The sequence below is a fragment of the Globicephala melas genome, chromosome 3 (assembly GCF_963455315.2).
Source record: "Globicephala melas chromosome 3, mGloMel1.2, whole genome shotgun sequence".
Taxonomy (NCBI): Eukaryota; Metazoa; Chordata; class Mammalia; order Artiodactyla; family Delphinidae; genus Globicephala; species Globicephala melas.
Window position 1 is genome coordinate 151,067,774 of NC_083316.1, and position 142,330 is coordinate 151,210,103.

Genomic DNA, 142,330 nt, shown 5'->3' on the forward strand with positions numbered 1-142,330 from the left:
ATAGTAGTATCTACCTGTTAATCCCGAATTCCTAATTAATCCCTCCCCAGTACTGGTCTTACATGTAAGCCAAAAGGTACAGCTAAAAAGCAGAAGCCGCCTTTGCCCAGGGAATGGATTCTCCAGTTTGCCATATTGTATTCCTATGGTCGAGTTGTTGTTGCTGTTGCTTTTTTTTTTTTTTAAGTAAAATATTTCTTGTAGCCACACTTTTATTCAAAGAAGAAAAGGGAAATGTAGACTAAAAGGGTGTCTGTGTCTTAAAGGAAGAGAAGAACATTCAATGGTGTTTAATATAACCACAAAGTTTGTGTGTGGAAAGAATACATCTTAAATCAAAATTATGCAACAACTCCGGATGGCACCTGACTTCGCAATCCCTCATCTAGTTCTTCCGGATCCATCATTATTGGAGACGTTGAATAGTACTGCATCTCATTTGAGCTTTGAGTTGATGTAAAAGAAATTCTCCAAAGTGGCTCTACTTGCTTACAATTTTACCTTAAGGGTCTAAGAAAAATTCTAGGACATTGTTATGCAGTTTGTGCAGACCTAGTAAGACCTGATTCAGGCCTGAAAGAAAGAAATAGCCAAAACTTAAGTCCTTCCATCCTTTAATGTACTCTTCACGGAACTTCAGCTTTCAAAGCACGTCCGGTTCTGTCTCACCTAATTCAACCCCGTGAAGTTCATGGGGTGAGATTCCATAGATGGGGAGGACAGCGGGGGCCCAGGAGGCTGAGTGCCTTGCTAGGAGTCAGACGGGTAGTCTGTGGAAAAGCACCAGACCATGAACCCTCTGCCTCCCAAGGCCTTCTGGACAGTGGAGAGAGAAGGCGGATGGCAGGAGAAAAGAAGTGGAAATGAAAATGGAGACCTGAAGAGAGGTGGCGGGTTAAAAGGGGCAAGGAAAGTGCAGAAGAAGGCAGACATTGAGGGGTGGAGATAAGGCAGTGGAAAGGGTGGGGGACTGCTTCCAAGGAGAATGAGCTTAGACAGCATATCTGGGGCTGTTGGTGAATCTCATTCCATCAATGGCAAAACTAGAGCAGAGAGGAGGTGGTTTGCCCGGAGATGTCCAGCACTTTGCCAGGTGGACACTAGAACGTGAATCCAAGTCTCCTGATCCCAGTCCTGGGATCTTCCTTCGGTTGGTCACAGGGAAGACGGGCCAGTGGGCAGAGAGACGAGTGAGGGCCTGAGGCAGGCAGGATCAGAGTCGCAAGAGGCGTGGACGGAAAGCTCTGCCTAAGGCTGGTAGTGCCCGGGTGGCCAAGGGCCAACCATTTTCAAGGGGCGCACATCTTCCACAGCTTCCGGCTCGAAGGCGGCGTGGGAAACGCCCCCATCCCCACCACGCCCCCAGTATTCGGGGACTTTCGGAACCTCCTGAGAGATGGTCAGGGGATTTTGGAAACATCATGGCAGGAATCAAACGGCCGATATTTCTGAACGACTGCAATTTCCTAAGAAACATTCAGAAACATTGGAGATGAAAATGGTTAGGAAGAAGGCGAAATCTGCCGAGGGGCATTCGTGAATTTCCGAAGCTTCTCGAGGAGCATTCGGGACCTCTCGGTTCTTTGCGATCTATTCGAGAGTCAAGTCCCTGGTAGATCCGTTCGTCGCCTAACTCCTAAGGGCGACTTGGGCAGACAGTCCCCCGACAATTTTCGTGTTAGGGATCGGCCCGAGAGTGGTGCCCTCTAGCGGCGGAAATTGTCACCATTCCCGCCTCCAGGTTGGGCCGGCACGCGCAGACGCAGTTGCGCGCCGGCGGCTGTTCAGACCGGATGTGGTTGCTGCTGAGATCATTTCCGGCGGGTGACGGTGCGGACGGGTCAGAAGCGTAGAGGCGGCTGCAAAATGGCGGCGCCTGAGGAGCGGGATCTAACACAGGAGCAGACAGAGAAGCTGCTGCAGTTTCAGGTAGCAGCGAGTACTCGGTGAAGCGAATGCCACCGCGGGCTAGGGAGTGGGTCCCTAGAGGAGCCCAGAACCCTGCTCAGATTGGGCCCGAGATTCTTCTCAGACCAGCAGGCGGCCTCCTCCCCCCCCAGGCGCCAGTTGCCCTGCTTGCTGCCCCCGGCGCCCGAGCCTCTGTCGGTCCCCAGCCTTCCAGGAATGGCTGCGGGCAGACCCGCTCCCCCTCTCTCCCCTCAAGAGGGTCAGCTTCCCGGGTTCCCCTTAGCGGCGCCCGTCCTCAGCCATCCTTTTTCCAGCCTGGTTACCGGTTGGACCCTCTCCGCCAACGACTGTGGATCTACTGGGATGCTTAATCCCCACCGTGGAGTTGACTTCGTTTCGGGTCTCTGGAAGACCTCCTCCCAGCCTCCCATGCCATTTCCACAAACGTTTACTGAGGGCCTCTTGGGTGCCAGGCCCTGTGTTGGGCGCTCTGGTGGCAGTGGGGTCAGGATTAGCCCCCGCCCTAAAGATGTGGGAGGACACCTCGTAATGAAACAGTGCATGATAAATGTCATCAGTGCCGTCTGACGGGGTTTATTACCCCGGGTTTATTCCTGGGCTCACGTTCTTGACTCTGCTTGAGGAGGATGGGAAACTTGGCTGGAATCTGCCTCCTTTTAGTGGATGTTTGGGTTAAGAACTTTGGACACTATGCACTTTATCCCTGAGCTGGAGAATCTGGTTGGAGGAGACTTAGGTAACCTTGACTCTGTGTTACCCTGATGGGTACCAGTTTCTTTATTTCTAGAATACGTATCTTAAAAGTGTTTATCCCCTAAGGATGTTGTGGAGATCAAAATGAGTTTATGGATGTCTAAAGGGCTTTGTAAACAGTAAATTGCTCTTAAACGTATTGCAACTATTAATCATTATTTAACTTAGGATAGAATTAAAGTTAGTGGTATGCTTATTTCCTAATATAAAATATGCTAAATATTCATTAATTACACAATATTTACCAAAAACCTTAGTGCTCAGGCAATAACAACAAATGGATAGAATACCATTTATTGAGTATGGTGTTGTAAGTACTTTCCTGAAACACTTAATATACATTATTGTATTTAATGCAACCCTATGAGAGTCATACTGTTACAATCCCTATTTTAGAGATGAGGGATATGAGGTTTAAGAAGTAACATGCTTAGGTTACACAGCTAGTAAGTTGTGATGTCAGATTTAAAACCAGGTCCATCTTTCCAGAACCCTTCCTGAGCTCTTGACGTGTGTGCTGTACAACCCATGTAAGTAGCAGTGTACACCTGAAAGTGGAATGCAAATGCTCTAATATTGTATTTTTTTTCTCTTTGCAAGCGCTCACTTTTCTGTGATTTCCTTGATTTCACTGCAGTTAATTTTGAAGTGTTTTCTCTTAAATCAAGCAGTGGGTTGGAAGTGTATAAATTGGAAAATACTGTCATAGAAGTAGTTGACATTTGTTTGGAGTTTTGAGTAGAGAAATTGATGACACAGCACATTAGAATTAAAATGAATAAAGAGCAGATAACTAGCTTCTACTTCCTTACAGACTACTAATTTCAGAGTGTTGTTTAACTCTGGCAGATCATTTTATCCCTTACAACTCTTGAGGGATAAGCCCCCATGTTGTTTAAAGTGTAATGAGGTGAGGTGAACCATAAGTCATGAAGTACTTAGTCTGGTCCTGGAAGAACATGAATATGTGGTAGCATTTCTGAGATAAAGTGCATAGGAATCTCTGTTTTTGTCTTCATTGGCTGTCTCTATCAGTAAGAGAGGTGAGTAGCAGGTTAAAGTTGTATTAAGATTGCTTTATGAAATTGGATTTAATAAGACAAATACATTTTACATTTGTGTATTCTTTAAGCAGTTGCTTGGGTCAGGTTCATCATCCAGATTACCATTAACATCCTCTGAAATTTACTAGGTGTCAAGCGTTATACGAGGTATTTGATGTACATTAACTCTTTTAAACCTTTTTGTAACACTGTAAGGTGTTAACCCCAATTCAGTTTATTAATGAAGAAACAGGTTCTGCGAGGTCAAATAACTTGCTCAGGTGGTAAGTGGCAGAGATTTAGAAATCCATACCCATAACCATCTTGCTTATAACCTAATGGAAAAGCCAGACACATACATAAATAATGAGTATTCTGCAGTATATTAGTGCTCATGGTGTAATATACATAGTAGTATAAACAAAGTGCTGTGGAAATTTAGGAAATGATAGTATTGATGAGGATGGAGGGGGAAAGAAGGATGGCTCAGTAGTTACCATTAAGTTTCTACCGTGCCTTAGGTGTGGTGCTAGATAGTTTAGAACCATTATGCTTAATCCTCACAATAGCCTTGTAAAAGTGCCACAGGTGATATGCCTCCTCCTAGGTAAGGAAACAGGTCTAGTAAAGTATTTGCTCCAGATCATTAAGCTCTTAAGTAGTGGGGATGAAATTAGAATTAGAAATCTAGTGGATCTGGATCTGAACTTAAAAGCTGGACCCTTTCCACTGTACTTTGCTGCTTTGAAGGAGGAATGGAATAACAGGTGGTGGGCAGGAGTATGTTCAAAGCTGAGGCATGGATATGAAATAATGTAGAATGTGTTTGTTGTGATGGATTTCGAGAATTGGAAGATGAAAATAACACTGGAAAGGTAAATTACAGCCAGATTTTGGAGGCCTGTGCTCAATGGTTTAAACTTAAATCTGTAGGCTTGAAGAGCCATCAAAGATTTTTTCAACTAGAGAGTGAAATAACACTAAGTTTCAGCTTTGCTTCACTAACAGTATGGAGCATGTGCTTGGAATCTCCACAGGGGTTAGGACAGAACAGGATGACACTGCTAGGAGTCAGTTTTCAATAAGTTGCTTCATTTGATATATCGAAATTAGCAAAAGTGAAATATTTTGGAAATCTCAGGTTTCCTCTATTTCACTTTTTTTGTGACATATGATTTGATTGGAACTCCTTAGGTTATATTTAGCAGGCTTCTAAGTCTGTTTGATGTCTTTTAAGATTCTTCTAGTTACTTTCTCCTGTTTATTTTACAAGCAGTTGAATATGAATAACTAATGCCATATTTATTTTAGGCTTTCCCCATTTTCTTTAAATGGGAAGTAATGAGTTTTAAGAGGAGCTAATACAAATATGGGGAAGGTCAGTTGTATTGAAGTCTATGTTTCCAAATTTCCAGGTATAGCCGATTCCCCTGGTGTCTTGGTTTACTGCCTCTAGGTTGCTGTTTGAACACCTGGAGAAGGATGACATGGATAAAGAGAGAAGCAACTAAAGGAGCTATACATGGCCAATAGAGGAAGAAACAGTCCTTTTCTGCTTGTACAGCAGTATGAAATTTTGAGATTCGAAGGTGTTTTTGTTTTTGACATTGTTTAAACACTTATTGAGCATTTACTTTATCGAAAGTGCTCTAGATCCATTGTATCTTTAAGTCCTCCTAGTAAACATGTGTAGGTTCTTGTATTGTTGAGTAAACTAGGATCAGGAGATAATTTACCTAAGGTCAGTGATGAGCTTAGATTTGAATCCAGAACTCTGGATTCTCTTTCTTACTACCTAGCACTGCCGCTCTGGCCCTAGGTTTTGATTTGTTTTCAACAACAGGTAGGTGAGTAGGGCCAATAGAAACAGTATGGGACACTTTGAAGAAAGAGAACACAGCAAAGGAAGTCCAAAAGTGTGATTCTAATCCTGGACATCATCACTAATGTTAATTCTCTTAATCTTCTCTACGTGAAGATGGACTTTTTAAGGAGAAGGGAAGAAGAATCCCCCAAAGTGGGAATGAACAAGGAGGACCGTTCTCTCCCTTCCATACCCACAGGTATGAGAGAGAAAATGGGAGAGAGGGCTTCAGGGGGAGTATCTTCAGGGAAGAGCCAAGTTTCAGTTAGACCATGAAGATGAAGGAAGTGTTCCGGAAGTTAAGGATCCTAGGGGATACTGCTGACATAGCAGGGCTTTTAATTCTAAACAGAATCCTAAAAATGTGGTGTTACTGGGTCAAAACAATGTACGTTGTAAATTTTAATAGCTACTGCTAGACTGCTTTCCAGGGAGTTTTGGCAGCTCACACTCTCACCAAGAGGATGTGAGACGACCAGTTTGCCCACATCCTTGCCAGCACTGGATGGTGTCTTCAGTTTTTGTTAATCTGATTAAATTTTCAGAGTCCTTGTTTTAATTTGCATTTCTAGTCGTAGTGGTGTTTGTAGTTTTTGATTTTGTTTTGCAGTCAGTTGAGTTTGAACAGCTAATGCAAACACTTGTTTTAAGCTATTTCAAATGGGAAAGAGTAGGGACATAAGAGTGACGGATTGGCTTTGCAGGTGTCCCACGGTATTATGGAAGGTTTGTTTTCTGGTTGCAGAATAAAAAGTGCTGATTTTAAGATTGAATTCCGTTCTATAAACTCCTGATTATGGATGAGATTGAGCTCCTTTTGGCTACTTATGGTTAGTTATTGTATAAATTCCCTGTTTATCCTTTGTTCATTTTCTATTGGATTATTTGACATTTTCTTATCAGTTTGTACGAGTTCTTTATGTATACTGGTCATGTATAGCAAATATTTTCTTTCGTGACATTTATCTTTGATCATTAATCTCTTCACTTACCCTTATTTAAAATTATGTCATCAAATTGGCATTTTTTTCGTTCTGGCTTTTGGATTTTCTGTTTTGTCTAAGAATGCCTTCTACTTAATGACATTATACATATGTTCTCTTTTGTTTTCTTCAAAATATTTTATAGATTTCTTGTTAAAATCAGATCTTTAATCCATGTGGAATTAATTTTTTGTATGTATGAGATGAGAACCCAAACTTGCTTTTTTCCAGGAAAGACTGTAGTTTAGCTGAATAGTCAATCCCTCCCCCAACTGATTTGAGTAGTCCTCTTTATCATAGTGTACTCTGTTTTCGATAACCTATTTGCTAGTGGCATTACTGAATTAATAATAATAGCTTTCTACCAAATTTTACTGATAATACCTGATAGGACAGGACTCCTTCCCTATTCTTTTTTTTAATTATTGGTAATTCTTACAAGTTCTTTCATGTACATTTAAAAATCATTTTGTGAGCCACTATGGAGAACAGTATGGACGTTCCTTAAAAAACTAAAAATAGAACTACCATACGACCCAGCAATCCCACTACTGGGCGTATACCCTGAGAAAACCATAATTCAGAAGAGTCATGTACCACAATGTTCATTGCAGCTCTATTTACAATAGCCAGGACATGGAAGCAACCTAAGTGTCCGTCGACAGATGAATGGATAAAGAAGATGTGGCACATATATACAACGGAATATTACTCAGCCATAAAAAGAAACGAAATTGAGTTATTTATAGTGAGGTGGATGGATCTAGAGTCTGTCATACAGAGTGAAGTAAGTCAGAAAGAGAAAAACAAATACCGTATGCTAACACATATATATGGAATCTAAAAAACGCAAAATGGTTCTGAAGAACCTAGGGGCAGGACAGGAATAAAGATGCAGATGTAGAGAATGGACTTGAGGACACGGGGAAGGGGAAGCTGAGATGAAGTGAGAGAGTGGCAAGGACATATCACTACCAAATGTAAAATAATAGTTAGTGGGAAGTAGCCACATAGCACAGGGAGATCAGCTCAGTGCTTTGTGACCACCTACAGGGGTGGGATAGGGCAGGTGGGAGGGAGGGAGACGCCAGAGGGAAGAGCTATGGGGATATATGTATATGTGTAGCTGATTCACTTTGTTCTAAAGCAGAAACTAACACACCATTGTAAAGCAGTTATATTCCAATAAAGATGTTTAGGGCTTCCCTGGTGGCGCAGTGGTTGAGAGTCCGCCTGCCGATGCAGGGGACACGGGTTCGTGCCCCGGTCCGGGAAGATCCCACATGCCACAGAGCGGCTAGGCCCGTGAGCCATGGCCGCTGAGCCTGTGCTCCGCAACGGGGGAGGCCACAACAGTGAGAGGCCCGCGTATCGCAAAAAAAAAAAAAAAAAAAAAAAAGATGTTTAAAAAAAATCATTTTGTGCAGCCGTGGAATTATTGGAATTGCTTAAAATAATAATTTGGGACTGGTTGAAATTCAGGCACATGTACATTTCTTTATTCAGATGTCACATGTCCTTTAAAATATTTTTTTTAACTTTCCTCTAGTTTTTGGATATTCCTTATTACACTTATTCCTAGGTATTTTGTAGTTTTGGTCACCCTGTGAATGGGATATCTCTTTATTTCTAAATGGTTACTAATAAAAATGCTGTTGCATTTTGTACATTTATCTTGATTTTTTTGATCTTCTATCGAATTTCTTATCATGTTTTCTGATCATTACTAATTTTCTAGTTTTGTCTCTTGGGCTCTTTTTTTTAATAACAATTTTATTGTGATATAATTGTCGTATCTTAAATTAACCCTTTTAAAGTGTGCAGTTCAGTGGTTTTTAGTGTATTTACAAAGTTGTGCAACCATTACCACTATTTACTTCCAGAGCATTTTCATCACCTCAAAAAGAAACCCATTAGCAGTCACTCTCCATTCTTCTCTCCTTCCAACCCCTGGCAACCACTAATCTATATTCTGTCTCCATAGATTTTGCCAATTCTGGGCATTTGGTATGAATGGAAGCATACACTGTACAGCCTTTTGTGCCTGGCTTCTTGCACTTAGCATAATGTTTTCAAGGTTCATCCATATTGTAGCCTATATCAGTACTTCATTCCTTTTTATGGCCAATAATGTTTCATTGTGTGGATAAACCACATTTTGTTTATCCATTTTATCAGTTGATGGCCATTTTTATTGTTTCAATTTTTCAGCTATTAATATTGATGCTGCTATGAATATTAGTATACCAATTTTTTTTGGACATATTTTCAGTTCTCCTAGGAGTAGAATTGCTGGGTCACATGGTACCTCTGTTTAACTTTTTGAGAAATTGCCAAACAGTTTTTCCAATGCAATTATACCATTTTCCCTACCAGTAGTATGCGAAGGTTCCAGTTTCTCCACATCTGCACTAACATTTGTTAATCATCCATCTTTGAAACCATCCTAGTAAGCAGTGAGGTATTAATCTCATTTAATCTCGTTTTGATTTGCATTTCCCTAATGACTGAAAAGATGGTTGAGCATCTTTTCATATGCTTATTGGCCATTTGTGTGTCTTCTTTTGGAGATACAAAAATCAAATCTTTTGCCCATTTTTTAAAAATTGAAGTGTAGTTAACTTACAATGTTGTGTTTCAGGTGTATAGCAAAATGATCCAGTTATATTTTTTTCAGATATTTTTCCATTATAGGTTATTACAAGGTACTGAATATAGTTCCCTTTGTTTCACAGTAAATCCTTGTTGCTTATCTATTTTATGTATGGTAGTTTGTATCTTTTAATCCCATACTTCTAATTTATCCCTCCCCTTTCTTCTTTTCCCTTTTGGTAACCATAAGTTTGTTTTCTATGTCTGTGAATCTGTTTCTGTTTTGTATATAGATTCATTTGTACTATTTTTTTAGATTCTACATATGTGATATCATATAATATTTGTCTTTCGCTGTCTCACTTCATTTAGTATGATATTCTCTAGGTCCATGTTGCTGCAAATGGCAATATATCATTCTTTTTTATGGCTGAGTACTATTCCATTTTGTGTGTGTATGTGTGTGTATATACACACTACATCTTTTTTTTTTAACTGAAGCATAGTTGGTATACAATATTATATAAGCTACAGGTATACAATGTAGTGGTTTGCAAGTTTTAAAGGTTATACTCCAATTATAGTTATTATAAAATGTTGGCTATATTCCCCGTGTTGTACAATATATCCTTGTAGCTTATTTTACACATAGTTGTTTGTACCTCTTAATCCCCTGTCCATATATCACTCCTTCCCCCTTCTCCCCACTGGTAACCACTAGTTTGTTCTCTATATTGGAGAGTCTGCTTCTTTTTTGTTATATTCACTAGTTTATAGTATTTTTTAGATTCTACATATAAGTGATATCATACAGTATTTGTCTTTCTCTGTCTGACTTATTTAACTTAGCATAATACCTTCCAAGTCCATCAGTGTTGCCGCAAGTGGCAAAAACTTCACCCTTTTTTATAGCCGAGTAGTATTCCATTGTGTATATATACCACATCTTCTTTATCCATTCATCTGTTGATGGACACTTAGGTTGCTTCCATATAATGGCAATTGTAAATAATGCTGCTGTGAACATTGGGGTGTATGTATCTTTTCAAATTGGTGTGGGTTTTTGTGTTTTTGGATATATACCCACCAGGAGTGGAATTGCTGGGTCGTATGGTAGTTCTATTTTTAGTTTTTTGAGAAACCTCCATACTGTTTTCCACAGTGGCTGCACCAATTTACTTTCCCACCAACAGTGTATAAGGTTTCTCTTTTCTCTACATCCTCTCCAACATTTGTTATTTGTGTTCTTTTTGATAATAGCCCTTCTGACAGGTGTGAGGTGATGCCTCACTGTGGTTTTGATTTGCATTTCTCTAATAACTAGTGATGTTTGAACACCTTTTCATGTGCCTGTTGCCATCTGTGTGTCTTCTTTGGAGAAATGTCTATTTTGGTCTTCTGCCCTTTTTTAAAATAAATTTATTTATGGCTGGCTGGCTGGCTGGTTGGCTGTGTCGGATCTTAGTTGCAGCACATGGTATCTTTATTGTGGCACATGGACTCTTTGTTGTGTCACGTGGACTTCTCTCTAGTTGTGGTGTGTGGGTTTTCTCTCTCTAGTTGTGGCGCCCAGGCTCCAGGGCACGTGGGCTCTGTAGTTGTGGCATGTGGGCCCCAGAGAGCACGGGCTCTGTAGTTTGCGGCACGGGGGCTCTCTAGTTGAGGTGTACGAGCTCAGTAGTTGTGGTGTGCAGGCTTAGTTGTCCCGTGGCATGTGGGATCTTATTTCCCCGACCAGGGATCGAACCCGTGTCCCCTGCATTGGAAGGTGGATTCTTTGCCACTGGACCACCGGGGAAGTCCCGGCCCATTTTTTGATTGGGTTGTTTGTTTTTTTTGATATTGAGTTGTATCAGATGTTCATATATTTTGGATGTTAACCCCTTGTCAGTCACATCATTTGCAAATATTTTCTACCATTCTACCATTCCGTTGTCTTTTCGTTTTTTTGATGGTTTCTTTTGCTGTGCAAAAGCCTTTAAGTTTGATTAGGTCCCATTTGTTTATTTTTGTGTTTATTTCTTTTGCCTTGGGAGACTGATCTAAGAAAACATTGCTATGATTTATGTTCGAGTATGTTTTGCCTATGTTCTCTTTTAGGAGTTTTATGGCATCATGTGTCATATGTAGGTCTTTAAACTATTTTTATTTTTGTGTATGGTGTGAGGGAGTGTTCTAATTCCATTGTAGCTGTCCAGCTTTCCCAACACCACTTGTTGAAGAGACTGTCTTTTCCCCATTGTATATTCTTGCCTCCTTTGTCATTGATTAATTGACTGTAGGTGTGTGGGTTTATTTTTGTCCTTTGCCCATGTTTTACTTGGGCTATTTGTCTTTTGTTGTTGGGTTGTTAAGAGTTCTTTATATATCCTGAATATAAGTCCTTTATCAGATATATCATTGGCAAAAATATTCTCCCATTCTGTGGGTTGTCTTTTCACTTAATCGTGTCTTTTGAAGTTTTTTAATTTCATGAAGTCCAGTTTAATGTTTTATCTTTTGTTGCCTGTGCTTTGGTCATGTCTTAGAAACCATGGTCTAATCCAGGGTTACAAAGATTTACACCTGTTTTCTTTTAAGACTTTTGTAGTTCTGGCTCTTACACATAAGGTCTGATCCATTTTTAGTTAATGGATATGAGGTGGGGGTCCAACTTCATTCATTTGGTTGTGGATATCCAGTATTCCCAACACCATTTCTTGTAAAGATTATTCTTTCCCTATTGAATAACCTTGAAACCCTTGTTTAAGATCAGTTGACCATAACTAAAGGTTTATTTCTGGATTCATTTCTGTTCCATTGATCTGTGTCTACCCTTATCTGTATCTACACTGCCTTGATTATTGCAGTTGTGTAATAAGTGTGATCAGGAAGTATGAGTCCTCCAACTTTGTTCTTTTTCAAAAGTGTTTTGGCTATTCTGGATCCCTTTCATTACCAAATAAATTTTGGGATCACCTTGTCAATTTCTGCAAAAAAAGGCAGCTGGGTCTTTGATAGGGATTGCTGTTACTCTAGATCAGTACGGGGAGCATTGCCATCTTAACAATATTAAGTCTGTCAATCCATGAATATGAGAAGTCTTTCCATTTATTTAAGTCATCTTTAGTTTCTCTCGATGTTTTGTAGTTTTCTGTGTACAAATCTTGCACTTCTTTTATTAAGTTTATTCTTTTTGAAGGTACTGGGAAAGGAAATGTTTTCTTAATTTTATTTTCAGGTCGTTCATTACTACCATATAGAACTATAACTGATTCTTGTATATTGATCTCATATTGTACAACCTGGTTGAACTCTATTAGTTCTCTATTAGTTTTTTTGTAAATTTCTTAGTTTTTTCTATGTACAAGATTATGTCACATGTGAATAGATAGTTTTATTTCTTTTTTTTCCTTCTTGCTTAGTTTTAGTATAATGTTGAATAAAAATGGCAAGAGTAAATATCTTTGTCTTGTTCCTGATCTTAGGAGGAAATCATCAGTCTTTGACCATTATTATGTTAGCTGCGAGTGTTTCTTAGATCAGGGTGACAAAGTTCCCTTCTATTCCCAGTTAGGTTTTTATCCTGAAAGTGTGTCTTGGGTTCTTAAAAGGGTTATATGAGACAACGCAAGTAAAGTACCTGATAAATACTAGGGCTCTATCAAAAAAAGGGGCAGTTTTGGAGAATGTTCAATTGTACACATGTTCTGTTACATTTCTCTTTATTTTTCCAGGGAATATTTAATAAAGGGTAGAACTGAAAATTTGCAAAACTGTCCTCCTTTTTTAAAACTGGAGTTAGAAGATAAGAAACACTTACCAAGTAGCCTAATGTACACTCGAAGGAGTGCAAGTCCTCTTCAAAAAGGATACATATAGAAAATATTTTATATACAGAAGACTTGTCTGATATTTTTCAAATTTACAGAATTAACCCTGTGATTTGGGAATTTAAAGTGTTGACAGTTAAACTTTGTAAAGATTTTTCACTTGAAAATTCAAATTTAGCTTAGTTTTAGTATCCTTAGATACATTTTCCACAAGATTAGCATTAATACATTGTATTTCATTAGTTTTTGCCTAACCTTTTCATACAAAATGATGACATTCTGACGCTGTCAGCCCTTCTTTATTTGTTAATAGGGATAAAGATACATGTTCCCTCCCCTGTTTAGTTACACCGAGTTATAGTATATATAATAAAGGCAGGATAAACATTTGATCCTTTCAATTATTTATTAGTTTTTAAATAATGAGTTGATTCCTAGCATCCTATGAAGTAACCATTGAGATTTTTTAAATTTTTATTTATTTATTTATTTATTTTTGGCTGTGTTGGGTCTTCGTTGCTGCACATGGACTTTGTCTAGTTGCGGCGAGAGGGGGCTACTCTTTGTTGCGGTGCGCAGGCTTCTCATTGTGGTGGCTTCTCTTGTTGCGGAGCACAGGCTCTAGGCACGCAGGCTTCAGTAGTTGTGGCACGTGGGCTCTAGAGTGAAGGCTCAGTAGTTGTGGCGCACGGGCTTAGTTGCTCTGCGGCATGTGGGATCTTCCCGGCCCAGGGCTCGAACCCATTTCCCCTACATTGGCGGGTGGATTCTTAACCACTGCGCCACCAGGGAAGTCCCACTGAGATTTTTTTTTTTAACATCTTTATTGGAGTATAATTGCTTTACAGTGGTGTGTTAGTTTCTACTTTATAACAAAGTGAATCAGCTATACATATACATATATCTCCATATCTCCTCCCTAACCCACCCCTCTAGGTGGTCACAAAGCACTGAGCTGATCTCCGTTTGTTATGCGGCTGCTTCCCACTAGCTATCTGTTTCACATTTGGTAGTATATATAAGTCCATGCCACTCTCTCACTTCGTCCCAGCGTACCCTTCCCACTCCCCGTGTCCTCAAGTCCATTCTCTACGTCTGCGTCTTTATTCCTGTCCTGCCCCTAGGTTCTTCAGAACCTTTTATTTTTTTTTAGTTTCCATATATATGTGTTAGCATACGGTATTTGTTTTTCTCTTTCTGACTTACTTCACTCTGTATGACAGACTCTAGGTTCATCCACCTCACTACAAATAACTCAATTTTGTTTCTTTGTGTGGCTGAGTGATATTCTGTTGTATATATGTGCCACATCTTCTTTATCCATTCATCTGTCAATGGACACTTAGGTTGCTTCCATGTCCTGGCTATTGTAAATAGAGCTGCAATGAACATTGTGGCACATGACTCTTTCTGAATTATGGTTTTCTCAGGGTATATGCCCGGTAGTGGGATTGCTGGGTCGTATGGTAGTTCTATTTCTAGTTTTTTAAGGAACCTCCATACTGTTCTCCATAGTGGCTGTATCAATTTACACTCCCACGAACAGTACAAAAGGGTTCCCTTTTCTCCACACCCTCTCCAGCATTTACTGTTTGTAGATTTTTTGATAATGGCCATTCTGACTGGTATGAGGTGATACCTCATTGTAGTTTTGACTTGCATTTCTCTAATGATTCGTGATGTTGAGCATTCTTTCATGTGTTTGTTGGCAGTCTGTATATCTTCTCTGGAGAAATGTCTGTTTAGGTCTTCTGCCCATTTATGGGTTGGGTTCTTTGTTTTTTTGATATTGAGCTGCATGAGCTGCTTGTAAATTTTGGACATGAATCCTTTGTCAGCTGCTTCCTTTGCAAATATTTTCTCCCATTCTGAGGGTTGTCTTTTCGTCTTATTTATGGTTTCCTTTGCTGTGCAAAAGCTTTTAAGTTTCATTAGGTTCATTAGGTCATTTGTTTACCACTGAGATTTTTAAAATTTGAATTGTAGAGTTTTAAAATTTGCAGTGAACTCATGGATGTAAATATATTTAACGTATTACATTTCATTGCCATTGTGCTTATTAAGGCTTAGGTTGTGCCATCTTTGACAATTGTGAGTCTATTCATTTATTTATTTGCGTACGTGGGCCTCTCACCGTTGTGGCCTCTCCTGTTGCGGAGCACAGGCTCGGGACGCGCAGGCTCAGAGGCCATGGCTCACGGGCCCAGCCACTCCGCAGCATGTGGGATCTTCCTGGACCGGGGCACGAACCCATGTCCCCTGCATCGGCAGGCGGACTCTCAACCACTGCACCACCAGGGAAGCCCTGTGAGTCTATTTAGATTGGCTCCTGATGACTTTTATTTTTTAGGAAATCCTAGTATTTACATAATTTTATTTTTTCAGAGTCACAGAAAAGATTTACCGTTTGAATTTGTAATTTGGAAGAGCCTTGTATTATTTTTCCTGAAGACTTTTATCATATTGTCATGGCCCCAGTAGTCCTTGATAGGTTTTTAGCTTTTTGACGTTGTAAGATGTTTGACTCATCTTGTGCATTTTCTAGAATCAGGTGTTTCTCCAGGAAACCTTGTTACTTTTTGGTAAGAAATTATATTTAGATGCCACAGGTCTGGTAGCTATGAGTGCTCATCGCTGTTGGGTTGGTCTAGAACTTTTTAGTTAACAGAAGTAGGAAATACATATAATATATAGTACAGACACACACATATGTTTGTATTTATTTAATTCATGATAAAACAATTTGATATTTCCAATTCAAATTCAGGACTGCCAATTCAAATTCAGCCCTACATTTTACCTCTCTTCTTTCTCCATACCCAAAAAATTGGTTCTTAATGAGATTAACATGATTATTCATTTGCCTTATCACATAATCAACACTTTGTCTCAAAATAATAATACCCTTACTAGTAACAACAATTTGATTGTTTAAAACAATTTAAGCCCTTTTATTGCAGAATGTATAGTCAGTTTACTGTGTTTTAAAGTCATGTGGGATAATTTCATTTTGGATAGTTATGCTACCAACTCTACACTTGATTTTTGCTTCTGATGTTTAGAAATTGTTGCTGCTGCTTTTTCTAAATTTTGTTTTATAAAACAGCTGCAGGATTCCAAAGTCAAATCTACATGTAACAATATATTTAGAGAACTCTAACTTCTGTTCTTCTCTCTTATGCCCTGTTCCCTGCCTTCCCCTGCAGAGAAGTTTAGAATTAAAACAAAAACAAAAACCTTTCTTTTAAAAAATCTAAGTAATAAGTATATATATTTGTGGACCCCTCCCTTTTAAAAAAGATAAATGGTGATGTATATTACACACTTTTCTTCAACTGTCTTTTATACTTATTATCTCCTGGTGATCACTGCATAGCAGTATAGGGATTTATTTCTCTTAAGTATTTACAGCTGTATAATACTCTATTGTATGGACATACCGTAATTTAGATTGATGGATATTTAGGTTATTTCTCATCTTTTGCTGTAATAAATAATAGAGCAATAAGTAGCCTTGTGTACCAACATTTTATTTTTTGCTAGTGTGTCTTTGGGATAGATTCGTAGAAAGATTTCTGGGTCAAAGGATTAAATGCTTATATATATGTATACGAATCTGTAGTGTTGCTAGATATTGCCAAATTTTCCTACATGAGGATTGTACCATTTTGTATTCCCACTAACAATGTATGGGCCCCTGGCAACCTCACCAACAGAGTGTGTTGTCAAATTCAGTATAGTGTTTTTGTTTTTTTTTGCCGTACGCGGGCCTCTCACTGCTGTGGCCTCTCCCGTTGTGGAGCACAGGCTCCAGACGCGCAGGCTCAGCGGCCATGGCTTAGGGGCCCAGCCGCTCCGCTGCATGTGGGATCTTCCCAGACCGGGGCACGAACCCGTGTCCCCTGCATCGGCAGGCGGACTCTCAACCACTGCGCCACCAGGGAAGTCCCAGTATAGTTTTAATTTACGTTTTCCTTATGAGTGAGGTTGATCAACTTTTCATATATATAAGGGCCATTTGAGTTTATTTTTCTATGAATCGTCCACTTTTTCTTACCCACTTTTGTAGCAAGTTATCCTTTTTCTTCTGGGTTTTTTGGGGTTTTTTTTTGGGGGGGGGTTGTCATTTTGTTTGTTTGTTTTTTGGGTTTTTTGGCCGCGCTGCACGGCATGCGGGATCCCAGTCCCCGACCAGGGGATCGAACCCATGCCCCCCTGAGAGTGGAAGTGTGGAACCCCAACCACTGGACTGCCAGGGAAGTCCCATCCTTTTTCTTCTGTATTTAAAAAAAATCTTTATATATTAGGAATTTTTTTTTTTTTTTTTTTTTCTGTACGCGGGCCTGTCATTGTTGTGGCCTCTCCCGTTGCGGAGCACAGCCTCCGGGCGCGCAGGCTCAGCCACCATGGCTCACGGGCCTAGCCGCTCCGCGGCATGTGGGATCTTCCCGGACCAGGGCACGAACCCGTTTCCCCTGCATCGGCAGGCGGACTCTCAACCACTGCGCCACCAGGGAAGCCCTCAAAAGAACTTTATAATCAGCTTCTCAAAATTGAAATTTTATTAAATTTATAAAATGAATTTGAGGGGATGTGATTGACATCTTTATGTTGTTGAATCTTCTTATTCAAGAACACAGTTATTGTCCTCTCAGAAGCTTTTTGACAGACTGATTCAGTAGTGCTTGCTAGGCTTCGTTTGTTACATTTTTATGTAACAATCACAGGCATTTATGATCAAGTTGGTTCAAGTTTTGGGTTATTTCTTCAGAATGGGCTGGGCATCCCTGTTTGTTTTTGCACTCCTTTAAGTGTTTCAAGGAATAACATCTGTGTAATTGGCAGAGTAGTATATCTGTATTACAGATATTCTTCTAGAAGCATATCTTCGAGGTGGATATTGATAAGGATTAATTCTGCCAATTTTCTTTTGGGCCAGTTGAGGGTCATTTGACATATTTAGGAAATCTTAGTGGCTATTTCTCCATATTATATTTTTCCTTAAAATGAATAGCAAAAAACAGTAACGTAATAAAATTGAAGATTTGATGTTAAATGCTTCCTCTGTGTTCGTGTGTTTTTAAACTACCGTTTGGTGAGAGTGCCAGAAATGATAAATAGCAAAATCACTATGAGCACTGAGGTGCCTCTTGGCTTTGGATTTTCCCACCAAGGAAATTTTGAAAATGTTTTCATTTTCCTGGTATAAATTTAGAAGAGAAAATATTTTCATGCTAAGTATCTGGGGAATTTTTTTTCAGTATGTATGCATGTGTATATGTATTAGTGTTTATAAATTCCTGTTGGAGTTAAATAAGTGAAACCAAAAAATCCACTACCCTCAATTAACCCTCCACTCTATCTGCATTGCCTCTACCCTAGTTTACACTTCATTTCCCCTTTGGAATATTTCAGTAACTGTACCATTGCCCCTAATTTCAAGTCTCTGTCCTCTTCAATTCAGCCGTCTTACTCTTTCCAGAATAATCTTTCTAGCAAAGATTTGATTGTGTCACTAAGATTTTTCATTTGCTTTGCATTGATTAAAGCAGCATGAAATCTTTGCATCTTATGATCTGACCCATATTTCACTGTCCAACTCCATAATTCTACCCTTTCCATTTCTATTCCAGTGATATTTTTCAGTTCCCTTAACATGGCATTCTTTATCATTGCCTCTGTGCCTCCATGCATACTCCTCTGTTGCCCTGAAACACCTCCTTCTGCTAGTTTTCAGCTCAGAACTCTGATACCATCCTGAGTTCCCTGGAAGACTTGGATTTGTTTATTACTGGTGTATAGTTTATTTATTTACATGTCTTTTTTTTTTTTTTTTTTTTGGCTGCATTGGGTCTTCATTGCTGCACGCGGGCTTTCTCTAGTTGTGGCAAGCGGGGGCTGCTTTTCATTGCGCTGTGCAGGCTTCTCATTGCAGTGGCTTTTCTTGTTGGAAGCACGGGCTCTAGGCACGCAGGCTTCAGTAGTTGTGGCACGTGGGCTCAGTAGCTGTGGCTCACAGGCTGCAGAGCACAGGCTCAGTAGTTGTGGCATATGGGCTTAATTGCTCTGCGGCATGTGGGATCTTCCCGGCCTAGGGCTCGAACCCCTGTCCCCTGCATTGGCAGGCAGATTCTTAACCACTGCGCCACCAGAGAAGTCCCTATTTACATGTCTTTTTACTCCACAAAATTATTGGGGATCAGGACTGTGATTTCTTTGTGGTGCTTGCTGCATGATGCTCAATTAATATTTGTTGAGTGAATTTAATAACTCACCAGAAATCTCACTTAACCAGAGGGGTTTTGTTTTAGTTGTTGTTGTTCTTGATGTTGTTTCTCTTTCTTTGTTAAAGCAGTTGCAGCAGCTTTAAGTATCCCATTTTTAGGAGGAAGGGAAAAGCAAAAATTCGAGTTAGCCACATTCTCATCTTTGCAGTATGATGTAGGGGAAAGAGCTCCATATTAGGAATTGCACCATTTGAGATCTTGACAGTTAATTAATCCCTCTAGGCCTCAGTTTCCATATCTGCAAAATGACTCTGATATTTCTAACTTTACAGGGTTGTTTTAAGAGTGGATAAGAAAGCACATACTACAGTGCTTGACTCATAGATGTTTAATAAATAATTGAATCTAAATCATGGAGCATTTTATAATGCCAAGTTTTGAGGCTGAAAAGTATAATTAAATTTAAAAGTAAATTGTTAACATTTTGTCACTTGACATTAGATTATACATATATGGATACATGTATATATGTATGTATATATACATACATATATACATACACAAATCTCATGCATGTCAAGTTTTGGAAGTGTAATTTCACGCTATTTTGAAACATATACAGTGGCAGATACTGTTGGCCTCGAGGGTGGGGAGGGAACAGGGAAGGCCAGATTCTCAGATGACATTTTGGAAGACTAGTAAAGTTTGGTGCCTTTGTAATGTTTCTCATAAAGAAGAAAGCAATAACACCTTTATGTCTTCCTAAACAACTTTTCTGCTTGATTCTGAGTAGCTGAGTCACATTAGGAAAGGTTGAATAAGGCCAAAGTGGTTTTTGTTTGTTTTTTAGTGGAATTAAGTGTGTTAAATGAAAGAATAGATACTGAAATAGGAACTTAGTGAGAAGTAATTTATTTGATTCCCAGAAAACAATCTGATTGTAGTACTTTAGAACCTTTTAATCAAGTTCAAGTTCATCTCACAACACACTACAAATGTCTTTTTCCCCCAATTTTTAAAATGTGGCAGAATACACATAAAAGTTACCATCTTAACCTTTTTTTTTTTTTTTTTTGGTGGTACGCGGGCCTCTCACTGTTGTGGCCTCTCCCGTTGTGGAGCACAGGCTCCGGACACGCAGGCTCAGCGGCCATGGTTCACGGGCCCAGCTGCTCCACGGCACGTGGGATCCTCCTGGACCAGGGCACGAACCCGTGTCCCCTGCATTGGCAGGCGGACTCTCAACCACTGCGCCACCAGGGAAGCCCCTTAACCATTTTTTAAGCGTATAATTTAGTGATAACTAATACATTCGTAATGCTGTGCAACCATCATTATCATTCATCTCCATAACTCTTTTCATCTTGTAAAACTGAAACTATACCCATTAGACAATAACTCCCCATTTCCCCCTCCTCCAGCCCCTGGCAGCCACCGTTCTACTGTCTTTCTCTATGATTTTGAGTACTCTAAGTACGTCATTTAAGTGGAACCATACAGTATTTGTCTTTTTGTGACTGGCTTGTTTTTCTTAGCATAATTTTCTCAAAGTTCATCCGTGTTGTAGGATATTGCAGAATTTTCTCCTTTTTGAAGGCCGAATAATATTCCATTGTATGTGTATATCACATTTTGCTTATTCCACTCATTTGTTGACAGACACTGAGTTGTTTCCCATCTTAGCTACTGTGGATAATAATGCTGCTCTGAACATGGGTGTACATACACAGAAGTGGAATTGCTGTGTCATATAGTAGTTCTGTTTTTGATTTATTGATGCACTGCACACTGTTTTCCACAATCGTACCAGTTTACATTTCCACCAGTGTCGCACAAGGGTTCCAATTTCTCCACATCCTGGCCAGCACTTTTCATTTCCTGTTTTTTCAATAGTAGCTGTCCTAACAGGTGTTAAATGGTAGCTTATAGTTTTGATTTGCATTTCCCTAATGATTAGTGATGTTGAACATCTTTTTATATGTTTATTGGTTATTCGTATATCTTCTTTGGAGAAATGTCTATTCAAGTCCTTTGCCCAATCAAGTTGTTTATTTTTCTGTTGTTTTAAGAGTTCTCTGTATTCTGGATATTAATCCCTTATCAGATATACAGTTTGCAAATATATTCTCCCATTCTGTGGGTTGACTTCTTACTCTGGGTAGTGTCTTTTGTTGTACAAATTTTTAAAATTTTCATGAAGTCTAGTTTGTCTCTCTTCTTTTGTTGCCTGTGCCTTTGGTGTCACATTCAAGAAATCATTGCCAAATCCAGTGTCAGGAAGTTTTTAGCTTATGTTTTCTCCTAAGAGTTTTATAATTTTAGGTTTTACGTTTGGGTCATGGATCCATTTTGAGTTAATTTTTGTATATGGTATTAGGTAAATGAGTAGGAAAAACACACTCCTCCTATGTTTCTCCTTTTCTCTGAATAGACATGTACGTTTTCCACACATCAAGCAATTCTTTTTTTTTTTTCAAGTTCTCATCATTTATTGATAAAGCATAATAATCCATGGCATTAGAGTCTAAGGAGCATTCTATGCAAATTCATGGTGAGTTACAGGACGAATAAGGCAATATTTTACTCTTTAAGTTATAGTCATGGAATTAACCTGACTTTCCTTGGAGCGTAGGACTTTTGCTGGGAGGAAATGATGCAGTGTGAAGTAGTGGAACGTGTACTGTTTTTCTTTTTTAACATCTTTATTGGAGTATAACTGCTTTACAATATTGTGTTAGTTTCTGCCAAGCGGTTCTCCTAGATTCAATTCAGTTCAGTTCTGACACTGTGTACCTGAAGTTAGCATCAGATCCCACAAGTTAAGAGTTCAGTCCCACAAGACTGCCCCCACTTCAGATGCCAATCACAAGTCCCAGATGCCACCTGAACTTCTGACTGACCAGCTATATATTGGGGTTCACATGACCCCCTCCTCGGGTTTGATAATTTGCTAGAGTGGTTCACAGAACTCAGGAATACACTTTCGTTTACTGGTTTATTACAAAGGATATAATAAAGGATACAGAAAAACAGCCAGGTAAAGAGATATCTAGGGCAAGGTCCAGAAGGGTCCCAAGTGCAGGGGAGCTTCTATCCCAGCGGAGTTGGGATGCACCACCCTCCTGGCATGTAGATGGCTTCACCAACTCAGAAGCTCTCTGAATCTTATACTATTGGGATATTTACGGAGGCTTTATTGCCTAGGCATGATTGATTTAAATTCCATTTTCAGACCCTCTCCCCTCTTTGGAGATTGGGAGGTGGGGCTGAAAATTTGAAGCTTCTAATCATGGTTTGTTCTGTCTGATGGCCAGTCCCTATCCAGGAGCCCACCAGGAGTCACCTCATTAGAACAAAATACAATGATATCATCCAGGAAATTCCAAGGGATTTAGGATCTCTGTCAGGAACCAGGATCAGAGAACAAATATTAGAACAAAAGATGCTCCTAGTGCTCTTATCACGTAGGAAATTATAAGGGTTTTGAGAGCTTTGAGTCAGGAACTGAGGTCAAAAACTAAATGTTAGAACAAAAGAATCTCCTGGTACCCCTATCTGCAAGGGTTTTAGGAGCTCTATGTCAGAAACTGGGGGCAGAGACCAGTATATATATTTCACAGCAAAGATCCAGCTTTGGCATGTGGATATCCAGTTTTCCAGCACCATTTGTTGAAAAGACTGGTCTTTCCCCATTGAATGGTCTTGACACCTTTGTCAAAACTCATTTTACCATATATGCAAGAGTTTATTTCTGGACTCTATTCCATTCCATTGGCCTATATGTCTGTCTTTGTGTCCGTACCACATTGTTTTGATTATCTTTGTGTCAGTACCACATTGTTTTGATTACTGTAACTTTATAGTAAGTTTTGAAATCAGGAGGTGTGAGTCCTCTAGCTTTGTTCTTTTTCAAGATTGTTTTGGCTCTTCGGGTCCCTTGAGATTCCATATGAGTTTTAAGGTTGGTTTTTCTATTTCTGCAAAAAAAAAAAAAAAAAAAGGCATTGGGATTTTGATAGGGACTGCTCTGAATCTGTAGCTCACTTTGGGTTTTTAACAGTATTGTCTTCCAATCCACGAACACTGGGTGTCTTTCCATTTATGTAGGTCTTTAATTTCTTTCAGCAGTGTTTTGTAGTTTTCATTGTACAAGTCTTTCACCTCCTCAGTTAATTCACAGTATTCTTTTTGATGCCATTGTAAATGGAATTGTTTTCTTACTTTCATTTTTAGAGTGTTCATTGTTAGTGTAAAGAAATGCAACTGAAACTTGTGTGTTGACTTTGTATCCTGCTACTTTGTTGAATTCATTTATTAGTTCTAACAGGGATGGGGGGCGGTCTTTAGAGTTTTCTACATATAAGAAGTTATGTCTCAATTGATTTTAATAGATAGCTATCATACAAAGTAGCTTCTCAAACCACAATGAAATTAAGGTAGAAATTAATAACAAAAGTAAAACTGGAAGATTCACAAATGTATGTAAACAACACACTCTTAAATAACCAATGGATCAAAGAAGTAATCACAAGGAAAATTAGAAAATATGTAGAGATAAGTGAAAACACAACACGCCAAAACTTACGGGATGCAGCAAGAAATGCTTGGGGAGTGGTGGGGGCATTGGTAGCTATTAAACACAAATGTTAAAAAACACAAAAGATCTTAAATAAAATAAAAAATAATAATAAAAGGGTCTTCCCTGGTGATCCAGTGGTTAAGACTCCGTGCTTCCCGTGCAGGGGGCACAGGTTTGATCCCTGGTCGGGGAACTAAGATCCCACATGCCACGCGGTGTGGCCAAAAAATAAAAAAAAATTTTTAAACACAAAAGATCTTAAATCAACAACCTAACTGTATAACTTAAGGGACTAGAAGGAAAAGAACAAACTGAACTCAGAGCTAGCAGAAGGAAGGTAATATAAGGAACAGAGCCTAGGTAAACAACACAGAGAATAGAAAAATCAATGAAACCAAAAATCGGTTCTTTGAAATCAACAGAATTGACAAACCTTTAGCTAGGTGGACTAAGAAAAAGAAAAGATTCAGATTACTAAACAGAAATGAAAATGGAGACATTATTACCAATTCTACAGAAGAAAAAAATGATTAGAAGAGAGTACTGTGAACAATTGTATGCCAAAAAATTAGATAACCTAGATGAGATAAACAAATTCCTAGAAATACAAAACCTACCAAGACTAAATCACAAAGAAATAGAAAATCTGAATAGACCTATAACCAGTAAGGAGATTGAATCCATAATCAAAAATCTCCCAACAAAGAAATGCCTTGAACCTGATGGCTTCACTGGTGAATTCTACCAAACAAATTTAAAGAACTAATTCCAGTCCTTCTCCAACTTTTTTAAAACATTGAAAAGGAGGGAACACTTTCTAACTCATTCTTTGAAGCCAGCATTACCGCCATACCCAGATACCGCTAAAAAACTACAGACCAATATCCCTTATAAACATTAATGCAAAAATCCTTGACCAAATACTAGCAAACTGAATTCAGCAGCATATTAAAAGGATTATACGCCATAACCAAGTGGGATTTATCTCTGGAATGCCAAGAGTGCTTCAACATATGAAATTCTATCCGTGTAATATTCCACATTAAATAATGAAGGGAAAAAATCCACATGGTCATCTTAGTTGATGTACAGATGTCTTCCTTGTCCACATGAACTAAGTACAGTTTCATTATAACATTCTCATTTTTAATGTTTCCTTCATGTTTCTTAAAAATAATAGCTAAATTGAGCATTCTATACTTAATCTTTACAACCCAGTGGGTTAATTAGTATTTTAATTTCCATTTTACCAATAAGGAAACAACCTTGTGACTTCCCTGGTGGCGCAATGGTTAAGAATCCGCCTGCCAATGCAGGGGACATGGGTTCGATCCCTGGTCCAGGAAGATCCCACATGCCACGGAGCAACTAAGCCCATGCACCACAACTACTGAGCCCACGCTCTAGAGCCCGCGAGCCACAACTACTGAGCCTGCGTGTCACAACTGCTGAAGCCCACGCACCTAGAGCCCATGCTCCTCAACAAGAATAGCCACCGCAATGAGAAGCCCGCGCACCACAATGAAGAGTAGCCCCTGCTTGCCGCAACTAGAGAAAGCCCCTGCACAGCGACAAAGACCCAACACAGCCAAAAATAAATTAAAAAAAAAAAAAAAGAAACTGAACCTCAGAAAGATGCCTAAGTTCACCCAGCTAGTAGAATTAGAATGAAGGATTATTCAAGATTCTGGTGTCGTCTAAATTTCCAACAAAGCTCCACCACTTATTCCACCTACTCTTAATTGCTTGGATAAGACCTTCCTTTAGGTGAATTTAAATTTTTTTTTCTTTTTAACTAAAGGCAGGACTTTTCAAAGCCTTTAAAAGATGTATTGGGAATTTCCAGAAAGGGGATTTGATAAGCAGCATTTTCCAGTCTTATCTGACACCAAACTCAAAAGAACAAAACTTAATTGTTGACTCTGGGTATAAAGGAGAAAAATTTTATGTACATCTATGAGCTGTTTCTTAGCTACCAGTAGGTACAGTGATGATAGAAGAGACTGGGAATAAGAAGACTGGACAATTCTGCCACCCTCATGCTCTGTGACTTGGGAAAGCTTGTTCACTTTGCTAAGCCTCAGTTTCCTTTTATGCAAAATGAGGGGTTGAAATATTGTCCTCAATTTATCTTTACTCTTTAATGTGAAAATTGGAAAAATTCCAGATGTTTTATTCTCAGTTGAACGAAAATTTTGTTGAAATTTTCCAAATTGAGAATTTATTGAAAACTTCTTGTTTTCTAAGATGAATTAGTTAAATAATGGGAGACAGTATAGCATAGGAGACAACCTGGACTTTGGACATAGTTATTCTAGGTTTCAGTCTTGGCTCCACCACTTATCATTATTCTTAAACGAGGATATTCTTACACAAAGTATATAACCTCTTGAATCCTTGGGTTTCTCGGTGAAAATGAGGGCTTTATTACTTACATTGCCTATTACATAGTAATAGGTGCTTAGGAAATGGAAGCCGCTGGTATTTAATTTGGTAAATCAGTAATTAAATGTGAATAATAAAGATCTGAGTGTAAGAGCTTTAGTTACAGATTAGAGCCGAGGTGTGATCACTTCACTTCCTTAAAGGACTTCAAATTCCATTTCTCCTGCCACTACTAGTGAGAGCATACTACTTATTGCATAAAGCAAAGCTATCTGTGTTGCAGGAAAGAGAGAACAAAGATCTCTGCTTTTTCCCAAGTTTCTCTCTGGGAATAACTGAAAACAAGTTAAAATATGCATCCTCAACAAGCTAGAGCCAACAAGCCAAGTGGAATTTAGAGAGTACTTAGATTTCAACTCAACCTCCTGCAGTGTTTGTTAGTATAATAAACAGATGAGGTGTGGAAAGAAACACTTCTTAGGAAAGCTCTCTAGTGATTACTGTAGAGTGATTAACTCTAGTTACCCAATCCCTATCCAAATAGTCGAATGAGACATCTGGTTACAACACTGTACGTCTGTTGTTTGTGGTACCTTCCTTGAGTTATACTTAAGCAAGAGATAGATCGAGGATCACAATATTTCAGATGTAGGTTGCCAAGTGGTGTTGACATCCTACTGTCATCTGATTTGGGAGGAGGAAGTTAGACTAAGGTTGGAATAGGAGAAGGATATAGAATGGTTCACGCACATCCCTCCAATCTCCCCTATGCATTTTGCTAGTTAGAGATTGATTGGGGTTCTGGGTCTTTTTTGCCCTAAAGATAAGTACTTCCTTTCTCCTACTAATGCTGTCAGTCTGTTACATTTGTGTAAATTGATGTAACTAAATGTAATATTATGCTAAATCCTTGGGAGGGCAATTCATTGAAGAGGAGTTAGCTTTGAGAGCTTTGAGGGGAGGCGGAAGGGAGAGATCATCTTGGAACAAGGGATATTTCTCAGTGAGACAGACTTGGATGGGCCTGCCTGAATAGGGGATTTGTGGTACACACTGGTCCTGAAAGATTAGAGGGAGAAGGAGGTGCCAAAGTTAAACTTTCTACTCCTTGAAGCTGTTTTGTCCAGTACCATCTCAGATCACCTCAGATGTCAGTAGATCTGAATGTAAACCAGAGTTCTGAAGAGCAGGCCAGTTAGGTGAAATTACAGATTTAGCTAACCTTTATTGATCACTTACTGTGTACCTGAATTAGTGCGCGGTGTCTTCCACATAATTCTTTTTAAAGAGTCTCGATATTCTCAACTGATAATGGGTATGATGGCACTATCTCATGGGATTGTTGAGGAAACTGTATAGCTCCTTACACAAAGTAGGAATAAATGAGTGATAATGAAAAGAACAATGTTTAAAAACTAGAGAGAGATAAAGAAGTAAAAGTTGATCATTGGCGTGAGGGCAAGATGTTCATTTAAACATTTTCTACTGTATGCTAAGGCACTACACTAGGTCTAGGGGATATAGAGATAAATGGGTTCTCTTTGCAAAAGAAAGTTCCTATTAAAAGAATTACAGCCTGCTGAGTTCTAAAGAAATTAGTTTGGGAGGAGCTTGAAACCAATGACTGAGGTTATTAAATATAAAATTCCCTCAGCTTCTGTGTTTCATCTCTCTTCTGTAAGTGTTTATAGCCAAACATGTTATTGCTGAGGAGAGAATTGGTAGCAAAGCTAATACAGTGTCTCCAGCCAAACCTGTAATATTCTTTCTTTTTGAACAAAGCTGGCATTGCAAAGCTTAATTGGCACCGAAATGACTATTGGCTTGACACATATTTAGTTTTTTATGGGACACATATTTAGTTTTTGACTCACGTTGAAACCAGCCCTATTTAATGTAAATTGGAATAGTCCTTTTAAAGTGCATTTTAGCAGTATGTATCAAGAACATAAAAATATGTATATTCCTCTCAGGGAAAACTGAGAATGTGGGGGGAAAAATGTATATTCCTTGGCCCATAATTTTAACTGGATCCTAAGGGGTAAAAGCCTAAGTACAGAGAAACTTTATAAACAGAAATGTTCATCAAAGTGCTGTTTTAATAACAGAACATCAGAAGCAGTTGCAAAATCTATGTGTAAATTGTTTTAGCCAATTAGAATATTATATAATCATTAAAATGGGTTATGGAGACTAATGCATAAAGGAGTACTTGGTATAATAAGTAAGAATGCTCAAATTTGTGCATATCCTGGAGAGAAGACTCTCATGGAGAAGAGAAAATTGAGAAATCTCCCCAAACCTTGACTGTATGCAGTGATGTGTGAAAGGTGGGGCTTGTTAGTGGAAAGAATGGGGTGGAAAGATTGGTTCCCAAGCCAGGAGAGAAAACACCAGAAGAGTCCTACGAAGATCAGAAAGCGAAGGTGAATGGATTTTTGTCAAGATGCTTACAGTCTAGAAAGGAGAAGCAAAGACCATTAATCAGTTCCCCCTGTATGTTTGTTTTTGTTTGTTTGTTTTTAAGTTTGGAAAGGAGATTGAATCAAAACTCTAAATCCTTTTCTTGGAATACAGGGAAGTGGTAGTGGTTGTGACCACAGGGAAACCTCTCCCTTCCTCATCTTTCTCTAGTATTTAAACTGTCTTAACCTAACTTATACTAGGTTTTTTTAAGTACAAAACTGAGAGAAAACCCAGGTAGCCAACCCATGTCTAGGTTATGAGTTGCATCTGTTTTCAGACAGTGAGTGCCAGATGAGTTTGGCATGTTTTTCATTTTTGGATCCTGTTGGCTAGCTTTGAGGTCAGGAAATCCATTCCCGCACAATGCATTTAGCATCATGATATAATGAATAAGAGTGCATTCATCTTTGGCGGTCTGTTTCCACTTTTCCTCCTAATTTTTTTGAACACTGTATCTTAATATTTCTCTTCTACTTCCACATATTATCCAATCTTCTTGGCTCTGTCTTTACAATATAACCTCAATCTATCCTCTTAGTTCCCTTTTCACTGCTACGATCTTATGCTAAACCAGCATTCTCTTTCCCTAGGATTCCTGTATAGTCTCCTTGCTGTTTCTTGCTCTCTGTCATGCCCTCTACAATTAATTCACAAAGCAGCCAGAATGACTGGCTACATATGGTCATGACACTCCTGCTGAAGTAAGGCTCTGGGTTAGTGATTCTCAACTCTGACTGTACATTAGACTCAGCTGGAAGCTCCTTCCCTTCCAGGAAAAAATTTACCTGTGCCTAGCCTGCATATTCAGAGAATCTGATTAAATTGCTTTTGTGGGGGGGGGAGGTGTCTAGATAGCTGTAGATTCCCCTTGGATGCTTCTGATGTGCAAGCAGGGTTGAGAAACACGACCCTAGATGAACTTTCCCTACCCTGCCTACTTCTCAGACCTTATCTGCCAACTTGCCAAGCTTGTTCTGTCTCAGATGTGTCTCTCCCACCCCAGTTTTGTTTTGTTTTTCCACTTTTTTTTTTTGGCTGTGTTGGGTCTTCGTTGCGCACAGGCTTTCTCTAGTTGGGGTGAGCGGGAGCTACTTTTCGTTGCGGTGCGCGGGCTTCTCATTGCAGTGGCTTCTCTTGTTATGGAGCATGGGCTCTAGGTGCGCAGGCTTCATTAGTTGTGGCACGTGGGCTCAGTAGTTGTGGCTCGCAGGCTCTAGAGCGCAGGTTCAGTAGTTGTGGTGCACAGGCTTAGTTGCTCCACAGCATGTGGGATCTTCCTGGACCAGGGCTCGAACCCATGGCCCCTGCATTGGCAAGCGGATTGTTAACCACTGTGCCACCAGGGAAGTGCTGTTTTTCCACTTTTTAAATAAACTTTTTATTTTAGAATAGATTTACAGAAAACTTTTAAAAATAGTATGCAGACTTCCCATATACCTTCACTCAGTGTTCCTTATTAACATCTTACATACTAGTTTGGTACATTTGTCACAATTAATGAACCAGTATTATTGCATTATTATTAACTAAAGTCCACACTTTATTCAGATTTCTTTAGTTTTTACCTAATGTCCTTTTTCTGTTCTGGGATCCCATCTTACATTTAGTGACTGTGCCTTCTTAGGCTCCTCTTGCCTGTGACAGTTTCTCAGACTTTTCCTGGTTTTTGATGACCTTGACAGTTTGAGGAGCACTGGTCATGTATTTTGTGGGTTGTCCCTCAATTGGGATTTTTGTGATGTTTTTCTCATGATGAGGCTGGAGTTTGGGGTTTGGGGAGGAAGACCACAGAGGTAAAGTGCCTTTTCATTACATTTTATCAAGGGTACATATTATCAACAGGATTTATCGCTATTGATGTTGACCTTGATCATCTTGCTCAGGTAGTGTTTGTCAGGTTTCTCCACTATGAAGTTAATCTTTTTTCCTCCTTTTCCGTACTGTACTCTTTGGAAGGAAGTCACTATGCACAGCCCATACATACCTAAGGAGTGAAGAGTTATGTTCCACCTCCTAGAAGGCAAAGTATCTACATAGTTATTTGGAATTCTGCACAGGATTTGTCTATTCTCCCCCATTTATTTATTTATTCAGTCATGTATTTCTGTTCATATGGACTCAAGGATGTTTATTTTGTATTTTGTATTATAACCTATTACTACTTTATTTTCTTGCTCAAATTGTACCAGCTTTGGCCATTGGGAGCTCTTTCAGTTGATTCCTGTATCACTTTGATATATTCCCATCATTATGGGGTTTTTTGAGCACTCCTTTACTTTCTGGAACTACAGGATTCTCCAGGCTCATCTTGTGTATTTTTTGCTCCAGTCCTAGAATTAGCCATTTCTCCAAGGAACCTGGTTCCTTTTATTGGAGAACAGTATTATAAACCAGAATCTGGGCATTATGTGTGCTTGCTATTGGGGTGTGTGTTGTTGCCTCTAGGCCCTCTCAGCTGATAGAGCAAAGACATACGTGTGTATACTAAGCTAACTAGTTCTATATGCAGCCATCTGTCTAAATTAAACTTAAAAATGAGTTGATTCAGATGTTTCCAACTCTCACCCACATGGATCATTCCAGCCTTCTCCCCTCGACTATCTGTAACTTCCCGCTTCAACAATGAGAAAACTGGCTCCCACTCTCTGTTTTATTGTTCATTTCCAGTATAAGTATATGGATATAGTGCTTCAGAATGAACATATACAGTGAACCAACTCTGTCAGCTAGAGCACAGTGCTTGTGTGCAGTTCCTTTTGCCTTTAGTCTTACAGACTTCACTCATTTCCAGAGTTTTAGGTTAACACCTTTTCCTCCCACCCCATTCAGTGAGGTTGTTTCATATATTTTTAATACAATTAGATTATTTTGTCACAGTCTGTGTTCCATCCTGGGATCCTCTCACCTTCTAAATTATTTTTTAAATTTCTGTACATTAAGGTTCACTCTGCTGTAAAGTTCTGTGGGTTTTGACAAATGCATAGTGTCATGTATCCATTTGTCTCAGAGTTTTTGCATTTGTCCTTCTGCCTGGAATAGTCTTCCCACATATTTTCCCATGACTGGACCCTTATCTTTCATCAGGTCTCTCCTGAAATGTTATCTCCTTGGAGAGTCCTTCTTTGAGCACCGTATCCTGAGGAATCCCCCAGCCTAAATTTTTGTTCATTTATTTTCTCTATGTGTGTGGTTTGTTTTGCTCAGTCTCTCTCTAGTAGGATACAAGCCTAATGAGTGCAGGGACTGTATTTGTATCCTGGATATCTAGAATACCAGATCAGTTAATATTTGTTGATATATGAATAGTCCTTTCCTAGCATATTGCTAGTGCATGTTTTTAATACTCATCAGTAGTGACTGAAAAGCAGGCTTATTCAAGTTGGGCTTCTAGTTTACCCTGATTCACTACTTATACAATAAAAGGGTTTTGCTTGCATTAGGTTAAGTATTTCAGTATACTGAAGATGTACAGTTACCCTGATTGTTCTCTCCTACAGTGTTCATAACCCCTTTTTTAAAAAGTTATTTTAATAAGTGACGTATAATCTCTGGTCCCACTTAGAATTGTACAGTACCATGGATTTCCTGGCCTGACTGTACATTAGAATCAACTGAGGAGCTTTTCAAAAAACCCACTGATTCCTTGGCTCCATCCCTGACTTATTGATCTCCAGGAAGATTCTGCAAATATGTATTTTTAACAGCCCGCTTAGCATCTAGTTCTGACTAGATAGAGTTTAATTAAAACCCCAGGGTATTAATATACCATGAGTTTTGGTGACATTTTCTAGAGGATTTCACTTTAGTAGCTATGATTATTGAAGCTTATACTAAAAGGTCTTTTTAACTCGGACAGACTTTTTCTGCAGCCTTTTAAGCCCTTAACTGTGTGCTAGGTACTGGGGAGCATTATATAGAGATGAATCACAGACACTGCCCTTAAGGAGCATGTATCCTCTGATAAGGCAGTAGAATGAGTGTAAATAGTCATAATAACTGATAGAAAATAATAGGTTCATAAGAGAGGTAGAAAACATTTTTGGTAAAGACAGAGTAGTCATTCATACCCTGAGAAGAAGGTAAAAGTAAAGTCCCAATTCTTAAAGAGAATGTACAGAGAGGGAGTGGAACCCTGGACATCCCTGTTATCTGCAATGGGCTGTAAGGAAATCAAAAGTTAAAGGCGATCCTATTATAAGCCAGAAGGCAATAGCCAAACTGGTAAGAGGCCCGCAGGGGTCAGGAAAAAATCCACATTGTCAGAGCTGTCAAAGCCAGTGGTTCTTAATAGAGCTCTAGAGTTCTTAACAGAGCTTTCCAATTGCAGTATTGAAAATTTTGTAGTATTTTAAACATAAAAATATATTAGCAGGGACTTCCCTGGTGTCACAGTGGTTAAGAATCCGCCTGCCAATGCAGGGGACACGGGTTCGAGCCCTGGTCCAGGAACATCCCATGTGCCACGGAGCAACTAAGCCCATGCACCACAAATACTGAACCTGCTCTCTAGACCCCACAAACCACAACTACTGAGCCCGTAAGCCACAACTACTGAAGCCTGCACACCTAGAGCCTGTGCTCCACAACAAGAGAAGCCACCACAATGAGAAGCCTATGCACCGCAACGAAGAGTAGCCCCCACTCGCCGCAACTAGAGAAAGCCGGCGCGCAGCAACAAAGAACCAACGCAGCCATAAATAAATAGTTCAGTTTAAAGAAAAAAGCAAAGTTTCTATACTACTTGTGTAATTAAAAAAAATAAACGACTGCATACCTAAAGAATGCAAAGTTCAGTTTTTGGTTTTTTTCTTCTAAGCTTTGGAAAGGATATCCAAATAGTCCAAATTAAATCCCTCACGTTGTACATAAAGGAAGCTAGAATTAAAACATGTTTGGTCACTGATCACAGGGCACAGAACCAAAGCGAGAATCTCAGGCTCCTGACTCACCAGTACATGTTATGACATTCTTAGCAGGTTGAGATCAATCTCTTTTTCCTGTTGCTTGCTGGTTATTAAGAGGAATTTCTTGAGGATAGAGACTGTATTGTATTCATCCCTATATCCCTGGACATAGTAAGTAATACACAGAATAGGAAATAAACAGTAGACATGTGTTGCATGAAAGGATGGATGGATGGGTTTGGCTTTTGTATTAGACCTTGAAGCAAGGCTAGAATTTAGCTCTGTGGAAATTCTGGTCATTAGGTGTACACGTAAGCTGTTAGATTTGTTGAGCATCGGACACCTAAAGGGAAATAGAAAATAATGTAGAAAGCTAGGTTGGGGCCACATTATAGAAACAATTGAATGCCAAGCTAAGGATTTTGGATTTTATTATCCAGTCAGCTGAAAACTTTTGAGCAGAGAAATAACACACACACAGGGGAGTGGGGAGACCAGGGGAGGTGGGGAAGAGTTAGAAAGAGGAGGAGAAATTAATTATTTTGACAATTCACTTGAGGTGTCATTAAAGCTTGATTGAAGATGCCGGCTCAGGGAATGGAAATGTGATTATAGATATAGAAAACAGTCAGAACTTGATTACTGATGAAGTATGTAGTTCAAGGGATAGAGTACTCAAAGATGAGGCTGAGGTTCCAGATGTCATATTTGCCTGTATATTTTGGAAGGTGGTGATGTCATTAACACATACAGTGGTTTTAAATGATGCATTTGTGGTACTGGTGCCACATCTAGGTAGAAATGTTGAATAGGCTATTGGAAACGTGCTGCTAAACTTCAGAAAAGGTGACAGGTCCAGAAATTTATGAGTCATTTGAGTAGAAAGGGTCATTGAGGATTGCCAGGAAGAGGCAAAAGCCAAGGACACATCCTTAGGGAAATTTCTACATTTAGAGGGGATAGGAGAAGAGCCAGAGAAGGAAATTTGGTCATAGACAAAGTGAAACCTGAGAATAGTACAAGGAGAAGGGAGTAGGGAAAGTACATATTGGAGGGAAGCATCTGAATTACAGACTTCCTTTGATAAAAAGTTTTACACATTTTGAATTATAAGCTAATAGGTAAAATGATGTAAGTTAGTGAAAGGCATTACATTTGCAGAAAACCTGCATTTTTATATCAGTATGATAAACAATAGATGTTTAGCATTAAAGACTATTTTGCTGGGCGCAGAGGTTGAAGAAGTCTTTCATTTTTTAAACTTGAATTTGAGAGAATATTGATTTTGATCAAGTAGTCTTGAAAGCCTTGAAGTTTTAAAAGACAAGGAATTTTCATTTTTTTGTTGTTGTATGGGAGTAACATCTACAATAACTGACTGAATAAATTCTGAATAGTGACATTTTACCATACTTGAATATCTGCCTTCAAAACTTTATTTTCCCAGCGGTATTCATAAGTATTCTATTAGGAGTAAAAATATCCAATATGTACTGTTAGTTTTTCCCTAAGTAACTTTTTGTTTTTAATCTTTCAGGATCTGACTGGCATAGAATCTATGGATCAATGTCGCCATACCTTGGAACAGCATAACTGGAACATAGAGGTATAATAGGATTCATTGTGAGCTTACTTATGTTTCTTTTTCCCTGGTCTGATAACAAATCTCAAAGACACGTGTTTTTTTTGTTTGTTTCTTTGTTTTTTTATGAATGTCTGAAAATTTTTGTGAAAGGTAACAAACTGTACCTTTTCTGCAAAGTCCCTCCTTTTGCAATCCATGTTAAGTTTTGAGATTTAGCCATTTTGGATACATTTTAGCTCGGTTCATTCATCCTATGTAGCAGGTCTCCTCTATGAGTATACCATTAAAAAACCCCACCGCCCTGTTAAGGCTTTTCCTTTCTCTACTGTCTTGCTATCACAAAGGAGCCTGCAGTCACCACGCAGGGCTGTCTGGACGCCTGCTTCTGGGTGGAATTGTCAGTGGATGGCAGGTGACACGTATTTTTTTTCACAGCAGGAATCTTCTCTCAATAGATGTTTTTTCAAATTTACAGCTCTTTAGTCTTTAAAAATAAATTTGTGAGAAAGGTGAGTTTTATGATCAAAGTTTATAAAATCATAGAAAAGATTGTGACCAAATCTCTCAGTATAGTGTCCCTCTCTCTTTATTTTTTCTTAATTACTCTTCGAGAAAAATACTGGTTTTTAAATATTTGATTTGTAACCAGATACCATCATGTGAACCTTTTTCTTACATATTTTATAATTTATTCTTTTGGATTTTCTAGATAGTTGTGTCATCTGCAACTGCATGATTTTTTTTTTTCAGTATATGGATCTTTCGGTTTTTTTGATATTGAATTGGCTAGAACTTCAGAGCAGTCTCAATTAATAATGGTAATAGCAGACATCTTGTCCTCACTATAATGCCTGTGATGTTTTATTATCAGGTATGTTTCTGGTTACGTTATTATTTTGAGATAGAACTACTAGAATGTAATAAGCTCCATGAGAGCAGAGTTCTTTTGGTTTTGTTAACTGCTGTATTCCCAGCATATAAATTTGATCCTAGTATGTCTTAGGCTCTCAAATATTTATTGACTCTTCTTCCATTCTTGGTATATTAATATATATCAAGAGTGGATGCTGAATTTAATCAAGCACCCTTTTGATATCTGTTGAAATTACTGTTTAATTATGGTATATTATTTGAATAGGGTGCTGGATTTCTGAAAATATACTCCTAAGTGATATTTAGTTATTCAGCACTATTTTTGAGCAATTAAATTCTAGGCTCTGGTACTATGCCAGCAAATAAGACGAAGTCCCTACTCGCATGGAGCTTAATTCTAGGTAATTTAACTTTGCAGTAAATGCTATGAATAAGATGAGTATAGAAAATAGAACAAAGAGGATCAGGAAAGTTATTTTAATAGGGTGGTCAAGTAAGGCCTTTCTGGGGAGGTTATATTTGAGCTGACACCTGAATGATGAAAAGGAATAACGAATGTGCACATTTAAGGGGAATGCGTTTTAGGCAGAGGGAATGATGTTGCTCTGTATGATACTCTGGTGTTGTCTCCTTGTTAGGCTTTGATTTCAAGCATATGCTGGCTTTATAAAATGACTGACTTGATAAAATGAGTTGAGAAGCCTAGATAGCATAGATTTTAAAGAAAGCACTTGAAAACTTATTTCTGCCTGTTCTTTATTGACTTCTTCATGGTTTCCCCATTATTCATAATCTATTTGTTGATAAGCTTTCTTAGAAGATGCTTTTTTCTTAGAGATTTCCAGGTTATTTAGCATAGGCTATACAAAGCAGCATATCATTTACTCTCTTCTGTGTCTGTTCTATTATCCTCTCTTCTCATTGTTTTTATTATGCTTATTTTCTTTTTAAAAACAAGACTTGCTGGAGACTAGTTTATTTTATTTGTTTTGTTTATAAAAAGCTCTCATATTTATCAGTTCCTTTTTTCTGTTTATTAAGCAAAATCTCTCTTTAATGTATTTTTTCATACTTTTGTAGGTTTACGTTCCTTTTTTTTAGCATTATGATTTTTGCAGCTTTATTTGTACTCTTTCTTGCATTTAAGGCTGTGAATTTTCTTCTGAAACTGTATTTTAAAAGTTTTTCATTTTCTTCTTTGGCCCAAGAGTTATTTAGAAACATATTTGGAATTCCTAGTAGCTTGTTTTTTTTTGTTTATCCTTTTCATATTAATCTTTCATTTTATTTATATAATTTAATATTTATATATTAAGGTCCTTGTCATTTAATAACATTATAAAATATATATTTTTAAAAAATTAAATTCTTAAAATTTAGAGAAAAATATAGAGATAAAAGGAGCCACCATGTACCTACTATCCAGCTCCTGAAAGCAGGCATTTTGCAATACTTGTTTCAAATTTCTCTTAAACAAATATAGATAAAATTGAAGCCCCCATTGTCAGTTGCTTGCATGTCATCCTGTCTGCACCCCCTCCCTTTCTTTCCCTTCTTTCCTAGAAGTAACCACTATCGACAACAGTGGTTGTCAAGGAATGTGTTTTTTGTGGGATGAAGGTTTGGTGTCTGTATTCAATCAAGCTTATTAAATGTACAATTAAAATCTGCTGTTTCTTTTTTTTCTGGTTACTTAATAAGACTACTTGACGTGATGAACTTGAATGTGGTTTTATAGATTTCTTTATTTTTCATTGGTAATATCTTTGTTTTTTCCTGATTACAAAACCAATACATGTCTACAAACAATTTAAGAGTTTATAAAGTTGAAAATTAAAGTTCTTAATAACCATACTTGAGATAACTACTTTTGATGTTTTAGTATATTATATGTCCTTCCAGACTTTCTTACATATACACCTCTGCTTAGTGTGCTGATAATATTAACTTTCCCAATGTTAATAACAAATATATCAAAGAGAATGCTTTTCTATATGCTGTGGGAAGACAGTACATGGTGCAAATAAAATGCATTAATAAATTCTGTGTTTATTTGGTGGGGGAGATGTTCTAACTTTTATATAGTTTGACTATTTTATTTGATGCATGAAGACCCGTGGCCATTAGAACTTTCTTGTAATAACATATCCTTTGTTAATATCAGATGATGCTTTTTACTTTAAATTCTAATTTGGTTTATTACTATTGCTGCCCCTGCTTTATTTATTTATTGTTTTACAACTAATCTGGTATAATGTCAGCCATGCTTTAACATGAAATGATGTATAGAAATATTAAAAACTTGTTGCAAAAATACCCATGCACCCACACAGGAAAAGAATTCCAGTGTTAAGAAGAAAATGCTCACCCTTAATCCCATCATTTCATGGATAGCTAGTGTTAAATTTTAGTGTATATCCTTTCAGACTATTTTTGTTAGTTTATATGGCTATATAGGTTTAAATATAATTTTCTTATTACACAAATGGGATTATGCTATATTTACATTTTTTCACTTTTAGTAACTCATAAAAATAATACATAAAGATAACTGTCATTTGAAGACATACAGATGGTGGCCAATAGGCACATGAAAAGATGCTCAACATCACTAATTATTAGAGAAATGCAAATCAAAACTGCAATGAGGTACTATCTTACACCGGTCAGAATGGCTATCATTAAAAAATCTACAAAAAACAAATGCTGGAGAGGGTGTGGAGAAAAGGGAACCTCCTACACTGTTGGTGGGAATGTAAGTTGGTGCAGTCACTGTGGAAAACAATGTGCAGTCACTGTGGAAAACAATGTGGAGGTTCCTCAGAAAACTAAAAATAGAATTACTGTGCGATCTAGCAATCCCATTCCTGGGTCCATATCCAGATAAAACTATAATTCAGAAAGATGCATGCACCCCTGTGTTCATAAGCAGCACTATTCACAATAGCCAAGAAACAACCTAAATGTCCATTGACAGATAAATGGATAAAGAAGATGTCGTGTATATATACAATGGGATACTACTCAGCCATAAAAAAGAATGAAATAATGCCATTTGCAGCAACATGAAGTTCAAACAAAGCCTAAGATTAAATATGAAAAAAATCCTGCTCAGATCATTTGCCTACCACTGTTTCTCAGTCCTACACACCCAACATAGCAATATTAACAATTTCTTTTGCTTTTTTCCCAGATATTTTTGTGCCTGTCTAAAAATATGTATATTTTTCTCCAAAGAGCTTCTATTTATATGGACTGTATCTATTGATATCTATTACCATATGACAAATTAAAACTGAAATTGTTCTGTTTATTAATTCACTTTAAAAATAATAAACTCGGGATTTCCCTGGTGGCGCAGTGGTTAAGAATCCACCTGGCAGTGCAGGGGACATCGGTTTGATCTCTGGTCTGGATGATCCCACATGCCGCGGAGCAACTAAGCCTGTGCTCCACAACTGCTGAGCCCGTGCTCTAGAGCCCGTGCTCTGCAACAAGAGAAGCCACCACAATGAGAAGCCCGCATACTGCAATGAAGAGTAGCCCCCGCTCGCTGCAACTAGTGAAAGTCTCGCGCAGCAACGAAGACCAAATGCCAAAAATTTTTTTAAAATAATAATAAATAAATAAAGTCATTACATGTTAACATTAATGTTTGCAGACTTTTTTGTCTGGGTTAATAGAAAACAGCTGGATTTTCATATTCACTCCTGCTTGTAATCTTTTGTGATATGTAGTTTTAGTTGAAGTATGTGAAGAAAATCTGGCTTCACCCAGGTATGTAGTTTACCATTTTAACCATTTTTAAGTGGCATTACAATTTAGTGGCATTAATTTAATTACATTTACATTGTTGTTCAACAGTTACCACTATCCATCTTTTTTTCTTTAATTTATTTTTGGCTACATTGGGTCTTTGTTGCTGCGCGTGGGCTTTCTCTAGTTGTGGTGAGCAGGGGCTACCCTTCGTTGTGGTGTGCGTGCTTCTCATTGTGGTGGCTTCTCGTTGTGGAGCACAGGCTCTAGGCGTGTGGACTTCAGTAGTTGTGGTGCGCGGGCTCAGTAGCTGTGGCACAGGGATTTAGTTGCTCCGTGGCATGTGGGATCTTCCCGGACCAGGGATTGAATGTCCCCTGCATTGGCAGGCAGATTCTTAACCACTGCGTCACCAGGGAAGTCCCACCACTATCCATCTTTAGAACTTTTTCATCGTCCCAAACTGAAACTCTATACGCATTAAACGATTACTTCCCATTACTGTCTCCACCCAACCTCTGGTAACTGCAACTCTTTCTGTCACTATAAAATTTGACTATTCTAGATACGCATATAAGTGGAATCAGACAATATTTGTCTTTTCGTGTCTGGCTTATTTCACTTAGCATAACGTTTTCAAGATTTATCCATGTCACAACGTGTATCAATACTTTATTTTTTATTATCAAATAATATTTCTTGTATGAATCTACCACAATATCTTTATCCATTCATCAGTTGATAAACATTTGGATTGTTTCCCCTTTCAGTTCTTGTCATTAATGTTGCAGTGGATATTAGTGTACAAGTTTTTGTGTGGACATATGTTTTCATTTCTCTTGGGTATATATCTAGGAGTGGAATTGCTGAATCATATGATAACTGTGTTTAACCTTTTGAAGAACTGCCAGACTGCTTCCAAAGAGGCTACACTATTTTACACTCCCAGCAATGGTATATGATGGTTCCAATTTTTCCACATCCTCACCTACAACTTGTAACATCTGTCTTTTATTATATTACAGTCATTCTAGTGGTTATGAAGTAGTATCTTTTGATTTTGATATGCATTTTTCTGATAGCTAATAATGTAGTACATCTTTTTATATACTTCTTGGTCATTTGTTTATCTCCTTTGGAGAGATGTCTATTCAAATCCTTTGCCCATTTTTAAATTGGATTGTTTGTCTTTTCAATGATGAGTTGTAAAAGTTCTTTATATATACTGTAGATACTAGATGACCCTTATCAGATATATGATTTGTAAATATTTTCTCCCATTCTGTGGGGTTGTCTTTTGACTCTATGTTAGTGTCCTTTGATGCACAAAAGTTTTCAGTTGTGATGAAGTCCAGTTATCTATTTTTTTCTCTTATTGCTTGTGCTTTTAGTGTCTTATCTAAGAAACCATTGCCTAATCCAAGGTCACAAGATTTTCACCTGTGTTTTCTTTGGAGTTTTATAATTTCAGCTCTTATATTTAAATCTTTGATGTATTTTGAGTTAGTTTTTGTATATAGTGTGATTTAGGGGGTCAGCTTCATTATTTTGCATGTGAATATCCAGTTGTCTCAGCCTCATTTGTTGAAAGACTATTCTTTCCCCATTGAATTGTGTCTTAATATTTGAAAACATGAAACCTACAGGACTACATGAAGTTAGCCACATGGCAAAGTTTAAAGCCAACTGTCAAGGTTGGAGGGCACACAAGTCCTCCAAAAGACCACCCTCACTTTTTTTTAAATTAATTAATTAATTTTATTTATTCATTCATTTATGGCTGCGTTGGGTCTTCGTTGCTGCCCGTGGGCTTTCTCTAGTTGTGTTGAGAGGGGGCTACTCTTTTGTTGTGGTGCGCAGGCTTCTCATTGCGGTGGCTTCTCTAGTTGCGGAGCATGGGCTCTAGGTGCACGGACTTCAGTAGTTGTGGCACATGGGCTCAGTAGTTGTGGCTCGCGGGCTCTAGAGTGCAGGCTCAGTAGTTGTGGCGCACGGGCTTAGTTACTCCGTGGCATGTGGGATCTTCCCGGACCAGGGCTTGAACCTGTGTCCCCTGCACTGGCAGGCGGAATCTTAACTACTATGCCAGCAGGGAAGTCCCTACCCTCACTTCTGACAGCAACTGCAAGTTCAAGGTGTTCCTAAAACCACCTTCAGGTTTGATAATTCACTAGAAGAGCTCACCGAAAGGTATTATAACTCATGGTTACAGTGTATTACAGGGAAAGGATACAGATTAAAATCAGCTAATGAAAGAGACACTTATTGCAGAGTCTTGAGTTCCAAACACAAAGATTCCTTACTTCTCTCATGGAATCAGGACATGTTACACTCCTGGCACAAGTGTGTGACAATATGCATGAAGTATTACCAACCAGGGAAGCTCACCTCAGCTTCAGTGTCCAGAGTTTTCACTGGGGCTTCATTACATAGGCATGATTGATTTGATTGGTTGCCTATGTAATTGAACTCAGTCTCTAGGTTGACTGATACTGCATTACCCAAAATCCCCAGCCTAAATTAAATGGTTGGTCTTTCTAGGGTGGTCAGCCCTACCCTAGGTTCCCATAGCAAAGATACTCTTATCAGGTGTGACATAGATTATCTCCAGAAGTCGAAGGCAGAGATCAGACCTCCTCTTGTGTAAGGCCAAATTTTTTTACTACAGTGGGACAAATATCCATTTTCAGGGGCAGAGTTAGGAAAGGAATGAGACTTTTTACTGAAGATCGTCTGTCTGCCAGGAATTATATTAGAATCTTTGTGTATGGTCACCTCATTAATTTTTCAAATTAACCCTGAGAAGTATTGTTTCTTCATTTTGCACATGAAAAACTGAGGCACAGAATCCAAGCAATTCTTCTGAGTGCTGGAGCTAGGATTCAGACCTAAGTTTCTCTGCTCCAAAGCCAAGCCTTCCATCAAACACCAACCATCAGGATTGCTCCATTGCACAGCTCTGGGGACACAGTCTGCTTTGCTGTGTTCTCTGTGGATGGTTTTCCTTACGCTTGTACAGTGAAGCACCTTGTATCCCAGCCACCCTAAATAACACATACCATCTTAATAAAAGCAGTGAGCTTCCAGACAAGTTCCTAGTACTCCTCTACTGTGTATGAATTCTGGAGCCATCACCACACATTGCCTCCCACCATAGCAAGTTAAAGAAAGGTTCATGATTATATACTCCCTGGTGACCTATTTCGAAACACCAGCAATGGTTGTCTCATCTCTTCTAGGTTGATTTGAGCATCACTGAAGTTCTTGCTATTCTTTTCTTCTCAGGCTGCTGTACAGGACAGATTGAACGAGCAAGAGGGTGTACCAAGTGTTTTCAACCCACCACCATCCCGACCCTTGCAAGTTAATACAGCCGACCACAGGATCTACAGCTATGTTGTTTCAAGACCACAACCAAGGGCAAGTTATTTCATAGCTGGAATTTCTCCCTTTTTTATTTTAAAAGTTCTTTCACTTGCTTATGTTGATCTCTGTATGATAGGAACAAAAGGAATATTCAGAATATAAAGCTGTTAGCTTGACCTAGCTCCTTGGTAGGTTTATTGGGTTTATCAGTTTTCCTTTATTCCTTAATGAACCAATGAAAGTATCCTTTTTTTTCCAGTTTCCATGCCAGTTATTTGAAGAGTTTTCTGTGCCTTGTTTATAGCACTTCATCTGCATGTATTTACATGTCTAAAAATGTTTGCTATGTGTTTAATAGATCTTCCACTCTTAAGTTAGAGTGTTTACTGAATTCTTTGTTGCTTTATTTTACTTAATTTTAAGCTACTTCTAGGGAAGTACTTGTAATCTCTGTGGGAGAAATTAGTCTTGAAGGGCTAGCAGTGAGGAGGTGGTTCAGTTAAATTCAGCAAGCACTTAAGAGTGTTCCAAGGTCCTTGATTTTTTGCTGTTGGGGATCTAGAGATGAATAAAGAGGCATTCTTCCCTCTTCAAATTATTCAGTCAAATTAGGGAAGTCAGGTGTGTATACTGATAGTGAACACTCCAGAGAACTTTTTGGAGTTTCTTCTTCTTGGAGTTACACTCACCTCTTATAATTGGATTTAGAATTTACTCCATCACTCCTTTTTGTGGAGTACTTGATAATGTTTTAAAAATAGTTTCTAAGTAGATGTTTTGGGGTATTCTGAAGTAGAACAGCACAGATTCCTAGAGCAATTATATGATTCAAGGAGTAGTTCTAGGGAATTCCCTGGCGGTCCAGTGGTTAGGACTCCACTTTCAGTGCTGAGGGCCCAGGTTCAATCCCTGGTCAAGGAACTAAGATCCTGCAAGCCGTGTGGTGTGGCCAAAAAAAAGAAAAAGAAAACTTTTTTCTTTTTTAAATTAAAAAAAAAAGGAGTAGTTCTGTATGTGTCCAATGTTTCTCCAGTTGTTTTGGGCTTGAATGTGTTTGGGACCCTAATGTCCACTAATGGGGCTCCAGAGCTCTAGAGCTCCCTGGCTATGGACACAGAGGGTCTCAGATTAACACAATATACCGTGTAAGAAATGTTTTGTAAGCTATAGAGCCCTATATATTTGCTAATTAATAATAAGAGCAGCAGTAATCAACACTGTTAAAATAATAATTAAGAGTATTACCAAGATTAGCAGCTGTTTGGAGATTTATAATTGTGGTTAATATAATTATTTGTCATTTATATACAAATGTTCAAGGTAGCAGTAGTGGTTATCTTTCTTGTTATTTCTATATACCACATTTTAATATATTAAGTCTAAAAAGGAAAGAATGAATATTTATGATTTAGAGAGGAAAACTTGCAACTGAATTTGACAGCTAATGTATGTAAGTAGCTGCAGAATAAGTGTTCAAGCAAATTTAATACAAAAATTATTGTATAAAAGAAAAATATAATAGTATTAGATGAAGTGAGGTCAAAGGTAGTTGGTTTTTAAGAAGGATGAGGTGGGCCAGGAAAAGGGAACCTTGTTTTGCAGAGGGAGAAATTACAAGAAAAGGACAAAAAAGAATGTAAATCTTAACTAGCAATTAAGGTATTAGGGATTGAGAGAATGATATCTAACTTTGTTTTTGGAATTTCAGGGGCTGCTTGGATGGGGTTATTACTTGATAATGCTTCCATTCCGGTTTACCTATTATACAATACTTGATATATTTAGGTATGTACCTTTGTATGTATGTGTTAGTAGTAACAAGGTAGACGTTGGAGCTGAAACATAGACCAGAATAAGGTTTATGCTCTATCAATTTTGGCTGCCAGTTTGTCATCAGATTGAATACTTTTCCTGAAGTATTCATATAGCATGAAAATATTTTCGGTTTTTCAGACATAACAACAGATGTTATCACTTTCACAAATAAGTCTGCCTCCCTATCCCACATGTTTGTCCCCCTACATTCCCTAGTTAATCTTCACACCCTTTCCTTTCCAACCTCTGTTATCTTTACTAGCTTCACACTCCTTGTAACTTTTACCCTAAATCATTTTACAACTCATAATTCCAACAAATTCTTTTGCTCTGAGATGACCTACTTTCTTCTAGATTCCTCCTATAACAATTTCACCATTCTAGACACACCTTCTGTACATTTTCCTCTGTCCTGGCAACCCATAGGTTGCTGGCACTGGAACCCTTCCATATGTGTTCCCCCTTGCTTCACACTTTCACCTTTCTTCTTAATTCCTTCATGTACCATTTGGAGAGCTCAGCACAGGAAGCTACAGAAAGGCTGGAAAATGTCAAGGGGCCCAAGTTTCTGGCACATCAGACTTGGGGTGTCTGGTCTGGAACTCAGTAGTAGATGAACCCACACCTAGACTTCATGGAGAACTAAAATGTTTTATGGGCATCCATGCCAACAGATGGAACCTTGCATACAGGGCATTCTATACCTTCCTCTAAATATGGGCTAATCTTTGCCTTGCTCTAGGGAGCAGAGCCTGAAGGTAAGGACCCAGCAGCTGCAGAGGATCAGACAATACCTAAGAATGGGCATGTAAAAACCTTTAAAATCATAATGAAGTCTTAGTTGATATCTCTATTTTTTTTAAAAAGCTGATTGTCCTAAATTGTGTTGGCCATTGGAATATATTGTAATGAGAAATAAAAAAATTAAAACCTTTATCCATTCATCAAAATTTGAAAACTTAAAGAGTAATAAGATAATCCTAAAATACTTGACTTCAGAGAAAGTTATCAAAACATTAATCTTCTTAAGGATTTCTAATCACTCCCTCACATACACAGCTTCTTACTTTTGTTTTTAATTTGCTCTGGAATGTTTGTGTCAATGAGTTTGATTTGATTACTCAGGAGAAATTCCAAGTGAAATCATGTTTATATGGGGAATTTGTTAAGGGGATAAGGAATTGGCTCGATATTTGGTAAGGAAGGTATCGTAGTTTAGTCAGCTTTTCTATGCTGATATTTCTTTAAGTATATGAATATTGTTTGCTTTCTTTGGGAAAAAATATGCATGGCATGTGTTACTAATTTTAATCCAACTGTATCATCCAAGTAACTTATTTAATGTTACATAGCACATTGACTTATCAAGCCCCTGCTCCTTTGCCTTTTATGGAAACCCAGAGGATAAATAACTGGTACTATACAAATGTGATAAGATGGGCTCTTTAGAAACAGATGTGTGGTACCGTCTTTAACCTTACAGTAACTGCCAGGTCTCCAACTCTGCCAGTGTTGTCTAGATCCATTTTATAACTTCCTCCATGGATGCTATCAACCATAAATCACTGAGCAGAATTTACTTGCCCCGTTGAAGAGCAAGTCAGTCATGACTGCAAGTTTGGATTTGAAGTTCTTGTCCATAATTTGAATAGTTTGGGAATGTGGACTCATAATTCAAAATCCCAGGAGAACAGAAAGGAAAGGGAGAGGCAAGTAGAAGAACCAGAAAGAGATACAGCTCTGTTCTAGAATAGCACTAATAGAACTTTCTGTGATGATGGAAATGTTCTATATCTGCAGTGTCTAGTGTGGAAGCCACTAGCCACATGTGGCTGTTGAGCACTTGAAATGTGGCTGGTGTGAGTGAGGAGGTGAATTTTTAAAATTGTATTTAATTAAATTAATTTTCTTGGTAATTTAGATAGCCACATGTGGCTCGTGGCTGCTGTTTTAGACAGTGCCGTTATGGAGAGTCTGGGGACACAGCCTGACCTGTGATCTTTTTGGATATTGCGTCTTCCTTTCCCAATTCTTATAGCCCTAAATTTTTCTGCAAAAAGCACTCAAGATTTGTTTAGGCCAGTGTTGGAATTTATAATTCTAGTAATTTGCATTCTTCTTAAGCAGACAGTGGTGTAACACTTGCTGCTTTGTGGCTTTTGAGCTAGCCTGTACTCTCAGGTTTGATGGTCCACTCACAGACCGTTCACCTCCCTTTGCTGCCATGCCCATGGCTCTGCTATAGGAATCTTTACAAACTGGCCCACTCCATATGCACTACAGTAAGCCGATTCATGTGATATTTATTCCTTCCTCCCCAGGTTTGCTCTTCGTTTTATACGGCCTGACCCTCGCAGCCGGGTCACTGACCCCGTTGGGGACATTGTTTCATTTATGCACTCTTTTGAAGAGAAATATGGGAGGGCACACCCTGTCTTCTACCAGGGAACGTACAGCCAGGTCAGTGCCACAAACCATATAGATGCCAATTTATTGATACGATTCTATCCTCAAAGGAAAGCATAGCTTAGCACTGATCATGTCATTCTTTGATTCAGAAACTTTAAATAGCTTTTTATTGCTTACACAAAAAGAGACCAAGCCCTTTAGCTGGGCCCTCCTTGATCTAATCCCAACCTCCTTTTGAGGTCTTTCCTGCATAACTTGTTTCCCTATACCCTAGGTTCCAGCTGACCATTCCCTTAACATACTCTGTACTTTCCCACCTCTGTGCCTTTGCTTTTGATTTACTGTTTCCTCTATCTAGAATGCCTTCCTCACATTTTTGCTAATTGGAACCTTGCCCATCCTTCACCAGCTCATGTCACTCCCCTCTTGTACCCTTTCCTAATTGTTGCGCCCTACCCTGCCTACTTGCAATCTAAAATAGTAGTCTTTCCTTTTGTACTTTCATAGTGGTTTTCTTTTTTTTTAAACGTTATAGCAATTTCACATTCTTCCTTATTTTATAGTTGTTTGTGTTGATGTCTTATCTCCTGTATCAGACTGCAAGCTCCTCCTTATAGGCAAAACCTAAGTCTTGTATCCCTCGCAGAATTGAATAAGGGGATAGACCATAGACTCAAAGCAACACATCTCATTCAACCCAAGCCACGCAGACATTCGACTGTTGTTACCTCTCAGGGAGCAAAAATTAGGAGTTCTATGGGTGTTGGGCATATCTCTAGTTTACCAGAGAAAAATGTAGAAGTAACACCTTATGCCTGAGGGTGGTTCTGCAGCCTCCAGGATTCCTGGATCTATCTGGAGAAAGAGAAAAATGCTTACTCTTGCTTCCTTCTGTGATTCTCCCACATCTGCTTTTTCCCACTGGCTGCTCCCACCCCACTCAATGAGCATTAAGCACGTACTATATGCCATGCATTGTGCTCAGTGCTAGAGACACAGACATGAATGAGATGGGCACCTCTCATACACCCTCTTTGCTGTAATCCTGAAGGTAGACCACCAATGGTCATTCAGGAAATCTTAATTAAATTGTAATGTACTGGGATTCTGCAAATGCAAAAGCATACACAGAAATCTGGGACACTAGCCTTGTCTTTGAAGATCTTTTAAACCCCATGCTCTTTAAAATGCCCTTGGGTCCCTCAGTCCCTCATCCCTGCTTGGTATGTGGCCTTGGATCAGGCTCATCTTCGCAGTATTTTTTATGTTGTAGCTGTAAAGTGGCAAAACTCTCATCTCCCTTTTCAGGTCAGATTTTCCTGTTTACATCTTCCTTTAGATTGTGGGAACAGATGACTTTTCTGTGATTGGGTGGGGAGGGGGCCTTTTTTTGTCAGCCTGCCTACTCTTATGTGCCTGATAGAATTTAAATCCTAACAACACTAAAAACTTTTTCATTGAAGCTTGTTAGCATGGACTTTTTGTAGGGAGAGAAATGCCAGGGTTATGAAGGTAGGAACCCAGGAATTTTCTGGTTTTCTTGCTCACCTTTTCCCCTCATTTCTTCTTTTGTTCCTAAATACGTAGCTGTATCCATTAGGACCCTTAGCCTAACTAAAAGTTTGAGGCACAGTCATCATCATAATTTGTGATCTTTTGTTTCTCACAGGCACTTAATGATGCCAAACGGGAGCTTCGCTTTCTTTTGGTTTATCTTCATGGAGATGATCACCAGGACTCTGATGAGTTCTGTCGGTAAGTGGATTGATTTTTTTTTTCCCTCTTTTCTGATCTTATCTACTGATAATTTGTAGTAAGCAAGTTCTTCTCATGTCCTCTTCATCCCTCTTCACAGCACCACACTCTGTGCTCCTGAAGTTATTTCACTAATAAACACTAGGATGCTCTTCTGGGCATGCTCCACAAACAAACCTGAGGGATACAGGGGTAAGTCGTGTTTCTTTTGCCTCATTGAGATTGTTGAGATATCTTTGGAATAATCTGGAAGGACATGCCATTTATTGCATGAGTATTCTGTGGCTGACCGATCCTCTCAGCAGTCCTGAGAGATGGGGGTTGTATTACCTCCACTTTATGGTTTAGGAAACAAGCTCAGAGAGTTTAAGCCACTGGCCCAGGATCATACAGTTAGCAAGTTTTGGAGCAAGCTCAGGTCTGTCAGGCTCTAGCCCATTCATTACAGTTAACCATTGCCAGAGCCTGTTTTATTTTTAAAAATACCCAGTCCTGGGGCTTCCCTGGTGACGCAGTGGTTGAGAGTCCGCCTGCCGATGCAGGGGACACGGGTTCGTGCCCCAGTCCGGGAAGATCCCACATGCCGCAGAGCGGCTGGGCCCGTGAGCCATGGCCGCTGAGCTTGCGCGTCCGGAGCCTGTGTTCCGTAACGGGAGAGGCCACAACAGTGAGAGGCCCGCGTACTGCAAAAAAAAAAAACCCAGTCCTGGCCAGCAGCTTGCCTTTAATCTTAATGAGCTTTTTACTGAAGAGTTTATTCTTGTCATCAGCAATTTTAACAGAGCTTCCTGCACAATGAGTTTGAGTACCCTGAGTGCTGATAGGGATTCAGAAAGCTCAAATCTTTGCTGACTATAACTAACTCTTAACTGGAGGTAAATATCTTTAGAAGTCAGTATAAGATATAAAGGCATCTAGTGAAGGAAAATGTAGTTACTTTGCAGCTACTTCTATTCAGCAACTTTTGAATATATACTAGCATACCAGGTGCTGTGCTAAATCCTGAGAACCAAAGATGCAGCAGATGTTTAGTCTACATCCTGGAATCCGAATTGTTATTCCTAATTGGTTTTTAAACATCTGATAAGTTCCTGCAGTATATGTTTTGCCATTCTCTTACGGCTTTGGGTGTGAGGAGTGATAGATAGAAGGAGACTAAGAATATTTTTAACAGAAGCTTAAAATCTCTTCTTTCAAATCATAAGGTAAAACAGGTAAAGCTCTGTAATTGTAAAATCTTGGTTATTTGGAAGACCAACTTTCTAAACTCCTTCAGAACAGAAAAGCTAGCCCTTTTTTAGTGGGTGGGGGCAGGTGGGACATAGGAAAAGGGGATAAGGAAGGGATTGGATGAGAGGAACAAAAGACAAGGAAGATGATGGTGGAGATCCTCACCAGTAACATAAACTTGAGACTTGCAGCCTTGTCCCCTTCGACACAGGGGGAAATTATGCTGAGCAGTAGCCAGAGTCTTTGTAGAGCCTTTTCCCTCCATCAAATAGACATTGTTCTTGAACTCTGCAGCCTGCCCTAGCATCATCATGACAACCACACCCCACCAGAAAAGCCTGTCCTACTCTAATCAAATTACCTGGGAATAGGGACACAAGTATATAACAACAACAGCAAAAAGATTGAGAAACTAGGAGGGAAAAAGGTAGGCAGGGAATAAATGACACCTCCCTTCTTTCCCAACTGAGACCAAAGCAGTTCTCTCTTGCTTGTTGTGTAAAGTCTAAGAATTAATCTGTTTTATCCCTAAGTCCTGCCCTTGATCTTTTGGGTCTTCTTTCTGTCAGTCTCACAGGCTTTAAGAGAAAACACCTATCCATTCCTGGCCATGATTATGTTGAAGGATCGGAGAATGACTGTGGTAGGACGGCTAGAAGGCCTCATTCAGCCTGATGACCTCATTAACCAGCTGACATTTATCATGGATGCAAACCAGACTTACCTGGTGTCAGAACGCCTAGAGAGGTACAGGGGAGTTCCTCTCTGGGACTGAGACGAGCTGTAGACTTGGGTGCCTTACCTGGGGCTCCACAAATCCTGACTTCTTCTCTGTTAGGCAACTTTAAAAGCCTTGTCCATTTAGTGTTAAAATATTTATATATTTTTACCTAAATAACTCCATCAGATCATCTTTTCTTGGAGATGTGATTCAAAATAAAGACAGGACTCTATGCTCAGGAATGTAAATTGTGTCATTTAAAATAGCTGAGCATGATATAAAGAACTTATATGTAAAAAATGAGGAATGCTTATAACTTGGTTATAACCCCTCCCCCATCACATAAGTAATGTACATTAATTAATGTAGAAAATTCAGGAAACATAGAAAAGCACAGAAGAAATTTTAAATCACTCATAATCCTACCACCACTTTTAACATTCTGGGGTATTTTCTTTTAATTTTATAGACACAGACACACACACTCCTACGTACATACACAATTTTTTGGAGAGAAAAAGAAATATCCCAAAATGTTACAGTGTTTTCTCTTTAATTAGTAGAACTCTGAATAAGATGTTTCTTTATTTTTCACATCTTCTAAAATGTGTGTATGTGGTTTTTTGGTTTTATGAAAGCAACATACACAAAAATGTTGTAACCCAGAAAGGTATTTACCTATAAAATATGATCCCACTGATCATTTTATGGCAATAATATTGTGTTACTTCTGTTAGAATTGGGGGGAAAGGATAGTTTTACATGGAAAGTTAAAAAGAGAGGGAAAAGCTTGCCATTTCTTTTTCTGCCAAATTAAAGTAAGAAAAGAGATGGCTCATTCAGATTCTGCATGAGAATCTGAATCCCTTATGGTAGTATTAACTGTCATCTGCCAAGATTGTCAACCTTTTTAACCCCCTAAAAAATTTCAATATAAGAAAACACAGAGCTTTGTGAGATTTATTTTTTCCCTCTATGCTTTTGATCTGTCCACAGGGAAGAACGAAACCAGACCCAGGTGCTGAGACAACAACAGGATGAGGCCTACCTGGCCTCTCTCCGGGCTGACCAGGAGAAAGAGAGAAAGAAGCGGGAGGAGCGGGAGCGGAAGCGGCGGAAGGAGGAAGAGGTGCAGCAGCAGAAGTTGGCAGAGGAGAGACGGCGGCGGGTAAGGAGCCTGTCTTTATTTACTTCTGGTGACTCTCAAACTGGTGTTTTCTCAAGTGTGAGAGAAAAAACTAGATGATAGGATTGTGAGTGATTTAAATTCTCCATGCCATTTTAATATTTACTACATTTTCACAAAAAGTATTTTTTAATTGTTTAAAAAGTTTATTAAAACAAATACAAGAGTAAGTAAAAGTTAGGCAGAAAAGCTCTGTTCCATGAAAAGTAAGTATAAATAGATAATAAGCAGTTCAATATGCTAATTCACAGCAGTAGATTTTAAGCATTCATTCTTAGTACCAGTGTTTAGCTCATCTGACATTTTATTCATCATCTTGTTTCATTGCATATTGCCGCTTGATTATAGCCAGGGTCTTTTAGTCATTCCCTTTTTTCTAACAGTTACATACCTTAACATAGTCAATAAATAATACATGTGATGCAATAGTGTGTAATCAAATAAATATAATTTGAATTAGGGTGTTTCTGACCCTTGCCAAGAAGTTTTCTTCTGATACTGGTCATTAATTTTTCATCTGACTGCCTAGTAAACCTACATGTTGTGATTGTGTTTCTTGTTTCCTTGTTCCCTGATTGGAGCCATAGCCTCACCTTTGCTTTGTGTCTCTACAGAATTTACAAGAGGAGAAGGAAAGGAAGTTGGAGTGCCTGCCCCCGGAGCCTTCCCCTGATGACCCTGAAAGTGTCAAAATCATTTTCAAATTACCCAATGATTCTCGAGTAGAAAGACGATTCCACTTTTCACAGTCTCTAACAGTAAGGACTGCCTAAGTTGTGTGAAGTGTATGTAAAGTCTGGGCTGTGTGGGCTGTAGATATGGAAACTTTTAAAGACTCTCAAGAGTGTTATTGCTGTATCTGCTGCTCTGATGAACAGGGGAGGAAGGAGGTGGGGCAGAGAGAAGAGTGCACTGAATTATTGTAGGTTCCTTCAGGTCTAGCTGCCAACTCAAAGCAGTTATTAAGGTTTCATTTTATCATGTTTGAGCTCTGCTAAGAAGAAAAGATAGCTTACCAAGAAGTCCCACAAAAGACTTGTATGTTGGAGGTGGGAGGCTCTTCCAAGCTGCTCGACTCGCATTGGCTTTAGAATCCCACCAGAACCCCTTGCTGTGTAGAAAAAGCTCTATCCCCGCTGCCCTGGAAGGACTGGAATTACACAACTGAATATAAGTGCATGCACAGCTTGCATGCAGTTGTCACCCTTTCTTTCTACTCAGCCCATTAGAAGCCCCACTTAGTAGGGCTACCTTGGGTATCTGGTGTCCATAGGTAAATAGTGTTTGTCATTCCATAGGGATGTAGTTACAAGCAGAGACTCTCAGAGTCTCACAGAATGAAGATCAAATTCTCATTGTTCCAGTGTTAATAGGTGTGTTTCCTTGGTCAGTTTACTTAATCTGTAAGCCTCAGTTTCTTTATCTTTAAAATGGGTATAATAGTCACTCTCTAATAGGATTGTTAGGATTAAGTTCATATGTAAAGTGCTCAACATTGTGCCTGGCTCATAGTAAGCATTCAAACGCTATTGTTTTTGGTGTTTATTATCAGAAGGAAGTTCCTGTTTATATTGAGCGTTGGTAAGTTGCCTTTCCAAGTTTACAACTATAATAGATGCTGCCATTTCCCTGATCATTTGAAATAATCAAGAATAAACTGCATAATAGAAATGTGGATGCTTTGTAGTCAGGTGAGGCTGGGTAGCACATTCATTACTTCTCCTGTTTAACTGGAAAACATTGGACAAGTTACAGAGTCTCTTATAGGGCCTCAGATATATCCTGCATGTAAAATGGAAATATAACCTGTCCTCTGATAACATTAAACTGAAGGTATGTCAGGCACTGTGCTAGGCACCCTAGGGGTTATGCAGGTGAGTAAAGCGTGGTTCTGGAATTCATGGAGCTTACTGGCCAGTAAGGAATGTAAGACGATTCAAAGAGCTAATTCAGAGTAAAACGTTGTGAGGCATCCTAGTGAGAGAGAAGCAATAGCTTCCTCGTTTTATTTGTTTATCTCTCATTTATACATTGATTTATATGGGAGAAGGTGCTCACATCTCTAACTTTGGATGTTTTAGTTGGGAATAACATGAATGAGCCTCACACAGGACCTAGCATGTAGTAGATGGTTTCTAAATGTTCATTCCCCTTCCTTGATGTGTTTCCTAACTACTGTTTTCTGTGTGGGTATTAGCTTGCAGCCATGTTCACTGACAGTTTCTCTGTAGTATGCCCAAGCGCTTACGGAGCTTTTACTCCCCAAACTCTAATTATCATTTTGTATATGAAAAGCCTAACCAAAATTTCCTCTCTTGAGAGTTTTGGAGGAAAATCTGTTAGAATTGTGGAATAGAATAGACTTTTAGCCAAAGGGGAACCAACCCATTTATTAAATATTTAATCCTTGTAGGCTTTTTAAATATGTTTACACTACAAGTTATTTTTTAAAGAAGAAAAAAACTTCAGATGGAGAGAAATAATTCGTAAATGGGGACAAGGATCAGATGGGAAAGAAAGAAGTGTAAGAGGAGAGGTGTATTGGCAGTGCTGGCCTTTCATTTAACATTTATAGAGTTAATAACATGTAACTGAATAGTGAGTTACAGTTTTTTAGTGCTCCTGCGGAGTTTGTGTGATCTTCTGTGAGCTCTACCATTTATAAATACTCTCAATGAGTGAATGTTCAGCAAAATGCTCAGTTTGTTTATGATGCTCAGCTCTTGACGGGTGTTAAAAGCTAGGATAAAAAAGGGTAAACTGTAGAAAAATCTCTAGCCTTCAAGAGTGAGCAGAAAAGTGGCAGCTGACTTTCTCCTGAATGAATGCATGTAAGAGAGAAACCAAATTATACTCAGCCCAGAAATCATTTTTCTATCCATTATGAACCAAAAGGGACCTGTAGAGGTGATTTCATCTGTTTCCTGATGGTATTGGTGCATTGCCAGTGATAAACAGAAAATGTCAGTGTTGTATCAGTGTTGAGTATTGTCAAGCAGTGACTGAAAAGGAAGCAAGATATTTTGCCCTTTTGTAAAACCCTGTTGGGTTCATACCAAGAATACTTGGTGCAAGTCTAACTGATGCATCTCAAGAAAAGAAAAGGAGAATGAATGTTAATGGAAATTGCAAAGACAGAGAAAGGAGCTGAAAGTGATTAAGGTTGATGGACCAAAATATGAGAATTTTGTAAAATCATGAATGGATTAGGTGAAAGGAAAATGAATTTACTCCTTAAATGGATTTGTAGCAATAGCCTCTTCAGGCAGAGGGAAATAAACTTATGAGAGGTGGAACAAAAAGGAAATAGAAATAGATACCCTCAAAAAAGTAAGGGTAACTTGAATGGGGTGCTCCTGATCTTTGGGATGGACCTGAAAGAGGTTAGCAGTGCCCTTCACTGCACATCCCTTAGAGTCTTGTTAAAAACAGAATTTGAGATAAAGAGGACCATAGATCAGATCCAGGGTGCCTGTTCTTAATGTGTGGCGTTAAGAGACAGGGGAAAATAAGAATTTACCTGTACCTTGCCAGAGCCAGACCAGGGTGAAGAGGGCTTTCTCACAGAAGAGAGGTCTACGTGGAAGGTGTCAGATCTCGATCAAGTGAAGGAGGTGTGCATATGTGAGAGCACCCAGTGCAGAGAAGTCAGAGCCCAAGTGGCCTGGAGATGGGGTGGGTGTTAAATCCAGAACCAGGTAAGGAGGGTATACATGAGGAGAGGGGAATCAACTCATGGCTCTCAGTATACAGGGGGAAATAGAGATATAGATGCATATATGTATGTACACATTGTCTGGCTTTCTCCACAGAGAGTGCTTGGGAACATCAGCACCCCAATAGCAATGAACATACCTAGCACCTAGGTCGTTGTTGTTATTTATTTATTTTCTGTTTTTTCGTTTTTGGCCGCACCACACAGCATGCAAGGTCTTAGTTCCCCGACCAGGGATCGAACCCATGCTCCCTGCAGTGGAAGCGTGGAATCCTAAACACTGGACCTCCAGGGAATTCCCTAGATCGTGGTTTTTAAATAGCATTGTCCATTAAGAAGAATCACGGTTCCTTGGAGAAATGGCTGATTCCAGAACTGGGACAGGGAAAATACAAGATTAGCCTGGAACACCTTGTACCACAAAGCAAGGAATTATTCAAAAAATGATGGAGACATGTCAGAAAGACGTGGAGGCCTGCTTGATTGGGCTCCTCGGACTCCATCTGAAACAGTTTGAACATTAGAACCTATTGAATAAAATAGGGAAGCATGGCTCTATATTAATATAAATAAATAAATTGAAGAAAGTTTGAAGAGCCAAATGTCTCCGTAGTCTCAGAGTACCCCCCCACAAAATACTCGTTAATAACAAAGGAGAAAAGACTAACTTAGAGTGGAGAGGCCTGGCAGGCACCATCTTAATCAAGTGGTCACAGTGGACATCATAGGTAATGGAGCAAAATGAAATTGTACTCCACCTGAATAGGATGCATTGAGTAGAGCACAGCATCATTTCTGTAATACTCCTGTCAAAGATGCATAACTGGAATCTAATCAAGAGTAAACATCAGGGCTTCCCTGGTGTCGCAGTGGTTAAGAATCCGCCTGCCAATGCAGGGGACAAGGGTTCATGTCCCAGTCCCGGAAGATCCCACATGCCGTGGAGCGGCTACGCCCATGAGCCACAACTACTGAGCCTGCGCGTCTGGAGCCTGTGCTCCGCAACGGGAGAGGCCGCGACAGTGAGAGGCCTGCGCACCGCGATGAAGAGTGGCCCCCGCTTTCCGCAACTGGAGAAAGCCCTCACACAGAAACGAAGACCCAACACAGCCAAAAATAAATATAAAATAAATAAATTTTTTAAAAAAAGTAAACATCAGATAAACCAATTGAGAGACAAAGTAACTGACCAGTAATCTTTAGGAGTGTCAAGGTCATGAAAGTCAAGGAAATCCTGAGTATTTGTTCCAGGCTAAAAGGAGCAGACTTAGGAGATGTGACAACTACTAAATGCAACATACAATTTAAAACTGGATCCTTTTGCTATAAAAGGCAACTGCCAAAAAAAAAAAAAAAAAAGGCAACTGCCAAGACTTGAATGGGGCCTGAATAAAAATTTAATGTACATTATTATATTACAGTAGTAATGTATCAGTTAAGTTTCCTGATTTTGAGGGTTGTATTATGAAGGTGATTGCCCTGTTTGTAAGATATACACAAGAGGGCTTCCCTGGTGGTGCGGTGGTTGAGAGTCCGCCTGCCGATGCAGGGTACACGGGTTCATGCCCCCGTCCGGGAGGATCCCACATGCCGCGGAGCGGCTGGGCCCGTGAGCCATGGCCGCTGAGCCTGCGCGTCCGGAGCCTGTACTCCGCAACGGGAGAGGCCACAGCAGTGAGAGGCCCGCCTACCGAAAAAAAAAGATATACACAAGTATTCTGGGGTGATGGGACATTCAGTTGGTAGCTCACTTTCAACTGGTTCAAAGAAAAAATTCTGTACCTGTGCTTCCAACTTTTCTGTAACTCTTGGTTATTTGTAAGTTAAAAATGTTTAACTTTATATCAGACAGGTTTTCAAAAAAGAAACAGATGGGTCAATTCAGAGTAGGACTAGCATTGGGCTGTGTAATAAATCTCTTAAAAGAGCTGCCCGACATGTTTGCTCTTTGAAATTGATCGACTTTGAAATGGAATTTCAGTCTAATGTGATTACTTCATATCTCCAAGTTACCCTGGGGAGAGCTGGGGTATATTTGATTTCATGGTTGTGTGTGTGTCTGTCTTTGTCTTTTTCTCACTGCCCTTCTTTTTCTATAGGTAATAGAAAATTACCTTCTTTTTCTGCAGGTAATCCACGACTTCTTATTCTCCTTGAAAGAAAGCCCTGAAAAGTTTCAGATTGAAGCCAATTTTCCCCGGAGGGTGCTGCCCTGCACCCCTTCAGAGGAGTGGCCCAACCCCCCCACGCTGCAGGAGGCCGGACTCAGCCACACAGAAGTTCTCTTTGTTCAGGACCTAACAGACGAATGACACTTTTTCTTCCTCTCCTTTTCAACCCCAATCCCTAAAAGAAATGGAAAAAAACAAAAAAATAAGAGAGAGAAATTCATATTATTATTATTATAATACAATATTTTTTTTAAAAGACTGCTGCATCCTCAGGAAGGATCAGAAACCATGCTGCCTGCAAAAGTCACCACCTGTGTGTGCACTCGAGGTTAGCAGTGAACGTTCCTGCTGGCAAACCCACCCTTCCCTACTGCCTCTGCACCACACCTTCCAGTGAAAGGAGACTCTTCACCTCCAACCCAGCCATTGTCCCAACTGGGGAAGGGGACATTCCCACTAGATCTCATTCATTCTTGCTTTTATAGAAAATAAAAGTGAAAAAACCTCCAACAACCAGCTACTGCAGCATCTCCTGAGGACTTGCTTCTTCCACCTCTGGAGAAGAGAGGGAAGGGAAGGCACAGAGCAGAGATGTTCCTTGAACTTCCCACAATTTATGAATAACTTTAATTTTTTTGTTGTTGTTGCTTTGTAATGACCAAAGGAATGAGGCTGACATAGATGTATTTTTTTTCCTTAACATCATTTGATAAAGAGCCATTTCTTAAACCCATGAGTTCTTGCCCTGGGCTCCTTAGCCCACAAGAGTGTAATAAAGGTGTCCCAGGCTGGTTTGTGCTTATTTCTGCCATTGTCCCTCTCACGTTCCCAGAGAGGTTCTTTTTGGTCCAACTCTTGCTGTCCTTTCTTGCCACCTATGCATCCCACTTGGTACAATGGGAGGAAATCTGGGTTTGTAGCTCTACAAAGGCTGTGTATGTACAGATACACCCATATACATGGCATGAACTCCGTGTAGACTAACCTATACGTACAACTGCAGCTTTTCCTTGGAATCTGGACCAGGTGGTCATTATGGGATCTGAACAAAGGATATGTGTTCTGACATGTGCATGCTATTCCTGCCCAGCCTTGAGCTTTCCTGAATTGCCAAGCTTGGTGCCTTTCCAGAGGACAAGCAGGGTCTGTGGTGGAACCAGCAGAACCATGTGAGAATACCCCGCCTGTCTCACTGGGAATGTGGTGGTGGTGGTGTTGTTTTAAGGGTTGAAAGAACCGGAGGCCTTGAAGGGAGCCAAGACAGAACTCAGCCTGTGTAAAGTGTCGGAAGGCACATTTCAGTTTTTGGTGTAGCCACCTGCTGGGGGCAGTTTTATCCTCTCCCTCTGTTGCTGTGTTGAAGCAGTAGGGGTTTTTCCCTCTGATGTCTCATCTGTGGTTGAGTTTATGGTAATGAGTATAGGGGTCAGGCCATGTATTCACAGATGTCAGCGTGAGCTGACAAGTATTCCAAAGTGTTCTGTAGCTAGACTTGCAGAACTTGTAACGCTGCAACCTACTGAAGTTACTGAAGTTATTGCAGTTCCCTAGCATGCTGTGAGGCCAGGGGTTCATGTCAACATAAAGCATAACTTGCTAGACTTGCAGCCTCCAAAGGCTTTCTCTTGCTTAGCTAAAAGCTAAGGACCATTCTTTTAAGTAGCAGTGATGTGACTGCTCTTCTCTGCCACCCTTAGTGTTTGGGGTAAACACCAAGGGGCAGGGTGAGGAGCCCCATGGGTATCACCTGGGGAGCCTGAGAATTTCCCAGTGGCCTTGGCACAGGTGTCTGCAGTACCATCTCCAGGAAACTTTAATTCTGCTCCTGGCTCCCTGTTTTTCTTTCACTTTGTTTCCTGCTGTCCCACATCCAGATGAGTGGGAAATCGCTTTCCGACTGTTGTCATAAAATGTATCTGGAGTGACTAAGGATGAACTGTTCTCCACTCTACCTTACGTGAAGTCTACTTCCTGCTGACAACCATGCAAAGATGAATTTTTCCACTTAACTCGGAGCCACCCTCCCTGTCTGGAATGCAGAGCTGTTTCCCCGCATAGGAGGGTATTAAGGACCTTCACCAGGCTGGGTGTACCAAGTATCTTTTCCACACCACTTTGGGAAGTTGTAAATATTTTCTTAATAATTCAATCTGCATATTATTCTATGATGTGCACTTTACGCCTCTTGCCTTTTGATAACTTGTCCAGTGAAGAAGGTCAGATGCCAGAGTATTAAAGTCTTCCTAGCGTTGAAACAGCCCTGCTTTACTCAGTCTCGCTTCCTGTCTTCATGCTGACCTAGACCTGCTGCCTAGGTGCCATCTCCTCTCCTCCATGAAAGATGCACATTTTGTCAACGCCCGGACAATCTGTATGTTACTCCCAAAGACCTCTGGGAACTTGATGGGACCTGCAAGTGAGAAAATACTGAGAAGCCGGTGATCTGCAAGCATTTGCTCTTCTTTCCAAATCACCTCCTAATTATTTCAGCTGTTGTTTCCAAATGGCAAGTCATCAACTAAACAAAAACACTTGTTTCCAGTTTTGTTTTGTACTCCCAAGACTAAAGTTGTAGATTCAGCTGAATTTCCATAGGAACTGACCAAGCAAAGATACCTAATTGAAGTCAGTCGAATTTCTGCAGCCTCAGTCTTTTCTTTCACTTCTGCAGGATTTCCTGCAGCAAATACTTCTTTCTCCTTGCTTGTTTTCATTATGATGTTTGGATAAGAGATGGCCAATGGAGAATATTTCTTTTAGAAAAAAATAAAAAGAACCTAGAATCTTCAACTGAGCTGTCATGAAAATTGCTAATGGTGCCAAGGCCAAGGAAAAAGTTACAGAAAATGACTGTGGGAAGGAGTGATAACCCCCAGAATGCAAAATCAGGAGTGTATTATCTGGTGCTTGAACAAGGAGCTCCACTTTACAACTGGTTTTTTTTAGGACTTGTGAGGGATGCAGCAACAGGAAATCCATCCACAAAGGATGCAGTGCCCCAACTTGTACTGCACCTGAATAGTTACGTGATAATTTACTGAAGAAATCTAGTGTACTTTAAATTTTTTTCATAAAAGTTTACATTGTATTGTAGGTTAACATTAAATGTTTTATAACAAAAATTTCCTAACAAGTTGTGGGTCTTTCTGTCTAGGGGAGATCTGGTAGATGTTTCTCTGTCTGAAGGCAAGGTTGGAAAACACCAGGAGAGGGAACAGAGGGAACATTGCCAAGAAGCAAGGAGTTAAAATAGACCTTCTACAATGTGTTCTTGTGGAAAATGGCAGCTCAGGCAGTGTGCTTTAGTAGAAGGAGCTGGCAGATCTGGGTTCAAGTTGGGGCTCTGTCATTTGTCAGCCTTATGACTTCAGACAAGTTTTTTAGCTTCCATGAGCTTTAGTTTCCCCAACTGAAAAGTTAACATCATCTGCCTCAGGATAGGCTTGTAGATTAAAAGATTAAATAAATGGAAAAAAAACTTAAAATGTATATGAAGCACCTGACACAGGTGTCATTCAGTATTTGTTCCCCTTTCTCTAAGGAAGTGTATTTTGAAGGTGTATTTTCTGGCATTAATAACTCAGTTTTTTAAGGCATGTCGTTTCTCCTGCCAGAACAGACCCGTGTCCTTGCAAATCAGTGGCTAGAGAAGAGTCACTTTGGATCTAACAGATTCTGGACTATTGGAACTATGCTCCTAGGTATTTTTGCTCGTATTTTCATTTGAGAGGAAACTTAAGCCTCAATTCTTTGCCTTTCTCTTTCCCACTGTCTGTCCTGGGCAAAGAACTCATTTCTGTGAGTATGGATTCTTGTCATCTTCAGAGTCTGCCCTGTTGCTTATCCAAAGGTATGTAGGTGGGTATGCGTGTGTGTGTGTGTATATAATTTTTTTGAATGCACATCTTAAGTGTAAACTAGAATGTCTTCGTCTAGTAAGTTTTCAAGAAGAGTTTATTCACCTTAGGTCAGAATCCACTAAAAATGAATACTTCGCAATTGTGAAGCTTACATATAAAAATTTTGCCATCGATTAATAGAGTCAAGGAAGATGCAGACTCTGATGCCAGATACACCTGGTCTCAAATCCTGACTGGGGCTGTGATTTTGGCCAACTAACCTCAACTCTAGGCTTCAGTTTCATCATCAGTAAAATAGGGCCAACTGTACCATTTCCATGAAGATTCTGTGAATTGCTGCTGCAGATAGCCTGGCACATAATTAGTGTTGGGTAAAAAGCTCCTATTACTGTTTGCCAGTTTGTAGTTTGCCCACTGCTAGCAATTCACCCCATATGGATTAAGGAAGGAGAGGAAAAGGGGAGGGGTTGAGGCTTTGCTTATGGGCAAATAGTGCCCGACACTTTTTTCTTGACACACTTCCATCATTGCAGTTGGAACTCCACGTGTGCTTTTACCTTGATGGAGCCACAAGCCCCGAGCCACCAGAGTCCCTTCCTCTTGCCTCTTCTGCCACTTTGATGCACTGTCCTCCAGGGCAAACTCCCAAAGTACATGCCATCTGCTTGGACTACTTTATCCTGTTCTGGTTGCTACTGGCCATTCTCCAGATGTTGGCAACTGATAGTTTCCACCAGCAACCTCAATGACTCACATCTACATATTTGGATTCCCTAAAATTCCAGTTCTTCTGCTGATTTGCCTTGTGTGGCAGCTGAGTATGGTGGGATGTGGCTTTGGGGTCAAATCTGGATTTGAAACTGCTGCTTACGGATTGATCTAGGGCAAGTTTCCTCCTATATAAACCTCATGGCAGTACATTCCTTGCAAAAGTCCAGGTGCCATTTTTGGGGGGTTGGGTTTTTTTTAAATTCGTTTTGGCCGCACTGAGTGGCTTTCAGGATCTTAGTGCCCCGGCCCCCGGCAGTGAAAGTGCCAAGTCCTAACCAGTGGACCACCAGGGAATCCCCTCCAGGTGCCATTTAAATGAGCTGATATCTGTGAGTGCCTGGCATTGGGTAGATGGACACTTAGATGAGTGGTCACTTCCCTCCCTCCTTTGCCAGCAGTCCCCTGCTTTGAGTGTGGCCTTCACTCAGAACTACTTCACCCTCAGGACTTCAGAACCAGTCCCTCTCACCACAGCTGTTACCACCCAACTCCACTGTCCTTACTCTCCTCTCAAAGCCCTCCTGTCCCTTCACCCTCATTTCAGTCTCCCTTCTGGTGTCATCTTGGCTTCACGCCTCTCTCCACTACAAGCCAGTACTGACTGTCACAATTCCCAAAGTAAACTCAACCGTTTGATTTCTTTCCTCTTGCTCCTTCAGCTGCAGAATCCTAGTATGTATCACAGTGAGTTGAAGAGCCCTGGGGGTTGGTGCCCACTCCTTTGATCCAGCTCTAGGAAACCCTATGCATTTCTACACCATAGGCACTGCTTCACTGTGTCCCCCTTTCCCAAATCCAAGCCCACCTGCATCCTCCTCACTCTAAACCCACTGTAACATCTTACTTCCTGAGAAAACTGAGGTCTTGTCACAGAACTTCCTCATCTTCCTTTTTCACCTCAAAATTGTTCTGTGATGTCACCTGCTTCCTGTTTCTCTTCTGTCTTGTGGGTGTATTTTCTTTTAAAAGAGATATAATTTACACCCAGTAAAATGTCCAACTGTTAAATCCACAGCTTGATAAAATTTTACCTAAGTATACACCAAAACTAAGATGCAGAACACCACATTACCCCAGAAAGTTCCCTTGTGCACCTTCCCAATCAATAGCCTCTCAGACATAACCATCTATTCTGACTTCTTTCACCATAGAAGTTTTGCCTGTTCTTAAACTTTGTATAAATGGACTCCCTATGTATGTGTGTGTGATTTTATAAGTTGTTTTCATGATGAAATTTTAGGAAGTTCAAAGAAACAAAAAAATGTATTATACCACACTGTCCAGAGATGTCTGCTGTTAATACTGTGGTGTATATCTTCCCAGACTTTTCATTGCATATAAAAACATTTTTAATACAGAAATGGGATAATATTGTAAATACTGTATTATCTCTATTTCACACATTCTTCTATATCGTTTTTAATGGCTATGCAGCATTTCACTGAATAGCTGTACCATAAATTGATCAAAAGCCTATTGTGACATTTAGGTTGTTAACCTTTTTGTTTGCTTTTATCTAATAGATTATCTAATAGATTGATAAACATCCCTGTAGCTAAATATGCACATCCATGTTTATTTTCTCAGGAAAAAAAATTTTTAGTAGTCAAAAGGACTACTAAAAGGAATGGAAATTTTTACTTTTTAAAATGTTTGTGTTATCTCCAAATTGTGGTGCAGAAAAGTTATTTATACTCCTATCAGCAGTGTGTGCTCAGTCTCCCATCTGTGTCATGATCGCCAGATCTTTACCAAAAACTATCCCCTTTCCAATTGCTTGGATCTCTTTATCTTCCACCAAAAACTGTTTGGCATCTCCTCCCTTACAAAATCTTAATGTTGCTTTACCCACAAGTCACCACCCTGTCTCCTTCCCTGCCAAGATAGGTTGCACAACCAGCCTCCACTTCTTTCTTAACCTCCTGTTAATTATACTTTCATCTCCACTGACTGTCTCTTATGGTCACCTGTGACCTCTTTTTTTTTTAATAATGTATTTTTAAAATTTGTTTTATTTGTTTATTTTTGGCTGTGTTGGGTCCTTGGTGCTACGCGCGGGCTTTCTCTAGTTACGTGAGCGGGGGCTACTCTTTGTTGCGGTGCACGGGCTTCTCATTGCGGTGGCTTCTCTTGTGGAGCACAGGCTTCAGTAGTTGTGGCACGCGGGCTCTAGACACAAGCTCAGTAGTTGTGGCGCACGGGCTTAGTTGCTCTGCGGCATGTGGGATCTTCCCGGACCAGGGCTCGAACCCGTGTCCCCTGCATTGGCAGGCAGATTCTTAACCACTGTACCACCAGGGAAGTCCCACCTGTGATCTCTTTTTTGTGTGTGTGTGTGTGTGATCTCTTAATTACCATTTTCATTGGCCTCTTACAAGACCTTTCAGAATGTAGAAGTCACCCAGCTGATATTTGACACAGAGTAAGTGTCGCCTTGTTTCCATTCCCACAGGTTGGGGGTCAGAATATGTAAACGAGGTTAAAGAATTCACACTTTATCCTGCAGGCCATTGAGGGGCTTTAAACAAGGGATTGGGGTTTTAGAAAGCTGTTTCTCTCACCATGGGGAGACTGGATGGGAGGGGGCAAGACGGCAGGCAAGACAAGTGACATGATGAGAGTCGTGGATCAGGAGCGGCCTGGGGACGGAAAGAGTCTAATGATGGGCTGAGCACTATTTAGGAGGGACAGTGGCCAAGGCTCGGAGGCTGATTAGATATGGAGGGTCAAGGAGAGGGAGAAATTGAGGATGGTTTCCGACAACTAAATTTAGAAACAAAAATAGTCTCTGGTGCCCTTGGCTGGTGCTATTTCAGTGGAGGAGTACAGTGTCAGAGGCACAAGTAATGCATGAGAGGTGAAGTGGAAAGATCGAGTATAGGCAGCTCTCACAAAATTTGTCAGTGAAAGGTATGGGGGGAAATAGGAGCCAGGACTGAGGAAGAGTTATTGTTTTAAGGTAGGAGAGACTTCATTATGTTTAAATGCTAAAAGCAATGAGATTTTAGAGAAAGAGGTTGAAGATACACAGAGAAGGGATAATAGAGAAAGATGCCACTGGAGTGGTGGGAGGCATTGGCTTTAGGAGGAAGGATGGGAGCAGAAGTCAGTGCATTCTGACTTCTGGAATGTAGGTTTGAAGGCAGAAGTTGAGGGTGTCCCCAAGTGATTGTGTCTGTTCTATCTGTCAGGTTGGGGGGAAGTGATGGGCCAGAGGTCTAAGAAGACTGGGGAGATTTAAAATGGCTATTTAAGAGAGCAGAACAGAGTGTAGGAAGACTCAGAAGTCTGTCTCAGCAAACTGAGGGCCCAGGCGAGACTGAGACCAGAATACACGGTGGGAATATGCACAAAAAGTTACTAGTCTACCTCCCTCACTGCTGCCGATTTCTTTCTGAAAACAGAGGTCACCTGGGAGCATTCAGAGCCTCTCAGTTCCCCAGCCTAGAAGTTGGGGCCTCAATTCTAGGGCCCTGATGGAACTTCATAACTTCATTTTTCTCTGTTCCTCCACATGGTCACACTAAGTAACACACACAGATCTCTTGATTGTTCCCTAGACACACCAGGCATCTTCCTGCCTAAAGCCAGGCCAAGAAAACTCATATTCAATAGAAATGGTTTAAAGGATGTGCTGTCAATTTTTCAAACTCCTCTGATTGCCAGGAAGGCAAGTGCCTAGACCACATGATTCTAGTCTTCCAGAATCAATCACATTGACAAGACTCTTTTTTAACTCTGGCTTCATTATCACCCAGGTACTGGCAGGAGAGTAGATGTAAATCATAACTGGCCTGGCATACCAGTTTTGACACACAGAGCTGCACACACCTGGATGTTCTCACACAGCTCTTGCCTTTTGGCACCTATCTCTCAAGAGGTCTTTAGTTAGCAAACAAACAGGAAACCCATTCTAGCTAATTTAAGGAAAAAACTGATGTGTTGAAAGACTATGGGGTAGGTCCCAGAATGGAAAGCCAGACCTCAGAAAGGGTGGGGTCCAGGTTTCAGAAAGGGTGGGTGGAGTGCAGTTGTGGGAAAGGGATTGTCGCAGGTAGAGGGCACATTTCAGATGTCAAGGACTCCCACCTTTGGAGCATAACTGGCAAGCAGATTGAGGTTTCTCTGTTTAGTTGCACCCCATACAACAGAGGCAGAGCCTTTTAAAATGGTGCAGAAAAGTGTAAAGAACACTTATTAACATTAACATTCCCACCACTCAAAATAATTAACATTGATATTTTGGCATATTTGCTTCAGCTTTTTTTTTTTCCTGGATATGCTTTGGTTAAAACCACCTAAAATGTTTATGTATTTGCTAAAATAAATCCATTCATATTCAGCAGATGTGGCTAATTTCTGGCCTATCTGGGCCCTGGCGCCAGCCCCTCGGGTGACCTACCATGGCCTTGAGTACTGACCAGCTGGCCGTGAGCCTCTGCTGTTCGGAGGGCTTTCCCAGCCTGCACTTCATCTGTGGTCAGATTAACAGTGAAGCATGATGGGTGTGTCCCAGCTTGTCAGTGGAGGCCAGGGAGTGGACATCATCATACCAAAAATAATTAATAATGAGAGAGAGAACAGTTAATTTCACTACCCTGGGATAATGCAAAGAGAGGGCAGGGCCTGTGTAAGATCATCTGGGCCCTGGGGCTGGGGTCAACTTCCCACATATTTTTCCTCCCAGGAGCTCACTCATTTATTCATTTATTCAGTCATCTATTTAGAAACACTCACAGATGCCTACTGTGTCCTTGCCCTTTTGTTAGGGTCTGGGAATGTGGCGAATGTGATGGTCCTTTGTCTGGTGAAGCAGAGTCATGGGCAACAAGAAGGATTCATAACAGGTGAGCCATCTGCGTGGTGTGCAGTGGAAACCAGAGTAAAGTGTGGCCTCCTCTGGCTTGAGGGACGGGTCTGAGGAAGCTCGCTTGAGGAGGGGACATTCAAGCTGGGCTTTGGGAAGGGAGCATGCTTACCATAAGGAGAGAATTCAAAGCATCTGAGGCAACTTAGTGTGATTCATGGGCCAAAGGGAGCAGGGGGCACATGGCATCTCCCTCTCTGAGCCTCAGTCCTCAGTTTCCCCAGTGGGAACTATGAGGAAGGTAGGAACAGCTTTACAGTCAAGAAAACAGAAGAAGGATCCCGTGAGAGAAAAACTTGGTGTGGTGTGTGCTCACGAAATGTGAGTGGTCTTCCAAGCAGAGAGAACAGCACGCAAAACAAGGGGGTGAAAACAGGGCACGATGGAAAAGAAAAATAAACAAAACTCCCTCTGTGACTGCCAGCCCCCGAAGGACCCCTCCAAGGGACAGAGATCTTCCACTTCCTGTTGCATTCAGGAAGTTGTAGGTGGCAGTCGGGGAGGGCTCGCCTGGAGCCTGGAAGAGGGGGAAGAAGAGACCAAAGGGAGGCCTCCGTGCGGGCTTTTCAGAGGTAGATTCTCTGACTTGGAGAATTTAGAAGTGGAGACTACAAGGCTATCTTGATTCTCGCATTTTCTAACTGGGCCTAGAAACCAGGCCTCTATAGCCTCAGTGCCCCCAAATGGAAACCGAAGATAATAAAACTCGGCGTGTTGAGGGGCAAACACTATGGGACCTGGCCCCTGCCTCCTCTCCAACTTCACCCTGTGCTCCTGCCCAAACTCATTCTTGCCTCTGGGCCTTTGCACATTCTGTCCCCTCCCTCTAGAATGCTCTTCTCCTGACTAGCTCCTTCTCATCACTCAGGTCTCAGTAATCTCAATGTTGCCTCCTCTGAAAGACCACTGCTATGTCAGGGTGCCCCTCCCTGTATTCTCCTTCATGGCCCTTGTTATATTTGAAACTATTGTTTTTTTGTATTTTGTCTGTATCTCCTTCTGGAATGCCAGTTTCTGGGAGGCAGGAACTTTGTTTCATTCACTGGAGTTTCCCCAAGGCCTAGAACAGTGCCTGGCTTTGGGCAGAAGCACTCAGCCAGGTTTGTTGAATGACAAACTAAGCACCCTACCAGGCCTTGAGGACCCAGTGGCAACTAAACGCCTTTATGGAATGTTTAGACTGTTACACCCTCTGTGCCCAGAGGAGAACTCTGAATGTTCTACCTGTCAGCATACAAGCTGAGTTCAAGGGACACTGAGCCCAAAAGTGAGAGAGCATCCAGTCCTGGAGCTCCACCCTCCTCCCTCCAAGGACAACTTGTAGTGTGTGACCCTTGGAAAGGTGTTGCCAATGACACCAACTGTTATTAAAATAAAGACACACTTTACTGGCAATTCATTCATTCAAAAAAATGGCCACCATGGGCCAGGCATTGTTGTAGTTGGTGGTAGGCAGAGCTTTGGACAGAAAGGAGGTAACCACAATAATCTCTTACCCCCCGCCACTGCCACACCTTACGTAGCAGAATCGCAGCCCAAAGATGATATGATTTTACTCTGATTCATAATGTTGAATCTTTACCCAATTTCCCTTTCTTTACTTTTTATTTTGAAATAAATATAGGTTTACAGGAAGTTCCAAAAACATTACAAAAAGGTCTTACGTACATTTAGTTTCCCTCAACAATAACATCCTGTATAAAACCAGAAAATTGACGTTGCCACCATCCACAGATTTTGCCAGTTTTACATACCCCATTTGTGTGGGTGTGTGTAGTTCTGTCAATTTCATCACCCGTGTAAATTCATGTAACCTCACCATAATCAAGATATGGAACTGTTCCATCACCACAAAGATCTTGCTCCTGCTACCCCTTAGTAGTCACACACATCCCACCTTAGTCCCCCATCCTTAACCAACCCCTGGCAATCACTAATCTATTCTCCATCTCTCTAATGGTGTCATTTCAACAGTATCGTAAAAATGGAATTATATGTCACCTTTGTGATTGGCTTTTTTCACTCAGCATAATTCCCTTGAGATCCTCCAAGTTGTCACGAGTGTCAATAGTTCATTCCTGGTGACCTCCCTGGTGGTCCAGTGGTTAAGAATCCGCCTTCCAATGCAGGGGATGCGGGTTTGATCCCTGGTCAGGGAACTAAGATCCCACATGCTGCGGGGCAACTGAGCTGGCGCGCCCAGAACTAGAGAGAAGCCCGTGTGCTGCAAAAAAAGATCCCACGTGCCCCAACTAAGACCCAACCACCCAAAAATAAATACATACATACATACATACATATTTTTTTTAAAAAAATCATTCATTCCTTTTCACTGCTAAGTGGTATTCCACCATCTGGATGGACTACAGTTTATCCATTTACTCATTGAAGGACAATTTGGGTTGTCCCAGTTTGGGGATATTAAGAATAAAAATGGCTATTGAACTTCTGTGTGTATATTTTTTGTGTAGACACGTTTTCATTTTTCTGGGATAAAACGCCCAGGAGTGCAGTTGGTGGGTCATATAGTAAGTGCATGTTCAGTTTTATAAGGAAATGCTGGGCCATTACCATGGTGAAGCTGGGCAAAGCGGCAGAGCAGGGCCTGCAGCAGCTCTTCAAGAGCGGCCAAGTTGCCACTTGCTGGGGGTTTTTATGCCTATCTTGGTTTACCCAGGATTTAAGAGGGGTGCAGATGCTGGGAATGGCCGAGCCAACCTATTTTGAGCTTACTTTGGGGATCAATGACTATTTGGTCATCTGGATTTGGAAGCAATCAATGGACAGGAACAACATGGAAGGTGTGCGCTCTGGCTGGGATGAGCTGGAACAGTGCTCACCAACCAATGGCACACGGCTCTTACTTCACAGATGCATCTCTACTGACTTATTTATGATACACTGCATCAAAATTAATATTTTAAACACAGTTTTAAAATATAAAAAAGAAACTGCCAAACTATATTCCAGAGTAGCTGTGCTATTTAACATTCCCACCAAAAATGTATGAGAAATCAAATTTCTCTGTATCCTTGTCAGAATTTGACATTGTCACTATTATTTTAGTTGTTTTAATAGGTGTAATAATCTTATTGTGGTTTAACTTGTGTATCCCTAATGGCTAATGGTGTTGAACGCAATAAATATCCTCTTTGCTAAAATGTATGTTGATGTCTTTTGCCCATGTTTTTTAATTGGATTGATTTTCACTGAGTTTTGTGAGTTGTTTATATATCTGACATGAGTCCTTTGTCAGATATGTGACTTGCAAATTAGGTTTTAATTTTTGATGAAGTTCAAGTTTCAGTTTTTTTCTTTTATGGACTTTTTCTTTTTTTAAACATCTTTATTGGAGTATAATTGCTTTACAATGGTGTGTTAGTTTCTGCTTTATAACGAAGTGAATCAGCTATACATATACATATATCCCCATTACCTCCTCCCTCTCGCGTCTCCCTCCCACCCGCCCTATCCCACCCCTCTAGGTGGTCACAAAGCACCGAGCTGATCTCCCTGTGCTATGCAGCTGCTTCCCACTAGCTATTTTACATTTGGTAGTATATATAAGTCCATGCCACTCTCTCACTTCGTCCCAGCTTACCCTTCCCCCTCCCCGTGTCCTCAAGTCCATTCTCTACGTCTGCGTCTTTATTCCTGTCCTGCCCCTAGGTTCTTCAGAACCATTTTGTTGGGGTTTTTTTAGATTCCATATATATGTGTTAGCATATGGTATTTGATTTTATCTTTCTGACTTAACTTCACTCTGTATGACAGACTATAGGTCCATCCACCTCACTACCAATAACTCAATTTCGTTTCTTTTTATGGCTGAGTAATATTCTATTGTATATATGTGCCACATCTTCTTTATCCATTCATCTGTCGATGGACACTTAGGTTCCTTCCATGTCCTGGCTATTGTAAATAGAGCTGCAATGAACATTGTGGTACATGACTCTGTTTTGAATTATGGTTTACTCAGGGTATATGCCCAGTGGTGGGATTGCTGGGTTGTATGGTAGTTCTATTTTTAGTTTTTTAAGGAACCTCCATACTGTTCTCCATAGTGGCTGTATCAATTTACATTCCCACCAACAGTGCAAGAGGGTTCCCTTTTCTCCACACCCGCTCCAGCATTTATTGTTTGTAGATTTTTTGATGACGGCCATTCTGACTGGTGTGAGGTAAATACCTCATTGTAGTTTTGATTTGCATTTCTCTAATGATCAGTGATGTTGAGCATTATGGAGTTTTTGGTATCATACTTAAGAATTCTTCACCTAGCCCTAGATCCCAGTGAAGATTTTCATTTGTTTTCTTCTAAACGTCTTCTAGTTTCATGTTTCACCTTTAAATTTATGATTTTTTTCTTTTTGCTTATGGCTTTCCAATTACTCCAGTATTATTTGCTGAAAAAAACTATTCTTCATTGAATGTTCCAAAATCAGTTGGTTGTACTTGTGTGAGTCTATTTCTGGGTTCTTTATTCTGTTCCGTTGATCTATTTGTCTATCCCTCTCCTGATAAACTGTCTTAATGCATCTCTTCAGTGAAATATTGCAATCAGGCAGTGATTCTTCTCACTTTATTCTTGTTTCTAAAAATTGTCTTAGCTACTCTGGTTTCTTTTGCCTTTTCATGTAAATTTTAAAATAAGCATGGCAATATGTCAAAGAAACCCCACAAAACTTTGCTGGATTTTAATAGGAATTGCATTAAACCTAGAGATTACTTTGGGAAGAAATGACAATTTACTATGCTGAGTCTTCCAATCCAAGAACATGACATGTTTCTCTGTGTAGGTCTTTGCCTTGTTTCATCAGTGTTTTGTAGTTTTCAACATACAAGTCTTATGTTTTGTTAGATTTACATGTTTCTTTTGTCTTTCAAGTGATTGTAAATAGTATCAGCAGGTTTTTAATTTCCATTTCCATGTGTTCATTGCTAGTATGTAGAAATAATACAATTAATTTTTGTATATTGATCTTATATCCTATGACCTGATGAACTCATTTAGTTCTAGTTATTTGTAGATTCCTTGGAATTTTCTACATAGATCTTCATCATATCATCTACAATAGAGTTAGTTTGATTTCTTCCATTTTAATCTGCATTCCTAATTTCATTTCCTTTTTCTTGCCTTGTTGTGCTGGCTAGGACTTCCAGTATGATGTTGAATAGAACTGGTGAAAGCAGATATCCTTGCCTGTCCTGATCTCAGGGCTGGTAAGCACCTAGTCTTTCACATCATTAAGGATGATGTTAGCTGTAGGTTTTTGTATAGATGATCTTGTCAAGTTTTATCATGAATGAATGTTGAATTGTGGCCAAAAAATTTTTTTTGCATCCATTGATACGATCTGTGATTTTCCTTTCCTACAGGCTTTTTGAAATACTGAAAAAAAGCTTAGCGACTTCCCCATCTGACAATTCGCTCAGACTGGGAACTCAGCTCCTACCACTCATCTAGTGCACCATGCCTCAGTGTGTTCCAGAGAATGCAACTTGGCCTGGCATGTGGCCAAAGAAGCCCAATGTAGGAAATGCTGCCCAGAGTATGTATCCACTGCTAGAGATTTACAAAACACATCAGCATAGCCAAGGCTCAGAAAAGCCCTGCGATATAGGCTGTTACTCTCAACATGGAATTTCCCAAACTTATCTTACCAGAGTCCTTTTTTGCACAAACTCCAGTATGTTCCACGAGACTTTACCTGAAACACACTTAGGGAGCCGCTCAACTGAGTCTGACCCTTAATTTGCCGATGATCCAAAGGTTGAAAGAGAAGTCCCCTGACCAAGGTCACAGATAGTGGCATCACAGGCACAACAGGTCTCCTGCCCCTGACCATGCTGCTTTGACATGCTACCAAGTCAGCGGGCAGCCCTGCCATACCACACGCCACCATGGAGAAGAGGAACGTACCCACGTCACCAGTCTGGCCCCTTTAGTGGCTCTCGGGCCCTTCGTCCCCACTGAGCTTGAGGATCAGGGGCTCAAATCCTTATAGGTTCAGTGGGGTCCATGGGTGGGTGGGTATGTAATGCAGGCTGGGCCAGTCATGCTGTTCTAGCTCCCTAACGGTAGCACACGTTTCAGGGATGGGCGTGCAACCTGTTGGTCCAACAAGACTCCAGACCAGGAATTATTAGAATTACTGGGGGGGAAAAACAGTTTTTGCATGGAGATGATGCTAAATTAGAAGAAACTGAGCTAGAGGTACCAGGAAGCACCAGGCAGAACAAAGTTGTAAGATGAAGAGAAACCTGGTTCCTTAGGACATGCCTGAGCCCCATCTGGTCAAGGCTGAAGCAGAACCTCCCTCCAGAACTTAAATGACAGACTAGTTAAGTGCCGTTTCCCTCAAACCAGTTAGATGGAATCCTGTCGGTTGCCAACAGAATCCTAATTTGCCCGTGAAGCAGTGTGGCCCGGAGCAAGCTGTCACTGAACTGGCCCCGTAGATCCCTTTCCATCAGGAGGTATCATTTCCCCCAAGACTCCACAGCGAAGAACAATCTTTTCTGCCCCCCTCCTCCCTGTCCCCTACCCACCCTCAGACCGACATCCCCACGCGCGCTTCCCATCAAAAGGACGAGAACACAGGCGGCCAAAGGCAGCTTGGGCAGTACTCGATATACATCATACATTTATTATTAGTGAATATCCCTCTGAAATCAGCAACAATATTAAAAAAAATAATGATTGCACTACTTGGTCAAGCAGAACTAGCAAGTTTCATTTTAAAAAAAGTACAAATCTGTTAAAAATTTCAATCAGTATACACATATATAATACAACATACTAGTTATGTTAAATGCTACAAACCAATGTGAATCCAATGGAATGGAGAAAACCACACATTTAAGCTTTAAGAACCATTTTTTTCTCTATATATTAGCATTTTCTCAAATACATACATGGGAAAAATGAGGTAACTGTAAAATGTGCAAGGAACAGGGCCCCCCAAATTACATATATTTTTATATATATATGTAATTTTATATATATACATATATATATATATATATATATGTATATGTATATATATATATATATATATATATATATATATATAAAAGACCTTTCTAACACAGAATACAGGCACTGGGCCCAGCCAGGGCTGGGGGACAGCACCCACTGTCATGCCTAGGCCAGAAGTTGGTAAATAAAAGAGTAAACAATGACAAGCCCCCACCACAGGAAATCATTGGTAACATGGCATCTATAGCAAGGTCGGCAAATCACAAACATCCTAAATAATTGTTTTATAAATCTTTTTTTTTTAACTTTTTTTTTTTTTAAATGTTGTGTTTCCCCCCCAATAGCTGCTCGTTGGAATCACTGCTGCAGTCAACACACCATCCGTGAGCCTGTTTCCACCTGCCCCAGGAACTGTTAAGGGTTTCGAAAACCTTTTTTTTGGGGGGTGGGGAAGGGAGGGGGTCGGAGAGGGTAGTTCTCTGTGTAAAACAGGTGGGGTTTCAACACTGCTATAAATATAGAAATGTCACCTGGAGTTATATACAGTAAGACTCTGGGTTCTCCATGGGGTGGGGGCCAGGCTGATGGGGCCCCACGGCAGGCTGGGGGGAGGCGGTGGGCCAGGGCCGCTGCGGGAGAACGAGGGTGGTTGGAGCATCCCTGAGGCAGCAGGCGCCAGGGGCTGCCTGCTAGGATGTGCCGGCCCCACACGCGGTTCGTTCGGGGCAGCAACCCCAGCGGGGGGTGAGGAAGAAACGGAATGGGACCCGGGTGGGTGAGGGTAGGGAGCTCGGCCAGACCCTCCGGGGGCTCCTCCAGGTCTTGGAGGGCAGGGCTCAGGCTGGGAGGGGGCCCCTGGAGGCGGGGTCCACACCCTCCTTGGACCCTGTCCCCCTGGGACTTCCCTGGAGGAGACACGCCCAGGCAGGTGGGAGACAGGCCCTGGCTAGAGAGGGAGAAATGCCCTGAAAAGCGTACGGTCCCGGTAGGCTCTGGGGACGTGTGCAGTACAGTGCATGGCAGTTATCAGCTGAGCACAGACCCCCCCCCACCCCCCCAACCCCACCCATGACCGCCAGCCGCCTGGCCCCGCCCCAGCCGCGCACATGCATGCAGACCAGGCGGCACCACCAGACCATTCCCTGCCCCTGGGCACTTGGTCCTGGTTGGTCCCTATACACCCCCCCGCCCATTAAACCAAAAGAAAAGAAATTGTTTAAAAAACCCACACCCTCAAATCCTACACGCGATTTTGGGCCAAATGAATAAACAAAAACTGCTGCTCCTCACGTTCATGCAAAACGACAGAGAGGGGAGATGGGGCATGGGTCTGGGCCCTGTCACCGCCAGGCAGGGGCAGCCACCAGCAACACAGGAAATCACTCTCCCTGGCCTGGTCCAGGCCCCCTCAGGATACATGCCGTCCCGGGTCAGGGCCTGCCTCCCACCTGCTCGGGAGGTTGGCTCTGATGCCCTCTAGCCTGGGCTTGGGGCAGGAATGTTGTACCCGAGGTGAGGGTCCTCTAGGGAGCCAGCCCCACCCCACAACAACCTGGGTGGGGCTGGCTGCCTGAGTCTGTCTGGGGTCAAGGCAGGAGAACCCACTGGCCTCCTGCCACTGTCTGTCCACGCCTGTCAGTGCCACCTGAGCAGAGCGCACACCACTTCAGTGCAAGAGACCAGGCGACCGAGGACAGCACCCCCTTTGCCCATCCCGGGGCCAAGGATCTCCACCAGCCACACAAGGGTAATGAACCCCTGGCTCCCAGGGCCGGCAAGAAAAGGAGACAGACCCGAGGGCAAACAGGAGAGACTGAGTTAGGGACTCTCAGGCCGCTCCCTGGCGGGCGTCTTTTAGACTGGTGGGCAAACGGGGAGGGAGTCTTTGGAGCTTGGCAAATGCAAGGGCTTATTGCAGGGGCTTCTCTCGGGCTGACCCTGGCACCAGCTCTGGAGATGCAGGCAGGAACGGCAGGGCAGGCCTGGGCCACGCCCTCCTCGGCCTTCCGGGGCCCCCGGAGTTTCCAGAGCTTTGGGCAGGGTTCTCCTGGGTGGCTGTGGACCTCACTCAGCCTCCCTGGGCACCTCGGAAGCGTCGGCCCGACAAATGGGACACGTCCGGTTGGCCTGGGGGGAGCAGCCGCACATCAGGCTCCACTCTCACCGGACCCCCAACCCATCCGGGGCTGTTCTGCTGCCCGGTGGGGACCTGGCTCCCTGAGTGGAGCCGGAACTTCTGGATGCTGAAGAGGACACGAAGGGAAGCCCTCCAGTCCACCCTCCTCCCTCACTACACCAGGAACACCTGGGAGCAGGCGTGGCTACGTTACCTTCAACCACTTGTCGACACACTTGGTGTGGAACTCGTGGTTGCAGGGGAGGACCCGGAGCAGCTGCCGTGCCTCGAAGTCGCTGAAGCAGACGACACACCTGGGAGGAGGGCACAGAGCGTCACCCGCACACTGAAGGCGAGGGCAGGTTCGCGGCAGAGCACGAAGCGCTACCCTGGGAAGACCGCAACGCATCTGTGCTCACAGAGAGACAGGAAGGGGCGCAGGGCACTCACAGCGTCTGCTCTGACTGGTGGCTGTCAGGATGAAAGCGGTACGATGGAAGCTGCTCGATGTCCGCTTTGGTGAGGCCGCGAGGCTTGGCGTCTCCCAGCCGCTCTGCCAGGTTCAGGAGGGCCTGGACGTGTGCAGGAGGGGAGGGTCAGTGGCAGTCAGGGCTGGAAGTCCCCCATGCCCCCACCTCCCAGGACAGGGCTCCACGGGACCTCATAGTTCTCCATCTCCACGTCATCCACATCAAGATCCAGGCTGATGGTGGGCCCCATTGCTGTTGGTGACATTGGCAGCATCGAGCTAGGGGGAGATAGGTACGCGGGCCCGGGGTCAAGGTCAGTAGGCGTAAGGGGCGCAGAGCTGCTCCCGACTCCCGCCATGAAACAAAGCCCAGAACTCTGCACTGTTCACACCAGGGACCCCAGTGTCTGTCCCAAGATGTCGCAGTAGGGCAGGGAGCCCAGCTGGTGAGCGTGAGTGTGCATGTATGGTTTGGCGGGGATGCTAGGTGGCTCGAGAGGCCCCGGGACCCCACGGGGCTGTGTTTGGCTCTAACCACTAGAGGCCCCAGAAGAACAGGGCACCACAGCTCTGGGGCACATGTACAGGTACTTACAGGAAGTAGGGCAGGAAGCTGGGGTAATACGGTGGTGGTGGAGGCGGCGGGGGTGGTGGCGGGAGCGGCTGTTGTAGGCGGTATCTCTGGGTGCTCAGTCTCCGGGGCATCATGTGGGAATATGGCTGCAAGAGGGGGGCCAGGTGCACGTCAGCCATGGGCCTGTCTCCCGGTCACCCTAGATCCTGGGTGGGGAGTGGCACTTACCACACCAAAGGACAGCTCCTGGTGCAGGGTATCGTGGGGCAGGTAGTGCAGGGGCACGGATGGGGACAGAGTTGGGCCCGGGGCAGAGGTGGAGTAGGTGAAGCTCCCCAGGGGGTGCTGATCCCCCCGCAGGTCCACATCACTGTCGAGCCGCTGCAGGGGCTGGAAGAAGCAGGGGTGAGTCAGCAGAGTCAGTGACAAGGAAAGCCCCCACCTCCCTGCCCCACTTGCCATCCCCTCTAGCATCAGACCCATCGCTCAGACTCACCATACGTGGATGCTGGGTCTGCAGCGACACAAACTGCCCAAGAGGCGCCATATGAGCGGGCTGGGGGTGTGGGGCTGGCGGTGGAGGGTGCAGGATATAGTGGTCACTGGAGATAAGGTGGGGGTAGGCCTGATAGGGCACAGGGAGCTGCTGCATGGTACATGCCTGGATCAGCTGCTGAGAAAGGGGGCAGAGGCTGGAGAATGTTCTTCTGGGCTCTGGGCTGGGTCTGCTTGTGGCTGGGCCAGGGGCCATTCCACCCAGCGAGCGGTCCCAATCAAAGGCCTCTGGACCACCCATCCCTGGCCTAGGCCTCCCAGGCAGGACGTCTTGCTCTTAAGACCCACAGTTACCACTCCAAACCATAAAGCAGGCACTGGGAGCAGGGAGGTCCCTGAACTCTGAAGTGCCCTCCCACTGGACGTGAACGCACATATGCCGTTCTGGACAGGGCTGTGGCCTGGAGCCGAGCAGACGCTGACAGCCTGGATGGGCGCTGTAAGCTCAGCTCAGTTCCGACACTGGCCTGTGCCTGGGGCCTTCAGCTGGGGGCAGGGCAGGAGGCCCAGGCGCTCACTCACCGGGGGCGGGAGGCAGCAGAGGGGATAGTGCTGCCCGCTGAACATCACGGAGCATGCTGGGAGCTGCTGGGTGCTGCAGCCAGGGATGTGTTGGCCTGTAGGCAAGGGGAAGCCTTGGGTCGTCACTGTGGTGACTGTGTAGGACAGAGGGACAGGTCCCTGGTGCACCTGCAGGAGGAGAGACCCAGGAACTGTAGGGAGGCCACTCTGCTGCCCCCAGGTGAGAAGCAAAGTCCTGCCGGGCCAGCTCTGGTGAAGGTGAAGTCAGGGCTTGCTCCCTCTGCTCCTCAGACCGGCTCGCCAGAGGCCAGGGGCAGCGGGGCGTGGGCATGGGGGTTCCGCTTACCTGCTCGTGGAGATCAACCATGAACGGGCTCTGCTGGGAGGCTGGGTGCAGCATTCGGGGGCTCCCGCCGGCAGGAGCCGAGGCTCGGCGCTCCTCTACGGGGAGGTATGCTGGTCGGGTCGGCGGCTGCTGGGAGGGTAAGCGCTCATCCTGGGTAGGTGGGCTGGCCAGGGGGCCCTCACGGCCAGGGCTGCACCACAGAGAGGAAGCCCCAGTAGCACTGACGGGGGCCGCTCATTCACAGAGCATGGAGAGAAGCCAAGGTCACTACCCACTGGGGAAGGAAGACAGCTCAGGGCCCTGTGCCCTACCACCCCTGGCCCCTGTGCCCCAGCCCAGGCTGAAAGCTCCAGTACCAGGGGCTCCGGGCGCCACAGGACTGGGAGGTTCCCTCCTACCTTCCCCAGAGCTGGCCTGGGCTGCTGCTGGGTCCTGCAGAGAATCGCCGCTGACCCACAGGGGCAGAGGGCGGCCACCTAGTCACTGCCAGAGCCCATGGCTGCATCAGGGGAGGCAGAGGGGTGGAGGGGCTGGGCCAGGGCTCACAACCCTAGGAAGCAAACCGACAAAGGAACTAAGGTACAGAGAAGTCCAGTCCCTTGCTCCATTAGGGGTCGGGGAGACAGAATCAAACCTCTGCAGCCTGGTTCCAGAGGCCACTGATGCCCACCACACCCTGGGCTCCCCAGGCAGCGCTGCGCTCTGGCACTAGGGTTCAGTCTTGGCCTGCAGGGAGTCCAGGCCTTAGTTTCCTGCGCTGTGAAATGAGATCAGGGTCCGCCTCAGGGTAAGTTCAGAGGGCTGGCCGGCATGCTTCCAGGCCAGGGGGCTCTGGTAAGGCCCCCTCAGGGTGGGGTCTCCAGGAAAACCTGTCCTGGCGTGGGGATCTACAACTCTGACCTCTAGGTAACTGGGGCTCCTGAGGGGACTCCAGCTTCCTCCCTTCTGTCTGGTTGGCTCAAGATGGATTGCAAACAGGCCTGGGGCCTAGTTCTTCCACTAGTAACAGGTGAGAGGTTCTGACTTGGTTCTTGCCCTCGGGGTTCCCCGTCCAAGCCAAGTCAGTACAGTCATTCCTCAGTATCCACGAAGGATTGGTTCTAGGACCCCCACGATACCAAAATCCGAGGATGCTTAAGTCCCTTATATAAAATGGTATAATATTTGCATATAATCTACACACATCCTCCCATGGACTTTAAATCATTTCTACATTACTTATGATACCTAATACAATGTAAATGCTATGTAAATATGATGTAAATGCTATGTAAGTGACAAATTCAAGTTTTGTTTTTTGCAACTTTATGGAATTTTTTTCCCTAAGTATTTTAAATCTGCAATTGGTTACATCCATGGATGTGGAACCCATGGATAGAGAGGGCTGACTGTATACTTTCTTTTCATAATCTGTTCCCACAGTGCCTACCCAAATGGGACTTCACCTACTCTTCAAGTAAGGTACTGTTAGCCTCATTTTGCAGAAGAGAAAACTGAGGCTCAGAGACGAAAGGACTTGCCCAAGGCCTCACAATAAGTGTCAAAGCTGGGAGGTGGGCTGACTACCAGCCTCTTGCTGCACACTGATGCTGATGGGAAGGGGTCCAGCCCAAGGGTTCTGGCAGGACGTGATGAAGGAAGTCAACCTCTGGTGAACTGGTGGGTCTGGCGTGCAGCCAGGCCCTTTGTGTGTGGGGGGAGTGCATGCAAACCAGACCCAACACAGCCCCCAAGTGGGAGGTGGGGCTTGCTGAGAAAAGAGGAAGCAAGAACCTAAACCTAAGGGAGGAAGTTGAGTGAGAATGGGGCGGGGCAGGAGCTAGGGTCCAGGTGGGGAAAGTTGGGGGGACCACTCATTAACTCCAGAGGTTGGAATGAGGCCCTGGCAGGGAAAACTCTGGAAACTGTCAGACCCTGCAATGCTGAAGGGCGCATCCAACAGGACCAGCCTTTGGCTGTTCCTGCCACAGGGAACCCTGCCTCCATCTAACAAAACTCCTATGCTTCCTTCATACCCAGCTTTAAGTGTCACCTCCCTGCTAACACAGCTAGGGAACCGGTGTACTGTCCCCTCAACACCTTGTTCCTTTCCTCTGTGCTGGGCTTTACGTGCATGGGCCCTGACTTTCAAAATGAGCCTGAAAGGGAGGCTCTTCACCTGATAAGACAGCACAGGGCCAAGGCCACAGCCACAGTAGAGCTGAAATTCACATTTCTCCCACCCAACCTGGGCTCCAGCACTTGGCAGAGGGGTAGGCAAGGCCCAGTGACCAGCTTGTGTCCAGCACAGGGCAGGCCCGATGTGGTAAATGCTCACTGGAGAGCCAATTACATAGGTCTAAGGCCATGTCTGGCAGCAGTGAAGTTAGTGCCAATGATTAAAAACTGGGACATAAAAAAATCTGTCCTTTCAGTGTGTTGTGTGTGTGGCGGGGGGAAGGAAGCAGAAAATCTGGTCCCACTGGGCCCTCATTTCTGCTTGACCCACCTCACTCTGGGCATGAGTTTTCTCTCCAGGCCACCCCAGGCCCATTCCTTGCCTGCCCACCACAGGTGACTGGGGTCGTGAGCCCCCAGCGTGGGCCAAGTGCATATCCTTACACTCATGTGTACACACACAGCCTCCTTGATTCCTGCTGATAATCCAGCCGAGCAAACAAAGGCCAAGAGAGACTCAGAGGAAACCCCTAAATAACTTAACAACAGACTCCTGACCCACCCCAGATTTTTGGATCAGAATCTTTGGAGGGTTGGGGAACAAGGGCACCTAGATTTCTACTAAATTCCCCAGCAGTTTCTACAGCAGAGGCAGGTGCTTGAGAACCTCTGTTCTAACTGACCTCTGAGATCCTGGGAGCCCACAGTCCTGCCTATGAGGAGTATACAATACTTCCCATGTGCCATCCTGATAAGTCCTCATAGCAACCTTCAGAAGTAGGCATGCTGAGGCTCAGAGAAGTGAGGTCCAAGGCCAGTCAGTTGGAGCTGTGAGTGCACTGGGACATGGCAGTGGCCTCAACTGCTCCTCTTGTGCCAGGCTGTCTTGAAGTCCGGGCAGTGTCAAGGCTCAGGGGTGCAGAATCACAGAGGCCTAGGCCCATGGGAATCTGCTCTGGCCAGCCTCTTCAAGGACACCCACACCTCAGGAAAGGAAGTGGCAAGGAGCCGAGAAACCCAACCACCAGACAGAAGGCCTCTAGCTGTGACTGACGGTGACAAAGATGACAGTGTTGACCCTTGCATTCTTACACACAATACCCTGACTTCTGGCCAGAGTCTTGGCTGAGGATTGGGCACATCGCCTCCCCTCTCTGAGCCTCAGTTTATTCATCTGTAAAATGGGAATAGCCCAATAATCACCTCCCAAGACTGCTTAAAGGCTGCTGCAGTGATTTGTAAAGTTTAGGTGTGACCGATCACTATCAGAAAATACAACAGGCTGACCTTCACTCCCACCCCCCAAGCAGCTTAAAGATGCTATTTTAAGCTCTGCAGGAGGCAGCTGGGAAACATGCCTCCCTCAGGGAATATCCCCTCCCAGCTGGCAAGGGAGGGGACCCTGGTTCTTGACTGGAGACAGAGATGTCCCATGGGGAACTCACCCACTTCACAGTTGAGGAAACTGAGACCAGGAGAAAGAAAGTAACTTGCTGCAGACCACAAAGCCAAAGAAGGACAGAATTAGTCCTGGCTGGCCCGCTGGCCCAGATTTCCTCAACCCCTGACTCTCATTACCATCAGTAACCTCAAGAATTACCTAATGCCAATTCTCTACTGCAGGCCCTAAAGGAGATCAGGGGAGCTTTCTCTTTCAGGCATCCTGACTAGACCTATTGTGGAAAGAAGCAAGTAAGGCCCAGAGCTGGAGCAGCAACTTGCTCAAGGTCAAACAACAAGGCCACCACCTAACTGCTCTGCCTTTCACCACACCTCCTCTGTGCTGGGCTCTCAGTGAGGTCTCCGTAAAAGGGTCTTGAGGGTCCCTAAATCCAATCTCGCCCAGAAGCAGGGACTGCACCTTGCATCCACCCCCTCGCCCAGAAGGCAGCCAACTCCCTAGTTCCTATCCCCATCCTGGTCTAGGGAGATCCTGACATATCATTTGGGCCTGGGGGCTGTTTGCAGGTACAGGGACTGTTTTGCAGATAAGCTAAGTCAGGCCCTGAGAACAGGAGCAGACTCAGGCAGGCTGAGGAGCCCCCCTCCCACCCCTCAAAAAAGAGGCGGGTTGGGCCCAGCACTGACTGGTGGGCAAGCAGAGCTCCCTAACTGTGGTGCCTGGAGGCAGCTGAGAGCAGGACCACCAGGCTGCGAGTTAAGAGTTGTTGGCCAGCCCAGACTCCCTGGGTGACCTTGGTCAAGGAAATCTTCCCTTCTGTGCGCCTCAGTTGCCACAACTGTAAAATGGGAGTGGAAATCTCTCCTTCCCAGAGCTCCCAAATAAAGCCACAAGAGGCAAGACGCAAAAAACCAGGTGGTCACATTACTGGGGGAGGAAACCAGTGTCCCTGAGGAGCAAGCCCCTCCTCAATGTGGGCCAGGAGCAGGTTGCGGGATTCGGGGAGCTTCCTCAGCCATCCCTCCCTGGGACTGGGGACGTGGGTGGGGAGGACGTGGTACAGATACTCGCCCAGAGAGGGGCCTCCCTCATCCCCCTCTCACTCCTTTGTGCCGGGCTCGGGGGGACATCGGGGGCTGGAGGCCATACGGCGGCGTCGGGGCCAGAGCGCTGTGACTTTAAGAGCCGAGGATCCCGGACCATGTGCTCGGCGTGAGACAAAAGCAACAACAAAGGAAGTGGCGGCGGCAGGGGGAGGGGGCGGCTCCTTCCTCTCCAACCGCAGCGCTCTGCCTCTGTAGAAGGGAGACTCGGCCTGGCCTTGGGGGGCGCTGGGGGTGGGGAGGGGTCCCGGATTCTAGAGGCCTCGCCATCTCCCCTCCGGACTGCCCGTAATTAACTCCTGCAGAGCCAGCTAGATCACAGCCCTCAGTCCCAGGGGAAGGGGGGGGGGCAGGAATTCCAGGGATGCGGAAATCGGGAGCTGGAGGCTCTGGCCCCGACTCACCTTCGGCCGCCTGGCCACACGTTGACTCCTTTGTTCCCGATCTAGGACGGCCAAGCTGGGCAAGAGGCGGGGGTGGGGGGGGTGGGAGTGTGCTGCCTGGACCCTTTAAGAGCCCCCGCCCTGAGGAACAATGTGCTCCCTTCCCCACCCCCCCGGTCCAGGGGCAGTCCGGCTCCTTCCGGGGCCCTCTTTCTTTGTTGTCCGTCCGCCGGGCGTCTGCCTCGCGAGGCCCACGCGCGGTCAGTCTCTCGGCCCAGGCCCTCTGGGAGCGGGAGGCGGCGCAGGACGCGGCCGGGTTTGCGCAGCTGCCGGCGACTGGCCCTTTAAGAACTGTCCGCGGCGGCAGCGGAATGTAACAAACCCCACATTTGATTCACAACATTCGAAGCGGCGGGGTCGCGCGCCGGGCGGGAGGGGGGCTCGCGGGGGCGCGCCGGGAGATTCCGGCAAACAGTAGCCGACTGCTCCCCGCGAGGGCCCCGCCCCTTGCTAAGAGTTCCGCCCCTCGGGGGCGCCAAGAGCCAATCATTCGCCGAGACTCGGCACGTGATTAGTGGGCCGCCATCTTGGAAGGCAGTTTTTTTTTTTTTTTAAAAAACCTCCTCTCGCCCCCACCTCCTCACTTAAAGTGCCCGCAGCCATCACAGGAAAGGGGCGGGGCCACATGGTCTGACCTAAAGAGGGGAGACCGCGCGGTAAGCAAGACAAATTGGCTGTAACTCTAACTTGCTATGCAAACTCACAAATCACTCATGCTTCTGAGGCTCAGTTTCCCCGCCACAGAAGTGGGTCCCGCCGGGAGAGCCGCAGCCCGGACTTACTGTGTCATGGTCCCCTCCTTGGGACGGCGCCTGGGACACAAGTGCAATGGACCTGAACTTCGACGGGTCAGGAGCGGCTCTTAGGCCAGTCCGAGTGGTTAGGAAGGCTCTAACAGCCCTGGGCCGGCAACCTCCCCGGAGATGACGTCAGCCCCGAAAGCTACTGCGCCGCGATGACATCATGGCCTGGCCTCCTCGCATCTCCTTGTTTATACTGCGCGGTGGCTTTAAAAAGTTGGGAGGGGCTGGATTGCCCAACGAACCAATAATGGGCAACCCATGCAAATAAGCTAACGCTTGTCGGGAAGGATTGGCCCGGCTCACGTTGACGTCACAGAGACATTTAAACACCCCGCCCCCAGCGTGGCCCGGGAAAAGGGCGGGGAACAGTTTGAAGCTGGAGCAGCAGTCGTCCCGCGCTCTAATTGCTCTAGGCGAGGCCTCGGAGAGCTCCCTGCTTAGGGGGATTGGGGAACTAAACCCAATGAAGTCTTTAGTTTTCTACTGTACTCCTCCTAGCAATTATGAGACGCATTACTACAACCTGCCCATTTTACAGATGGGTAGAGAGAATCAAGAGGGGTGTCATTCACCCCAGGTTACAAAGCGAGGAAGAGTGGCCGAGCAGATACTTGAACCCAAGCCAAAGCCCAGCGTCGTTCCCCTTTGCCTCGACGCCTCCCCAGGCAGACGTTATACAAAGTGGGGTATTATCTCTACATCGATAGAAAAAAAAAAAAAGCTGGGAGCTGGGAACAGGTCAAATAAATTATGCATATAATCAATAACAGGACTCCTCTGTATGCAGCTGCACTGACATAGGGTTACCTCCAGCACAGCCCTAAACAAGATACCAGCAAAAAATGTTAAAACATTTGTTAAGCCTGTGTGTTGGGGTTGCTGGGTGTGTGTGTGTGATTTTCTATGCTTCTTTGGTATATTTCATAATCCCAAATTTAAAAACTGAAAGAAAGATACTGAACAGAGTATAACAGTATCAATGTTTTTAAAAATTGGATATATACAGTATCTGTATATAGAATATTCCTGGAAGGATATACAGGAGACTGATTAATAACTGTCCTCAGGGAGAACTGGAGGAGAGCACTGGGTCAGGATAGACTTTTTATTGTATACGCTTTTGTACATTTGCTCCTTAAAAACAAAACAAAACAAGAAAAACTCTATACAGTATAACCTACTGAAAATTCTAAAGAAAATTACTGTGAAAGAGTATGTTTTAAATATTTTAAGCCATAAAAAACTTGTGTTCCTTTAGAGTCAGAAATCCCCCTTTGGAAAGGGTATCCAGTGGAAACAATCCAGAAGGAAGCTGGGGAACAGACATGCTTATCCAAGTGTTGTTTAGACCAGCAACAATCTGACACCACAATGTGGATGGCAGCCAGCAACACGATGACTGAAAAGGGTACCCACTCGCTGTTTGCATATCTCTAAGGACAGAAGATCAAGTTCATGATGCAGTGCTACAGATGTTACCTGGAATGCCAAACTCTATCCATCATAGTTAAACTACGTGTGCATGAGAATAAATGGGGTTGCGTTTCTCTAACCATCTCCTTATCAGCAACTCTCCCTTCTCCTAAATCCCTTCCAACCTTTTATTTTTCTCACTCTGTAAAAGCAATCAGAAAATCCTTCCCACATTCAAAGTGCCTACATTGTTAAGACCACCCCCCTGCTTGCCTGTGTAGGGATAGAACCTGCAATGGCTCCCTAATGCCTGGCTTTCAGGGCTCTGTTTAACAAGACAAGCTTCCCTTACCAAACTTTTTTTTTTTTTTTTTTTTTTTTGCGGTACGCGGGCCTCTCACTGCTGTGGCCTCTCCCATTGCGGAGCACAGGCTCTGGACGCGCAAGCTCAGCAGCCATGGCTCATGGGCCCAGCCGCTCCGCGGCATGTGGGATCTTCCTGGACCGGGGCACGAACCCACGTCCCCTGCATCGGCAGGCAGACTCTCAACCACTGCGCCACCAGGGAAGCCCCCCTTACCAAACTTTTCAGGCTCACCTCTCCCCAGCCTCTCTCCCATGACCATGGCAGTGCTCCCTCTGGCCTTCCCTGCCTGAGATGCTCTCTCTCTTCCTTTCTACGAATCCATTCCTCTTCTCTGTCCCTTGAGGCTCTGCTCCCATCTCACCTCTTATAGGAAGCTGTGAAGTCTCTAGCTTGTACTGAACTCCTCTGTCTCTGAACTCAGGCCTAGACGCACCCTGACCTTCACTTCATGCCATTTAATTTGCACACAACCCTGTCGTGATTGCTTCGTGTCTCACTCAGTAATCTCCTCCTGGGCTTCCCTGGTGGCACGGTGGTTAAGAATCCGCCTGCCAAAGCAGGGGACACGGGTTCAATCTCTGGTCCGGGAAGATCCCACATGCCGTGGAGCAACGAAGCCCGTGCACCACAACTACTGAGCCTGTGCTCTACACCCCATGCACCACAACTACTGAGCCCGCGTGCCGCAACTAGCAAAGCCGGCGCGCCTAGAGCCTGTGCTCTGCGACAAGAGAAGCCACTGCAACAAGAAGCCTGCGCACCACAACTAAAAGTAGCCCCTGCTCGCCACAACTAGAGAAAGCCCGTGCGGAGCAGCGAAGACCCAACACAGCCAAAAATAAATAAATAAATAAAGAATCTCCTCCTGGCGGAAGAGGATACAGCATTTTTAACTGCACTGACATTCAGCCTTCACTGAGAGGCAGACACCACGGGGTAACCAGTCTCATTTTATGGTTGAGGATCTGAGGGTCAAGGAGGTGAAGTGACTTGCCCGAGGCCACAATGTGAAAATCCTTTACCACTCCCCACCCTCAGAAAGTGACTCCAGTAACTACTCCACAATCCAGTTACTCCTTTGAAGCCACCAAGCCTCTGACTGTGCCATTCTCTCAGTCTAAAATGTCCTCAACACCCCTACTCACCTCTGGCCAAACCCTGCTCAACCTTCGGGGCTCAGCTCAAAGGCTGCCTCCTCGGAGCCTCTCCTGACCATCTGCTGGCTTCTTCAATATACGGCATGACTATTATCACACCACATCAGGATGGCAGAAGGTATCTCCATGGGACTGCTCTCCCTACCCGCAGCAGGGCCTGGCTCACACTTCCTTGGATGCCCAAGGAAGGGACTCTGTATTGCCCTTCCTTGCCCCTGATGCTTCAGGGCCAGGAAATCCTTGCCCTGCGTTCTCTCATGCATGACCCTCTAGTTTACGCCCCTGGGAGGCCCTCAGTAAATTCCCACAGACCTCTGGGTTCCCCCCAGGACCGGAGGCCAATAACACATCTCCCTCTGAAAAACCTTGCTGGGTGCATGCAGAATCACTCTGGAGCAAGAGGGAGGGAGGCTCAATTTTACCAGATTTCTCAGAGAAGCCAGAAGTCTGGACTTTCCTCTCAGGTTCACTGACAAGTCTTATGCTTTGGAACCCCAACGTGGGCCCAACGGCCTGCATACCTACTCTGTGCCCCATTCTTATCACCCCACCCCCACTCCCTTGAAGGCAGGTTCTGTTACTTTCACCTTACACAGATGAGGAAAGTGGCTAAGGAAATGACTCCCCTTGCCACAGATCCCAGAAGTGTAGCCCAGGTGGGGGTGGCTCACTCTTGCCCAGGCATCTGCCTCGAAGCTCTGTGGAGAAATCAGGGTTCTAGAGTCTTCTGCATGATCTGGGCAAGTCCTACCCTGATCATCTCATTGGTCCTTCCAATGACCTAAGAGCTAGGTACCAGTGTTTGCTCCAAGAAGCTTGGGCAAGAGAGGATATGATTCACCCACCGTCACACAGCCATCAAGGGGCAAACCTGGGATCACATTTTAAACGAAGATTAAGTTTGGTGCATGCAATGCAAATGCCAACACAGGGTCCCCAAGTGTTGCTCAATAATCAAAAGCACAGATGTCCTGGGGCAAGAGACTCTCCAGGTCCCAGAGTGGAAGAGTGGCAGAGAGGGATTTGAATCCTGGTCCCTCGAGTGCAAAGTACTGGATGCTACAATCCAGCTTCCACTCCCAGGCCTCCTCCGCAGGAGATGGGAGGGATTCTGTGCAGGCAGGAAGTAGGTGGGGTCATCGGTTCCTGCTGGAGCCCTCCCCTGCTCCATCTGCCTACCTAAGACCTGGACAGCTGGCTGCCTCCTTCCCTCCATCAGGATCAGAAAGTACTCCACTCCTTTTTTCTAAGACCCCTCAAACTCTCCTCCAGATGCAGGGCCTTCCCAAGTGGAGCTGGCAGAACATAGAGATTGAGGGACCATCCAGGGACACACAACACAGCCTGGTAAAGCCAGCTCAGGACACAGACCTCCCAGCTACCCCAGGGCATCAGACTTGAGCCTCACGCTCCAGGCTGGGGGTTGACAGGCCCCCTGCCAAGTCCTCTCTGCTCAGGGCAGGCCTGAACACACCTGAGCCCCAAGCTTTGTCTCCCCTAAAAAGCAGAGGCTGTTTGTGCATATGAGGGAGGGCAGAGTGTCTGTAAAGGTGTTCCCAGGTCTGGGTCCAGGGCTGCAGCACTCTGGCTCCAGCTTTGAGACTTGGTCACTTATGTGGTCTCACTCTTCTTCAGTCTCATCTGTAAAACCAGGATGATGACAACACTAATGACAGATGACATTTACTGAGCACTTAGTGTGTGTAGCACTGCTGTTCATCTCCTATAGGCTACTGAGGGGGCAGGCATACACTGATGGTTAAATACAGAGCCTCTGAAACCAGCCCACCGAGGCTTGGACCCTGGCTCTGCCTTTTATCAGCTTGGTGACCTTGAGGAAGTCACCACCTCTATGAGGCTCACAGTTTGTCCAGGTGTAAAATGGGGGCGATTATACCTACCTCAATGAGTAAATAGTGGCTCTCACTTGTGTGTGCATCTTCGGCGGTACCTGCCTGGCTTTCTGGGTCTGGGTCTGCGCTTGAATGTGTGAGCTTTGAGGGTAGGGCGTTGGGAGGGGCTCCCCTTTCTGACTACCTCCCCGCTGTAGCTCTCACCACTGGAACCCACAGGGTCTGCAGAGGAAGGAGCAGGTACCATCACCACATCATCCGGTGATGAAAATCGGGGGCTGTAAGAGTGGGGGTGCCTGGCAGACCCAGGGAGAGATGAGTCCAGCCGAATTCCCCATTTTCCCTCTATCCAAGGCCAGTTTCCTACACCCACATCTCCTTCCCGCCCCGACACCATCTCGACTCGGGCTTAATAGCCCTCAGGCAACAGAAGGTGTGTGACCTTGGACAAGACACAGACCCTCTGGAGTCCCCGCCTTCCTACGCCCTCAAAGCAGTAACCAAGCCGCTGGCGCGCGGCGGTCTGCTCCCCAGACCCGCAGCCGCCCCAGGGCAGGGCTCGGGTCGCTCTGGATCCCCAGCGGCTGGGACAAGGAGCGTTGGTAAAGTGGGGCAGTCGTGACGAGGCCAAAGGACTGCAGCTCTGTCCCGGACGCCTGGGGCCCAGCCGAAGCCGACACTCGCCAGGGGTTGCGATCGGGGCATGAGTGGGGCGCAGGGCACGCTGGGACTCGTAGTTCCCAGGGCCTCCCGTACTGGGGCTCTTAGACCTACCGGGCGGAGCAGCTCTGGCTCCGGGTCCCGGGACAGCGAGCTCCGGCCCTGCGGGCGCAGGCAGCGGCCTCGCTGGATGTCCCTGTGCTACACTGCCAGCCCGCGGCCGCCCCCTATCGCTCCGTCTCTCTGGCCCCGCGCCTGGGGTGCAAGGCGCAGGGTCCAGGCCGGGCGTTACCTGGGGCCGCGGCGGGGCTCCACCCCCACCGGGAGGCCGGCGCGTCGCTCCCGCTGCAGCCGGGGGTCCCGGTCCAGCTGCGGCTCGCGCCGCCTGCCGCGGCCCCCCCTCTGGCCCCAGGCAGTGGAACCGTCCACGAACCTCTTCGCCCGGGCGCGCGCACGCGCGCGCGGGGTCCACTCCGGCTACGCAGCTTCACCCTCCCTCCCGCGGGGTATGGAAGTACCTGGACTGCACCAAGCGCGCGGGAGCGGAGGGTGGGAGGAGGAGGAGCGTGTTTCGGCCACGCCCACTCAGTGTCCAGCGGCAAAGGGCGCGCAAGGGCAAAGAGTCCGGGGCCTGGCCTTCCAGCCGCCGCCTTACTACTGTGTGCCCTTGGCGAGTGACTAAATAGGAAAGATATTACGACTCCGTGGTCGTTCAAGGAACCTTCCCTTAGCGGACAGTTTGTTCCCCTCCCTCAGCCTCGGAATTGTGTGTGTGTGTCAAGGATCAATATACAAAGATTAAGGACTATGGGGTCAGCAGTTCTTGGTTCCTCCCTTTGTGTCGTTCTCTGAGCTTCAGTTTCTTCGTCTGTGAAATGTGAGCGATGATAACCGCCTTTGGGCGGTAGGGAGACTAGTGATAAGAGAATGCGTATGCCCATGGCTAGAGCTAGCCTGGACCGGAGCGTGGCTGATACCTGCTCAGGCCGGGCATCCCCAGTCCCAGAGGGGATCCCCGCCGCCTGCATCCTTGGGTATAATTAGCCGGCAAGGACTACAACTTCCAGCGCGCCCCGCTCCGGCTGGGTCTTTCCGGGAGTTGTAGTCCCCGAAGTCCTCACCTCTCAGAGGCTGCCCTCAGGAGGCCCCCTTTTCTCAGCCCAGGACTTGGCACCTCTGCAGAGGACTGTTTTAGACCCGCTACCTCGAGGCCGATTTATTTTTTAAAGCTTGCATTTGTTGAGCTCTTCCCACGTGCCAAACAATATTCTAAGTGATTAAAATGAATTAACTTAGTTGGTCCATAAAATCCAGCAATCCAGTGAGGGAATATTATTATTGTCCCTGTTTTATAGATTTGAAACCGAGACATAGCCAGCTAAGGGATTTTGCTAGGAAGCAACAGGGCTCAGGATTTCTGCTCAGGCGGGACATTCAGAGCCTGTTTTCTACCCCACTCTGGTTCATCCTTTAAACAAACAAGTTTATTTGTTTTTTGGGTTTTTTTTGTTTGTGTTTGTGTTTTTTTCTTTTTAAATCAGAACTACATTAAAGCCTAAATTAGGGTATACTTTGTAACTCTACAGTAAAATAAACAAATCTTACGTGTATAGCTTAGTGCATTCTTCATAAATGTATACCTCTGTATAACTAAAGTCCAATCAAGATCTAGAAAATTTCCATCACTCCAGAAAGTTTCCTCTCACCCCCTTCGAGTCAATTTACTCTGGTCATAACTATCGATCTGTTTCCTATCACTATAGATTTGTTTTTCATGTTTAGAACTTCATGTCAATGGAATGGCTGACTGTATAAATACTGCCTTCTTTCATTCTGCATCATGTTTTTTGAGATCCAACCTGTGGTGCGTATCAATAGTCTGTCCTTTTTTTACCCCCAGCTTTATTGAGATCTAAGTGACATATAACATTGTGTAAGTTTAAGGTGTACAATATTATTCGATACATGTATATATTGCAAAATGTTTCCCAAGATAAGGTTAGTTAACACATCCTTCACCTACACAGTTGCCATTTTGTTGTTTTGGTGAGAACATTAAAGGTCTACTCTCATAGGAACTTTCAAGTATAAGATAGATCCAGGGTTTCCCCGGTGGCAGAGAGGTTGAGAATCCACCTGACAATGCAGGGGATACGGGTTTGAGCCCTGGTCCATAAAGATCCCACATGCCGTGGAGCAACTAAGCCCACGTGCCACAACTACTGAAGCTCGTGTGCCTAGAGCTGGTGCTCCACAACAAGAGAGACCACCGCAATGAGAAGCCCGCGCACCATGGCGAAGAGTGCCCCCTGCTTGCCACAACTAGAGAAAGCCCGCGCGCAGAAACGAAGACCCAACACAGCCAAAAATAAATAAATAAAAATAAATAAATTTATTTAAGAAAAAAGATAGATACAGTACTGTTAACTATAGTCACCTTGCTGTACATTAGATCCCCAGAACTTACTCATCTTATAACTGAAAGTTTGTATCTTTTGAGCAACACCTCCCAGTTTCCCACAGCCCACAGCTCCTGGCAAACACCATTCTACAACTGTTTCTATGTATTTGACTTTAAAAAAAAAAAAGGTCTACACATAAGTGAGATCATCCAGTGCTTGTCTTTCTTTATCTGGCTTATTTCACTCAGCAAGGTGCCCTCCAGGACCATCCATATGGTCACAAATGGCAAGATTTCTTTATTTTTTATGGCTGAATAATATTCCATTGTATGTGTGTGTGTGTGTATGTGTATATATATATATATATATATCACAGTTTATTTATCCATTCATCCATTGCTGGACACTTAGGTTGTTTTCAAGTCTTGGCTATTGTGAATAATACTGCAATGAGCACAGGTAAGTTTTTTGTTTTAGTTGTGTTGTGTTTGTTTTTTAACTTGCTGGCTAGTAATTCATTGTATGAATGTACAGTAGTTTTTGAAACCCAATCCTTTGAACAAATGACCCCTGAGTTCCAGCCACCTTGGTCTTTCAGTTCCCCCGAGGGCCCGGTTCTTTCCACAGTGGGGTTTGGACACACTGTTCCCTCTGTCTGGGCTTCCCTTTCCTTCCTCTTGGCCTGGACTACTCTGCTCTCATACAGAGTGTCCCTCAGTGGGGGCAGGGATGCTGGTCCCCACCCCACCAGTGCCCACCGCCAAGCACAGTTCCTGGCTAAGGTGAGCAGTAAGCCTCTGTCTGTTGAATGGACACAGAAGTGGCAGGGGACCCCAGGAGGGCCGTGTGACACCAGGTTGCATTCCTAGAGGGCTCAGAGGCCTGTTCAATCTCAGAGCTCCACGAACTGGACTGACAGAAAAAAAGCACATGTTATTTCACTTCCCCCTATTTTCCTGATGTGGAAACTAAGGCTCAGAAATGGAGAGTGGTTTGCCCTAGGGCACACAGCCAGGAAGGGACAGAGCTGGAATGGGAACCCAGGTCTGCCTGGCCGCAATGCGGGCTTGGGATGGTGGTGGTGGGGAGTGATGGGAAGAGCCCGAGGGAAGGCCCTGGGAGAGTTGTTCCAGAGCAGAGTGGGGAAGTGGGGCCTGGTGCTCCCGAAAGTCCAGCCCCGTGGAAGTGGCCAGGCAGCTCTCAACTCAATAAAACAAATACAGTTGTGGCCATGGAGTGGAGGTCATGGGATGAGGTGAGCTCCCCATCACTGGAGGTGTGCAAGCCGTGGCAGAACAGCCCCTTGGAAGTGGTCCTTTAGAGGGACTGTGTGCCCTGGGAAGGGGCTCAGTGGTCTGGGGGGAGGTGAGGAGTTGGTCTTATGGGTCTCCAGGTTCTTTCTAAGGTGGGAGGTTATGAGTCTCTGACACCAAGGGGCTCCTCTTGGGCTGGCCCCTCAGCTGTAAGACAGAGCGATGAAAGAAACTTTTACTTTGCAAAGCTGTGTGCAACAGGGAGGGATGACTGGAAGGTTGAGGAGGGATCAGACACATGCACAGAAAAGAGCCACACTCAGCGCAGGCTCTCCAGGTCACCTCTGAAGCTGCACGCTGTGGGGGAGGGGTGGCGCCTCCATGTTGCTGATGAAGAAGTGGCAGCTGAGGCAAGTGAATTGTTGGACATCATACAACTGGTCAGAGGGCAAGTGAGGACTTGATTTCAGCTTGATTAATTTCTGAGCACATAGTGAGTGCACACAATAGGTTGCCAGCAAAGACAAGCAATGAGAAGTTTTTCTGATCAAAACTTTTAAAAACCACACCCCTGAGATAGTGGCTATGAAGGATCCCTGATGTGTGTCTGAATTGCTACCTCAGGTGCACACCTCTTTATCACTTGCCCTGTGCTGGTGCTTTACCATGTTACCTGCTTCATCTTTTTTTTTTTTTTTTTTTGCGATACGCAGGCCTCTCACTGTTGTGGCCTCTCCCGTTGCGGAGCACAGGCTCCGGACGCGCAGGCTCAGCGGCCATGGCTCACGGGCCCAGCCGCTCCGCGGCATGTGGGATCCTCCCGGACCGGGGCACGAATCCATGTCCCCTGCATCAGCAGGCAGACTCTCAACTGCTGCGCCACCAGGGAAGCCCCAGCTTCATCTTTATAACAAACCTATGAGTTGGTTTCTGCTGTTGTGCCCATTTTACAGATGAGGATTTTGAGGGTCAGGGAGATGAACTCCCTTGCCCAAGTCCCCAGCTGGTAAGCAGTAAGGAGATGATTAGGACCCAGGTCATCTGAGTCCACATTCTGGCCTCTTAGCCCTACTGTGTGCCTGGCTGTCTGCCAGTACCCAAAACTGACTCTGGGTCTGGATCTGTGACTCAGACCTGGATCATCACAGCCCAGAGCCCAGTGAGCTTTTCAGGCCACCTTGTGGCAGGCAGACAGGTGCCCCTTGAGATGGTTATGGCACCATCTGGCCATACCCGGCTCATCCACACACTGGCCAAAGGTCTGGGCAGGCCAGGACATGCCCTGTGGGGGTCGGAGCAGTGATCCAGAGCTGTTGGCCCCAGCGGTCAGAGCAGGGAGGGATAGCAGGGCCTTAGGTTGGGATCTGCCCTACTTGGTCCTGGGCAGAGAGACTAGGCTAGCTCCCTTGGTCTGCGGTGGGCCTGGAGCCTGGAGCTTTGGGCAGTGTTGCCTACCTCTCCGCCTACCAATTAAGCCACCAATGATCCCACCACACCACTACAAAGCTAATATTCCATGAGCCTTCACTCTGTTAGTCACTGTGCTCGGGACTTTAAGTGCATGAATTCATTTCTTCCTTACCACCACCTTCTGAGGTAGGTTTCATACATAACCCATAATTTACAGATGAGGAAATTGAGGCTTAGAGAGATTCTGTAACTTGCCTCACTACAATTGAACCCAGCCCTGACTCTGAACCTGATCTCTTGACAGCTACGTTATAATAGCCGTGTCAAGTGCCATCCAACCTCCTGCAGCATCCTTTCCTTGGAGACACACAAGAGGAAACACATCTTAGGTATTAGGAATTGCACCATAGCTCCCAGATCCTGGTTCATGATTCCTCTCTCTCTCTCCCACCCCCGGTCTCTGTTGCATGGATGCTGAACTTAATGGATCCCAGATCCTGTTTCCCTCTTTGCCTTGCCTGCTGGGAAGCTCAGAACCCAATTCATGGCCTATCTCTGACATTTATCCAGAACTTCAAGGTAAATATTTAAATATTTCATGGACTCTACTCAGGCCTAAATTTTCCTCATTTTTCTCATTTGTTTTCCTTTCATCCAGGTTTCTTCACTTTTTAAGCTTGTTGTAGCACATAATTTTTCCAATTTTTAAAAATTGTGGTAAAATATATAACATAAAGTTTACCATCTTAACCATTTTCAAATGTACAGTTCAGTGGTATTAAGTACACTCATATTGCTGTGGAAACATCTCTGCCATCTGTCTCCAGAACTTATTTCATCTTGCAAAACTGAAAGCCTGTATCCATTAAACAATTACTCCCCATTCCTCCCTCCCCCAACCCCTGGTAACTACCATTTTCCTTTCTATCTATAATTTTGACTACTCTAAGTAGCTCCCATAAGTGGAATCAATTTTTGTCTTTTTATGACTGGCTTGTTTCACTTAGCATAACGAGGTTCATTTATAGCATTTGTAGCATGTGTCAAAATTCCCTTCCTTTTTAAGGTTGACTAATATTCCATTGTGCGTATAGACCACATTTTGCTCATCCATCTGTCAGTGGACATTTGGGTTGCTTCCACATTTTAGCTATTGTGAATAACGCTGCTATGAACACGGGTATACATGCAGCATATATATTTTGATAATCTGTTTTAAAGTTGGAGGTTTAGGAAACAAACATTCTTTTAAAGTGCCTGGCATATTGTGACTACCTGATACATATCTATTGAGTGTAAGTCAGATGTGGCACCTGCCATGAGGAGAGGGCCACCCAGGATGATGAAAAGACAGTGGGCATGTGTCCTGAGCAAGCCATGGATTCAATGCCCTGGGAGCTCAAACAATTGGTGGGTGGGGTCCTTGCTATGTGCCAGTCCCCATGCCAGGAACAGTATCTCAGTGATCTGGTTTTATCCTCACAAGAATCCTGTGAAGTAAGGAATATTATTTTCTCTAAGTTATGAATGAAGATGTCCAATATCATGCTACAGGGAGAAGTGGGGACTCCAGGAGGCTTAACAGGGAGATGGCCAAGCCAAGTTCAAACTCTGGCCTCTCTTACCCTAACTCTGTGCCCCATCCTTAGCATCTGGGTGGGGCGGTATAGGGATGGGGAACTTCCTGCCTGAGGGGCATTGTAGTCAGGACAGACTAATTCAACCAGACCTAGCAAAAAAAAAGAAAGTATTGTTTCAATAATGGAAGAGTCTGGTGGTGATGGCTTCAGGCATGGCTACATCTAGGGGCTCACACAAAGTCTTCAGAAGTCCACGTGTCTCCATTTCTCAGCTCTGCTTTACTCAGTCTTGGATTATTTCTCTGTAGATCTTTACCTCATGGTAGTAAGACAGACAGCTGTTGGAAGTCGCTTTCTCACAGCTTGGACATCCCAGCGGGGAGCAACGAGGTTCTCATTCTCAGCAGTTCCAACAAAAGTCCTTTATTTGAGTCCCACTGGTTCTAACTGACCCAGCTTTGGTCACATGCCCAAACTCAAACCAACAGCTCTGGCCAGGGGGTTGCTGTGCTGGACTGGTCAGGCCTCATCACATGCACCCCATGGGGTAAGGAGAAGGAGGGGTGAAGAAGTTTCCCAAAGGAAAACTGGATGTTGTTACCAGGGAAGCGAGGAGAGCTGCTAGGTGGCCAGAACGGGGGGTGGGCAGGGGTAAGTGTGGAGGAGGCCCCACTGGGTGAGGAGAAATGGGGAGGGCTGAGGTGAGCAAGGAGGACTCTTTCCTCATTGCAGGGCCTTGGTGCTGCGGTCAGAGTTGGTTCCTGGCTTACGGCCACTTCCCCTCTCTGAGCCCCATAACACTTCTCTGTAGCGTAGGCATGGTTAGAATGGAACCTGCCTCTCCTGGGCAATGTCAGACATCAGAGAGACCATGATGTAAAGCACACCGTAGGTGCTCAGTAAATGCTGATTCCAACTCCACTCAGGAGGCACAAGGACATCCTCCCCTAGGACTTCCCTGGAGCTGAGAGTGTATTTGCATCTCACAATCTCTTTTGGTTGTTCGAGGCCTCACTGAGTGCCCACCCTGGGCTGGGTGTCTCCCTGGCCACCCTCACTTGCCCCTGGTGTGGGAGGACCCAGCGCCCCATGGTGAAGACACAGACAGCATGGCTCAGAGAGGGGCGGTGACTTCCCCAGGCCTCCCAGCCCCAAGAACTTGAGATCCCCTTTCTCCTGTGTCAACATGGGGATGGTTGGGCCTGAGACTGGAGGAGGAGTTGGGAGTTCGGCCTCTGCTGGGAGGCCGTGGGTTCTGGGAAGATATTTAAAGCCAGTCTGAGGGTGGATGAGCTCCTGGTGTGGGGGGGTAGATACCCTCTGAGGGCCTCAAAGGAGGGGAACAATCAAGGTTGCCTTCACTCCTCAGTGAAGACCTCGTGTTTGATTATTACGCTATTTTACTAGTTCCCTTCCCTGACCTATTGCCTTTCTCACCTTCCACACAGGTCCTCTGCCACGGAAGACTCTTGTAGCAAGGAGGGGATGGAGGGCTCACCTTCCTCGCCTGCCGCCTGCCCCAGGGCTGGGCCTGGTTCCCACATTACCTGGGCTCAGTTCTGCCAGACCCTGGTTCCTGTGACCTAGGCCCCCAGGCCTGGGAGCACAGGGACTGTCACCTTGATCCTGCCCTCCTACCCTCTCCTCATCTGTGCTCCGGGCCTCCTGAGGAGTCCTTCCCATCCCAGGAGGTGTGGTCTCTCTCAGGGTTAATGATTGCTCAGGAGAGGCGGAGGTGGTGTCAAAGTCTGCTGGCCGCACCACCGCAGGCCCCAGAAGGTGCCCACCTGTGCTGCAGGGCCCATCATCTGCCTCCGGGGCCCCTTCCGGGGCACAGGTAGGGAGGGCACAGCTCCTCTGCAGCAGGGGCGCGGGGTCTCCTGGCCAGGGGTAGGGACCGAGTGGGATGGTTGGGGCCATGGCGTGCTCTGGGGGTCTCCCCCGCAGCTGGGTGGGAGCGCTGGGAGGAGGGAGCAAGCACTGAGCAGACCTGGAGTGGGTCCCAGCCTGGCCGCAAGGCCTCAGTGTCTCTTGCAGCGTGAGGCTAGTAATACCTATTCTCAAGGTTCTGATGGCTCCCTTCCTTCTAAGGCCTTGGGCGATTTGGATCCAATGAGGTTTCTTCTCAGGACAGAGGGAGGCAGGTGCCCTAGAAAAATGAATTCACATGCCCCAGCCCCTTTCACGGGAAGCCTGAAGTGGGGAAGAGAGGGCGGCTGAGCCAGGGGCTCCAGAGCTCAAAGAGAAAGGACTGGGCTCCAACTCCAGGTGCTTGGGTTCAGATCCCAGCTCCATCCTGACTTTGGGTGGGCTCCATAACTCTTCTGGGCCTCAGTTTCCTCATCTGTAGAATGGGGACGGTAATAGTGCAGGAAAGACGCTGGAGAGCCCCAGAGCAATTTGGCCTGTGGTCGGTAATGAAGTCTGGTGCCTCCTCGGCCCAGACTAGGAAGTGTCTAGCTGGGACTCACTACAGGTGGCCCCCAGCTCTGGCACATTCCCAGGCCCCGACACATCTCTTTGCCCTGGGGTACCAGGTGGAGACTTGGCTGAGAGCTGAGCCGGGCCTGGGCCTCTTCCCTGAGGCAGGGACTGCTGGGTTGGGGCACCAGGCACAAAAGCAGGGGCCTGGGGACACTGAGATCCAACTTATGGAAACAGGCTGTGACCAGTGTGTGGACTCTGGTTCTTATCCACACCCTATTCTCAGGCGGGGGGGGGGGGGTGGCGGGGAAACTGAGGCCAGGAGGATAAGACCTTGCCTGGGGTAAGTGAAATGCGGCAATCCAAACTCCGGATCATTTGACTCCGTGTCTGTTTACCAGGGAAGCAGCCTGGGGATGGGACTGGAGGGGCCCCAGGGCCCTGGTGGCATCAAGTGGAGCCCAGATGGAGGCTGGCCCAGGCGCTCCTGGCTTGGGAGCCAGTCTGGGTCTAACACTCTGCCCCTTCCTCTGGGCCATCCCTCTCTGAGCTTCTCTGAGCCTCAGTTTCTTCACCTGGACCCCAGAATAATAATTCCTACAGCTGGGAAACAACTGTGAAAAGTAAACAAGAAGGCGAGAAAGCGGAAGTGAGAGTTTGTAGTCAGTTGGAAGTGGTGGAGTGGCTGGTGGCTGAGCCTGCCTGCAGGGGCCCCATGGGTGAGGAGGGCCACCTCCCTCTCTGACCCTCCTGGAGGCCCTGAGCAGTCCTAGGGTCCACACTCCCAGTGCCTCCGAATTCTAGAAAGTCTTGGAGCCGTGGGCTGTTGAGAGCTGTGGCTGCCGCAGGGGGTGGGCAAGCCCCTCCCAAAGGGACAGGCCCAAGGGCCTGCATGTCTCATGGGGTGCGGGCCAGAGCCACTCTAATTCACCTCTGCATCCTTTTGTTTTGTTTTGTTTTGTTTTTGTTTTGCGGTACGTGGGCCTCTCACTGTTGTGGCCTCTCCCGTTGCGGAGCACGGGCTCTGGACGCGCAGGCTCAGCGGCCATGGCTCACGGGTCCAGCCGCTCCGCGGCATGTGGGATCTTTCTGGACCGGGGCACGAACCCGTGTCCCCTGCATCGGCAGGCGGACTCTCAACCACTGCGCCACCAGGGAAGCCCTCTGCATCCTTTTTGACCCTTTCCCAAGCACTTTTTGAGGGCTGGGAAAGGGGAAGTGTAGAGAGAGCTTTGGGGACGGGGCTTGGGGGAAAAGAAGCTGTAATTTCTAGAATGTAGGTAGTCTCATTTTTCAGGAGACAAACTGAGAGTCAGAGAGGAGCAAAGCAGAGCCCCAGGGCTCAGCTGTGCAGGGACTGGGGCCTGGAGAAAGCCATGCCTCCTTCACTCCCATGCCTCTGCCTAGGGCTGCCTGGCACGAAGGAGCCCTGGGGAAGGGACTGGCCTGGGCCCTGTCAGGTCCCTTCCCCAGTATAATCCATGGGCAACTCCATTCACTTCTCCTCCCCCTCTTCCTCCCCCTCCCCTCCTCTTCTCTTCTCCTTCTCCTTCTGCTTCTCCTTCTCCTTCTTCTTCTTCTTCTTCTATTTAATAATATTTTCAATGTTGTTAGTTTCAGGTGTACAGCAAAGTGATTCAGTTATACATATATTCTTTTTTCAGATTTTTTTCCCTTATAGGTTATTACAAAATATTGAGTATAGTTCCCTGTGCTATACATTAGGTCCTTGCTGGTTATCTATTTTACTCCATTCACTTCTTGTTCATTGGTGCTCGCTCTGTCCCTTGCCCCTGCTGGCGTGCCACGAGCTTAGGGGCCAGTGGAGGGGCCACCAATGCCTGAATTCGGCTCCACACCTGACCTGGCCTTGGAGGATAGAGAGAATTTGCACATATGCAGAAGACTAGGGAAGGTGTTCTGGGCAGAGGGGAGGACATATGCAAATGTCTGGAGGCAGGAAAACAGGCTGTGTACTGAGAACAGGAGCATTCAATGCCCATGGGCCACAGGAGGAGAAGAACGGCTTGTGTGGGAAGAGACCCAGCAGCTGTGAGGCCCTAGCTTGCCAAGCAGAGGGACAGGAAGTGGCTTCCGCAGCCAGTGGGAGCCATGGCGGAGGTTTGAGCTTGGGAGTGGCCGAGCCTGGTGACGTGGGCAGGCTCACTTCACTGGTGGGGCAGGTTCAGCCTGAGCCTTCCCCAGCTCACACAGACTCTGTGCATTTTTCTCAGGTGACCGAATCCAGAGGATGCTCTGACTGTAGAACTTTGGCCTCATTATGATCAAATTAGTGTGCATTTATAAAAGTTTTTGTGACAAGGAGGAGGCAAGATTGCGTGAAACCCAGGGCTGGGGCGAGGCAGTGAGAAAGAACGCTGGACCGGGAGGCAGCAGGTTGGCGTCCAGGCTCTGCCCTGGGCGTGGCGTGTTGAACAGGAGCCTGAGCTTCCCTGGGACTCAGCCCTCTCTTCCTTCCCCGGGGGATGGTGAGGGCTTGACGCAGGTAAAAGACTCCGTGTGCCTCACACAGAACATCAAAGGTCATCATGCTGCTCTGAGTAAGGGTCACAGGCTTCTTGAGGCCCCATGAGAATGGGAGGGGGCAGTCAGAAGAAACTTTGATGAGTGATGGGTAGAGTTGGGTGGGGGAAGGGGGCCTGGAGGCGGAGGCCTCAGGGACCCTGCAGAATGAAGCCTGTGGTTAAGGCTGTTCTGCCCCCATCTCGACCCTGGGGGCTCTGCACGGCCTGTGGGAGAGTCTGGCCAAAGGGGAAGAGAAAACCAGAAGCCTGGCAGGAGAGAGCACAGACATCCTGCTCTGAGTTCTGATCCCATTACTCATTGGGTCGCGTCCCTTCCCATCCAGGGCCACAATGTGCTGAGGAATCAGTGGTAATGGGTGCAAAGTTCCAGCCACAGCACTTGGCCATCGAGCCTGCTCCCTTCCCCTGGGGACTGGATCCCTTCCCTACTGCACTTTGACTTGGTGAGGAGCACGGCTGGCATACCTGAAGCCGCACACTTAAGTGTCCAATAGTCCTATGGCTGCTGATTCACCTCTAAAGGAGGGGAAGCGAGGGAGCAAAAGAGGTGAGGGTGTTAGGTCCAAGATCACACCCCAAGGGGGTGCCAGGGCTAGCTGCATCCGGCCAGTGTTAAGTGTCCCGGATTTTGCTCACACAGTGGATGTCAGCAGTCTATCAGCATCACCGGAGCCCAGCTCCATCGGCATCTCCACTATCAGCCCACCACCACCATCATCATCTCCGCCCCACAACCATCAGCACCACCAGCTCCATCTGCATCCCCACCCGCATCATCACGAACATCACTGTTGTGTCCACCCCCACCTCATCCCCACTACCATCACCACTTCCATGCCCTCTGCCATCCCTACCCCTAACCAAACTGCTCTCTCTGAACCCCAACTCCATTGCGCCAGCACCTCTCATGGCATCGCCATCCCCACAGCACAGTCGTCATCTCACTGAGGACTGTGGCTCAGCACACGTGATTCTGAGGACTGAGGGCTTTTTTTTTTTTTTTTGCGGTACATGGGCCTTTCACTGATGTGACCTCTCCCGTTGCGGAGCACAGGCTCTGGACGTGCAGGCCTAGCGGCTACGGCTCACAGGCCCAGACGCTCCGCAGCATGCGGGATCTTCCCGGACCGGGGCACAAACCCACGTCCCCTGCATCGGTAGGCGGACTCTCAACCACTGCGCCACCAGGGAAGCCCCTGAGGGCTTATTAATTCCTCCCAGGAAGCGGGTCCATCTGCACTTCCCAACCTGGCTGAGCATAGCCCTGCTGTCCAGCATGTGGGCTGTCCTCAGCTATCATCTTTGGAGACTTTGGCAAGCCAACAGTTTTCACAGCCGCTTCCCCAGGGGCACTGGCTAGAGTCCCACTGCAGGTGATGACCCAGAAATACAGTCCTTGGTGTCATCCACACACAGCCCTGCCCTGTTCTTGACCTCTACACTCAATCTCAGGGCACGGGCAGGATCATGGGCACAGGGGAGAGACGGCAGCGGTTTCTGTGGTGACCGCACTGGGAGTAGCAGTCATAAAATGAAGATGGCCCCACAAGATGCACAAGGAAGGGATTTGCATTTGCTGAGCACCTACTGTGTGCCAGGCACCGAGCTGGCACATTCTATTCTCATTCGCCGCCTCCCCCCTCGGCCCCCAACTTATCACTTATTGGAGGTATCATTCCCATTCTACAGATGAGGAAATAGGCTCAGGGAAGGGCAGTGAATTGCCCGGCGCAGCTCTGCAGCTTCTCATCTCTGTAAACTCAAGCAAGGCTCTTCACCTCTCTGAGCTTTAGTTTCCCCATGTGTAAAGTGGGTATAATGGCTTTACCCTTAAGTGCTCTTGTGAGTGTTACATAGCACCCGGGCCAGGGTCTGGTACATCGTAGCTGTTCCTTACGTGGCAGCTCTTACTGTTCATCACCACAGTGTTGAATGGCTGCCACACGTTCTGTCAAGGGCTCGGCCACATTTTTCTTAAGCATTTGCTTGTGTTTCATGTTTAGGTTACTTCCATTTTCCAAGGTCAGAAATAATCGCTTGTGATGAACAACCTTCTGCAAAAAGTTTCTTTATTTTAGGTTAGTTAGATTACTGGGTCAAAGAGGGCGCATGTTTTAAAGATTTTGAGTCCACAGCTGAACTGGGTTTTTCCTCTCCTGCTGGAGTCCTGGCGGAAGGTGGGGCTGCACCCTTCCCTCTGTGCATGGGAGAGACCAGGACCTTGAGCTTGGAGAACTGTGTTTGAATCCCACTCATTTCTAGCTGTGAGATCCTTAGCGGATCAGTTTGAGCCCCAGTTTCCCTGTCTGCAAAAGGAGATTAAATTATGTGAATTCCAAATATCCGGTCTCCAAAATATATCTCTACTCTCGCCTCTTCTCTCCAGCCCTGCTGCCACCATTTCAGCCCACTGGCACACAGCAGCTGGAAAGATCTTTAAGAAAAGTAAATGAATCCCTGTCACTCCCCTGCTTAAAACCCTGAAAGGACATTCTGTTTTTCTTAGAATAAAACTAACCATCCTCACCATGTCTTACAGGGCCCAGCATGATCTGGCCCCAGCCTACTTCTCCAGGCTCATCTCCCACCCCTCTCCCCTCTGTCCCTGTGCTCCAGCCACACAGCCCCTCTTTCAATTCCTGGTTCTTACCTGACCCGGGGCCATCTCTTGTATTGTCCGTACAACCTGGAAGGACCCTATAACAGTGCTCGCTCACAGGGCCTGCCCAGATGTCTTAATTGTAAAACCTGTGGGATTTTTATTTATTTATTTTTATTGAGGTATGGTTGCTGTACAATATTATATAAGTTTCAGGTGTACAACATAGTATTCACAATCTTTAAAGGTTACAATCCGCTTCTAGTTATTATAAAATGTTGGCTATATTCCCTGTGTTGTACAATGTATCTTTTTAGCTTATTTATTTTATACCCAGTAGTTTGTACTTCATCCCCTACCCCTGTCTTGCCCCTTTCTTCCCTGTTCCCACTGGTAACCACTAGTTTGTTCTCTATATCTGTGTCTGTTTCTTTTTTGTGATATTCACTAGTTAGTTTTATTTTTTAGATTCTACATATAAATGATATGATACAGTATGACTTATTTCACTTAGTATAATACCCTCTAGGTCCACCCATGTTGTTGCAAGTGGCAAATTTTTATTCTTTTTTTATGGCTAAGTAGTATTCTACTGTATGTATGTGTGTGTGTGGTGGACACTTAGGTTGCTTCCATATCTAGGCAATTGTAAATGATGCTGCTATGAACATTGGGGTGCATTTATGTTTTTGAATTAGTGTTCATTTTTTTCCAGATACATACATGGGAGTGAAATTGCTGGGTCATATGGTAGTTCTATTTTTAATTTTTTGAGAAACCTCCATGTTGTTTTCATAGTGGCTGTACCAATTTACATTCCCACCAACAGTGTACAAGGGTTCCCTTTTCTCCACATCCTCATCAGTATTTGTTATTTCTGTTCTTTTTGATGATAGCCGTTCTGACAGGTGTGAGGTGATATCTCATTGTGGCTTTGATTTGCGTTTCTCTGATGATGCTCAACATCGAGCATCTTTTCATGTGCCTGTTGGCCATCTGTATGTCTTCTTTGGAAAAATATCTATTCACATCTTCTGCCCATTTTTTAATCAGGTTGTTTGTTTTTATTGATGTTGAGTTATATGAACTGTTTACGTATTTTGGATATTGAGCCCTTGTCAGTTTCATCATTTGCAAATATTTTCTCCTACTTGGTAGGTTGTCTTTTCATTTTGTTGATGTTTTCCTTTGCTGTACAAAAGCTTTTAAGTTTAATTAGGTCCCTTTTTTTAGTTTTTGCTTTTGTTTCCTTTGATTTAGGAGGCAGATCAAAAAAATATTGCTACAATTTTTGTCAAAAAGTGTTCTGCCTATGTTTTCTACTAGGAGGTTTATGGTTTACCTGTCTTACATTTAGGTCTTTAATCCATTTTGAGTTTATTTTTGTATATGGTATGAGAAAATTTCCTAATTTAATATTTACATATAGCTGTCCAATTTTCCCAGCACCAGTTATTGAAGAGACCATCTTTTCTCCATTGTACATTTTTGTGGGTTTTTTTTTTTTGGCCACGTTGCACAGCTTGTGGGATCTTAGTTCCTCAACGAGGGATTGAATCCAGGGCCTTGGCAGTGAAAGTGCGGAGTCCTAACCACTGGACTGCCAGGGAATTCCCCAGGATTTTAAATTTATGCAGATGACGTAGTGATGACCTGGAGAGGCTAAAGCCATTGAAGGAAGATTTTATTACTCACAGTTCCCTAGAGGAGGGGGCATGCCACTCCATGCAGGGCCACATGGGGAAGCACCAGGTTTGGTCAGGAGGCAGAAGGAGCGAGGGGAAAGCAGGGCCCAGAGTCTTTACTGCATTTTCCATGGGAAGGAAAGTGGGAAGGAAGCCGCAGGTTAAGCAGCTGAGCAGGCTTAGGATTGGATAGTTTGACTAATTTTGGCAGGTTATAGGAGTCATGCTTAGTCATCCAGTACCTGGTGCTGGGGAGATTTGAGGCAGCAGGAATATTGGTTTGGTGTGTGAGAGTTGATAAAGGTGGCAGCTGGGAATACAGGCTTTGATTTGGTTGGTTTATACATGAGAGGAGTGTTTGCAGACAAATCACTTGTTATCTCTAAGAATTAGCTAGCCCTGATAGGGACAGCCTTTCCCAGACCAGCAAAGCCCCCAAAATGTCAAATCATCATAAAATACAGAAAATAAAAACATGATGAATGCACCAGATTGAAGGGGAGCAATTCTCACATCTTGCTGAGAGGAGTTTTAAAAAGTTTGCAGCCCACTTTATCTGCCAGACTGCCTAAAGTAGTGTCCCTTTACTGTACTCTCGCAATGCCCACATTCTCTTCCTTCATAGCACTTAATGCAGTAAACAATTAGACAGTACTTTCCTTGCTTGTTTAGGGTCTGTCTTATTCACTGAGCATAAATTTGGTGAAGGCAGCACCTTGACTGTTATACCTACTGTTGTATCTCCCCAGTGCTGGGAACAAGGTCTGGCACATAGTGGATCAAGGACACCCAATAAGTATGTGTTAGGGGAATGAATGGATAAATAAGGGTACTCAGCACAGAGTAGGTGCTCAGGAAATGTCAGCAGATATTTAAAATGACCAACCCTCTTGATACCCCAGTAGATCTGGGCAAAGTTGGGCAAAGACAACTCTGAGTTAGAGGGGGAAGACTAAAGCTGGAACTTCAGGACAGGTGGAGGAAAGCCAAGCCCAGAGGATGGTGGCCAGATTGGTGCCAGTGTCCCTCTGGCTATCTAGGGGACATTGACCGAGAGGGGCCTGTGAGGTGACCAAGGCTGGCCAGAGCAGAATATGGGGCTCCCAATGATGAGGGGGGCAGAAGACAGACTTTTATCTCCTCCATAATAATAGTTGCTGACATTTTTTTGCTAACATACTTTGAGCCAGGCACTGTGTAAGCCTCACACAGACCCTGTAGTGTAGGTGCTGTTATTATTCCCAATTTACAGATGGTGGAACTGAGGCCTAGAGAGGTTAAGTTACTTGCCCAAGATTACATTGGATTGACACTCAGGCTCTCTAGCCCGTATGTTTACCCCTTGCACCCTGCCCCACCTCTCAGGCTTTCCACGTCAGGCCTCTGGGGTTACAGTGATTCACTGGCACACTCATTTATTCATTTCTGAAATGCCCCCTGAGCTTGCCCTGGGCTCAGCCCTGGGCTCTGTCCTGGGGTCACAGAGATGAATCAGACCTGGACCTTGCCTTCACATCTCTCCTGGTCTGGAGGGAGAGGCTGATCTGCAAAGAGATAATGGGTCCTGAGAGCTACAGAGGTTAGGCTAGGATCTGAGCAGCATCTGGTGAGGTCTCTAGGCCAGCGCAGGAGTCAACTCCTCCTGTGGGAACACTGAAGGAGTGTCTGGACAGAAGATGACCTTGGGGCTGCTCATCAGTTAGCAAGGCAGGGAAAGGCATTCCAGAAAGAGGGAACTGCATATGCAAAATGAGGGAAAACAGAGTGGGTCTGTGGATGTGGGAGGTGTGAGGGAGGGAAGCAGGGCCGGATGGTCTGTTCGAAGCCTTTGTATGCAGTTTGGCAATGGGGAGTCACTGAAAAGTTTGGAGCAGGGGAGAAAGGTGATTAGAGGGAGTGAGGAAGGATAATTTTGGTTGAGAGGACTTGATTAGAGACGGAAGGGAAGGAGACCGTGAGGAGGGCTGAGCCGGGGAGAGAGGAAGCCTGTTGCAGGATGGAGAGAAATGTAAGAGGTTCAGGGACGGGATTGGATGTGGGACATTCGGGAGAGGGGGAGTCAAGGGTGATGGGGGAAATGGGCGATCCCTGAGGCACGAACACAGGAGGAGGGGTAGGTGGTGGGAGGGAGAGGAGTTGTGGTTTCTGATGTGTTTCACGGTCAAGGTTCAGCTCTGGAAGCCATTCCGCATCCCCCTCGGAGGGCCTGTCATATGGAGTCTACCGTGGGTGAGGGTCCCTCCTTCTTGGTTCTCTCGTAGCTTTGGAGCCGGGCTCCTCTGGAAAACAGTGCTTGTCTCAGCCGCACTGGGGCAGGAGTGGGAGCTGCCCAGGACCCAGTGAGGGTGCTTAGCAGCAGCTGTGTTCCTTTGTGTGCTTTATAGCTTTAATTTATCTTTGGAAAAGTTAATATATTCACTTAGCACGAAATCCAAAAGGTACAAAAGAGTACGCAATAAAAATCCTGTCTTATGGAATGATTATGTACATGCAAGCACGCAACACATTTTCTTGACAGAGAACAAGAAGCATTTGCGAAATGTATCCTGCTCTCCCTCTTGCTTTGGTAACAATTGTCTTTTGGGATGAAAGAGCCTTGGGGGTTCAGGTATCTCTCGATGACAGTGAATCAAAGTCCCTCTTTTCCCAGATGAAGGATCGCTTGCAATGTAAGATGACCAAGAAGACTGGGCAGGGCAAGGTTTTCCAAGCGTTCCTGCCCAGCTGTCAATCAGCAAGAGGAGCACAAAGCCCTTCCCAAACTGACTTGACCAGGGAACCCTTCTGTTATGGGACATCTTACAGGGCTGGGGTTCCATGGAGTACACTTTGAGAAAGGATGCAAAGGCAGCTATTAATTGTGTCAGCAAGTGGGACAAAGGACCGAGCCCCCCCACAGAGGCTCTGGATGGTCCTGGACAAGTCATAGTCCCTCTCCAGGCCCCTGATTTTGAAGGATGCTATTAGCTTGGACTCTAAACAGGCAGGTTAGTGCAGTGGTTGAGGGAATGAATTCTGGAGTTCAAAAGACCTGTTTTCAGAGCATGGGCTTGCCATTGACTCTCTGTGTGGCCTCAGGCAAGCCCCTTAGCAGCCACCTAGTTGTAAGAATAAAGAGATTATGCACGTAATATACTTGGATCCGTGCCTGCTACACAGTGGGCACTGAACCCTGGGGTCAAGTTCAGGGTCAGTCTCAGGCTGGGGCTCTAGATCAGGCTCAGCTACCCTGCCCCTCCCTGCCATGCCTCCCAACTCTCTATCCCCTGGAACATCTGGCAAATGGGCAGAATTTTTTTTGTGTGATGGAGGTGAGTTGGCCGGGTTCAGACCTGACTGATCAGGGTCCACCAGAGGAGGGAGGCCTGGGTTCATGTGCCCCTCCCCTGATGCCTCTTCCCCCAGGTCCCTCCAGACGTGATGGTGTGGCCGTGGCTGTCCTGCTTCTTGCTTCCTGCACTCATGGTGTCTGGTGGGTACCTCCCCTCCCCCACCAGGGCATCACTAACCTGGGGATCCTCAGCAGAACCCTCCAGAAGGGTGGGATGCTATTTCATCAGCAAGCACCCAACTCCTATGGCCCAGCCCTGGGCTTGGCTGCTCTGGGGAGGCCTGGAGAGGAATCCAGTCCTGGGCCGGTGAGCTGGACTGAAAGTTGGCCAGTGGGACTGGTGTGGGCTCCCACAGGGGCAGATGGGGGTGTCTTTATGGAGGTGTCCAGATGTTCCAACACTCTGTGTCCCTACAGTGTCAGCCAACGTGGCCCCAACATTCCTGTCCAACATGTCATTAGTGACCCTGCCCGAGGACCTACCAGTGGGTGAGTAACTGTCCCTGTGCCCAGACTGCACCAAACGCTTACCCACAAGAGGGCCCCAGGGGCTCCCCTGTGGGCTTGCTTGCCATCCCTGCAGCTCCACGGCTTGTCATGGGGCAAAGGTGGGCTGAAGGAAGTTTTTTCCAGAAGTTTGTTTTCTCCTTTGCAGCTTTTGGGTCGAGGGCCCTCACACAGCACCAAATAATCAAGACTCACCCCAAGAGAATATTCCTCGCATTTCCCATCTCTTTCAGTCTTTCTGATTTCCCAAGAGAGAAAGTATCCATTTGGTACATTATTTCTCTTCTACCTCTCTCACTTGTTCATCTCTCTTCCTCCTCTGCTATTTTTTTTTTCAGACAGAAAGAGAGCAGGCTTTAGGCTCAGAGCCTTTCATGCACACATCTCACCAGAAATTGATACTTTTGCTGTCTTCGTTTGTAGAGTTACCTTCCCTCTATGGCGAGTGAGATGAGTTTTCTACGTCCAGTAGCCATCTAGTTTGCTTTTAAAATAAATGTATTTACATGAAACAGTAAGTCAGTTAAAAGGAGGGTCATAAAGAATGAGACGTGGATGTGGTGATGATCTTGGCAGTGTACAGGAGTGAATGATGTTCATGAAACATTGTTTTGGATGAAGCCACAGGGACTGGATGCCAAATTCCCAGAAGGCAGGATGGAGGTTGAAGAAGCTGAAATGATAGATGACTGTATTCATTGGGATACAGGGTCAGCTGCACATAACAGACCCCAAATAACAGAGCTGTCAACAAGGTCAAAGTTTCCTATTCTCTTACATAGTCATCTAGAGCAGTGAGCCCAGGGCTGTCAGAGGCTCTGTTCCATCAGGCTGTTCTGTGCCCTATGCTTCTGGCATCAGGCACCCTCCTTCCATTTCCAGGTTCTGCCTCCCCTAGGGCCTGGCCCTCATCCACATGGTCCTAGATGGCTCATGTCATGCCCTATTCCAGTGAGAGCTGGGGGCAAGGAAGGGCCAAGAGGGCCCATTTCTTTCTCCTAGGGACAGGGCTCCAGGTTTTACACATGTTACTTCTGCTCACATCTCATTAGCCAGAACGTAGCCACATGCCCTAGCTGCAAAGGAACTGGAGAAATGAGGTCTTTATTTTATTTAGCCATGTGCACAGCTCAAAATCTGGGGTTCTATTAGTCTGAGAGAAAGGGGGCTGTGAATACTGGGGGACAATTTACAGTCTTTGTTGCAGTGTCAGAATTGGGTCCCCAAATATCTAAATCTACTAGATGAAGCAAGAGACTGCATCAAAGGTGAAATCCAAAGACTGCCTTGGAATCCAGAAACCCAGGTCTAGGTACGCGAAGAAAGGGTGGGCGATGGGCTTCAGAGCCACGAAAGCCACATCCATTTGCATGTGGTTGCCAGGACAGCAAAATCTACTAAGGGTTATATTAATAAAGGTTTAGATCCCAGGATGAGGGAGGTGATAGTCTCATTACATTCTGAGTTGGCACAATCCTCCCTGGAGGACTGGGCTGAGGTCAAACTATTTGATATCTGTGAATACAACAGACAAGAAGTATATACACGTTAATGATATTTTATGTATATTTTCATAGCTGTTTGGTCGTGGATAAACACACACACACCTTCAAACAAATGTCACAAACATATGTAACCCAAATGTCCTCAAGATCTCCATTCTCTTGGGTGACCCTTTAATGTCAAGTCTGATCTCAGGCAGACCAAATGAGAGTCTTTTCTTCGATAACCACAGGGCCCCTCTCTGGGCTTTCTTAATCCGAAGAGCAATTTCTTCCTTTCTGAGATGAATTGTGTGGCTCTCTTTGGATGAGAAAGCATTTTCAGTCAGGTTTTTAAAAAATGTTGTTTAGACCTTTTATTTTGAGGTATAATATATATACATGGAAGCACACCGACCCCCTCTCTGCCCTTCTAGTCACTCCCTGTCCTTTCTCTCCTGCAGAAGACCTGTTTACTTGACACTCACACTGTATAATAGTTTAGTTTTGTCAGGCAGACGTTTTAAAATATGTCAAATTTGAGTTTAAAGACAGACACCTAATATATGTCTTTTATTTCTGTAGCTCTTATTGATTTATTTGTTACAGTTAATTCTTTTTCAGACAGACTTTTAAAAAAGCTTTTTCTCCCTGATCCTTCTTTCTGTGTCCATGAACACATGTTTACAGAGAAGGATTTACACATCCCCACTCACTTCCCATGGGTATGGGTATAAGGGCCATATCAGTTTACATTTTGACATTTTTGAATCAGAATGTGTCTTATATTTGAGATAGTCAGTTAACACAGAGTGACTCCCCCCCCCCAGCAGTCATTAAATTGACAGTGTGTCTCACAACAGAGGAAACGTACTGTAGATACTAACAGCTTTCTAGCCTGATGGTCTTCCTGGAGGAGGGGGCCTGGGTGGGAAGGGACCAAGCTTTCTAAGGAGTTTCTGGAGGAGCCAGAACTATTTGGTCAAAGAAGAGCAGACTCCAGATGTGCTGCCCAGACTGTCCCTGCAAGGCTGTCGTGGGCAAGGGTGGGGGCACGCTGGTTCTCTGAGACTCTCAGGCTGGGTGCTGGGCCCCACCACCATGTCACTGTTCTGGCACTTTTGTTTTTGTAGGCCTCTCCCTCCAGAAAAATACATTCAAAATATACTTTAATATACTGCATTGGCATAAAGACAAATATCCTGAGGGCTAGATTATAATCATTTATTCCTTTTGATTTTTTTTTTACCGTTTGAAAAAATGAGGTATAATTGACATACAATATTATATTAGTTTCAGGTGTACAACATAATGATATATTTGTATATATTTCAAAATGATCACCACAATAAGTCTAGTTAACATATGTTACCACACATAGTTACAGATGGTTTTTTTTTTCCCTTGGGATGAGAGCTTTTAAGACCTCATCTCTTATTAATTTTCAAATACCCAATACAGTATTGTTAACTCTAGTCACCATGCTGTACATTACATCCCCAGGACTTATTTATTTTATAACTGGATATGTGTACCTTTTGACCCTCTTCACCCATTTCTCAGTCCTCCGCACCCCACCTCTGGCAACCACCAATCTTCTCTGTATCTATGATCTTGGTTTTTTGTTTTTAGATCCCACATGTAAGTGAGATCATACAGTATTTGTTTTCCTTTGACTTATTTCTCTTAGCAGAATTCCCTCTATGTCCATCCATGTTGTCACAAATGGAAAGATTTCATTCTTTTTTCAAGGCTGAAAATATTCCATTGTACATGTATACCACATCTTCTTTACCCATTCATCCATTGATGGACATTTAGGTTGTTTCCATGTCTTGACCCTTCTAATTTTAAAAGAAGTTTGACATTCTTGTGGGCCTCGTGGGCAGCTTGGCCAGGCCAGCATTGAATTAGGTGGCCGTGGGCCCTGTGCATTCCCTGTCCCGTCTGCAGGTACTGAGGTCTTCTGGCTGATAGCTCAGGACCAGGAAAATGACCCTCTGACCTATAGGATTAGTGGCTCCTATGCCTACTTCTTTAATGTCACCCCGAATACTGGGGAAGTGAAGCTGGCCAACCTTCTGGACTATGAGGTAAAGGGAAGCAATCTGAGAAGGCCTCGTGCGGGATTGGGGAGGTAGGGAGGGCTCTGGTGGGCACCCGAACAGGGCTTACCTTGTTTCCCTTCTCTCTGCCCACTGCAGACACTCTACTGGTTTTCCATCGACATCTCTGTGAGCGACGGTCACAATAATCCAGTGAGTCAGAAGTGGGCCCGGAAGGGAGGTCCAGGGATTAGAGAGCAGGGGACTGAGGGCCCACCGCTAACTGCCCACCGCAAATAAGCAGAGAGAGCCCCAGCTAACAAAAAATGAATTGAATGTTTATTTTTATTGAAATTATACTTCTCCATTTTTCGTCATACAATATTAACCAAGATTTTAGTATTTATTATAATTTATATTAATTTATACAAATATATGGTTTATCTTTTGTGTATTTTGTATATCTATTGTATATCATTAATTACATTATTATTTTTTAAAAGATTTATGTACTATTTTTTATTTACTTTTGACTGCGTTGGGTGTTAGTTGCAGCACGCAGGATCTTCACTGAGGCACACGAGCTATTCGTTGTGGCGTGTGGGCTTCTCTCTAGTTGTGGCGCATGGGTTACAGAGCACATGTGCGCTGTAGTTTGCAGCAGGTGGGCTCTAGTTGAGGTGCGAGCTCAGTAGTTGTGGCGCATGGGCTTAGTAGCCCCATGGCATGCGGGATCTTAGTTCCCTGACCAGGGATTGAACCCACGTCCCCTGCATTGTAAGGTGGATTCTTTACCACTGGACCACCAGGGAAGTCCCAATTACATTATTAACTTGTATTAATATACTTATTAATAAAAAAACAAGTGCCAAATACCTCCCTACCCTCTCTCCACTGAGGTCATCACTTTCAACCCCTTTGGCTGATGGATTGGTCTCAGTGTTCATGTTTCTCAATAACACACTTATGCAGCTGTGTCTTGTGTCTGTGAAAGTTGGGGGTTTTGTCTTTATAACCTATTCCCCAAACCCTATCCGTTAAAAAAATCATTTTAATGACTTGGATATTCATAAATATTTTCTCTTTGTAAACAGTTTTAAAAGTGCAGATAGAGCTCAAGTCCCCTTGGGCAACCCTTCCCAGCCCACTCCCACCTGAAGTGTCTGCCATCACCGTGTTCTTTTCTATCCATCGCTAAACACTGACATGGATATATGCATCCACGGAAGAGAGATGGTAGTTTTGGGTGCGTTTTCTGAAATCCAAGTGGGATCCTACTGCATATATGGTCTTGAACTGCCTTGATGACTTGACAATCAGCTTTGGAAGACTTCCCTGGTGGTCCAGTGGTTAAGACTCTGTGCTTCCGCTACAGGGAGCCCGGGTTCGATCCCTGGTCAGGGATGTTCCGCATGCCACAGGGTGCGGCCAGAAAACAACAATCGGCTTTGGGGTCCCTTCTGTGTCTGCACATGAGTCTCCTGTTTCCTGTATGTCTATAGCCCAGTGTGGGGACTATAAGCTCCATGGTGCTCAGCTGGTCTCCTCAACACTTAGGGTGTTCACAGCTTTACGCTATGGCTAACAAAGCTAAAAGGAACATTCTTGTAATAGGACATTTTAGATTTTTTTTTAATGACCTAATGATTTCCACAACATACTCTCCAAATGGTTCAGTAAATCTGTGGAGAGAAAAACTAAATAAGGGGTAAATCTGGATGAAGAGTATCAGGAATTCTTTGTACCGTACTTGCAACTTTTCTGGCCTTTGAAATGGTATCAGATAAACACAGACGGGAGAGGGGGAAGCTGGGGCAAAGTGAGAGTAGCATCAACATATATACATTACCAAATGTGACATAGATAACTAGTGGGAAGCTGCTGCATAGCACAGGGAGATCAGCTCGGTGCGTTGCGACGACCTAGAAGGGTGGGATAGGGAGGGTGGGAGGGAGGCTCAAGAGAGAGGGGATATGGGGGTATATGTATGCATATGACTGATTCACTTTGTTGTACAACAGAAACTAACACAGCATTGTGAAGCAATTATACTTCAATAAAGATGTATTAAAAAAAGTCACCCCAGACACCACCTGATTGTTCTCCTGAGAAGCTATACCAACTTGCACTCCCGTCCTGATACTCCTGAATTTGTTTTCTCAAGCTCCCACGTTTTCTGGGCTCACCTGGGCTTTCTCACTTGCAGGTGCGGAAGGAAATGGTGGTGATCGTGGAAGACAGAAATGACAACGCACCCGTTTTCCAGAACACAGACTACTCCACCAGAATCAATGAGGTAACATCTGCCTTAACGGTGTGTGTGTGTAGGATGCAGACATCCCACAGATCTGCTCAGAGTGGGAAGGACCAGAGATAGACAGCAGGGCATCCAAGATTGGGAAGTGCACCTCCTAGAAAGGGCAGCTTGATGAACCAAATTCAGGGGGTTGCATGTAACCCCACATACCATAGTTACAGCAACATTTTGCAATCTATCAGACTGGATTGGAATTCTTTAAGTTATGATAGTCAGGGGTGGTGGGGGGAAAGGAATTGATTTTCTCATGTTTCTGAAAAATTTAACAATATATCTGACTTCAGGCATGGCTGGATCCAGGTACTCAAGCCATGTCATCAAGAAGAGATTTCTCTCTACCTAGAAGCTCTGTTTCTCGTGTTGCCATCATCCTGGGGTGGGGCGAGCAGTTCTCCCTTATGGTGATAAAAGTGTCTCCCAGCAGCTCCAGGCTCACATCCCACCGGCTTTGCAATTGCAACACAGACTGTCTCTTTCTCAATGGTCCCAGCCAAACCCCCAGGACTGACTCTCATTGGCCCATTTTGGGTCAGGTGCCCATCAGTTGAGGAGTATGGAATGCTCCAATTGTCTAGGTCTGCATCATGTGCTTTCCCCTCTAGCAAGAGGACCAGCCCCACTTGAACTGCATAGGCAGGGAGGAGGTTTCCCAGTGGTTCCAGGGCAGCAAACACAACACCACTCCTGAATCTTCATTACTACGTGGCTTCAAAGTCCTGACAGGTGTGGGTCCCCCTCCCCCAGGCCAGACCTGAGGCTGGTGAGGTTCAGACAGCCCTTCAACAGGCTCTGATTGAGCGCCTACTGTGTGTCTGGCACTGTCCTTGGTGCTGAGGATATCCAGTGAAGACAGACTTGGTCGCCACCCTCGCTAGCTCACATTGTAATGAAGAGCACAGACAACAAAACATTTAATCAACAAAACATTAAATAAACAGGATTATTTCAGATGGTGATGAGCTCTATGAAGAGCATAAAACATGACTGGGGAGGGGCCTGCTTTAAGTTGAGCCAGTCAGGAAAATCTTCTCTGGGTAGGTGACATCTGAGCAGAACTAAATGTTGAGGAGCCAGCATGGGCTGCTCCAGGAAAAGGATATTCCAGGCAGGGAACAGCAGCTGCAAAGGCTCTGAGGTGGGAATCAGCCTGGAGTGCTGTAGGCATAGCCAGGAAGCTCATGTGTGTGGGGGGAGGAGGCTGAGGAGAAGGTAAGGTCAGAGAAGTGGGCAGTGGCCTGAACCTGGAGGGCCATGGAGGCAGTCTGGACCGTATTCTGGGCAGAATGCGGGAACCACTTGTTGGTTTTGAGCACAAGACTGATGTGGCCTGGTTCAGGATTTTCAAAGATCTTTCTGGCCACCGTGAAGAAACAGTGAGGGTGTGGACAGGTCCTAGAGGAAAAGCCTCCCAAAAGAACCTTCCAGCTCTGCGAGGTGCTGTGTGGAACCTACCGCTGGACGCTACAGAGAACACACAGGGCTGTTTAAGCAGGGGAGTGGCACAACCTGAGTTCTGGAATGGTCACTCATGGTGGTCCTGAGGGGCGCTGCAAATCAGAAGCCAGCTCAGGTTTCAGGGAGGCTGTGTGGGGAGAGGAGAAGGGGGAACTCTGCTCCCTGCCTCTATCCAGATGCCCCGAGAAGCCCAGCCCAGGTGGGAAGGAAAGGGGGACATCTGTGGAATGCTGCGTTTCAGGTTCTGGAAGGTCCATCGCTATCCCCGTGGTACAGCTGGGGGCACTGAAACTCCAGGAGGGGGCATGATGTGCTTGGGCATGGAGGAGATGTGTTGGAGCTCAGAGGTGACAAAACCCTTGTTACAGACCCTGCCGGTTGGCTCCCTGGTGTTCTCTGTGCTGGCCAAGGACAAAGACACGGGGGCCGGAGGCGCCGTGGTGTACTCCATAGAGAAGGTAAGTGTGTGCGGGTCCACGTGGGAGTGTGGGCGCCACCTCTCCTCATGGCCGCCAGGGGGCAGCATCTCCCACACAACCTGCAGGGACCTTGCGGAGCAGGGGCTCTGCGACGGCCCAGCCCTGGTCCCCACGCCTTCCTCTGGCCCCCCTCTGGACCTCATTTGGCCCAGCCGCCTAAGGAGGGTGCCTGCTGCAGACCGGACTCTCCTTTCCACCCTCTCGCCTGGGGCACTGTCTGTGTCTTTGCGCGGTTAGCGTCACACCACCTGGTGGCTGCGGCAATCCTGGCTTCAAAGAAGAGGAAATCAAGGCTCAGAGAGGTCCAGGGTCTTGTCCAAGGTCACACAGACAGTGGCGGGTGTGACCCCAGTTTCACGAAGACACATTGGCTAGCCACGGCCCCCATCACTGAGCGCCCACTACATGCCTGGAACCTACCTTAGCTCACTTGACCCTGTTTTCGTCCCACTGAGGCGATATCTAGCCCATTTCCCAGGCTCAGAGAGGTTAAGTGACCTGGTGAGGTCGAGAGCAGAGCCAGGATTCGACCCCAGGTCTCTCAGAGCAGGTCCTGGGGGCAGGGCTGTCCGGGGGAGCCTGGCCTGACTGTGCTCTGCCTCAGGTCATCCCTAGCACGGACAGCAGTGAGTACCTCTTTGGGATCCTGCCCAACGGCTCCATCATCCTCAACGGCAGCCTCAGCTACAACAACAAGAGTGCCTTCTATCAGCTGGAGCTGAAGGCCTGTGTGAGTGCAGGCGCAGGCGGGGTCAGGGGCATCGGGACCCGAAGCCCCGGCTTCATGGAGACCCATCTCCCGGCAGGACTCGGGCGGCGAGTACAACAACAGCATCGTCGTCCAGTGCTCCTCGCCTGTCTTCGTGTCCATCTCTGTAATCGATCAACCAGACCTGGACCCCCAGTTTGTCAGGGAGTTTTACTCGGCCTCTGTGCCTGAGGATGCACCCCAGGTGTGCCAGGGAACTGGAGGGGTCTGGGTGGAGACAAGAGGTGGGGAAAGGGTCTGGCCACTGACCATGCCTTCTTGCAGGGAACCTCGGTGCTGAAGGTGGAGGCCATGGATGGCGACAGAGGCATCAATGACCCTGTGATCTACAGCATCTCCAGTGAGAATGGGGTGTCCCCAGGCTGGGGCTGAGGCAAGGGAAGGGGTGGGGGCTCCGTCAGAGCCACTGGAAGTAGCTGCTCCTGCTGCCTTTTCCCAGACTCCACAAGGCCTGGCTGGTTCGACATTGGGCCAGACGGGGTGATCAGGGTCAACGGTTCCCTGGACAGAGAGCAGCTGCTGGAGGAGGATGAGGAGGTGCAGGTGCAGGTCATGGTGAGTGAGAGGGCCACTGCCCACTTTGTACCCTGACTTTCTAAACTCTGACCTTTGATCTCAGCTCTCTCTGAATTCTGGTTTTCTGATCTCTGCCTCTCGGCCTCTGCTCTGCTCTCAGGCCACCGAGATGCACCCCAACGTCTATGGGCAGGAGGCCAAGGTGAGCATATGGGTCAAGCTGAGAGTGACAGACGTCAATGACCACAAACCTGAGTTTTACAACTGCAGCCTCCCAACCTGCACCTTCACCCCCCAAGAGGCTCAAGTCAACTTCACTGGCTACGTGGACGAGCACGCCTCCACCCGCATCCCCATCGATGACCTAACCATGGTGGTCTACGACCCAGACAAGGCAGGGGCACCCAGACCATGCGCGGCATGGGTGGAAGTGATGGTTGGGAGATCGTTGGGGGAGGGAAGTGGCGAGTGACCAGCAGAGTGCAGCACCACAGTGCTCGGTGGGGCAGTGGGCAGTGGGCAACAGTGGTGCTGACCATGAGCGGTGGTCGGAGTTGTTGGGTGACACTTGGAACTGCTGAGTGATGTTGAGCTGGCTGGTAGTCTTGTGTTCAGGGTGGTGCTACGTGGCGGGGAACAGAAAGGCAACACTGAGAGGAGGTTGGTCCTGGATGCTGGGTAATGTTGAGTGGAATGTAAGTTTTGGCGGTGTTGAGTAGAGGGGGTAGTGATGTGTGGATGGTGAAGTTGCGGGGTGCTGGGATAGTACTGGGTATTGGGGGATGTGGGCAGTTTTGAGCACAGTGTGGTCTGGGTGGCTGTCAAGTTGGACAGTATTCCTAGGTGGAGGTTGATACTGAGTGGTGGGTGATTTGGGTAGTATTGAATGCTGAATAACCATGGATGGTGTTTGGTAGTATTTGGTGATAATGAGTTGGTACAAAATGTCGACTGGAGGGTGATATTGGGTAGTGGTGGATGGGTGGGTGTGTTGAGATGGTGGTTGGCCTTGACTGGAGAGGGGTGTGGAGTAGAGGGGATGTGGATAATGGACCGATGTTGGACATTGATGATATTTGGTGTTGGTATGGGTGGTGGAGGGTGGTGCATGGTGGCTGGTACGGAAGACTCAAAGGGAGTGAGGGGTGTGTGTCCAGGCTCTGAAGCCCAGGCTGGGGCCTCGGGGAGGTCTTCTTCTGATGAGCCCACATTGACAGGGACTAGTGACTAGCCTATCCTCCTGGGACCTGTGGCCAGGGATTGGGAGAAAGATGCAGGTGGGTACATTGCAGGAGTGGGGTCCCTAATATACAGCCCACGTCTACAGGGCAGCAACGGCACCTTCCTGCTATCCCTCCGGGGCCCTAATGTTGAAGCCTTCAGCGTCTCCCCGGAGCGGGCGGCGGGCTCAGTGGATGTGCAGGTGCTGGTGAGAGCACCGTCGCTGGTGGACTACGAGACACAAACGGTGATGCTGGTGCAGGTGAGGGGTATTCTGGGGCACCACGGAGAGCGGGCCATGGGGTGCTCCAGTCCCAATGTCGCTGCCTCTTCCCCTGTCCTCAGGTCGTGGCCACTGACTCGGTCAGCAGAAGCTCCTCGGTAGCCTTGGTGACCATCCACCTTAGAGACATTAATGATCACAGGCCCACATTCCCCCACAACCTGTACAACCTCAGTGTCTCCGAGCACAGTGCGGTCGGCTATGTGGTCACCGACAGCATCCAAGTGAGTGATGGGGGACAGGGCTGGGCAGGGCTGGGAGAGATGTGGAGATGGGCAGGCCTGGGGCTGTGGCCCTGCTGGAGTCCCTGTATCATCTGATGTCAGCGGGGGCCAGCAGGTGTGTATGCGCGTGCGCATGTATGTGATGTCTATGTGTCAGTCTGAGTGAGTCGGGGGCTTCTCCCTCTGGGTCAGGAAGCAGGACGGCCCTGTCCTCGTCAACTGCACGGTTGACAGAGCAGGTGTGGCTTCTGCTCAGTGTCCCATTATCTATCTCTCTGCCTCACAGGCCTCCGACCCAGACACGGGCGAGGGGGGCCGCATCACCTACAGCTTGCTTCCGGGGAATGGGTAAGTTACCCGGGTGGGCAGCGGGCAGGTGGACGAGGGGGACCCAGGCTCACCTCTCTGCCTCACAGCAGGGCTAGAGGAGTCAGATAAAATATAGGGTACCCAGTTACATTTCAACTTCAGATAAACAATGAATGGGTTTTTTTTTTTAGTATAAGTAGGTTGCAAATATTCCATGGGACGTCCTAAAATATTTTTCATTGTTTATCTGAAATGCAAATTGAAGTGGGCATCCTGTATCTTTATTTGCTCCATCTGGCCACCCTGCACAGGGTGGACATCTTTGCGGTGGATCCAGCCTCGGGGACAGTGACGGTGAGAAACAGTGAGCTGCTGGATCAGGAGAAGCAGGCCGTGTACTACCTCACGCTGCTGGCCACGGACGGCGGGAACCTGTCGTCCTCCACCATGCTGCAGATCGTTGTGCTGGACATCAATGACAACAAGCCCGTGGTCAGCGGTTCCTACAACATCTTTGTCCAGGAAGAGGAGGGCAATGTCTCCGTGACCATCCAGGTGTGAGCCGGCCTGTAGCTGATGGGTGGGAGGGGCACACGGCACCAGGCCTGCCTCTGTAGTCCTGCTGGTCCTGGGTTGGAATCTGGGCTCTGCTGTGTAGTCCTGAGAAAGTCACTCAGTCTCTCTGGGCCTCCGTTTCTTCTTTGGAAAATGAAGACAATCTCAGTACTTATTCCCAGGGTCATAACGGATGTAAAGTGCTCGGCACAAGGCCTAGCACAGAACAAGCCCTCAAAAACATATTGCTCTTTTAAATTCAGGCGCCTGCCTCATTCCAAAAAGGATTTGAGGTGGCTTAGATTTAAAAGTGTGATAAAAGAAATAAGGAAAAAGAGAAAATAAGGATGGTATTTTTTTAAAGTGCACAAAGGTAGAAGCCATACAATTGCTAAGAGCGGGCTGAATACTCAGTTCTGAGCTTCCTAATGGCCAAAGCAAAAATGGAAATGAGATCAGTGGTCAGGTTCACAGACTCTGTGAGATAAAAACGCACAACTGGCTCCAGAGGAACACTGGAAAGAAGCTTCTCCTCTGATTCTGAGGCCTTCAGAAGCTTCTCCACTGAGTCACCTGTAAGGGGATCTTGTGAGAATTGAGAAACCAGGTCCTCGGAATGACAATCACATGGCCGTGGAGCCCTCCCGTCTTTCTGGGGCTTGTAGTTTCCAGAGTACATTCCCATCTCTGATCTTTTGACAAACTTATGAAGTAGGTGCTCTAATGCTCCCCATTTCACGGAAGGAGAAAACTGAGGCTCAAAGAGGTTAAGTGACTTTTCTGTGGTTATACAGCCAGTCAGTGGCAGTGCTGAAACCTGGGCCTTCCTTCATGCACCTCAGTGCTCCTCACCCTGGTCTGTGAGCTCTTTGGGGCAGGAGCATTTCAGATCTGCTGCCAGAACCATGGTGCCCAGTGTGAGGCCAGAGAAGTGCTTGGTGAATTAACCGGCCTGAGTTCAGAGTGCCAAGGAATGAACAGACAGAGTTTTTCATTTCATAAACACGATCCCAACAGATCTGAAACAAAAACCTGAAGGTGGCAGTGGGCAGAGAGGAGGGGAAAGAATTGGATCCAAGTGGGACTAGCCTAGCTCTGTATTCAAAGCTATGTTTGCTGAGCACCTACTATGCACCAGGCCCTTTGCTGGGCCCTGGGTCCTCCGAGATGAACCCACCATAATTCCTGCCTTCAGGGAGGGTGGCGGACCATCATCCAAGGGTGTCACTTGTGCTGTACTGAAGGTAGCACAGGGGTTGTGGAGGACCAGGGGAGGCACCAGTCTGACCTGGAGTCAAGCAGACAAGGTGTAGAGGGCATTCATGTGCACGTGCAAAGGCCTGGTGGCAGGGAAGAGCATCTTGTGCTCTCCATGCTGGATCACCCCAAAAGCACACTAAGCATGTGTTCACAACCTTGGTAGGACAGAAACACACACACACACACACACACACACACACAGATTGGATGAAGAATTTCAGCTATTTAAAAAATATAGCACTGAAGTAGTCATCATGGGAAAGTCAGAATCTTGTTGGACTTCACACTTATTTATTTATTTGGCTGTGCCGCATGGCTTGTGGGATTTCAGTTCTCCAACCAGGGGTTGAACCCGGGCTACAGCAGTGTAAGCCCAGAATCCTAACCACTAGGCCACCAGGGAATTCCCCCCCCCCCACTTTTTTTTTTTTAATTAAATTTATGGCTGCGTTGGGTCTTCACTGCTGCGTGCAGTTTTTCTGTAATTGCGTTGAGCGGGGGCTACTCTTTGCTGCGATGAGCGAGTGGCTTCTCTTGCTGAGGAGCACAGGCTCTAGGTGCGCGGGCTTCAGTAGTGTGGCTCGCAGGTTCCAGAGCACAAGCTCAGTAGTTGTGGTGCACGGGCTTAGTTGCTCCGCGGCACGTGGGATCTTCCCGGACCGGGGCTCGTACCCGTGTCCCTTACATTGGCAGGCGGATTCTTAACCACTGCGCCACCAGGGAAGTCCACACACATACACTTATTTTTGTTTATTTTAAACTTCGACTGTCTATATTATACTGCCCCCACTCCTCCCTCCCCACTAGAATATCAGCTCCATAAGGGAACTGTCTTGATCGTGGCTCTATTCCCAGTACCTAGAACAGGGCTGAGCATGTGGTAGGTAAACATTTGTGGGATGAATGAGTGACCTCAATGTTTCAGGCCTCAGAAGCTCTTGAAAGCTGTTGGTCTGGCCCTCTCAGATGTAAGACTGAGACTGGGAGATTGGGGAGCATCCCTCTGGCTTCAGGCCCAGTCACTGCCCTCATGGGCCAGCGCTGGAGGGAGAGTCCAGATTGCAGGGCAGGGGCTGGGGCCGGGGAGCACCTGATGGCTGACGTCCCAACCCTGCTTACCTGCACAGGCTCACGACGATGACCAGCCAGGCACCAACCACAGTCTTCTGCGCTTCAGCCTGCTGAGCAGCCCCTACAGCCACAACTTCTCAGTGGACCCCGACAAAGGGATCCTCAGAAACCTGGGGCCCTTGGACCGAGAGGCCATCAACCCCACCCTGGGGGGCCGCATCGTGCTGACCGTGCGCGTATCTGATTGTGGCGAGCCTGCCCTCTGGACTGACGTTAATGTCACCATCACTGTGGAGGTAAGGTCTGGCTCAGCCGGGGACAGGGTCCAGGATGAGCCCTGCACTGGGGGGCTCCTGAGCAGATGGCCAGCTCCCCATCCTCCCAACTCAAGTCACATTTCTGCCCTTTGCAGTGCGGTGGGTAAAAGAGTTCTGGAGCCCAGCTGATGGGTCAGAATCCTGGCTCATTTGTTGTGTGGTCTTAGGCAATCGCTCAGCTTCCCTGTGTTCTCAAGTTCCTCATCTGTAAAATGGGGATGAAAATAATATAAAACGAGTTAAAAAATGGAAAGTGTTTCAAAGAATGCCCGGCCCAGAGAGTACACTCAGTGTATACCTGGTCCTGCAAGGGAGGGATCGTTTAGCACCATTTTATTGATCAAGGGACTAAGACACACAGAGATTCTGTAGCCTGCCTCGGGTCACAGAATGGGGTTTTGAATCCAGTCTGTCTGGTTCTAAGGCCGCCACTGGGTCACAGGCACCTTCCTCTATGATGTCCACAATGTGGTTGGTGCCCCCTCGGGTTGTGCAGTGCACAGCCTGAACCACCCCACACAGCCGCCCTGTTTCCCACTGGGTTGGGATGTGCCGCTTTCCCACAAGGATCAGAATGAGACCTCAGGGAAAATAGAGAAACAGAAGTCGGATGAGGACTTGCCAGCTGTCCTTGGGGTGGAAGTAGGCCTCAGAGAAGGAAGAAAGCAAAATTGCATTTCCTGAGCGAGAAGAGTCCTTTCACACCCATGAGCTCTGTGAGTAGGGAGGACCACTCCACCTTGCAGATGAAGATATTGAGGCCCAGAGAGGTCAAAGTCACATGTGAGGAAGAGGTGGAGCTGGACTGAACTCAGAGCTGTGCTCTTAGCCTCTCCTGTGAGTTAGGACGACCTTGAGAGTGCAGTTGGCCATGTGCATGGAGGCAGTAATGCCATCTCTGGGAAATTGCCATCACAAATTACATCTGGTTAAGGGGGAGACGGCTCAGTTTTCAAAGATGTTCTCTCTACCATTATTTAGAAAAAGCTGAAAGCAAAAGCAGACACCTCTGGGCCATCCTGGGGAAGGACTGGGAAAGCCAAGGGCGCCCAGCACGTACCAGCATCAGGGGAGGAAGCACAGGCAGAGTTGGCCTGATGCTGTGACAACAGGGGCAGCACTCTGTCTGGGCGGGGTGACCAGGGCTGGAGAGGGAAGGCGAGAACAGAACACAGCGGACGTCTCAGGACAGAACCAGGTCAAGCCCTGGCAGGTGCCCCCAGCCCAGCCCCACCTGAGCACAGAGTGAGTGTCTTGGGGTTGACCGAGGGCAGGAGGGACAGGAGAAAGGAGGGGACCAGGGAAATCTTGGGCCTTTGTGGGATCATGGTGGTATTGGGGCCAACCCAATAAATCCGAGAGATGGGGAGTCAAGCTGGGCCAGACAGGGACACAGGTGGGGACTCAGAACTATCCCTCCCAAGAGCAGGGTCTAAGACGGCTCTGAGTGGTGCACAGGGAAACAGAGTGTACACCAAACTTCAGAGTACCGCCACAGACCTCTGAGCCCCAGGGGTGGGGTCTGGGCGAGTTCTGTCTGCTTGAAGCCTGTTTCATCATCTAGGAAGCGGGCAGTGCTGTCTGAGGAGACCTGGACAGAGAGTCTGGGTCTCGGGCCAGGGGAAGTATGGGCTTCTCAGACTGGCTCTGGGGATGCTGAACCTGGGGTCTCCTGAGTTCCCTGGGCTCAGAACTGCCTCTGTCTGCAGGACATCAATGATAATCTTCCCATCTTCAACCAGTCCAGCTATTCCTTCTCAGTGAGGGAGAGGGACCCAGGTAAGTCCTCCTTCGGCCAGGCTATACAACCCCTTCGAGGGCAGGCCTGAAGCCCCCAAGGGGAGTGAGGACAGAGGATGCCCCCAGTGACCATGTCAGGGGTCCCTCCACACTCTGCCCCTCATTCACAGGAGTGCTGGTGGGCGTGGTGGAGGCCTGGGATGCAGACCAGACAGAAGCCAACAACCGCATCAGCTTCAGACTATCAGGGGGTGGTGCCAACAACTTCTTGATCCGAGGCTTGGTGCTGGGGTCTGGGCTGGCAGAGGGCCACCTCTGGCTGCCCTTGGACGTGAGCCTGGACTATGAGACACAGGACTTCTTCAATCTGACAGTGAGTGCTGAGAGCCCAGACCCCCAGGGGCGTGACGCCACAGCAAAAGTCCTTGTGAATGTGGAGGACGTGAATGACGTGTCACCCACCCTGGACCCAACCTCGCTCCGGGGCATCCGTGTGGCTGAGAATGGCTCGCAGCATGGTATGGTGGCCGAGGTGGTGGCTCAGGACAGGGACACCATGTCCCAGGTGGAGGTACAGCTTGTGAACGTCATCTGTACCAAGGCCAGGGTCGACGTGGGCAGTCTGTGCCATGGCTGGTTCTCTGTGCTGGCCAACGGCTCTGTGTTCATCCATCAGAGTGAGGTCATCGACTATGAGACCTGTGACCTGGTCACGCTGGTTGTGCGGGCCTATGACCTCACAACGGACCCCCGCTTCCAGGCCTACAGTGACAATGGTGAGGCAGCCTGGCCTGCAGGGCTCAGCAGGCTGTAACATAGGGGCTATGGGAAAGAACTGGCACCTGCAAGGTCTGGGTTCAAATTGTGGCTCCAGCCCTTACCAGCTGTTCCACTGGGAAAGTCATGACACCTCCCCAAGCTTTAGTAGCCCCATCTATCAAGTGGAGCTGGGTAGTAGGTTGGCTGTGAAGATTAAATGAGAATATATATGTAAAGCATTTCATGCAGTGTTTGGCACATAGTAAGCACTTAATTAATGCTATTATGTTGTGAGGCAGCGTAAAAGAAAGAGCACACTTCAGAGCCAGATGTGCACTCAGATCCCACCTCTGACACCAAGTAGCAATAACAATCATATTAACAGCTAGCGTATATTGAATCCTTACTACAGCCAAGAGCTATGCCAGGTACCTTGCAAGCATTTCTTCATTTTATTCCCACACAATCCATGTGGTAGGTGGTCCCTATCCAATTTTATAGATGAGGAAACTGAGGCAGTTCAATAATCTAGATTACACAGCTAGTAAGTGTCAGAATAATGTTATGGTCAGGTGGGACATACCTGGGTTGGGCTCAGTCTTGGCCCACTGCTCTTGCTGTGTGACTTTGGACAAGTTGCTTCTCCTCTCTGAGGTCTGGGGAGGGTGCTCCCTCCTACGAAGGCCAGAGGAGACTGAGTCAGCATCCTGAGTCAGGAGCAGGGGAGGGGACTGAGCATGGGTGATGCATGGGAGGGAGGCTGCTAGGAGCAAGACTGAGGATGAGACTTTCTGGGTCAGGTCTTTGCTTAGACACCAAGGCCGGCCAACATTTCCCCCCTAGGAAGCCTCCCCATCACCATCGAGGATGTGAATGACAATGCACCCTACTTTCTGCCTGAGAATAAGACTTTTGGTAAGCAGCAAGGCCCTCCCTCCCCACCCACACTGTACTCTGCCAGGACTACCTTTGGGCAACTCCCAGGTGTGCACTTAGAAAGGGAAGAAGGCCTCCAACCCTGCCTCTCCCTCAGGGTTTCAACAGGAGGGGAGACCTGAGTTTTCACCCCAGCTCTGTCCCAACTCACATCTGACCCTGGGCCAGGCCCTCCTTCTCTGGGCCTCAGTTTCCCCATCTTCACAATGAGAGGTGGAGGACCTGCTAACTAACGGCTTAGGGGTAGTTGTAATGGGGCGTCTCTGGTGGTAGAGAGGTTAAGGGCAGGTTTGGTGGGGTGAGCCCTGAGCTGGGCTTACGGTCGGCACTTGGCCAATTGGGCACTGGTCCTGACCCCACTGACCTCTTCCTGTCCACACCTGTAGTGATCATCCCAGAACTTGTGATACCCAACCAGCAGGTGGCTTCTGTCCAGGTAAGTCCTTGGCTCCAAACGTTGTCATTCACATTAGCTCCAGGAGACACAGGGCCTAGGCCTTTAGGTCCTTCAGCTGCCCCCAGAATGTTTTAACACTAGAAAGAAAATCTATTGGCTCTGACGTATGAAAAGAAAACCTCAGAATGGAAATGAACACCTGCTTAATTGATATGATTAAACTCCATTAACTGTTAAATGTAGTATTCATAAAAATTTCATGACCGTAAAAATCACTTGCAGTGGTTTTCTCACTGCACCAGAATTCTGGAGTATTACAGAGAAACCATAGTAATTGTAAATTAAACAAGTTCCTCGTATTAAATAATTTTCAGAGCAAAGTTGTAAAAATACTTTCAATTTTTATGGCATTGTATGTGTTTATTAGAGGGTGGCAGCTATGCCATGCAGGGGGGGCGGGTAGTGTGGCCTCCCACACAGCCCTGGGGCCTGGGCCTGGCTGGGCCTCTTACTGAGCTGGGGAGCTGCCACACCTTTCTGGAACTCACTTTCCCTCCTGGACAAGGAGCTGTCAGTTCTTTGCAGTAACTCCTTAGGGTTAAGAGATGGGTTATATGTGGGCGTCACGCCCTGTGCTGTGGAAAGGGCACAGGTGTGGAGATGGATGGGCCTGGCCCTCCCCACTTCAAGCTGTGTGTGCCTGTGGGCAGGACAAGGTCTCTCTCAGAACCCCAGCGTTCTCCCATAAAAGGGGGATAGTGATTCCCCCTCTCTAGGTTCTTTCTAGGCTTAAACATTCAGTTTTCCAGTCTTCAGCCAATTGCATTCTAATGTCATGAGTCTGGCCACGGCTTTGAACAATTTTCTTTAAATTGACTCCTTTTTGAAACATAAACACCAGCTTTGGCCTCATCCTGAAAAGTGACGTCAGTGGACTCACAGCTCTGTGTGTTGGTTATATTCTTCTCTAAAAGGCACTAGAATGAATAAAATTGCTTGTGCCCTTTCCCCCCATCATTTTGTGGTCCACTAGGGGAATTCGTACTCATGTTAGCAAGCACTGAAACGAGGGATCTAAGGGAAGGTGACTGGCACACAGTAGGTGCCCAGGAAATCTGAGTGTCCCTGAGCTTGTGTGTGTGTGTGGCAGTGGTGGGGGTGGGGGAGAGCAGGGTGGGATTTCCACACGGGGGGGACTTTGGGCAATGACCTGTTGAGCTGGGGCGCCAGAAGCAGGGACTTGTTCAAACACTGTTTGTTTAAAGCATTTGGTCAGTGGCCTGGGGTAGGCTGATAGAGGTCATGGGGACCAGCCTCCCAGGCCACCCTAACCTCAGACTCCTGCTGGGGATGGAGGGGTGCCTGGCCTGGCCTGGTCCGCAGTTGTTGTTCGCCCTTGCTCCTAGGCCAGAGACAAGGACTCAGGGAACAATGGGGCCATCCTGTTCTCCATCCTCCAAGTGGATTTCATCGCTAAGGATGGGGCCATGATCCCTTTCCAGGGCTTCTTCCATGTCTCCACTTCCTTGGAGGCCAGCGTGTTCATTGGCAACATTGAGTAACTGTGGGCAGCCCCTGGATGGGGTGGGGGGAGCCAAGCAGGGCCTCAAGGCAGTGAGTTCCTCGTCCTGGGAGGTGTACCAGGAGGTTCCAAGGAGACTTCAGCTTGGGTTTCAGGACTGAGCTCTGCTCTCCTACCTTCCATAGGCTGGTGACCAACCTTGATTCCACTCTCCAAGGAACTTACCAAGTGACGGTCAAGGCCCAGGACAGGCCATCTGAGGGTCCTGCCCAGGAAGCCAAAATCACCCTAAATGTGAGTGTCGGGTTCTGCCTTCAGTTCCTAGTGCCCTCTGCCAACCCCTGGGTCCCTTGTGCCTCACCTTCCCCCTACCCTCTTTCTGTAGCTCTTCACTGTGGACCAGAGTTACCGTGTGAGGCTGCAGTTCTCCATGAGCAAGGAGGAGGTGGGCGCCAACACGGAAGAGATTAAGGCGTAGGTCTGGGGAGCTGGGAGGGGCCTGTAGGGTAAAACACGGCCTGGGAGCCTGGTCCCTGACAGAAACCTGGATGGCATATCTCTTAACCCTGTCCCTGACCCACACTTGACCTTGTCCTTGTCTTTTTTTAAAATTAATTTTTATTGGAGTATGGTTGCTTTACAATGTTGTGTTAGCCTCCACTGCACAACAAAATGAATCAGCCATACACATACAGATATCCCCTCCCTTTTGGACTTCGCTCTCATTTAGGTTACCACAGTACATTAGGTAGTGTCCTTGTCTTTGACCCTGTACCTGTACCTGTACTTGCACTTCCTTTCTGCCTGTCCCCAGAAGCCTATGGTTGCCTGGGCAAAGACAGGCCTAAATAGGGCTGCCATGTACAGTTGCAAAGGCTGTGCATTGCACAAGGGCACTCTGCTTGCTAAACTGGAAACCCAGTCCCAGAGGAAGGGGCATCCTTGTCTAATTTGCACAGAAGTGCAACTTGCTTAGCCAATGGAGCTGTCCAGAGGTGGTGCCCCTCACACAATCCCTAATTCCACTGGCAGAGCCCTGGCCACAGGCCTGGGCTAAGGCCCCTACCCCAGCCCTCTGTGACACCTGCCCCCTTTGCAGGGCTCTTGTCCAGGCGACCAGGACTACTGTCTACATTGTGAACATTCAGGACATAGAATCCATGGCTCGGTGAGTGCCCACAGGACCGGTGGTTGGGGCGAAGAAGAGAGGACCAGCAGTAGGAGGGGCCTGCCTGTCTGGTGGTTCTGCGCTGCTGGCTTCACCTCTGCCCCATTCCAGGGCCCGAGCCCGTTCCTACCTCGATGCCTACTTTGTCTTCTCAAATGGGTCAGCCTTGACCCTTGATCAGCTGAGTGTGTGAGTGGGGCTGCCCTTGGGGTGGGCAGGAGGGTGAGCAGGAAGCCTGGGGGATGCCAACGTCCCTCGGGCCTGAGCGGGGCTCTGTGGCCAGGACGATCCAGAATGACAAGGACTCCCTGACCGAGCTGCTGCAGCTGGGGCTGGTGGTGCTGGTGAGTGTCGGCAGGGTGGAGGTAACGGGGGGGTGAGGAGGGGGGTGTTGACCCTACATCCTCCCCCATCACAATCCTTCTTCTTCAGGGCACCCAGGAGAGCCAGGAGTCAGAGTTGCTGGACACGCTCCATAACGCCATCATAGGATTGGGAGTGGCTTTGCTGCTGGTCATCGTGATCATGACCACGGTCCTCGTGTGTACCCAGAAGAGGTGCTGCTCCCATCACCCCCTGTGTCTTCAACCTCGCCTCTCCCACCACCCAAGATATCTGAGGGGTAGAAAGACCTGGGGTTTAGGTGTCAGGTATATCTGTATTCAATCCCAGGTGACCCGTTATGACCTCTTGGGTACGTTAAACTCCCCTCCCCAAGCCTCAGTTTCCTCATTTGCAGAATGGGCATGACACTAGATTCCTCAAAGCATTCAAGGGAACCATGCGCATCTCATACTGAGCAAGCTGTCTGGCACATACTATACATTTAATAAATGCTGCTTCTTTTTACCTTTCCAATACATATGAAGCCAGTAGCCACATCTGGGTTTGATTCTAGGCTTTGCCACTGGTCAGCTGCGTGTTCTTCAGCAAATAATTTCCCTTCTCTGGTTCTTCCTTGTACCCTCTGTAAAATGGAGCCAACACTCCCACCTGCCAGGGTTGTTGTGAAGTCACACTCTCAGGGCCTGCACTGGGCACACAGTAGGTGTGCAGGGAAAATAGTGATGCCCCCCCGCCATGTTCCCCCCAGCTACCACCGGAAACTTCGGGCTATGAAGGCTTCCAAGGAGGCCCGGAAGACAGCGGCGGGGGTGATGCCCCCAGTCTCTGCCATCCCCGGGACTAACGTGTACAACACTGAGCGGTAAGTGGGGGTCGAAGGATGGGTAAGAGGCCCCATGGGGTGGTTGAGGCCCATGGTCGCTTGACTGGGCCTTCTTTCCAGTGCGAATCCCGTGCTGAACCTCCCCACCAAGGACCTGGGCTTCGAGTCCCAGTCTTCCTCCAGTGACTTGGACCACGTCAGGTGAGCAGTGCTGGTTGTAGTGGTAGTCATGGTGGTGGTAATGGTGATGGTGACAGTGATGGTGGTGATGGTGATGATGGTGATGGCGATGGTGCTGATGGTGATGGTGGTAGTGGTGATGGTGACGGTGGTGGTGGTGATGATGGTGGTGATGGCAGTGGTGGTAATGGTGATGGTGGTGGTGATGGTGGTGGTGGTGGTAGTGGTGACAGTGATGGTGGTGGTAATGGTGGTGGTGGTGATGGTGATGGTGGTGGTGATGATGGTGGTGGTGGTGGTAGTGGTGACAGTGATGGTGGTGGTAATGGTGGTGGTGGTGATGATGGTGGTGATGGCAATGGTGGTAATGGTGGTGGTGATGGTAGTGGTGGTGAGGTGGTAGTCGAGGTAGTGATGGTGATGGTGGTGGTGATGGCAGGGGTAGCTGTTGGCCAGAGACAGGGAGGGCTGGGCCTGCCAACTCTCTGAGCTCCATTATCTCCCTTTCAGCCTCAACTCCCTGGATGACAACTCTGTGGATCTGGAAAATAGCAGGCAGGAAATCAAGGCAAGATGGGGAATGAGCTGGTGCCTGGGGCTTCTGACTTGGGGCTCTTCTCTGAAGGGGTGGGTTTCAGGACAGAGCTCGAGGGACCTCCTGCTGCCATGGGTGTGTCTGCATCTGGCCCTGGGAAACCCCACGGCTTTGGAATGGGGCCCGATCCTTGCTCCTCTACTCATTAACTGTGACCCTGGGTGGGTGAATTCTTCCCTCTGGTTCTCAGTTTTCTCATCTATAAATGGGGATCAGAACACCAAATATGCAGGACTCCTGTGAGGATGAAATAAGAGTGGGTATGAAAACGATCTGGCATAAAACGAGTGGTCAGGAATCTGGTTCCCTCCCTTTATATCCTTTATATAAAAGCTGGTGGGGCGGGGGGAGGAGATCCAGAGATGAACATAATCTAGCCAGGGAGCAAAGGTAGGCTCAGATGAACAACAATGCCATCATTTATTCAATAGGTTAGTTGGTTCAGTTAGACCAAGCATTTGTGCAGCCTGGGCTGCTGACTGAAATCACGTGGGGAGCTCTTTAGACCTGAGGATGCCAGGTCACAGCTCAGAGATTCTGATCAGATAGCTGGGGTGGGCCTGGGCAGGAAGGTGCTGCTAAAGCTTCTGGGGTTCTAATGTGCAGGCAGGAGTGAGAACCACGAAAGTAGGAGAGTAGATCAGAGGGCTGAATGGGGGATGGGACGCCAGAACCAGAAGGAACTACCCTCTCCTTCCCACTCTGAAAACCACCACTGGAGTAGAAGCTCTAAGACCCACTGAGCTTTTATAGTCTGCGGGTCTGTGTGTGTGTGTGTGTGTGTGTGTGTGTGTGCGCGCGCGCACGCGCGCATGCGTGCGTAGGGGTGGATATCCACCCACCATTCACCTTATCCACCCTACTTTGGGTCCTGCCCTCAGCCGGGCCCTGCCCTTCCAGGGGGTCCCTTGCTGTTCCTCATGAGTCAGGACTTATTTTCCCTTGAGGACCCCTTACTTGGAAAGATTTGGTCAACCAAAGCCTCTCGTGGGTGTTAAAATATCAGAATGCTGCCCAGGGACCTGGCTGTAACATGGAGGCCTCCAAATGGACCCCCAAGGATGGGGGTCATCAATGGTGGTCCAGGCTGCCAGGCAGTGCAGGAGGCCTCTGGGTGGATGGCTCATCTCTGGTTCAAGATGGTTTGGGGCAAAAACTCCAATAAACATATCTGGGGGGAACTGAGGCAGAAGGGAACAGTCTTGTGGGCTGGAGCTTGTGACCCAGCAGGTAGGCCCTGGTGGAGGCCAAAGCTGACCCCCAGAGGGGAGTGGGGTCAGAAATCCCAGCAGTGGGGCTGGACCTGTGGGCTGAGGAGGTTCAGGGAGCTCTGAGAGTCTGGAAAGGGAGAGGGGGCCAGGCCGCTAAGAGTCTTCAAAGCCAAGAAAGAGCCAATCCTGCAACGGCAGGGGGTTGTTCAGTTTCTGAGAAGCTGCCCGAGGCTCCACCCCAACTCCTGCAGTGGAAGGTGGGCCTTGGGGTCTCTGGGTGGGGAACGCAGGTGGGGCTTCCTTCCACAGATCCCTTGGTGCCCTGACTCACCTAAGACTTCCGTAAATGTTTGTGTGGAAGGTCTGTGAGATATGAGAGCCCATCCAATCCAAACTTTTCAAGCAACCAAGGCCAGGGAGGGGTGCTGAGCTGCCCAAGGTCAGAAAGTTTGCAAGGCCAGGGCAGCCCAGAACCCAGGTATCCTGTCTCCCGGGCCAGGCTGCACTTCCTGGGCTGTACTGCGCCAACTGCTCCCACTGGGGATCTGTGTAGAGGGCTCTGGGAAGCTCAGGCACAACGTTTAGTCCCTCCTGGGGCCCCTCATGTGTTCCACTGTTTACCAGGGACTGGAACAGTCCCAGTCTGGAAAAAGCCCTTAGTGTGCCCTGGGGAGGGTGGAGGTGGTGGAGGCTCTGTCCCCGTGGGTGTCTACGTGGTGGAGTAGCTGAGTCTTGGGGCCTGGCTGGTCCACAGGAGGGATTCTTGTGAGGGTGTGACACATCACATGGGGAGGGGTAAGAGGAAAGGCAGGAGACGAGAGAGTGTGTGCCATGATGGCCTGCAGGCGGGATCCTGGGTGTGACATGTCCCTCTGGGGTGGCAGAAGGACCTGCCAAACTCAACCAGGAGCAGCGCTGAGCCATGGACAGGCTTTAGAGCCAGCAAGACCAGCGGTCCAAACACCGCTCTGTCCCTTCCTGGCCAGAGAGCGCTCCGAGCCTCAATTTCCACATCTGTAAAGTGGAGGACATGATCCCTCCCTTGGGGGTCCTGTGGGTACCTCAGGTGATGGATGGTTGTGCCCAGCACGGTGCCTGCCGTGAGGTACAGGTGACAGGAACTGTGCTGGACTGACTCCTTGGCACAGGACACAGGGCCTGGCATCGTTCAGGACTGGGCAGAACACCCAAATGCCACCATGTCCATGGGTGGGCAAAGGCCAGAGTAGACCCCCTAGGCCCTCCCCTTCACCTGAGCCCATCTGTACCACCAGTATCCATGGCCCCTTCTGGGACAGAGTCAGGAAACTGAGGCCCCAGCCAAGGAGCCATCTGGTCGTGGGATTGGAGGGCCACCCACTCTCCTAAGGACTGGGGAGATCACCCCATCTTGGCCCTGGCCTCACACCTCCCCTCCCTCTTCCCACAGAATGAGCCCCTGCACAGTCTGATGGGGCCGGATCCAGAGCCCCTGAACAGAGTGCTGTCAGGAATGAAGGTGGGCACACGTGGACAGCAGAAGGAGGAGCTGGCCTTCACCAACACTGGCCTGAATACCACAGACTTGTGATGGGGGCCCTGCCACAGGACCCTGGCCACAGAGCCCCACATGGGCCCCCACTCTTCTGGGTCACCTTGGAAGAGCCTTGTTACCCCCAAATTATACCTACCCCTCCCTGAACATAATAAGATATCATGTTGCTCCACCCCCGTCTGCTTGTAGCCAATCACAGCTGACAAGAGTTGGGGGAGTATTTTATTACCAATGTATATATTGTGACAGTTTGTAGCCAAAAACCGCGGCTGGAGGGGTGGGACACGGGAACTGAGTTGTCACAAGGGACTTGTGGGGCTCACAGCACTGGGGGACCGAGGGCTGGAGAGGGTGGTCTTTCAGGGACTACTGTGGTTGTAGAATGAGCTCTCCATCCTGCCCCCAATACCCAAGACCAGTTGTCACCCAGGCTGTCTGTGAGCCTCTGACTCTGATCCCCGGACCTGTCTGAGCCCTCTCCCCTTTCTGTGACTCAGCTGCGCCCCCAGGGCACTCCTGCAGCTGCCTTTGGCCTGTCTGCGAATTGTGGACCAGTGTCCAGTGGGGGTGGGGATAGGGTTGCGGATTGGGCCAGGTGAGGGGGAGACAGGAACTGGGGACAACTACCAGCATGCAAGAGATGCCCAGGCCATGGGGCCAGCCCGCTGCATGGACATGCACTCGCATACACCCGGGGCCTTGCACATCGGGGGGTCTCACATGTCAATCCTCGCACACTTGGGGTTTTTGTACACAGTCTCTCCCGTTCTGGGGACCTGGCCGCCGCTGGAGACCACAGTGCACCAGTCTGGACATCTCAGGAGCCTGCCTCAGCTCTCAGGGCTGGGAGCGTGGGTGCTGAGCGGGTCCCCAGAGGTTGCCCAGTGTGACCGGGAGGGGGTGGAACTGAGGGCTGTGAGGGGACAGTGGGGTGTCAGGGCTGGGTTCGTGGGCTCATGACCACGAGGGAGCCGGGTAGAGGGCGTTCATTTGTGTGTTTAGGAGGGGAGGGGGCTGGAAAGACAAGATAAGACCCTAGAGGCTGCCCGCCCCTCGGAGGCCTGTCACGCGTCGAGGGGATCCCTTCTAGGGGTCTGGGGTCAAGAAGGGAGCCTGAGAAGGTTGGAAACCCGGGCGTACAAAAGGGGAGCAGATCACTCGGCCGTGGGTCCGGCCCGTGAGCAGCACCGCGGCCGGCGCACACTCTGCAGCAGCGCGCGGAAGAGGCCGGGTGGGCGCTTCGCTGCGCCCTCTGGGGGCGCGGTGCGCACGGAGCCCGCACGGCCCGGGCCCTGACGCGCAGCGGGCGGCGGCGCGGGCGCCCCTTGGCGGCCGTGCTCCTCGATCTGTCGCTCCAGATGCTTCTGGATGGCCATGCCCAGTACCTCCACCTCCATGGCGGCGCCGTACACCTCCCACGTCATGCCCTTTTCGTCCCAGCTCACGTCGCGCACCGGCTCAGCGGCCTCTGGGGGCGCCACGGCGGCTGCCAGTGCGGAACCCGGCCGCACCCGCACTTCGGGGAAGGCGGGCGGCGCGGCGGCCTGCGGCGTCATGGGCTCCGTGGCCACGGAGCGCGTCTCAGCGGCGCCCAGTGACACCTGTAGGCCCGCGTCCCGGCGAGAGGGCGGCCTGGGCGCGGGGCTGGGTGCGCGCGGCGCCGCCTGGAAGCTGAAGGCCGAGCCGCCCCCGCCGTCCTGCGGAGACATGGGGCTCACGGCCACCGACACACAGGCCTGCGAGCCCGCCTGCGTGCCCGCGTCCTCGCGTGGCGGCGTGGCGCTCGCCTCCCACGACGGCGCCTTGGTGAAGTTGTCGCGAGTTCGCGGCCCCGGCGACGGCGCTACGGCCTCCAGGCCCGGGTTTCTCTCGGCCCTAGTGGCCGCCGGGTCCTTCTGGCCAAGGCTGCAGGCCTCGGAGCTGGGCAGTGGCGCTGGCTCCACGCGACCCCCGCTATCCGCGGGGTAAGAAGCGGAGCCGCAGGGTTTGTCATCTGCCTGCCTGGAGGAGGAGGCCTCCGCCTTCTCCAGGGTCAGGTGGGCCTGCTTCCCCGAGGATGGGGGTTCCCCTTTTCCCTGAGGCGCAGAGTCAGTCTTCCCCAGGGCTACAGGCTCCAACTTCCCAGAGACAATAGAGGATCCAGGATCCCCCTTCTCCGAGGTCAGCGGCTTCTCCTGCAAAGATTTAGCCTCTGCTTTTCCTGATGAGGCGGTGCCCTCCTGCCCAGGGGGCCTTGTTTCTGCTTTGCCCTCAGACTTGGGTTCTGCTTTCCCTGAAGCCCCGGGATCCACCTTCGTGGAGTTCATAGGATTGCCCTTCTCTAGAGGCAGAGGATCCACCTTTCCCTCTGGGACAGCTTCTGCTTTTCCCGAGGATGCCTGGACTGTTTTTCCTAGGGTCGTGGGGGCCACCTTTCCTGGAGACTCGGAGTTCATGTCTCCAGGGGGAACAGTTTCTGCCTTTCCCTTGCACACAGGGTCCACTTTACCCAAGGTCGGGGGATCAGCCTTCCCTGAGGCCATGAGACCCACCTTTCCAGGGGCCACAGGACCTGACGTTTCTGAAGACAGTGGATCTGCTTTTCCTCCAGTCACTGTCTCAGTTTTTACAGAGGATGGGGGACCCGCTGGGCCTGAGGACACAGGGTCTATCTTTCCTGATGATTCAGGATTCACTTTTCCAGAAGATGATGTTTTTGTATTTCCCACAGAAATGGGATCCCCCTTTCTGGAGGACACTGGGTCCTCCTTTCTTGAGGATGCAGTTTCTGTCTTTCCCACAGACATCAGTTCTGCCTGTCCAGGAGAAAAGGGCTCTGGCTTTCCTGAGGACACAGGATCCACTTTTCCCAAAGAAACTGGACCCGTCTTGCCTGAAGACACAGGGTCCATGTTTTTCAAAGATGTAGGATCCATCTTTCCTGAAAACATGGTATCCACCTGTCCAGTAGACATGGTTTTTGTCATTCTCATAGACATGGACTCTTGCTTTCCTGAGGAGGCAGGATCCATCTTTCCCAGGAACTGAGGGTCCTCTTTTGTAGAGGACACGGTTTCTGCATTAACCATAGATGCAGGCTCTGTCATCCCTAAGTGAGTAGGATCCACCCTTCCAGATGACCCCAGAGCCACTGTTCCAGGGGATACAGGCTTGATTTTGCCTGATGACCCTGGAGTCAGCACACCCAAGGACCCGGGATCTGTCTTTCCTACAGATGCAGAATCCGTGTTTTCCAAGGACACGGGATCCACCTTTTCAGATAGCTCAGGATCTCTCTTTCCCAAGGATACAAGATCTGTCTTTCCTGCAGATGCAGGACCCACCTCTTCTGAGGACACTTGAAGGTCTTTTCCTGAATACCTGGGCTCCTCCTTTTTTGGGAATGCAGGATCCACTTTGCCCAAGGATACAGGATACTCCTTCCTTGCAGACATTGTATCCACCTTGCTGGAGCACTCAGGATCTACCTTTCCCAATGATCCAGGATCCTCCTTTTCTGGGGTCACAGGATCCATCCTTCCAGAAGCCACAGGCTCCGTCTTTCCTGTAAACATGGGATCTGCCTTCCTCAAGGACCCGGCATCTTCTTTTCCTATGGAAATGGAATCTGCCTGCTTTGAAGACTTGGAATCCATCTTCTGTAATAACATAGGATTTCTGTTTTCTGAGGGTGAAGGGTCAGTTTTCACTGAGGACACAGGCTCTGGCTTCCCAGAGAAGGTGGTTTCTGGTGTCCCTGAGATCAAGGCTCCATGTGTCCCTAATGTCTCCTTGGCGGCTGCCTCTTGGGGAGGGATGCAGGTCAGGGAGGGGAAGGCCAAACTCCTGCCAGGGCCCTCAGAGCACGATGCCCTTTCCCCAGCCCCAGTGGGGTTGCTGTGTCCATGCCTGGGCTTTGGGCAGGGGTGTGCCTTGGGGGCGCAGGGCTGGCCTTTTGCTGGGAGGGGCAGCAGTCCCTCATGGCCGGGCTCCCAGCCCCCAGGCTCCCATCCTGTGGGCAGCAGAGGGCTGTGGGCTGGGGTCCTGGGGGGCTGGAGTCCTTTCGAAGCAGCTGGAGCCAGGCTGGGTCTTCAGCGCTGCCCAACTGCCCTCATGACCATGCTTGGGCCCCAGGTTTCTGTCTGGTTCTGAAACACAGAGAGAGCAGACTCAGACTCAGAGGGGATCCAGTGGGGAGGAGCCTCCATCTGGCCCTCCTCCCTCTCACTCTCTTTCTAGCAGGTGGGGCTTCTCACCACGTTCTCTGCCTTTGTCTGGTCCCCTCCTGCCCATAGGGTCTGGGCTAAAAACATGAACCCAACTATGTCATTCCCCTGCTTCACTGCTCCCAGTGGCCCTCTGGATAAAGGTCAGGCTTCCTAAAATGGCATTCAAGGCCCTTCACAACTTGGCCACAGTCTAACTTTTCCACTCCATCTACCATCACCCCTCCCTTATCAGCCCACCCCATGCAACATGCTACCTAGAAGTTATGCTTTTCTCCTTTAGGCCATGGGTCACAAATTCTGATGCCATAGGAGCCAGGTAGGTAATTTAATTGAGGGAAACAGACTGGGTACAGAACAGTAGGGAGTGGTGGGGACTAAGGCAAAGTGGAGAGCACATGCCCTGTCTAAAGGGGTAGCCATACTCCATCAGCCAAGTACTGCCCTGGAGAAATGCATCTTAGTAGTATCAGTCAGAAGTGGGAAATATAGAAGTTTACTGTAAAATGTCCCAATTAATTCAAGATTAAAAAAAAAAAACCAGTATGTGGCCCAAACAAAATATGTCTGCAGATCACCAGTTTATGTCTGTGTAGGCCCTGGGGAGATGGGAATGGTTTACAGTCAAGGAAAGGACACAGTCTGAAATGTGTGTTTTCAAAGGTTGCTCAGGGATGGTGTGGAGGCTGGAGGGGAGGGGCTGCCCAATCATTTATTCAATCTCTCATTCATCTAATTCTTCATTCGTTTACCCAGCCCCTTCTCTGCAACAGTCTAGATGAGAGATGGTACAGCGAAGGTTGTGGGAATGAAGAGTTGGCAGGATTGAGAGGTCTGAGGGAAACTAACAGGAACCAGCTGGCGGTAAGAGGTGATGGTGGGGTGGCCTGCAGGATGCTGGCTAGGGTGGCGGGTGCTGGACGACAGATCCGGGAAAAGGGGGAGTTGCATTTTGGACAAGCTGAGTGTGTGGTGCCTGGGGGATATCAGGGAGAGGGTCTGGCAGGCAGCTGGATCTGCATGCAACTCTGCTTTATTATACACTCAGCGGCCAAAGCAAGCAGAGTTCCCAATTCCCCCCAGACCTATTCCTCCTGCCATCTTCTCCAAAGCCATATTGCTGGTGCTCAGGCCAATATCCCTTGACTTTTTCTCACACCCGGCATCCCATCATCAGCAAAACATAATGGATCTACCTTCAAAATATATCGAGAATTTGGCCACTACCTGAGCCAAACCTGCACTTTCTCCCACCTGGATTATCCTTGCTTTTTCCTTCACCCCATATAGTTTTTTCTCAACACAGGAATCAGAGGGATCTTAGTAAAACTCAAGGTAGATCATGCCCCTCCTTTGCCCAGAACCATGCAATGTCTCGCCATCTCATACAATGTAGAAGTAAACTCCTTACCATAGCCCACAAGTTCCTGCATTTTCTGGCCCCGTCACCGCTCTTGGCCTTGTCTCCTACTGCTCTCCTGTGATTACCCTGCTTCAGTCACCCTGGCTGCCCCGCTGATCCTTGAACCCACTGCCTTGGGGCCTTTGCACTCGCTGTCTCCTCTGCCTGAAATGCTTTCCTTCCCAACATCTGCATCTCCCTGAAGCTTTCCGTGACCCAACCTGTGTAAAATAGCCTCCTTCACAACACTGGCTGACGCTTTCCATCCCCCTTGCCCCGATCAGTTTTTCTTCATGGTACCTGTCTCCAGCCACCATATTGCATATGTTTGTTTATTGCTCGTGATTTGTCTCTACCATCAGAATGTCGTCTCCAGAAGTGTGGGGACTTTGCTGTGTTTACTGATGTGGTCTCAGGGTTGAGAACAATGACTGGCACATAGTAAGCAAGTGGCTCCCAATAAATATTCGTTAAATGAATGACTGAACGACCTGTCTATGATGTTAGTCCAACCATGCCACTCCTTGGCTCAAAACCCTCCTTGCTTTTTCGGGGGAAGTAAATTGGTTGTAATGTTTTTGGAAGGACATTTATCAATTCATATCAGTTTACAATGCATACAGCATTTGGGCCAGCAAGCCCACCTCTGGGGTGGTCTTGAAGACAGACAAATGGTGCATTGAGAACATGGCTGGTGATAAGAAGAAAACCAGGAAGTGGGTTTGTAAAATGTGGGACAAGCACAGAGGACCTCCCCTCCCCCACAGCTGTTAGAATGTGTGGAGTGATGAGGAAAGATGCCCAAGATAAATTAAGTGAAAAAAAGCCAGAGGATAGCATGGCTAGTGGGATCCCATGCGGGTAGGCAAGGACAAGGACAAATACACATCTGTAGGTTTATTTATAAAGAGAAAATTTCTGGAAGGAAACCC

At 46.2% G+C, this 142,330-nt stretch overlaps 4 protein-coding genes and 1 pseudogene across 17 annotated transcripts; 3 read left to right on the forward strand and 2 right to left on the reverse strand.

The window, feature by feature from the left end:
* Positions 1–1,802: 1,802 nt before the first annotated feature.
* On the forward strand, positions 1,803–61,333 carry FAF2 (Fas associated factor family member 2). The gene is made up of 11 exons (XM_030846905.3): positions 1,803–1,929; positions 35,075–35,143; positions 43,037–43,171; positions 44,826–44,902; positions 47,254–47,392; positions 49,011–49,096; positions 49,197–49,288; positions 50,896–51,073; positions 52,044–52,215; positions 52,848–52,991; positions 58,078–61,333. Exons 1-11 carry the CDS (start codon positions 1,867–1,869, stop codon positions 58,258–58,260), a joined length of 1,338 nt encoding a protein of 445 aa, XP_030702765.1. The 5' UTR covers positions 1,803–1,866; the 3' UTR covers positions 58,261–61,333.
* Positions 61,334–70,189: 8,856 nt separating this feature from the next.
* On the forward strand, positions 70,190–74,082 carry LOC132597038 (mitochondrial import receptor subunit TOM7 homolog; annotated as a pseudogene).
* A 168-nt stretch (positions 74,083–74,250) lies between these two features.
* Positions 74,251–90,994, reverse strand: RNF44 (ring finger protein 44). 14 transcript variants are annotated; one of them, XM_030846917.2, is made up of 12 exons: positions 90,835–90,949; positions 89,931–90,104; positions 79,583–79,734; positions 79,185–79,374; positions 78,839–79,006; positions 78,258–78,434; positions 77,990–78,151; positions 77,783–77,907; positions 77,379–77,466; positions 77,169–77,290; positions 76,933–77,032; positions 74,251–76,729 (listed from the first exon to the last, which is right to left on the reverse strand). In XM_030846917.2, the coding sequence occupies exons 3-12, from the start codon at positions 79,687–79,689 to the stop codon at positions 76,667–76,669; spliced, it is 1,302 nt and encodes a 433-aa protein (XP_030702777.1). In that variant the 5' UTR covers positions 79,690–79,734; positions 89,931–90,104; positions 90,835–90,949; the 3' UTR covers positions 74,251–76,666. The 14 variants fall into 14 exon arrangements, with proteins under 14 accessions (XP_030702777.1, XP_060152637.1, XP_060152640.1 ...); XM_060296654.1 differs by lacking the exons at positions 89,931–90,104; positions 90,835–90,949 and adding exons at positions 84,251–84,580; positions 85,072–86,880; XM_060296657.1 differs by lacking the exons at positions 89,931–90,104; positions 90,835–90,949 and adding an exon at positions 90,976–90,994.
* An 18,867-nt stretch (positions 90,995–109,861) lies between these two features.
* CDHR2 (cadherin related family member 2) lies at positions 109,862–135,955 on the forward strand. Its single transcript, XM_030846815.2, has 31 exons — positions 109,862–109,913; positions 110,190–110,261; positions 113,714–113,853; positions 113,965–114,002; positions 115,999–116,101; positions 117,946–118,035; positions 118,661–118,786; positions 118,863–119,009; positions 119,090–119,165; positions 119,265–119,380; positions 119,502–119,735; positions 120,669–120,824; positions 120,908–121,069; positions 121,356–121,417; positions 121,690–121,933; positions 124,321–124,560; positions 126,291–126,360; positions 126,492–127,097; positions 127,924–127,995; positions 128,403–128,452; positions 129,820–129,971; positions 130,121–130,229; positions 130,321–130,409; positions 131,035–131,103; positions 131,215–131,292; positions 131,387–131,447; positions 131,536–131,660; positions 132,197–132,310; positions 132,392–132,472; positions 132,962–133,020; positions 135,685–135,955. The coding sequence occupies exons 1-31, from the start codon at positions 109,862–109,864 to the stop codon at positions 135,825–135,827; spliced, it is 3,936 nt and encodes a 1,311-aa protein (XP_030702675.1). The 3' UTR covers positions 135,828–135,955.
* GPRIN1 (G protein regulated inducer of neurite outgrowth 1) lies at positions 135,586–139,875 on the reverse strand. Its single transcript, XM_030846816.2, is given in 2 exon segments — positions 135,586–139,674; positions 139,677–139,875. Coding segments are annotated over 2 exon segments (2,805 nt in total). The 5' UTR covers positions 139,753–139,875; the 3' UTR covers positions 135,586–136,945.
* Positions 139,876–142,330: the final 2,455 nt, after the last annotated feature.

What these genes read in the sequence shown, in the direction of transcription:
- CDHR2 (XM_030846815.2), top strand. Translation starts at nt 109,862, where the DNA reads ATGGTGTGGCCGTGGCTGTCCTGCTTCTTGCTTCCTGCACTCATGGTG. An exon ending in GCCCGAGGACCTACCAGTGG is followed by an intron (nt 110,262 to 113,713) that starts GTGAGTAACTGT and finishes TCCCGTCTGCAG; the next exon opens with GTACTGAGGTCTTCTGGCTG. An exon ending in CCAACCTTCTGGACTATGAG is followed by an intron (nt 113,854 to 113,964) that starts GTAAAGGGAAGC and finishes TGCCCACTGCAG; the next exon opens with ACACTCTACTGGTTTTCCAT.
- RNF44 (XM_060296657.1), bottom strand. Translation starts at nt 79,689, where the DNA reads ATGCAGCCATGGGCTCTGGCAGTGACTAGGTGGCCGCCCTCTGCCCCT. An exon ending in CCAGGCCAGCTCTGGGGAAG is followed by an intron (nt 79,375 to 79,582) that starts GTAGGAGGGAAC and finishes TCTGTGGTGCAG; the next exon opens with CCCTGGCCGTGAGGGCCCCC. An exon ending in GTGTCGACAAGTGGTTGAAG is followed by an intron (nt 76,730 to 76,932) that starts GTAACGTAGCCA and finishes TGCTCCCCCCAG; the next exon opens with GCCAACCGGACGTGTCCCAT.
- FAF2 (XM_030846905.3), top strand. Translation starts at nt 1,867, where the DNA reads ATGGCGGCGCCTGAGGAGCGGGATCTAACACAGGAGCAGACAGAGAAG. An exon ending in AGAAGCTGCTGCAGTTTCAG is followed by an intron (nt 1,930 to 35,074) that starts GTAGCAGCGAGT and finishes TTAATCTTTCAG; the next exon opens with GATCTGACTGGCATAGAATC. An exon ending in ACTTTTCACAGTCTCTAACA is followed by an intron (nt 52,992 to 58,077) that starts GTAAGGACTGCC and finishes CTTTTTCTGCAG; the next exon opens with GTAATCCACGACTTCTTATT.